This window comes from Scomber japonicus, chromosome 18, assembly GCF_027409825.1.
Source record: "Scomber japonicus isolate fScoJap1 chromosome 18, fScoJap1.pri, whole genome shotgun sequence".
NCBI lineage: Eukaryota > Metazoa > Chordata > Actinopteri > Scombriformes > Scombridae > Scomber > Scomber japonicus.
Genome location: NC_070595.1, coordinates 24,781,132 through 24,892,569, shown reverse-complemented (window position 1 = coordinate 24,892,569; position 111,438 = coordinate 24,781,132). Strand labels below are relative to the sequence as shown.

The window sequence follows — 111,438 nt, the reverse complement described above, 5'->3', positions numbered from 1 at the left end:
TAACTGCTACAGCATTTATAAATATGTCACCATTACCTTTATTTTTTTTTAATTGATTAGTAGTGACACTCAAGATGTACTTGAAATACATAAATTAAATAAAATCCATAAACACCAGGTATATTTTATTGTTAATGGGGCACTGCATCTTTAATTTAGACTCTCTGTGGAGTTTATAACTGCTACATTGCTTTTATCTTTCTAATTGATTAGTAGTGACAATGTGACACTAAACTAAAAGCCTTAAACACAAGGTATATTTAGTGGCACTATGTCTTTAAATCTAAATGCTTTGCTGCATGCAGTATTAAATGCTGCTTGATTTAGGGGAGAAATAAGGCAGCTGACAGATAAACTAACTTTTACTTACAGTAATGTTTATTAATATTTACGATGGAGTATTAGGGCCACATTGAGGGGTGGGGGGGGGGGGAATCACAAACTTCAAGAATAAAGTCATAATGATTTCCTCCAAGTCCGTCTGGTTCTTTCTCTGGAAAAGATGCATTTTCTTGCATATTCTTTTTAAAGTGCTAATACTTATGATGATGTGATGCTGATGGCGTAAACTAAGACTTTATTCTTGAAGTATGTGATTTTTTTTTTCTCAGTGTGGCCCTAATACTCTGTCGTAAATATGCACTGTCCCTAACTAATAAACTAAATAAGGCAGGAGGTATACGATATAGTCCTATATGTGATGTCATAATTATCATATTGAAAAGAAGAGTTTGAGAAAACATGATCTGGCTCCACAGTGTAAACATCAATATCAAAACAAGTTTCATTCAAGAAATCCGAAACCATGTGTCTTTAAATCTAAACGTTTTACTACCTGCAGTATTAATATTAAACGCTGCTTTATTAAAGGGAGAAATAAGGCAGCTGACTCTCACCTAGCCTGGGACAACACATAAACTAACCTTTGGGTTAATTGGCATAGTTAGAGTAGTGTTTATTAATATGCACTGTCCTTAACAAACTAATAAAATAAATAAGGCAGGAGATGTACTCTGACCAAGGTATGTTTTATCAGTTTGTTTTCTGGGAGTAATTGACACAAGAAGAAAGCAGAAACAAGCCGGTTTTTCATTTTGGGGGGAAAAAAGAAAATCAAGGAAACGGTTCAATTTTGGGCAAAAACTATACTATATATAGTCCTATATGTGGAGTCATTTTTATCATATAATTATCATATAATTTAAAAAAAGATTGGGGTAAAAGAGTTTGAGGAAACATGATCTGGCTCCAGACAAATTAAAACAAGTTTCATTCAAGAAATCAGAAACCAGAAACCAGGGCCTGGGACAACACATAAACTAACCTTTGGGTTAACTGGCATAGTTACAATAATGTTTATTAATATGCACTGTCCCTAACAAACTAATAAAATAAATAAGGCAGGAGATATATGTTATAGTCCTATATGTGATGTCATTTTTATCATATAATTTAAATGAGTTTGTGTTAGTGAGGAAACGTGACCTCGCTCCTCATCGTTAAACAGTATCCAGACATTAAAACAAGTTTCATTCAAGAACTCAGAAAACATAAATTACAACTTTGTTTCTGTATCTTTATTATAATTCTAACAATTTATTATCTCTTAAAACATTTGAAATTCATATATGTTTATATGAATGTGTGTATATGCGTATCACATATACATATATATTCTGTAAGTTACCTTTCATCAGTTCATATTCTCTTTTTTTTAAAAGATCTCTTAAAGGAAAAGAAATGCTTTCTATACAGTCAGGCCGATTCCCTTTGATCTTCATTTTCCTCCTGGCAGCAGTGATGAGCCGTCACTCTCCATCATCATCATCATCATCATCATCATCATCATCACCAAACGCAACGAAAGGATTTAAAACAACTCTCAGAACAGTTTCTCACTTAACCAGAAAATAAATTTATCAGCAAGAGATGTTTTCACAACGTCTTATTCAAAGTTATTAATTGGCCCTATTTACAATAGAAAGACCTGATAGCAACAAGCAGGATGTGGCTGTGGGAGGAGTTTAAACAGGAAGCCACATTCTGCTTGTTCACCTTTCAGAATAAAAGAAAAAAAAAATCCCTTTTTTGGCTGAAAAATCACTTTTTTAAAACCTCTGAAGGGATGTGTGAAAACTCACAGCTGCTAATGGAAATAGGGTCATTGCATAATATGCTGGTAATAAACAATGAGCTGTGAGCGTAACGACACATCTCAGCAACTGCAAGAAGGTGCTTTTTTTTTTTTTTTTGTACAAATGTGAAAGGATGGAAAAAACCGATGTGAGTGGAGGAGGAGGAGGAGTGGAGGAGAGGAGCTGTTGATCCTGTCAGGTTGTGAACAGCGGATGTAGAGAACGGGTCAAACTGTATAGAAAGCAGAACAGTTAAATAAATACATTTGTACCTTTTTCTTGTTAAACATTATTTGGAAGACAGAGATTCTTTAGAACTTTTGAGACTTTTTTTTCTTTTCTTTTTTCTTTTTTTTTTTTTACATCTTAAACCATAATTAGGATGACCATTATTTTCATCGTCCTTATTGCTATTTCCCTTACGTTCAAATATAATCTCTCCTTTACCATCAATGCAGAGCAGTTACAGAAACAAACCTTTATCTCATTCACATTTATAGCTCTATATATATATGTGTGTGTGTGTGTGTGTGTGCACTTGGGAGCGACATGATATCTATGAAAACTCATTTATCGTCTTCTCTTTTTTTCCTTTTTTTTTTGCAAAAATAGACTCGAGGATTAGCAGGGCTCGCCCCGTCGTCTGCCCTGATGTAAAAACGCACGTCTGATATGTGTTCGAGGACTCAAAGAAGCAGCAGGAGGAGGTGAAATGTTGTTCAAGGTAGAGAGGTCATGAGAGAGCCCTTTATATTTGATCTCAGCAAACAGTGAGAGAAAAAGCAGGACTGAGGTTTGTAATGAGATGTGAGTGTTGCCATGGCAGCCGATGAGAAAATAAGGAAATGTGTGATTAATTGAAAAGGGGGGAGCGTCTGAAAATATAACCATTAATAACACCTGGCTCAATAAAATGATAAATAATATATATTTGGTGGGCATCCCCAGAGTGACAGTTGCTACATTTTTCAGCATCTGCATAAGTGGCAGCGAAACATCACAACTTTTTAAAAAGAGTGAGGAAATCATATATATATAGATTTTTCTTCTTTTTTTTTTTTGAGGCCATAATAAATGTGGAAAGCTTCACAGTCTGACAACAGAAGGAGAGTGATTTTAAAAATGTGCTTCACATTTAAGTTGCAAGTGCTTCTCATCACACAGAAGCAATGTTACGGGTACAGTGCACTAAATAATATGCATCTTTCAATTCAAAAATACCTACATATACATATATATATTTATTTATATATTTATTTATATATAACCATTATCTTTACTGCAGTTGGTAAAATGCACCAACTGCACGTGAGCGTCTTCTCAGCCACCGAAGGCAGAAACCGTGAAGTCTCTGAAGCTCTAATAACAGTAAGGACGATGATAGTAATGATAGATAGTAACAATAAATCTCTTCATATCAATATCAGTATTCCAGTATTCCCATTTAAAGTTTAAAAATTGTAAGAACAATCATAGTATTAAAACTTGATATAGCCTAAGCGTTTCTCTCTGATCCCCCTTCGGGTCGGGTCGGGTGGCGGCTTGTTTTTCCTCCTGGATTTTTGAGAGAGAGAGAGAGAAGGTGGTGGTGGGGGGGTGGGGGCGCCACTCCTGGAAGGAGCAGGGGGGGGATTGGGTGGGGGGGAAAGAGCAAGATATTGGCAGTTTTTCCTCTTCCCCCTCCTCCCCCCCTCTCCTTTCCAGTCTCCCTTGGACGGGAAGGTCTAAATTGGGTGTACAACAGTTGCCTCGACGCTGAGGAGGAAGTCTTTCCTGGTACATAAAATCCTCGGGGAGGTTTTTCTCTTCAACGCGTATCCCGTCTTTAACAGTTGAAAGTACAGTCTGTCTCCTTTTTGTATATCTTGGATCCAAACATATAGTGTGTGTCTATATATAAGGTGTCCCATAAACTCTAACACAAACGCTGCAAGTGTTTGCGTGTGTGTATGTGTGTGTGTGTGTGTGTGTGTGTATGTGTGTCTACATGTTGGTGTATGCATGCAGGCATGTATAATAGTAACTTGGGTGCCTGTGTGTGTGTGTGTGTGTGTGTGTGTGTGTGCGTATCAGTGTGTTTCTTTTTTTTTAAATATATATATTTTTATGTTGTTGGTCTGGGCACTTATTTTTGCTACAAATTTTTGTGATACAGTGACCAGTCTGTATATATGTCATTATAAGACTTAAGATGATTAAGAGCTATAGAGAAACACATACAATCCTGATCACAGGACCTGCAGTGAGGACTGAGCCCTACCAGTGGTGAGGTAAAAACAAGACACGACCAATCGCAGCAGCACACAGCACACAGCGAGCCGCCTCGGCCTCTCAACCAAGGACGAGTAAAGTTATTCATCTTGCACCCTCGTCTCGTCACACTGCCCTGCATCCGCCGTCATCACCCTACGTTCGCCTAAGCTACCTACCTTCACTCCTGCACACACACACACACACACACATATCTCCATACATCCTCTGTGATATTCAGACAAAACTAGCGTCCACTCAAACAAGGAGGGGTTGTCATTGATTGCACTCTATATATCCTCGGTGGGTCCCGCTCTTATAACCTCAACAGCCGACTGAGGGGGGGGGCGAGGGGGTGGGGGGTAAAAGAGGACCTCAACAAGATGGCTGCACAATTGATTAATAATTAGACACTTTTATATCTTCACCAGCTCACCAAAGACACAACCTACTTTTCAATTCTTTTCAATCTGACTGGCTTTTGATTGTTCCTCTCAAAGTATTTTGGTTCGGTTTCAGTATTAAACTTTAACGGTGTCTCGTAATGTTGTGTCTTTATATGCATTTTGGATGAGAGGGTGTTTGTGTTGCTTGTTTGTTGATCGGTGTGTGTGCATGTGGGGTAGTGTACTCGTGTAAAATCAGCCTGCCGCAACTTGGAAGTGCCAGCCGGTATCTTTATGGATCGTCAGCCCTTTTTTCCTCATCCCAGTGTTTCCATCTCCCTTTTGGGATTTGACTTCCTCTTTCTGTCGCTCTCTGCTCTGTGTGAAATCTGTTCCCCCCTCATTCGTCGTGTGAATCCACCGTAGGATAGCAGCAGTTGTGTCTTCCTCCCTCATTGACTCCAAACCCTTTCTTTTCCTTTCCCTCTCTTTCTGTCTTTCTGTGTTTGCAACCTCAGCTCCGGCTCCCGTCGTCCCTCCTCCTGTCAGTCTGTCCTTCCCGAGGTGAGAGAACAGAAATGGGGAACGGGCTGCTGGACAGCCTGCGGACAGAAGAACAAACACAAAAACACGCATGAGATGTTTGGTGCATTGTGTGAGATAACAAAGAATGAGATTTGTTCATCAGCAGCAGCACAGTTGTGACTTGTTCTGTTGCGTAATTCCTTCTTTTAAAAATAGTAATCTGCTCATTAGGAAACTATGTTGACTATTGTGCAGAGGATGCATGACTGATAACAAAGATTGGTCATCACATACTTGTTGACTGACAGTACACTGAAGAATGTGGACAGTCCTTGTGTTTGAACTTTGTTGCTGCTTCTCAGTGAAATGCTGAAATGCTTTACAGCACTAAACAAGAAGATGGTGCTGTTCTTCCAGAGTAAATGGAGCTAAAGCTTTTTAAAGAGTAGATTCATTGTTTTTATGTCTGTCCAAAAACAAAAACAACTGTCAGGTGTCTATATAAACCAGAGGTGTCAAAATCATGTTCATTCAAGGGCCACATACAGACCAATTTCATCTCATGTGGGCCGGATCATTAAAAAGATGGAAGGAAAGAAGGAAGGAAGAAAGGAAATAAGAAGGAATGGAAGGAAAGATGGAAGGAAGAAAGGGAGGAAGGACAGATGGAAGGAAAGAAGGAAGGAAGAAATGGAGGAAGGACAGATGAAAGGAAGGAAGGAACAAAGAAAGGATAAAAGGAAGGTAGGAAGGACATAATGAAGAAAGGGAGGAAGGAAGGACAGAAGGAAGAAAGGGAGGAAGGACAGATGGAAGTAAGGACAGAAGGAAGAAAGATAGGAAGGACAGATGGAAGGAAGAAAGGGAGGAAGGACAGAAGGAAGAAGGGGAGGAAGGACAGATGGAAGGAAGAAAGGGAGGAAGGAAGAAAGGGAGGAAGGACAGATGGAAGGAAGAAAGGGAGGAAGGAAGGACAGAAGGAAGAAAGGGAGGAAGGAAGGACAGAAGGAAGAAAGGGAGGAAGGACAGATGGAAGGAAGAAAGGGAGGAAGGAAGGACAGAAGGAAGAAAGGGAGGAAGGACAGATGGAAGAAAGGAAGGAACAAAGAAAGGCAAATAGGAAGGTAGGAAGGACAGAAGGAAGAAAGGGAGGAAGGACAGATGAAAGGAAGGAAGGAACAAAGAAAGGATAAAAGGAAGGTAGGAAGGACAGAATGAAGAAAGGAAGGACAGAAGGAAGAGAGGGAGAAAGGACAGATGGAAGGAAGAAAGGAAGGATAAAAGGAAGGTAGGAAGGACAGATGGAAGGAAGGAAAAGAACACAGGAAGGCAAGTGGGCCGGACTGCACCCCTCGGCGGGCCGGTTCTGGCCCACGGGCCGCATGTTTGACACCCCTGATATAGACATTGAAACATGTTTTTCTTGCTGTAATCATTCCTCCTCTTCATACCGACCATTAGAAGATCCCTTCATAATACATGTACTATATGAGTGATTGGGGACAAAACCCTCAGTCGTCCTTCTGTGCAAAAATGTATTTAAAAGTTAATTTGAAGCTAATACGAAGCTTCAGTGACCTAAATTAGTCAAATCAAGTCAATATCTTTCAATGTTACAGTCTTTTTAGTCTCAAATTCCCTCTTTTTGTTACGATCCTTTCACTGCAGCTGAGCAGAAAAAGACTGTCCGTGGAGACACAAAGGGGGATTTTCTTTTATAAAAAGACTATAACTATGGGAGATATCCACTTCATTTAACTAACTCAGACGTCTGAAGCCTCGTATTATCTTCAGATTAACTTCTAAATACATTTCTGCTCATAACGAGGACTGTGGAGTTCGTCCTTCGTCACTTACATTTAAGCACATTTGGAAGGGATCTATGTATGAACAGAAGGAACGATCACAGCACTCAAAACCTGTTTATATGGTCTGAAAGTTGTTTGAAGACAGACTGAACCTTTCCTTTACATTTGTGATAGTGACAGATGGTGAGTTGATGGAATAGCCAAAGGAGAAGTATTTCCATTATGTGTACTCTGAATGACAAAAGGGAGGGAGAGAGGTAGAGGAGTTTATGGTGGCATAATTGCAAAATTAGAACAATAAATAGCACCGCTGTGGCATGTGGGTAACCAATTATCTTTGTTTGTAGTAATTATATTATTAGTGTGCAATCCACAGCAGTCTTGTGTTTTATTACAGTTGCATTGTTACCTCTGTTCAGATCTGAATCACTGAGCTGCAGCACCACAAGAGGACTTTAAGTCTTAAGTTAGAATAAAATATTATGCATAATTTGCAAAGGATGATCTGTGCAGGCGGTTTTATGCAACTATCTCAATCTTGCGGTGATAAACTGTGTTTTTTAGCAGCCTGTAAAGTTGCAGCCGTACCTGTCCATTACTGTCCTCAGGGCTCGTTCTATATTCATGCGATGGCCCACACGAGTCACACCCAAATCCAGATAGTCGTCCTTGGTAAGGGAGGGCAGATGACTGCCGTCAATCTCGTTGTCCAGGAAACGCTCTCTGTGCTCGCCCAGGTTCAGGTATCCTAGCCAGTCTGCAACGTCGTACTTGGTCCAGTAGGGTAGCGGCTTGGAGGCAAAAGGCTTAGTAGGGGATGGGGGTGGTAGATGGGGGTAGCTCAGGCATGTAGGTGGAGGGAGAGGGTGCAGGGGTGGAGAAGACGTCCCGGATAAGAAGTGAGTCGGAGAGAGTGATCGAGAAACAACTAAAGTGGAGTTTGGAGGAGGAGGGGCACCCGAGGGGGCAAAAAGGGGTGGAGAGGGCGAGAAGTAAGGATCTCCAAGAGGGTTCCCGGGTGATGGTGGAGTGATTGAACCTCGGAGGTCGTAGAGGGCGCTGTATAGAGGTGTGGTGGGGAGGAGTGGAAGGGATGATGGGCGTGGTGGGCCCAGCTTGGGCCTCTCTGATGGGGAGATGAGGGGGCTGGGTGCTCGCCTACGCTGGAGGATGTGTGACTCCGCTTTACGGGACTCACGACTGGGGATGAATTGGAATTCCAGGGCTTTGGTCCGGTAGACAGGTCTGTGTTTGGGGGAGGTGGGGTAAGGGGAATAAGTTGTTGGTGATAGCGGGGAATGTGAACGTGGAGGTTGAGGGGCTGCTGTAGGCTGAGGAGATGGGGACCTTCCCCAGTTGGGGTACTGGGAGGCCGGGGTTGGGGATGGGGACAACGATGGCTGCGATAACGAGATCGGAGACGGCGACTGGGATCGAGCTGATGGGGGGCTCAGAGCTGAGGCTGAGTCTTCTGAAAATCTGTGAATGGAGAGAGAGAGAAATTGATACAGAAGAAGAGCCTGATAGAAAACAATAAGATAAAAATCATGGTCACGCACACTAAGGGTGTCCAGTTATTTCTAAAAGTGTATCGAAATGATTTTAGACTGTCAACATCTTGAGAGTATATAACCAGAGTCCATAAATCCATAAATATAGATTCTCATTGTTGCAAGTTTAACATGGTTTCCTCTCCTTCCTTTATCTTACGAGGCAGCTGGATTCATGAGATCACATGAGAATCCTTCTTGTCGGGCTTCAAGTTCCCAAATCCAGCTGCCTCGTAAGGTAAGACGGAGATAGACGATGATATACAGATGGTTAGTCCAATCTCCTTTTCAAAAGTCTCTGCCCTTTTCCAAACTGTTTCCATGGACAACTTCTCAGATGGTTCTGTGTAACAAAACCATCTGGCGCATCAGGTTACTCCTACCTCCCTATCTCTGAAAATACAAGCAAGGGTCAACTTCACTTTTACACTTTTCCTGACAGAAAATAGATGAGTATGATGGGGGGCTCTATTACCTGTTTCTGCTTCTGAGAGAAACATGGAAAAAGCCAGAGAAATAAAAGAGGTTTACACAGTATAGACAACACGTACACATTACATATCCAGACAGCAGAGGCGTCGAACCCATTCAACTTACATTCTCTTTGTTGAAGTAAGCCGTAATGTATGATTTTAAAAAAGATGTTTTGATTCACATTTAACACCTGCTTGGTGTTTAGGCTACTTGGTTCCTTCCAGCTAGAAAGTGCTATGAAGTATTGTGGAGCTTGTAGAGTCGTCGTTGTTATGCTTCGGAGCTTCAGAATTTCCCTTTTTAAAGCGACTTTAGCATCAGTGACTTTAACCATAACCCACAAGTCATTAACATTAGCTTCTGTTAGTTTGAATGTGTCTAAAAAAGATGGGATCAACATAGGTGGAGAGTCACGACCTAAATAGTGTCAATAAAAACAGTAGCTACATGTATGTGAACTTTCTTTACTTGACTTATGGTGCTGGCTAGCTAACCAGCCAATGTTACAGCTGAGGTTAAAGCCTTTTCGCTAACATTTTCTTGATCAGTATTGCAATTAAATGCAATATAGTGTTAATAACTGTCATTCACTTATATTTATAGCTGCTGATAGGAGGCAGTTTGATCATAAACATAGAAGCCAAAATAGATATACTGCTAACAATTTGGTTTGGTTTTCCCACTAACATTTGCATTGTGAAACTGTGCCCCCTCAAAAAAATCCACTGCATGACATCACTGTTTTTTGTTTTTTTTTAAAAAAGGCTTCAACATCGATTGTAGGAGGTAAATAGCTCACAGGCGGAACAACAATGCATCCACACAGACGAAACACAGATACAATGACAGCGCCATGCGTCCACAACAACACAAAATGCAGTTTACTGTGACACTGACACACATAAAGCCAATGTGTGCACTGATGTGTACCTGTGTCTGCTCAGTGGTCTCTGGCTGCTCCAGCTGTCCTTGGTTCTTTGCTGCAGTTTGCTGCTCAGCTCATTTATGATGCTGGGCTTCATACTAGATGCAGGAGGGTAAATCTTCTTTCCCTCTAAAAGTGTCCCGAACTGGCCTCCTTCACCGCTCATCTGCCCCTCGCCCCAAAGAGGCTTCATCTCAGGAGTGCGTGGGCGATCAAAATACGGCGAAGTCGGACGTCCCAAATTCTGTATGTCCCTCACTCCGTACCCATCGTGGCCACCTTCATCCTCTGCCACACCTTCCTCAACCACATCCTCCTCTTCCTGCTCATCTCTTCGTCTGTGGGAGTGGTAGGATGGAGGAGCTGTGCTGGTCTGTCTGTGTAGCTCGCTGACGCGACCTCCCTCTCTAAACCTGTTGGATTTTGGGTAGGTGGAGGCTGCTGCTGTGGCGTTCTGCATCTCAAAAGTTTGTCCATCCAGGTAGCTCATGTACGACTCCAGAAAATCTCCTCCCCTTTCTGATTCCCCTGTCCCACTTCCCCCTCCCATCCGCCCACCAACCCCGCCTCCACCTCTCTCCCCTCGGTCCAGCCTGTCCCCCCGAGCTCCACTAAGAGCCAGGATGCTGTCCAGGTGGTGGTCGCTGCTGCTGCGGCTGTCCAGTTCTTCGATCCCAGAGTCCACCACCGTCTCCTGGGACTCTCCTTTCTTGGCAGCAGGGGGGTGACGGTGGTGCTCTCCTGTCCTGCGACTACTAGTGATGTTGGAGGAGGAAACTGTATGTGTTGCGTGTGTTCGCTCATGGTAGAGCTGAGTGGAGGTGCTCGTTGTGATGGCAGCAGCGGTGGTTGTAGTGGCACAGCTAGAGGTCGTGGTGAGGGAGGCAGTGCCCCTGTGCGGAGCGGAGGTGGCAGCAGTGGAGGAGTGCGCTGGGGGGCCACGGTAGGCCGGTGGTGGTGCGACAGTGTGCGGAGGAGGAGTAGGGGAGGAGCGCCCAGGAGTGTGAGTGCTGTTATAAAGGTGGTGGGGATGGGACATAGAGAAGGGTCTGTGGTAGGAACCGGGAGGAGGTGGCGGTGAGACTGACGGGGGAGGTGGAGGTCCAGCTATAGATGTGGGTTGCAAGGTGGAGGGTGAGGAGGGAGGAGGAGGGTTGGGCGACGTCTGGGAGGGGGAAGGAGCGGACTGAGTCAGGTTAGCCACTTCACTGTCGTAAGATGTGAGACTTGAGGCAGTGGAGTCCCCTGCCTGCGGTGAGGGAAGGGGCGTATGAGCAGGAAACCCGCTTACGAATGGTTCTTTTTGGGGGGGAGGGGGAGGTGGTGGTGGCGGGGGAGGAGGAGGTGGAGGAGGTGGGACCTGCTGTTGGCGGGCGGCCATGTTGGGGTGCATCCCACGTTGTGAGTACCCTGATATTCCTCTGTCAAAGCTATTAGCAAACTCCAGTGGAGGTGGAAGGGGGTCCGCATAGACAAACTCATCATCCGCATCGACTGAGGGGGCAGGAGGAGGGAGAACCATCATGCCAGACCCAGTGGTCCCAGTAGTGCTTGTTGTCTGCTGAGTACTGGTAGGTGGAGGAGAAGGAGGTGTGAGGGACAAGATATAAGCTTCAGCTTGACTTTCCATCCTGAGAAAAGAGGGTCTCCGAGGCGGCTGAGACTGGGCCGCCTGCTGAGCAGCGCTCTCGGCGGCCGCTGCATTGGCGGCAGCCTGCTCTGCCCTCCTCATGTAACCCTCTCTCTCTTTAGACCGCTCTCTTTCCCTTGACAGCTCCCTCTCCCGTTCCCTCGACCTCTCCCGCTCCCTCTCCTTGTAGGACGGCTGATATGGCTGAGACTGGTAGTGGTGCGTGTGGACCGTTTTGTCCTCAGAAAAGCGAACTCTAAGCCCCTCGCGAGCCCCTCCTCCTTCCCGCTCCCTCTCTCCTCCACCACCATCCTCACCCCACACACTCCCAACTCCTCTTAGGATTCTGGGCGAGGGCGGGCGGCCAACAGTGGCCGTGGTGGCAGCCAGAGAAGAGGATGTGACCAGGTAGGAGGAGCTGGAGGTCTGTGTAGCAGACGACACTGGCTGAGAGGTGACAGCAGATGAAGGAAACACCACACTCGACATCTGGCGGGTGAAATGGTGCTCTGTTCCCCTCCTTAACCTGCTGTCATCTCTCAGAGCACGCTCTCGGGCAGCCAGGGCGAGACCGAGAGGCGACGTGGGATCAAGAGCCTTTCCTGTTAGAGGGTGAATGAAGGTGGTGCTGGAGGCTGGCTGTTGCCTACCTGCTGCTGTGTACAAGTCAGTAGGCACAGACTTGGGCTGATAGTCTAGGGCAGCTGATGAATACTCAGGTAAGCCAAAGGCGGGAGGCATACTACGGGTGTGGTGGATAAAGGTGTCCCCAGAGAACATGCCCTCGTCAATAGACTTGGACGGTCGCAGCCGCGTTGATGAACTCTCAGCCTGTGTGCTAAGCTGCTGCTGTGACAACTGAGTCCTTGTCACCCCTCCTACTCCATCGCTCACTATCCCAAGACCCACTTCGTCCTCAGCAGACATGAACAAGGAGGCACTCTTTCTGCGAGCTTCGTGAAACCGCTCCCTGTCTCTGCGAGCTGCACCAACAATGGCAGCCCCAAACTGGCTGGTAAAGTCCAGGTTTTCCTGGGCTCGAATAGAAGGCAAGGAGGGAGGTGGCGGTGCTGGGATGGAAGGTGGGGCAGGGGGCTGCGGAGCAGGAGTGGAGGGAGGAGGACCGTGGGGTGTTTTGGTATCGTCTGTCTCCCCTGATGCTGGTGCATCGGCCTCCACGCTGCTGCCCTGGCTGCTGCGTCCACTGCTGCTGGTTGAAGGAGCCTTGACGATAATGGTGGGGATGGGGATGGAGCTTTTCTCCACTGAACCTTTGCCCCCTAATGTACCCTGGCCCATGCGCAGGTCCTCTACCTTCGATTGCTTCACCAGGGGGCCCTTACCTCTCCGAGCCCCTCCTTTAGGACCCCCTGCTCCAGCCCCAGCTGCACTGCGGTCTGCTCGTTGGGGTTGACTCTGGGTAGTCTGTTGTTGCTGGGGCATTACAGTGGCAATGCTGGACGGGGGGACGGCGGTACTGTAGCCTCTTCTAAGACCTGCTGCCTTGGCCCCTCCACCTGCCCCAATGCCAGCTCCAACAGGCTCCCCAGTATAGGCAACCTTCCGCGAAGCAGTCCTGCTCTGAGCAGTGTGGGCAGTTGCGTGAGTATACGAGGTCGCGTGGTCCGCCGCTCCGCCACCGGGACCGGTGCTGGGACCACCTGCCCTCTCCCTGCCGCCATGGGTGAAGTGCACTGCCTGGGAGTAGGGCTGGTAGTGCGCAGAGGTGGACGTGGACTGGGACACGGACACAGAGGGCTGCTGAGACGACTTAGCTCTCCAACCTAGCGGAGGTGCAGAGGAGAACGGAGGATCTGGTGGAGCAGTGGTGGGAGGAGGGGGGATGTCGTCTGGGCCGGGCACCGACAGACTGCGGGCAAACTTCATGGCTGGAGGATGAAGGAGCTGCTTCTCCTCCTCAGGCACCCCTGCAATACAGCAGTCACAAATGAAGAAAAAAACAAACAGGGATGAAATAGGGATTCACAGATGGTACAGATGGCGTAGAGTGAGATTAAGAGACGCTCATGAACAAGGAGAATATACTTTTTTTTTTTTTTTTGTGGGGTAACAATAGTGCAGAAGAAATGGAGCCAGAAAAAAAAGGGGTAATCTTTGAGAGTGTCTGTCGAAATCTGCCCGCCCATCTACCTGCCAGCGAGTCTGTCCTCAATCCTTATGTCTGTTAGTGTGTAAGTCAGTTAGTGTTATTAGATATTTCACACACAAGTAGCAACCGGACAGGATCACACACCAGCTTTTGTTTTGTTGGTCACCAGGGAGCACATAACTACTTCAGAGGGAGAGTTAGCAAAGCCTTACCGAGCAACAAACCAGAAAATAAGCCATTAGAATAAACAAGGAGATTAGTGGCACTACTGTATATAATAAGAAGTAGTAGGGTGAGTGTAATACAAACAAACAACTTACTGCTACAGCACAGATATAAAAAGGTGAGTGTACAGCACATGATCAGCTACAGAAACAAAGAAGTGCGCACATTTTTATTTATTTTTGGGGCCACAGACAGAACATTGTTGGCCACAGACAAACAGGTCAGCACAGCGTAGACCTCTACTTGGTCCAGAGGACAGACAGACAGGTGGACGGAGGGGCAGACGAAAAAAAACAGACAGCCTCACCGATGGATTTCTGCCGCAGCATACCGTGATGAGGGGCGTGACCTGAGGTGTACTGGCCACGCTCAAAGCCGAGACCCATCATCCCCATCCCGGACTGATCCCCGTAGTTTGGCTGAGGATGTGAAAGAGAGTAAAAACACACTGTGGTGAGAGTGATGAGACTCAACATACAGTATATACAGAGTACAGCACAAGGGCCAGAGAACAATAGTAATAATGTTATAGTCAAAAATATCACTTAACCTTCCTGTCGTCCTCCCGGGTCAAATTGACCCTGTCTGTTTTGACAGTTTCTACCTTCCTTCCTTCTTTCCTCTGTTCTTCCTTCCTTCCTCCCTCCCTCCCTCCTTCCCTTCTGTCTTCCTTCCTTCCTTCCTTCTTCTCTTCCTCTTTTCCTTCCTCCCTCCTACCTTCCTTCCTTCTTTCCTCTGTTCTTCCTTCCTTCCTTCCTCCCTCTCTCCATCCCTCCTTTCCTTCTGTCTTCCCTCCTCCTTTTCTTCCTTCCTTCCTCCCTTCCCTCCTCCTTTCCTTCCTTCTTCCTCCCTTCCCTCCTCCTTTCCTTCCTTCTTCCTTCCTCCGTCTTCCTCCCTTCCTCCATTGACTTGAGGACAACAGGAGGGTTAATGCAGATTTAAATAAGTAAAAATTAGGAACTGACTTATTCACTGGTAGTTTGCTAAATGTAATTTCGTACATTTTTTAGCACTTTTAAATGAAACATGAGACGTTGCCGGAGATATTAGCATCATTTTACAAATCTTTAGATTAAACATACTGCTCCACATTTATATGAAAAATATGTTTTCCTTATGTTGATTGATGTGTTGAACATAATAGGTTAGTGTTATAGGCAACTTAAAAGTGAGATATACTTTAATTTAAATGAGGCCTTGATTTACTTTAATTTCCAAAAATATGTGTTAAACCTGTGGTAATAATTTGGATTGAAGTTGGATTGAAGTTGGATTGAAGTTGGCACAGACCTGGGTGATAATTTATACATTATGCTTTATAAACAGTCAAACTAAACCGGGTCAATTTTGTACTAGGAGGACAAAAGGTGGCATGGTCGGCAGGAAGTCAAAAGGAATGGGGATCTCTTAACTTTTCATACTTTTGATGTAGATATTTTAAACAAAGATCCTCTCGAGGGAAGCTTTGAGATTTTGCTACTTTTACATTTTATATCATTCTTTTCCTGAAGCTTCATCTCATAGTAGGCAAGCATTCTTCTCATCCTGATGGCCAACCCAGTCGACACGGGAACACATGTATGTTGGGACACATGTATTGTAAATATGTTTTAAGATGTTTCACTACACACACAAACCTCATTGCCATAGAAACTTCGTCCCCTGTCTCTCTTTGGCCCCTGTGCCCGTGTCCCCGGCGCCTCATTGGTGCTGATTGTCTGCTGAGCTGCTGCAAGAATTTCATCTAGTTTATCTGAGAGGAAAACAGGGAGAGAAAGAGACACACAGAAAAAGAGACAGAAAGAAAGAAAGAAAGGGACACATACAGCAATGAAACATAAAAATGGACAGCAACAACATGAAGGAAACAATGTGCGGAGGGAGACGCACTGGATGAAAGTAGATGAGAGAAAGAGAGAAACAGACTCAAGGAATATCATAAGCTTCCTTACTCAAAGCCATCTGATAGACTGTCCTCTTCTTCTCTGTAACTTGTGAGGATTCGAATTCTGCAAGAAAAGAAACACAGAATTAGTCCAGTAAGTAACTGAGCAGTGAGTATAAAGCCTTTTTTTTTTTTTTTTTTTTTGGACACACATAAATACGACGCCTTAAGCGAGAGTGTACCAGAGCATACCTGATTTTTTTTTCCAAGGGGTAGCAGCTGGAAGGAGGACAAAAGGAGACTTAAGTTTTGGCAGGAGCAAAAGTGCGATAGCGTTGTTACAGTGAATACTAATCATATTCCCTGGAGCTTGACAAACCGAGTCACCTCGCCAGGCTTTTTTCGATCTCGCTCGATGTAAAAGAACGTACATCATACCCCATCCCATGCTTTAAGACAGCTAATGCCTGCATATACTTATGTTACAGTAAATAAGCTGCACAAACACACACATACACACACACACACACACACACACACATATATATATATATATACAGTACGGTGCTCGCTTGTTAATCTCAAACACTTGACAACACACAGAGAAATAAATGTGGAATTAGTTTAAAGCTGATTCCCACCTCGCTCCACTGTTAAATGGTTAGGGTCCCAGTGACGTGAGGACAAGGGGAGACAAAGAAAAGACAAAGTTAGTGGTTATAACAGTGAACAGTAAAAGGATAAGTCCATAGGGGAGCACAGAGGAGGAATTAAAGGTGACCCTTCAGTGTTTGCATCCACTGGTGTGAGTAAGCTTGTGTGTATGTGTGTGTGGGTGTGTGTGGGTGTGTGTGTGTGGACTGAATAGGGATAGGGGGTCTGTCTGCCGTACTCAAGCCGTTATCTTTCACAATGTGTGTTTTATTGTGCTTAATTAAATTTTAATGTATGATGGTTAAACCGAGCATGAAAGGGTTTTGAACTTGTGTTTACTGTATTTCATCTTTTCATTTCTACATCTACACCTGAGCAAATCCTCTCCTCCAAAATAAGCCGTAGTTGCATCAAAACACACGTGTCCCGTCACTTTTTCTGTGTGGGGTGGGGCGGAGGGGGGCGGGGCGGGGGGGGAAACAACAATTTGAGGACTCAAGTGCACCGCAGGGTTATTTCCATTTTAATGTCCTTGTTATCTTGCAGTATGACTTCTAGGTGAACTGGGACACTGCACCAATCACAGGGGTGAGATAGTTTAATAGGCGTCACAGCTAAATGAATTTCAATGCATTAGAATAAGCATATGGCAGCAGCTGACATGGCTTCATCACACTCTGCGCTCGCTCCTCTCACCTTCATCCAGAAGGAGGCAACGAGGATCTAACGAAGTTATAAGGGGTGACTACAAATTAGGCAACCACATCTCAAAAACTTTGGATATGTATCGATAACTCTAAGATCTAAAAAGATGTATTGTTGCCTTTTTAAATACTTAGTTTCACTTTGGATATCTTGGTATGATTGTCTTTAACCCTCCTGTCGTCCTCCCGGGTCAAATTGACCCCGTCCGTTTTGACTGTTCCGTCTTTCCTCCCTCCTTTCCTTCCTTCTTTCCTGCCTCCTTTCCTTCCCCCTTCCCTCCTTCCTTCTTCCTCCCTCCTTTCCTTCCTCCTTCCCTCCTTCTCTTTTTCTTTCCTCCCTCCTTTCTTCTTTCCTCCCTCCCTCCTTCTTCCCTCCCTCCCTCCTTCCTCCCTCCTTTCCTTCCTCCCTCCCTCCTTCCTTCCTTCTTCCTCCCTCCTTTCCTTCCTCCTTCCCTCCTTTCCTTCCTTCCCTCCTTCTCTCTTTCTTTCCTCCCTCTTTCCTTCTTCCTTCCTCTCTCCTTTCCTTCCCTTCCTTGTTCTTTCCCTCCTTCCTTCCTCCCTCCCTCCTTTCCTTCCCTCCTTTCCTTCCTTCCTTCCTTCCTCCTTCCCTCCTTCTCTCTTTCTTTCCTCCCTCCTTTCTTCTTTCCTCCCTCCTTTCCTTCCTTCCTCCTTCCTTCCTCCCTCCTTTCCTTCCTTCTTCCTTCCTTCCCTCCTTCCTTCTTCCTTTCCTTCCTCCCTCCCTACTTCCTCCCTCCTTTCCTTCCTCCCTCCCTCCCTTCCTTCCTTCTTCCTCCCTCCCTCCCTTCCTTCCTTGACTCAAGGACAACAGGAGGGTTAAATAGGGTTACTAGTCTACACAGTTCCTACTAGTTCTTTTCAAAATAATGACCTCATTTATCTAAAAGCCATGGCTTCCTGTTGGAAAGAGGGTGTAGCTATTTACTACATTTGTGTTTTTGATTTCTGTGTATGCTTTTTTTATTGGAGTAATACTACATGTGGTGAGAGAATACATACATATGATATCACTGCTTACATACAGAGCTACAGGTAAGATTATAGAGTATATATAGAGCACTGGGTTGTGACTGTGAGTGGCAGTAGGGGAGGTGGGTCGGAGGATCAGGAAACTACCTGCGTTTCAGACTGGTTGCTCATGCTTTTTGCTGGTCAGGTGAGGTCACACCACAGAGAGAAGGCAGGTGAGGTGAGGAGACGGGAGGAGGGATGAAAAGCAAAGGGCTGATTTCTTAAACTTGGGATAAACTTGAGTCAGATTCTAACATACAGCAGCAGACCAGGACTCTTTTGTAGTTGCTGTTGTTTATTGAGTTAAAGCAAGTACAGTAAGTGTCAGTCGTACTGCAGATTCCTCTCCGGCAGCTACACATGCCATCAGCGCTCATACTTCATCAATCGCTCACCGCAGTGTTTAGAAGATATAACCCAATCAGCATTTAAAATACTGGCCGACGTTGTGATCTGCAAATGGGGGCGTTGACCCTCAACATGCACTCTCCTCCCACTATTTTGCCTCAAATAGAGATGGCATAAGCGTAGCCACACATAATGCTGTTACCATAGAAACAAACCTGGAACAAAGTTGTTTTATTTATTTATTTATATTTTTTTTAAATTACTCATCTCAATAATTTTTTATCCTGGGTGTGATTTCTTCCAAATGAAACAAGAAAGATATATTAACTAAAGAGGGTCTTTTTGGGGGTTTTTGTATTTGGAAACTTGCTCACTGGCACATTAAGATCAGAGCCACCCGGAAACTCTTCACAGGTGACGCCCATTCCCCTGCAGTGTTACCTTAGCAACAAATACTTGCTGAGTGTGAGCATGCCTGTATGTGTGTGTGTGTGTGTGTGCTGGGGTTAATGCTGTGGGCGGGCCAGGGAGCAGTGGCAGGGGCAGGGGCGGGGTGGGGGGGTGCAGGGAGGTAAGAGGTTAAAAAAGGCGGGCAGTGAGAGAGGGGATCACAGGGTGGATGGCGACACTTTTTCTGGGTGGGGTTACCTGTAGTGGGGGTGCTGGAAGTGACAGTGTGGAACCTCTGAAAGAACAGTGAAATGCATTGAGACCGTCATCCACACGGCGGGTTGCCAATCTTCTCATTTTTTTCCCCTCTCGTTTCTATCACTCAGTAACTACGCTAGCTCCCTCTCTACTTTCTACTTTCTTGCTGTCTAAATTTAGCCCTAGCTCAACTCCCCTTCACACTTTCAGCATCTTTGGCAACCCCCAACACTCTGGTTTCACACTGTTTCTATCATTCTTCATTACCTCAATCCATTTCCATCCAGTACATTTTTTTTTCTTCTTCTCTTCTTCTTCAGCTTTTGTCTACATCTCCCAAGCAGTCCGCTTTTTCATTCTTTTGTAATCCCCTTCATTTCAACCCCCCGATACTTTATCTGAGCCTGTTTCTTACCCATCTCCTCCAGCTCTGAAGTCATGGATTTGGATCGTAGGGCGATAGCCGGAGTACTCAGCCTCTTACTCTGCTGCGGGACTGGAGGAGAGGAGGCAGAAAAAAAGACAGAAGTGGTCAAGCTAACAGTTACCAGCATTCACTCATGGTACCAACCCCCGAGGTGCAGTAGACCCTTACTTTTCTTTCTGGAACCCTCCTCCATGTCAGGGTTGCGGGTTACCATGACAACCTTTACCATGAGACTGTTACCACCTTGCCGGATCATGTTGACGACCTGCCGGTGACCAACCTTCACCACGTTCTGACCATTGACCTGCGACAGGAGAAAGAGAGAAAGGCAGTTAGTGAGTTTAATGAGAGCTCGTTGTCAGGTGGAGGAAACTGTATCCATGTTGTTAGGCATCTAATCTGGATAATAATAAAGCTGATGAAAGTGGAAACTAACAGAGAGGCGGATATAAAAAAAGATAGAAAGAAGTGATTACTTGTAGTTTGAGGTCTTTATGAAATAACTATCTTTATAAATCTTTAAATCATGACTGAAACACAAAATATTGACCTTTTATAGCTTTTATAGGGCCGCTATCAGTGTTTCTGTCTTTGACTCATTGCTGCTGTTTATAAGTATTTTATTGTATTTCTATTATATTTTTATAAAGCATTTCTGTTATGTGTCTGACTATTGATTTTCACCTCATTGTATTTGTTTTATTCTTTTTTTTCATCATTATTTATATTCCTTCCCTCGTATTCTTACTGCTGCTGTTTCCTGACTCTTGCCACATAACACTTTCTTATAATGCATCCACTGACAATAAAATGTCTTATTTCTTTGATTAGTGTGATTAAAACACATGCAAAAGGACATGCACAGGTGGTCGAGTGATTAGAGCGCATGCCACATACGCAGCCGACCCTGGTTCAAATCCCGATCGGAGGTCCTTTGTGCATGTCACACCCCCTTCTCTCTCCCATGTTTCCTGTCGGTCTACTGATAAATGAAGGTGTCTATGCCAACAAAATCTAAAAAAACCTGCATGCAGACTTTATTTCTTTTGAAATAATAAATACAATGTTGACACATGTTGAATGAATAAGTTCAAAACATCTGTTAACAAGTCTACTGCATGTTTTAAGTCCTGTTTGTGTGCTAGTTAGCAGAGTATCTCAAGAACAGAACAGTTCAATGAAACTCAGTAGAAAGTAAAGTCATGGGCAGATTAACGTCCAGGTGTAGATTCACAGAGCTTTATAAAATATAGCATTTTGAATTTGAATGTTTTATGGATATGGAGATTTAATATTTCTATAAACATATCCTATCATTTATGAAAGATTGATTTTTGCCTTTATTCAATGGTAGATGGCATAGAGAGCGACAGGAAACAGTGTGAGAGAGTGAGGGTAATGACATGTAACAAAGGTCCCATGCCGGACGCTGTGATTATGCAGCATGCATGTCATCCACTCGGCTACCAAAGCGCTCTGTATTCTATTATTTTTAAAAATCCAACATTTAGAGGACTGTGCAGCGTTGTGCTATTAGACTGTTTCTACTTTTGTCCACCCTCAGAAACCCTGATGGGAAATTTGTCAGCGCTTTCATAAATCATGTCAGTACCTCTATCAGGAAATCCCCCATCCTGAGACCGGCTCTCCACGCCACTCCTCCCTCGTCCACTGACTCCAGGTACTGCAGGGCAGGGAAGGCCGGGGTGGGAGTAAACTCCTCGATGGGAGTCTGAGCTGGAGACACCATGAAAATACGACAAGGTATAGGACGCATTAGCATTACACATGACGATTACACAGTGCTTTGAATCCAATCAGTACCTAAAAATCAAACATGATTGCAGAAGTTAATGGTTGGTTTTGTTTTTTTTTAAATATTTCTTTACCTTTGGCCCCTCTCAGCACAAAGCCGAAACCCTCGCTGTCTTTTTTCTGCAGGAGCACTGTCTTCTCCTTGATTATATAGTCACTGGCAACAGAGGAGACAGAGAGAGAGAGAGAGAGAGAGAGAGAAAGAGAGAGGGTTAGAAATGAAACAAAACAAAAATGAAAGACAGAAGGCGAATGCCATGTACAGTACATCCTTGGATCTCTGCGTTCACCCCAGAATGAACCTTGAACAATGGTAGTCATGTTTTTAAAAATGCATAAATCAAAACATTTACCTTGCTGCTGTTACCTTTCCCTCCCCCTGCTGTCTGATTCCCACCTCCTATAATCCCCCTCTGATCATATTACTCAACTCAAACTATTTCACCAGTGTGTTGAGTTTATAATTATATGCTATTAAAACCCGATCCAAGTCAGACACATAGAAATTATCATCCACCTCCGACACGACGATGATGATGTCACAGTTTGTTTGACTTATATGTTTACTGTAGAGCCGTTCTATATAAAAGTAGTATATGTAAAAAAAAAAAACTGTTGAATCATCCTTTTTATAACTTGACGAGGGCATTATAACCTTCGGCTTCGGGCGAATGTGCTGACTGTCCGGCAGTAAAGATCAGAAGGCCTTGGGATGTCTTGACATATGGTCGTCTGACAAGAATTTGTTGTTTGAAGAGGAGACAAGACAAGTTAGAGCCATAAACGAACCTCTTTATGACCTTGTTTCCATCACTTTATTCCTACATCAGGGCTGAGTAGTATCTTGCACAGTGGCTGGTGTGGAAGACTATTCACTGGCACCACATCCAAATAGATACATTCATTTTATCCATGGGTCTATGGAAAACCAAATATTACTGACATTTTGCCTTATAACAATATATAATTACTACTATTATAATGAAATCAGCCCCAACTTTGAACACTTTTAAATCCAGGTTAAAAACATTTCTCTTCTCCTGTGCTTATGATTGAGCTCTTCTAAAGCACTTTACACTTTAATCTTTCATTTGCACTCTTTGTCCTTTTAATGATTTTAAAGCTAATTTATTATTTTATGCTGCAATCATTTTATTTATGTCTTTCTATTTTTCTGTACTTTGTTTTTATTATGGGGGGGTGGGGGTGGGGGGTTAATTGTATGTTTTAAGTTTCTCAAATTACATGTTTTTCTGTTTTATGTAAAGCACATTGAGTTGCCATTGTGTATGAAATGCGCTATATTAATAAAACTGCCTTGCTTTGCCTTATTACATATGTTATACACCTTAGTATGGAGAGAGAGAGAGAGAGTTCACAAGAGCATTAAAACCTAAACCAAGGAACTTTATTTGAAATACAGGCAGACTCTCAGCAACAGTAATGTTTTGATTTCATGTTTTTTTGCTGAATGCTAAAAGGTTGTGCGACAGGCTGTTTACTGATGACCTACTTTAATTACGAATCAGTATGTTGTTGTTGTTGTTGGAGGGCATGATATGACAGGGTAGTGATGAGGAAAAATGCAGCACAGACTGCGCCAAGTTCAAGGTCATTACTGCAAAAAAAATAACATTAAAAAAAAAAAGAAGATAATTATTGTTCAGCTTTTGTTGCTGACTCGTATCAGTTCTTCACGGCCAAGTTGCAAATGTGCTGAGGATAAAAGAAACGTATGCTGTATGTTTGTTTTTCATATAAAGGTTCTATCACATTTAGAAATCTTTAAAAATGCATCTACTCCTTCAACCTTCATTGAAAAATCAAGTTAATTTAAGTTTCCATATCACACAAGCTGCAAAATTGACCACTACTGGCTCTAAACTAGTTGTAATATCACAAGTCATGCTCGTAGGTAATGAGATTTAAAGTCAGCACAGAGAAACGTGAAAACAAACTCTGCACATCCATCACTCTGCACAATAAATCTCAAACATCCAACTGAAGAAACAAGATGCAAAACACATAAAAACATTGCAGCTTTAATTTTAAAAACACTCTAATCTGTCTCCAAAAATCCCATTTATTCTTTATTTTAATCTCTGCCACATTCTCTACATTACATGGCGACTGAAAACCGTGTTTTTTTGCAATGCTTCACTTTGCTGTGTGTTTTTGACAGCGAGCCCAGAGCTGGTTTCTACCAGAACCTCAAGAAAAAGAAGAAAATGCTATATACAGTATGATGGCGCTTCTTGTTGCCTCAGCAACAGCTAGAACTGGACGCAGGGAAACTTGCTCGGGTAGGTCCACACCAGAGCCAAGCTATGTAATGGTACACTATTAGTCACTGACAGCAGAAAACAGGCGCTGCATGCTCACAGGTGGAGGCTGTATAGCACTGTATAGTTTCTGCTCTGTCCCGTGGCACCAACAGATGGGAAATGTGCTACTGTTCGAGGCGAGTAAGGCATACAAGATTTAACGGGAATGCATTAAGTCCCGGTGAAATGAAAAATACATTCTCCCAGTTTTAATCCAGTGTCCCTGTGTTCATTTATCTCTTGCTATGTGCCAAATATGTGTCAAAAATCAGTATCAGTATTTTTATATCAAAATCCTCGTCTTTCTTCTTCCTGTAAAATGATTCCAAATGTTTGATGACTCATCCTGCACGCGGGGGCGTCTACAAAAGTTCATCATGGTTATGTTTAATCATGAGGAGTGAGATGGTTTAAGGTTAGGAGGGTTAGAGTAAGAATAGCAGAGGCAAAGTAGGGGTGGGTCTTCACTGAAAGTTATCTCTAAAACAATCTATTTGCATATGCCCACAAACTTGGAGCGCAATAAATGCCGTAGTTATTGCTGCTAAGGTTGTTTCATGCTAGATTCAGGCTTTAAAACGTTCAGATGGATTTGAGAAGATTAAATTTCAAATATAAATAAGAAAAGAAGTGAAATCCTACTTCTAATGTTTGTTTAACCCTCGTGTCGTCCTCCCGGGTCAAATTGACCCCGTCTTATTCTTCTTTCCTCCCTTCCTTCCTTCCGTCTGTACTTCCTCCATCCCCCTTTCTTCCCTCCTTCTTTCCTTCCTCCCTCCTTTCCTTCCTTCTTCCTTCTTTCCTTTCCTCCCTTCCTTCCTTCCTCCCTCCCTCCTTTCCTTCCTTCTTCCTTCTTTCCTTTCCTCCCTTCCTTCCTTCCTCCCTCCCTCCTTCTCTCTTTCTTTCCTCTGTCCTTCTTTCCCACCTTCCTTCCTTCCTTCTTTCCTACCTTCCTTCTTTCCTTTCCTCCCTTCTTCCTTCCCTCCTTCCTTCCTCCCTCCTTTCCTTCCTACTTCCTTCTTTCCTTTCCTCCCTTCTTTCCTTCCTCCCTCCTTCCTTCCTTTCTTCCTTCCTCCCTCCTTTCCTTTCCTTCCTCCCTTCCTCCCTCCTTTCCTTCCTTCCTTCTTTCCTTTCCTTTCCTCCCTTCCTCCCTCCCTCGACTCGAGGACAACAGGAGGGTTAAGTAGCCTCATGAGTCACAGGAAGTCAGGTGAGAGGCAGCTTCTGGGTGCTGGGTGGGCTCGTCAGAAGGGGTCCCTTAAAGAGACAGGAGCTAAAACGGCTTGTTTCAGACGGAGGCTGAACTGAGGAGCTGCATAAAGGGCCAGTGTAAGGTCATGTAAAGAGATATGCATGATACAGTCCTCCTAAAATGACAGATACTTGGATGCTCAGTCACTTGGTCAGTTTAAAATCACTTTGGTTCAGTTAGCAGCGAGCAACAACGCTGTCTCCATGGGCTGCAGGCTTCTAGGTTGTCAAGGACTCTCTCGTCTTGTTATGAATGGAAAGACCATCCAAACAGCCATTCAGTCAGTCAGTGAGTCAGAGAGGTATATATACCGTGTCAGCTGTAACATACTGTAACCACATGCTGATAATCCCATCGTGCACCAAAATAGTCCCAGCCCACTCCATCTGTTCATCCCTCTCTGTTTCCCTCTTCACTGATTTTTTTTCTTCTTTCCATCCTGATGGCCCCACCTACTCCATACCTCCCTCTTTCCCTCTCTCTCTCTAGATATATATTGGCTTTCATCTCCTGCTCTCTAAACTTCAAACTATACACTTGTTTTTCCTAATCACAATTCCCCTCCCATCATCTTTTTCATTCAGACTATTGAGTTCAATGATGCTCTCCACAGGCTGTGAAAGTGTCTCAGTCTCTGCCAAGGCTCTTTCTCTTTGTTATTCTTGTCCTCTTCTGTCCATTTCTGCTCTGCTTCAAACACTCTGAGGGCCCCAGTGAATACACACATAGTTCATACAAACACATTTACACAAATATTTAGCTAGCGGGTGTATAGATTACTACTGGGAATTAGGTATGAAGTAATGTTGTTATACAGGTTTTGTTTCCTGTAAGCTGTAATACATTGCCAAATATATTTCCATTTAACCACCTGTAGATATTTACCAGAAACAATCAGCGCTGGTAGCCGATGACAACCTTACTCTCATGCTCTCACACCACAACTATGTTCCCTAAAATCTAAATTGAACATCCAATTGTGGTAAATGCAGAAACACAAACATCACATTACCCCTCTCTGCCCTACAAGCAGCAAGATACTCCATGGAAATTCAACTCAAGTGCAGACAACAAACTTTATCATCTACAAATAATCATATTTTTGTACTTTTTTCCCAACTGATGAGGTTTTCTTTAATGAACAGTAGCTCAGCACAGCATGAATAAAATTGATTATTACTGTAATGCAAAGTTTCCTATTTTTCTGCAAACTTCTATCTGAGGGAAAACATGAATAAATACCCTGAAAAAATAACACAAGGCTGCAACTAGTTAGTATCATATAATATAAACTGCTGACTATTACCGTTTTGCCTATAAAAAAAAATCAGAAATAAAGAAAGACACCTGTTCTAGTTTCCTGCCGATGGTAATGTTTTTGAAAACCCAAAGTTTACTGTCATGAATGACATAGAGAAGTTTCAAATCCTCATATTTGGAAGCTTCTTAAAAAAAACAACTAAAATGATAGTCCAATTATCAAAATACATTGCAGCTTTTCATGACTGGGTTTGAGTTTTTTTTTTCTTTAAGTGTTCACTAGCCAGCTACATGAACTCATCAGAGTCACGTGATCATTTGAAAAGTGAAACAAAAGAAGCAGAAAATGTAGGATTTGCCTTTTCAAAGCGTTACTCCATAGATGCCAACCATCAGTAGCAACAACGTGACACTCTGGGAGATTTGTCAGATCATAAGTGTGATGTTTACGGTGTACAACTCGTCCTACACTTCCTCCGGGTGCTTGTGTGTGTGTGTGTGTGTGTGTGTGTGTGTGTGTGTGTCAGTTTGTGTTGGAAGCATACATAGCAGTAATCCCTTGAATCCCATCCAAGCAGCGCCTACAACTCACGCAGGCTCCGCTGTCGTCGAGGATGTCATCAAGTTTATGTGACATTAGCTGTGTCCCAGTACAGAGGCAGGAACTTCTACACCCAATACAAGACAACAGGCTAACGAGGTCGGACCCGTCTTAACATGCAGCTCACTACTTTTGCTCACAACTAGAGCATCCTTGTTATCGCCCAATCCATTATGAGCTGGTCAACTTTTTAACAGAACATTCAGGCCGGCCTTTTCAACTCATTAAGTCTGGAAGATATCACACATCCAGGTCATATTCAGCAGATGTTTGTGTTGAGATAGACATTAATCAGCTGTCAATATATTAAATGAACAAGGAAAAAAAACTCTGAAATATAGAGAAATATAACTTAAAGAATATATTCAACCTTTAACCTGTTAATAATGCTAATGCTAGTTGTTCGTAATGTGTTTTTTAAGCTAGAACTGTAAATTTAGGTCTCATGAAACTTGTTTATTACGAGGTTATCACTCGTATTTACAGTTTTTCAGGTGTCTGAGAGCACCTTCCTTGTAATTAACTTTAAAACTTGTTGGTGTTGGCGTGCATGATGCTATTCCATGTCATTTTCTCACAAAAAGCCTTCTTTTATGTGTTGCAGGATTGAGCCACTGAGCTGAGACACAGTGTCACTTACAGTTAATGTTGCTTCCTCAATAACAGTGAGACGATGTTGTCGCCAGTATCTAAGGATCAGAGTGTTTGAGCCGGACATTCCAGCACAGCGTACAGTGTGTCTCATACTGCATAGGTAAAGAGCCAAGGCATTAAACAGGTTTGGACAAGCGGGCTTCCATAGAGGTGTCAGAAAGAAGCTGGAACTTGTCATGCATGCTGCATCATTAAAACTCCTTCGCCACGCACTGTTTCCATTCTCTCGGCAGTATCCCTCCCTCTCTCTCTCGCTCTCTCTCTCACACACACACACACACACACCGGTAAACATACAGAAACACGCCATACATCACACTGGACACATGCAATCAACCAGCCAAAAAGGAGGAGGAGGAAATGTCCCAAGCATACATCTGTGTTTTTAATGGACAACAGACAAACACACGCCATCCGTGCACGCACACACACACAAACGTGGGCATGCACACGCACGCAAAACAAACGCACAATCAATCTGCACATCAGTAAAAGCAGCAAGCATCACTTCTGCCCGTGCAGCATTGCTAGAGGACGTTTGTTCAGGGAGCGATTCAAAGAGGAGAGGAAGAAAACGACAGACACACACACACGCACGCACACACACACATGTTCATACAGCGAAACACAGAAACGGCTGCACTGCTCATACACTGGGCTGTGCAGCAGCAGCTCTCGTCACACATACAGCACACACACGCACGCACACGCACACTCACATTCAGACACACTGAACCAAACACATCCGCCTGCAAGCATGCGTTGCAACATCTGTCAATCTATCTAATCGATTCTGCCCTGCCATCCATGAAGTCCACATACATGCAACTCTCCCTCCTCCTCCCCCCCGGCATCTGGAGGGAGAGAGAGGGAGAGAGAGAGAGAGAGAGAGAGGGAGGGGAGGAGGGGGGGGGGGGGGTATAAAAAGCCATGGCAGGTACCTGTAAATGAACCAGACGCTCCTATTCACAGGGCCGAGCGATGGCCAGGAAGAAGAGAGGGAGAGGGAGAGGGAGAGATCCTCCTCGCCGCATGCCCCCATCGCCATTTCCTCCCCTCCCTCTCCTCCTCCTCCTTCTCCTGCTCCTTCTCCTTCTCGTCTTCCAGCGAGACAGCAGTGAGCGCGAGCCGCGAGAGGAGAGGAGGAGGAGGAGGAGAGGAGGAAGAGGAGGAGAGAGAGATGGAAGAAGGGAAAGGGAGAGGGAGAGGGCCGAGCTCTCCCAGCCCCTTCATACTTAAGACACAGAGAGAGAAGGAATGGGAGAGAGAGAGAGAGAGAGATGGAGATGGTTCGCTGTGACTGCGACAGAGAGAGAGAGGGAGAGGGAGAGAGAGAGAGAGAAAGAGAGGGAGAGAGAAGAGGAGCAAAGGGAAAGAGAGGGAGGGAGGGGGGAAAAGGTGGCTTAAAAAAAGGGAGAGAGAGAAATGAGGTAATTTAGAGCGAGAGAGTGAGAGGTGCAGGGGTGATTGGGTTTGCTCACACACACACAAACAGATGCAAACACACACACACATGCACATACACATACAGTCCAAACATATATGCATGCATACACTCCCTATACTCTCTTCTTCTATCTTCCTCTTTTCTATCCTCCTCTTCCCCAACCATCCCTCTCTCCTCACTCCTTCCTCCACTTCCTATAGGTTACACTGTATGTATAGTATTCACTCTGCGTATCTGTCACTGGCATGATTTCCCATTCATAAAAAAAATGAATGCACCTGAGATAAGTCTTTGCCATACAGTCCAGTGTGGAATAAATAATTAAAAATGGGAATGATGGGAAGCTCCTGAAGTTTATATGACTGAGCAGGTATCATCACCATCATCATCATCATCATCATGTGACATAACAGTGAAAGACAAGTCAAATTCTTATCATGTAATATTACACAGAGAAAAAAAAGGCTTACAGAAGAAGCTCCTATTTGTAGGTTTTTAGTTGCTGGGAAAAAAGAAATCTCTCTGATGATCCTTCTGGAGCCTCTGCTGCTGTTATTGACCCCACGTGCCTTTAAATCACACTTAACTAACCTCATCCCCCCCATCTGTTTTTTTTTTCTTCTTTGTTTCTTTCCAGCCTCTAACATGCACACACATACATACATATATGCACATACGCACACACTCCCCTCCTCACATTTGCTGTAAACAAAGCATGAATGAGAGGGTAGAGCAAAAGGAAAGAGGAGGGGAAGGAGGAGACGCATCGACACAGACAGGAAGAGAGAGGACAGAGAAACAGCTGGTGGATGAGTGGCGGAAAGAGGAAGAGGAGGAGGAGGAGGTGGAGAGAGAGAGAGAGAGAGAGAGAGAGAGAGGGAGATAGAGAGCGAGAGAGGTACAGATTCTCTTGAATAGGCACTCACATCATCTCTTAGTCAGAGCCTCCTTCCACGTATGTCGAAGCTGTCCTCCGTCGACTTGCCCTCCCTCCCCTCCTTCCTTCCCTCTCTACGTTCTCTCCCTCTCTCTCTTTCTCTCTCTCTCTCTCTTGCTCTCTCTCACCCTCTCCCGCATCCGAGGACGATCACAGCTCTTGTCCTCTCTCTTCTCACATCTCTGCCTTTTTGTTTCCCTCCCTGCATGTCAGGCTATACTGCTGTGATTTTGTGTGTACAGTACGTGTATGTGTGTGTGTGTGTGTGTGCATATGTGATGAGAGAGAGGGGAAGTGGGGAGGAGGGGGGGGGGCATGAAAAAAAAGAGAGGGTGGGGTGGTGGGGTTGGGGGAGGAGGCAGGAGAGCAAACAAATGTTGACAGAAGGTCCACATGATCGAGTGTTTATGTTTATCTGCATGTCTGTCTGATATGAACTGTACTGTATGTGTGTATCTGATGTAACTATGGTCAAAATCTGAACACACACACACACACACACACACACACACACACACACACACACACACACACACACACACACACACACACACACACACACACACACACACACACACACACACACACACTCCTTTCATCCATCTTCAAACAGTTTTCAGCCAAAACTCAATGAGAAATACAAAATGGCATGTAAAAAAAAAAAACCCATCTGTTATGTTATACGTGCACGAGGAAGCGGCGACAAACCCCCACAGCAGCATTTAGCAGGATATTCTGCTTCTCTCCTCCAAACTGTCTATTCACTCGTCCTTATTTGACCCACCGTCAGCCCAAAAAATGGTCTCATTTGGGCCAGCAGAGAGGGAGCATGTACAGATTGTGTCCATAATCAGTGCATCTGTGGCAATGACAAAGGCATCTGACAAAAATCTGAAAATAAGAGGGGAGGGGAGGGAGGTGGGGGGAGGGGGGTAGTGCAAGATAGTTCTCAGCTAAACTTCTGGCTAAAGCTTAAAGGTGGAAGAGGAGATAAATAAACTGTATGCTGTTCATCTCACAAGGTTATGCAAGTCTAAGGAAAACTGACAAATTGCATATTCAGCAATTTGGCATCACTCATATTTGTCACTTTCCTCATGGTATATTTGCAGGTTCCTTATCGTCCCTTTTCTTTTTCTTTTTTTTAAATGTTTTCTATGTTGTTTGCCACAAGCTTACATGCAGTGGGTCTAATACAGAAATGATGACACTCACAATAGATGACATGAACCTCCAGGGAACTGTCAAAGCTTTAATATGAACTTAAAGATGAGCTATAATGTTCATTTCCAGCTCTATGTTTTTATGTTTGGACTCCACTAGAGTAGCTTTACATGTTTCACTATTCAAAAACTCCTTTATCTTTATCTTCTGTCTTTTTAACTCATATTTATCTTCTATGCTGCCCCTTTATTCAGTCCCTCAGTTCAGCCTCTATCTCTTGACGGGCCATTTTATCTCCTGTCTCTTCAAGCCTCCCCTACTGATGAGCCCACTCTGTTCTTATAGTCCAGCTTTCCACAAGTCTTGTTAAGTTACTGGTGATGCAAACCCAACTTTTCCTAACAAGCAGCACACCCCCAACAGGTAAACTGCTTATTTTACTTTGCCCTGCTGTGCAATGGAAAAACACTCACAGCATGCCGGCTCAACTCCAGTCATGTCTCTGCATGACTACTACCAAAACAATGGAGAAAAGAAACGCCTTCATGTTAGCTGAGCAGAGCAGTGAACAGGCACAATGTGCGTGGAGCAAATGACCATATATAGAAATCTGTCATGAGCTGATGTCACCTCGGGCTGAAGGTAGAAAAAAACATTGAAAACCGAGTCTTCAGAGCAATCTGAAGCCTTTCCCTTTGCTCACAGGGATTATACTTCTACATAGGATTACCTTATTATTTGCCACCTTGTCCATGTTTAATAAGAACATCCGACATTGTAACATTATATATATATGACTGAAAATGAGAAAAAGTGTAATAGGTCACCTTTAAAAGTAACATCAATCAAACTTCTACTTACTTACATAATTAACTGTTTACTGCACATTATGTTTAGTTTTCATCTCCAGCTATAAAACATTTCTACAACACCTAATCTCAGATAAATATGCAAAGTTACTTTAAAGCAGGGGTGTCAAACAAGCGGCCCGTGGACCAGAACTGGCCCGCCAAGGGGTCCTATCCAGCCCACTGGATAAATTTGCAAAATATGAAAAAAATACAATTGTCTGAAAATAACCATTAATACATATTGTCACATTTAAACCATTCATATATTCAACACACAAAATATTGTCACTTATAGTAAAGTTATAAAATATATAATGTATTATTTGTAGGTTATTATGCAATGGTTTTACTGGTCCGGCCTAGTTGAGATCAAATTGGGCTGCTGTGGCCTTTAAATTTAAATAAATATGACACCCCTGCTTTAACCCTTTATAGGACACTCATTGAAAGGAAGGGAGGAAGGAAGGGAGGAAGGAAGGAAGGATGGAGGAAGGAAAGGAAGGAAAGGAAGGAAGGACGGAGGAAAGAAGGAAGGAAGGAAGGAAGGAAGGTAGGGGGGAGGAAAGAAAGAGAGAAGGAGGAAGGGAGGAAGGGAAGAAAGAAGGAAGAAAGGAAGAAGAAAGGGGATGAGGAAGGAAAGAAGGAAGGGAGGAGAGAAGGAGGGAGGGAGGAAGAACAGATGGAAGGAAGGAATGAAAGGAGGAAGGAAAGAAGGAAGGGAGGAGAGAAGGAGGGATGAAGGAAAGACAGATGGAAGGAAGGAAAGGAAGGGAGGACGGCGGAAATAAGGAACGAGGGAGGGAGAAAGGAAAAGAGGAAGGGAAGAAAGAAGGCAGGGAGGAAGGAAAGGAAGGAAGGAAAGAAGGAAGGAAGGAAGGAAGGAAGGAAGAAGTTACCAAATATAATTATTTGCCCAATAAAGGGTAAAAGTGTATTCAGCATCATCTTCAGAAGCTCCTAACAGTGCATGCCTTCACTCATTTCTCAAGTCCCTCTAAGATCTTTTGTTATCAGGAAATGGGCCTCCGATTTGTTGAGAATATGTCTACCTATCTTTGTACTGCGTGTATCTCACCGACTATCAGGCTGATCTGAACTTGGCTGTTGAATACCTTAGTATCATGGTAAAAAAAAGAAAAAGGAAAAGGTGGGGAATATAAATATAGCCATTCAAGGAGGGCTGAAAAAGTGCTGTGATGGGTTGGGGGAGGCAGAGCAGAAGGGAGGAAAGGTGATTAAAAAAACATCCGAGGTGGACGAGCAGGGCAGACGGACATAAAAGCTCTCCTTTTGTTTGTCATTTGTCATCTCCACTTCCCCAAATCATCATATCCTTCACTCTGTGATATGTTCTTGTTAATGTAATCACCACACAGCATTATCAAGTTAAAGCAGTTCATCTTGCTGACTGCCGGGTTTCAGTTATCACGCCTTGCTATTATGTCACGGCTCGTCCTGTATTATAAAAACCCCAACATATAATATACATCCAGCTGTCAATAAACGGCTGTGGGTGTGACGGGAGGGGGAGGGGGGGGGGGGTCGGAGAGAAAGACTGTTTATTAACCCTCCTGTTGTCCTCGAGTCAAGGAAGGAAGGGAGCAAGGGAGGGAGGAAGATGGAAGGAAAGGAGGAAGGAAGGGAGGGAGGAAGAAGGAAGGAAAGGAGGGAGGAAGGAAGGAGGGAAGGAAGGAAGGAAGAAAGAAGGAAGGAAAGGAGGGAGGAAGGAAGGAAGGAAATGAAAGAAGGAAGGGAGCAAGGAAATGAAGGAAGGATGGAAGGAAGGACGGAGGAAAGAAGGAAGGAAGGAGGGAGGAAAAGAGGAAGGGAGGAAGGAAGGAAGGACAGAGGAAAGCAGGAAGGGGGGAAGGTATGGGGGAGGACAGAAAGAGAGAAAGAAGGAAGGAAGGGAATGAAGAGGGAAGGAAGGAAGAAAGGGGGATGGAGGAAGGAAAGAAGGAAGGACAGAAAGAGAGAAGGAGGGGACAGAAAGCGAGAAGGAGGGAGGAAGGAAGGACAGACGGAAGGAAGGAAGGGAGGAAAGAAGGAACAGTCAAAACAGACGGGGTCGATATGACCCGTGAGGACTCATAATCCCCCTCAGTCATCACTTATGACCCACTAGAAGTGTGTGGCTGTGTATTTATCTGCAGAGACGCTGTCCTCTGCCTGTATTTTCAGATATATTATTATTTTGCTGTGTTGGGGACACCTCGAGGTGTCAGCCTTTAGGCAGTGGGTGTGCAGCTTCCAGACAATAATAGTGCACAGCGTGTGAGGAGGTCACGACTGGTAGCGTAGTGACCAGATTATATCACTGTCTCCTGTCTCTCTCCTCTGCTCCGCTCCGCTCTGCTCTCTGTCTCCGTCTCATCATGGATGCATAAAGAGCAGCAGGTCTGTGTGTGTGTTTGACCGAGGGGAGGGGGCTAAGCTACACACACGCAGAGAGGAGAGAGGCCACAGCGGACAGAATGATTCACGGCTTTCTTCTCACCAGTGCTGCTCTCACTTGACCACCTCTCTCTCTCTCTCTCTCTCTCTCTCTCTCTCTCTCTCTCTCTCTCACTCTCTCACTCTCTCACTCTCTCACTCTCTCTCCCTCTCTCTCTCTCTCTCTCTCTCTCTCTCTCTCCCTTCCTCTCTCTCTCTCTCTCTATTCTGGTCGAGGAGGGAGGGGCCAACGTTGAATGCTAAAATAAGACTATGTAAACTTTGATGGAATAATTAAGACGTTCTTGTTGAATTTATAAGCGAAACAACAAAACGAGCACACACACAGGTTTTGCTGCTATAGTCTCACTAATGGTCTGGTATGACTTGTAGTTTATGGTGGTTAACGTTAGCTAACTTTAGGTAAATACTGTGATTAACAGACATTACTGAGCAAGTTCACTGACTTCATTATTCTTCTCCACTTCTCCACAACTTTTTATTGATAGCTGTCAGATGTTCAACAAAAATTAGGTTCACTTTAAAGGATATGCCAAGTTTGTGAGAGCTGCTCTTTGATCACCTTGCATACAGGAACTATTAATTATCACTCTGCTTCATATTGAGATCTTGATTCACCCTGTTGAGATTTATTACATAATAGTGTTTAACTTATTCTAATCTTTCTGGTTATTTACAAATTAAAATCCACTTCTGATGCAAAACCAATTCAACAAGATACAAGACATCTGTACAGTTGCAAGCATCCATGAGCTACTCAGCAGCAGAACCTTAGAAACATGCTCTTTTTATTAAATTGATTAGAAATGAAAAAAAAAAATGTGTCTGTGAAATGTGAAATGTGTGAACCCCATTCAGCACCATCAGACACATAATCACATGTTTATGTGTTAGCTTAAACTGGCAGAGTCAAAGATCTAACAGGGCCATGTGGATGATTGTGGCTTCACAGTGTTTCAATTGATCAGAAAGTAATTATAAAATCACACATATAATCAGTGTGATCCTTCTACAGACCGCTTTGCTTTTCCACGACTGAAATGCTGTTTCAGAGGCCTTCTCTTCTCTTAGAAATATGTTGGCTAATGGCAGTTTAAGCCAAAAAAATGAATGTCAGTGAAATATTAGCCTTTAAATATTGATTTTCAGTCTGGCTTTGGTCTTCAAAGTGAGGGTGAACGGGGTTTAAAAGGGCAGAGTTCATCTTTCGTCCCACTTTCCTCAAACCAGCTTTTGCACATGAAACAATCCATGTCTCTCTCTCTTTCTTTTTTTTTTACCCCTTTTTCAGAAACTCAAAATACCTTTCTTCCTTCATCCAAGCTCTTCATCCCTCTCCCTTTAGAGTGCCCTTCACTGTCTGACCTCCAGATGGAGACACCACAGGGGAGAGAGGGTGATAGAAAGAAAATTAAAAAAGTACAGGGGGGTTAGCGATACGGTGATGAATAGAAAAGCAAAGGGAAGGATGCAGGGATGGTCAAGTGATGTTTCCAAATATAGAGGGATGAAAAGAGGGATAGGTGAGACATTACATGTAGTGATAAAGGCTGTGGAAGTAGGCCCATGTGAGGGCGGCTCTGAGTCAGCCATGCTTGCCTTCCTGGCCAAACAAACTCAGTCTCGGGCTCCGTCTATGCTGCAGTACAACCGCTTTAATTATCCATGATGTGTGTGTATGTGTGTGTGTGTTTGTGTGCGTGTACAAACATATGTATGTGAGTGTGCACGTCTGAGTGCGTCGCTTGCATGAAATGTCACCGTTGATGAAAAGCACATTAATAATATATGATACTGTGTGCATTTGTGTGAGAGAGAGAGAGAAACGCAGTTAGAGAGAGATAAAGGAACATGAAAAAGAAAACAAAGGGCAGACGTGAAAGAGAAAAGTTGAGGAATGATAAAGAATGATGAAGAGGGTGAAAAAAAAGAGGGAAGGAGAGAGAAAGCGAGACTGGATTTCGTGTAAATAATACATGTGATTGATAATGGCTTCATTTCTATGTAAATAATTCTCTCTTTGCTCAGTCCAAGTCCTGGACACTGAAATGAGTTTGCCTCAAAGCGAAGCCGTGATCACCACGATGCAAATGCAAGGCATTAAAGGGAATGACATTATATTAGACTGAGTTAATGAGGAGATGTCACACGCACAAAGTCAATACAGGAGAGTTCTTCCTGTATCGTGTGTCAACAGATCATCTCCAAAGAAAATCCAGCAAAGTGTCAGCACAAGTCTTCTGCAGGGTTTATTTACAAAAAGCTGAAAGGGAACTTCATTCTGGTAATGTTCCCTATATCTATTTCAGCTTTATCTGCCAACTATAATATGATTTTAAAAGAGACATAACATGCTTTTTGTGATTTTTCTGTCCTTTATATAATCTTATAATGTCGGATGTATGTTAAACAGAGTCAAAGTAACATTTTCTTTTGTATATCGGATCGAATTCAGACTCAAATATGTGCAGATGTATTTCAGAATTCTATATTTTAACCCTCCTGTTGTCCTTGAGTCAAGGGAGGAAGGAAGGAAGGAAGGAAGGGAGGAAGAAGGAAGGAAAGGAGGAAGGAAGGGATGGAGGACTGATGGATGGAAGGGAGGAAGGAAGATGGAAGGAAAGGTGGAAGGAAAGGAGGAAGGAAAGGAGGAAGGAAGGGATGGAGTAAGGAAGGACGGAAAGGAGGAAGGAAAGAAGGAAGGTAGGAAGATGGAAGGAAAGGAGGAAGGAAAGAAGGAAGGAAGGACAGAGGAAAGAAGGAAGGACAGAGGAAAGAAGGGAGAGAGGAAGGTAGGGGGGAGGAAAGAAAGAGAGAAGGAGGGAGGAAGGGAGGAAGATGGAAGGAAAGGAGGGAGGAAAGAAGGAGGGAGGGAGGAAGGACAGATAGAAGGAAGGAAAGAAGGAACAGTCAAAACAGACGGGGTCAATTTGACCCGGGAGGACGACACAAGGGTTAAGATAAAATGTGAAAAAAAGAAATTCAGACTACCGCTGTTTGTTTGTGAGCTAAAACAGTCTGTTTCAAACAGAGGCTGAACTGAGTGGCTGCATATAATATAATATTAATAAGGAGTTTTTTATGTTAAGTTATTCCAGTACAGCCCCAGTATATATAAATATAGACCTGAAAATGTACATGATATGTCATCTTTAAGTATATGTATATGAGCAGATGCTGTAAGTGGATGACTGTCTGTATCAACACAAAAAGCACGACTATGTTAAAAGTTAAAGATCACAGCTGTTGTTCTCAGATTATTTGTGGCTCATCCAATGGTGCAGTATTATATATGCATCAATTCAGTTTATAAAGTTTATTTAAAGTAGTTTTTATATAATCAGAAAGTTAAGTATGTATCTAAATTAGTCATCAGAAAATATAGAAGAGAGGAGTAGAGTAAACTTTATTGTCCCTAAAGGGAAAATTCGTCACAGTGCTACAGTCCATTGCTTCACATAGATCTCAAGGTCTAAAAGTACATCCACCATGAAAGGCACATTCAACCCACCTAAAAACTGCAACCTGGCAACGCAGCTCTACACCTCGGAGCTTACAGACGAAAAGTCTCTCTGTCTGTCCTGGTTAAATTCAGCAAAACCAACTAGTCAAAACACAGCTGGTAAAACCTGTGCCTTGAGGATGTGACTCCGGTATGAAAAGCAGGCGGATCAGCTTCTAGACCCGAGGCGGTGAACTCTCGCACATCGTCATCGTATCGCATGAATCACTCACACAACACATCGAATCAAAGTACCACCGCAACTTATGAATCACCACGTGAATCATCTTATCTGGATACAGTGTGTTAGCATACAAACAAATCCTCTGCCAGCATGTGCTGTTTGTCTAAACACTGGCGCAGTCAGGTCATTATAAAAAGGTTGTCGCTTTGAATTTCCATACCCGCTGGGAGGACGGATGAGTTACATCATGCTCTTTAGCAAGGTATTTAACCCCTTGTTGACTCAGCTGCTTGATGCCTGAGTAGAAAGCAGTGCTAGTGCTGGCTGACTGTGAGGCGCAGCGATGATTTGAATGCCAAACTGCTCTTTTCTTTACCGTTATCGTGTCCTAACAGGGTACTCAAGCTTATATGTAGTCCTAAAGTCACACCAAACACGCTCTAAAGAAGTCCAAATTCCTCTTCTATCAACGTAAGTGCCCCAAAGTGCTCTTGTATTCAGCTCAAATACCCCCTCTGGTAGGTGACCTTAACCTAAATGATCCCTGCCATTAACCATGTGAGCTGAATCAGTGCCCTGTATTCATTTTTTTTTCTTTTTTTGGCCAATCTGTGCATACCAGTGCTTATTTGGATAAAATTGGCAGTTTTTCAGTTTAATGTGGATCAGAGACGGCCAGCGGCAAGCTCTTACCTGGGAGCGTCAAAGCTGTCGTAGGATCCCACAGTGTAATGGCGAAACAGCCTTTTGGCTCTTTCTCCACGGCTCTCTGAAACACAGAATCAGGACATCAGAGTTCCTCTACCTGCAGTATAATACATATATAAGCAATGATTGTTATTCAGCACGTAACTTAAACTTTCATTCGTTTATTGATATTAATACTGTAAATGAACAACATCAATAATCTAAAAGAATCTCTTTTTTCCAGGTGTCTTTTCTCTATTAAAATGAATTTGATTATATAAAAAACTCAACTGACACCAGACATGGATCCTACACCTAAATGTGAGACAAATATATAAATTAGTGCATCAATTAGTCAATTTACAGACTGAATAAAAAGTGAATTAACAAAAATGATTATTTGTAAAAAATATTATATAATATAATATATTGACTTTAATCTACACAGTCAAATAATACCAAAAACAAACATGTTAATACAGAGTCTTCTAAAATATGTGGTTTATTCCAGGCGGGGAGTTCTGGTCCTCTGAAATGAGGCCAGTAACTTAGAGCTGCATTCTATCAAAAGGCCACCAGGGGGCGACCGTCTCTATACAAGTCAATGGAGAATTCACCAACTTCTCACTTGATTTCTAACCTCAGTAAACGTTTTCAAAATGTGTTTATGGTCTCAATCGCTAGTTTAAAGCCTTCTTCAATGCAGTATGATGTTCATTTGGGACATTTTGGCCTCCCTGATTTTATATTTGATGATAGAGCAGGGTATGCATTAGGGCGTGGCTACATCCTGATTGACAGGTTGATTGACCAATGTCCTCGAGATCCAGCCCTCGCAACCATAGCAACCTCCCTGCTCCGCCCATGGCCCCGCCTCATGCCCATATAAGTAGAATCCGTGTTTTTATTTTTCCCAGCATGCACCTGAAATCTTCAAGATGGCGCTGCCTAGATCTGAAACTATTGGCTTCCGAGCAGCAGTCCACAAACCAATGGGTGATGTCACGGATGTTACGTCCATTTCTTTTATACAGTCTGTGGTTTATTCCCACTGAAGCGATGCTGTATTCAGGATCAGTACTGTGTGTATGTGTGTGTGTGTGTGTGTGTGTGTGTGTGTGTGTGTGACTGTGTGCGACAAGCGGTGATCACCTGATCGGTTGTCTTGGCTTCGAAGCATCACTTCCTCCACACAGTCAGAGGGGAACCAGCCTGTGCGACCTCTGACCGTCCCCTCCCAGTAGCCGCCCTCGCCGACACTCAACACTAGAGGAGAGGGGGGATGGAGGAGGGGGGGGGGGGCAGCAGCATGTCAGGAAAAAGCAACTTAACACGCACCAACACACACATACACACACTCTCACACTAACACACACACACACATATATACACAGACACCAATGAGAAATGAACACACGTAAAAGAAGACAACAACATTGTACAGACAGAAATGAAATAATGTAGACACACACACACACACACACACACACACACACACACACGGACATGCAAACCTCCTACATACTCACCAAGACATACATACCTGGCGACACCTTAGACTCACTCACAAACACACACATATTCATACCTGCAGACATTGAATACAAACATATATAGAGACCTTACACTCATGTTAGGACAATGACGATTATACAAACTGATCTGAAGGTATTTGGCTTGGATCTCCTTTACCTCCGTTACACCTGGTGTTAACATGCATCACCTGCCATGTTCGAGTGTGTCAGTGTGTTTTAAAAGGTAATACTTTGGTGCTGTCAATCAAGGATAAGGCTGGCAATTTTCTACATTTTTCTTACAGTCAACTGATCTCAGGTGCAGAGTCAAACTATCAATGAATTGAGTGTGAGTATTGTGTGTGTGTCCAAAGTCGGATACATCTTATTCCTCTAAAGCATGTGTGTCAAACTCATTTTCATTCAAGGGCTCCACTCATGTGGGCCGGATCATTAAAAAGATGGAAGGAAAGAAGGAATGAAGGAAATAAGGAAATAAGAAGGGAAGGAAGGAAAGACAGGCAAAAGGAAGGAGGGAAGAAAGGTAGGAAAGAGAGATAGTGAAGGACGGACAGACAGAAGGAAGGAAGGAAAGAAGGAAGAAAAGAAGGAAGGACAGATGGAAGGAAGGAAGAAAGGAAGGAAGGAAGGAAGGACAGATAGAAGGAAGGAAGGAACGAAGAAAGGAAAAAAGGAAGGTAGGGAGGAAGGACGGATGGAAGGAAGGAATAAAGTAAAAAAGGAAGGTAGAAAGGACAGATGGAAGGAAGGAAAAGAACACAAGATGGCAAGTGGGCCGGATCACACCCCTCGGCGGGCCGTATCTGGCCCATGGGCCGTATGTTTGACACCCCTGCTCTAAAGACTGGTAACAACACATCAATGAGCCACACTGATGCACTGGGTGACGTGTTTCTTTATTACGAAGATTACGGTTACAGTAGTTTGTGTAGAAAAGACTTGTGATATGTAGCACAACAAGCTAGTAAAACTGCCTTAGGGCCCATTTATGCTAACGATGTTACCGTCACTGCTCACATACTTCCATGCGTCCTTTTACGTTGGCATGGATGTTAACCAATACATCCACCAGGGGGCAGCACCGAGTCAAACGTTTATGACAACAACAAACTCAAAAACAAACATGACGACTGTGGAGGAGATATTGATAATGTTCCTCTTGCATAAAAGACAAAAACAATATGTTTAAAGTTTCTAACCAACTTACACAACCTTTCCTCAAAAAGTTCCTCCATTGTTATTTCTTCTTTGTGTCTCACTAGAGCTACGTATCGAGTAGTGACAGCAACACTGCCCCCCCATGGTTTCCGGTGGTACTGCTCCGTCTGTAAGCTTTATGGAAACGTGCAGAAATATGGACGAAATGAACGCAGAGCACGGACAGAAGGCGCCGTCTGTATCCGTATTCAACGTTGAGCATAAATGGGCCTTTACACTGAACTACTCTCTGAAGACTGAAAATGTGATCGCAGTCTTTGGAGCCATTTCTGAACAAACTACTATAACTGTAATCTTCATGATTGAAGTGTATGGCTCAATTATGTGTTTTTTGTAGTTTTTTTGGCAATAACGGAGGTCTACGGCACAGAGGAATAAGATATGTAAGACTTTTACTGTTGGTTTGGCTCTGAACATGCGCAAAATATAGAAAATCTCCAGTCAAATCCTTTAAGAGATTTACTTAAGATAAAGTTCGTAGGCTAGAGATCCATTAATCTGTACTTTTGATGGGACTCCTCTCCATCTCCAGGCTGAATATGAGAGCCACTTATTTATTGTTGTTGTTTCTCGGCCCTGAATGACTCAACCTCATCAGCAGCATCATCATAAAACTGGAAGGCTGAAAACATATCCAGAAAAGTCATACCAAAGTTAAAAGGAGGGTAAATATTGGATTTAAAATTAGCTAGATATGAACATGTTTGCTAACACGTTTGCCTTAACACTTTGATAAACCGACGGAGTAAAGCAGCTGTGTTTGTTTTGGATAACAGTATTAACGACGTCAGTATGGTCACTGGATATTTGCCAGTGTAATACTAGTTAATGTCAGGTTGATAAAATAAATGTTACTGAGGTGGAGCATCTGGCTTTGTGTCTAAAAGACTTTATCGGTTAGCTCAATCGCGTTAGCTTAAAAGCTGATAATTAAATCTCAGTGCTGAAATTGTTAAACCCCTGTGGTCAGCATCTCACTTATTATAAAGGAAGAATTTCAAGCTATGCCAAAGACCCTAAAAGAGATTACTGCACATGTAACCTGTTGTCACATCTTTTAAACGTGTGTGTAAATATGTGTGTGAGTGTGTTGTGTAAATGTCCTTCAACACACCTTTAGAGAAAGCTTAAAAGACCAAAAAATTCAAGTCATGTTAGTACCAGGTGTAAACAGCATCACCAACACTGACTCCCAACCACACAGACACGAAGACATCTCATGGAAGACAAAATGCAGAAAGAGCTCCAGTACACACACACACACACACACACACACACACACACACACACACACACACACACACACACTGCCATTCCATGAAAATGCACATATATTCACCTTTGACCCTGTCTCCCTTATTGAAGCTGATTTCTCTCTCGCCCTGGGCAGAGTGTGATCGAGTAGCTACAAAGACTCGTCCCGGGACGGCACTGTAGAGGCGTCTCCGCTGTCCGGCAGTTTGTACAGTAGTGGTGGCAGGGGCCGGCCTGTGTGGGAGATGGCAGGAGGTGGAGTTAGTTTTAGGTTCAAACTCTTCCCTCTTCTCTTTAGGTACAGATGACAAGTCTTTATTTTTTGAAGGAAGTCTCTCTTTAACTTGCAACTTCAGACTTAACATTTTTGCCTGTTTTGGCAAATCAAACGGTTTAATTTATGACCTTTGCAGTTCTTACATACACAGAACAGATATTACAATTTCCTAATCAGCTGGAATATAACTTATTATTACTCACATTTTGATTGTTTTAATTTATAAGTTTTTGTTTAAAGATTATTTGAGATATTTTAGATCTACTAAATCTTTAAAACTAATATTCCTCACTGTAAATTTAGCTAATATAAAACAAAAATATTTGAGGTGCATTTTAAGATCTGAGAAACTAACACAGAAAACAAACATTTTAAGGCTTCTTAAAGGACATACAGACAAGCCCTAAAGCAATAATCAAATTGAATTTCTTGTCCTCGAGTCAAGGAAGGAAGGGAGGAATAAGGAAGAGGAGAGGAAGAAGGAAGGAAGAGAGGAAGAAGGAAAGAAAGGAGGGAAGGAAGGGAGGAAAGGAAAGGGAAGGAAAGGAAGGATGGAGGAAATAAGGAAGGAAGGGAGGGAGGGAGAAAGGAAAAGAGGAAGGGAGGAAGGAAAGAAAGAAGGACAGATGAAAGAAGGAAGGGAGGAAGGTAGGGGGGAGGAAAGAAATAGAGAAGGAAGGAGGGAAAGGAAGAAGGAGGGAGGGAGGGACGGAGGGAGGGAGGGAGGAAGGAAGGAAGGAAAGAAAGAGAAAAGGAGGCAGGGAGGAAGGAAGGAAAGAAAGAGAGAAGGAGGGAGGGAGGAAGGACAGACAGAAGGAACAGTCAAAACAGACAGGGTCAATTTGACCCGGGAGGACGACACAAAGGTTCATCTTCAGCAACAGCTTACTTCCCAATGTCCGTCTTTACCACTCACCCCTGTCTCCGGCTCTGCCTGCTGCGGTCCTCCTTGTCTCCGATCCTCCCTCGGGACGGGGAGCGCGTCCTCGCCCCTCTGGGACTGCTGGAGCTCCGCAGAGTACCTGTATGCTTATATCCCTGAGAGAGACAGAGAGGAAGAAAACATATTTCATGATAGATATTAATGTGTTGCAGCAGGTCAGTACACAGTGTATGTCACTTCCATTTGCCCTTTTAGAGATATTCCCATTTGAATTCATGAGCATGTTTATTATTACAGCTACATAAAATAGTTTTCCACCACTTATCTAACCACTTTAACTAACCCTAACCCTTATTTTTGGTTATTACTACTTTCTGTATTATCTCAGTTTTCTCTTTTTCTATGTATTTGTTGTCAGTTCATCGTTGTGGCAGTGATTTCCTCTGACTTGCATATCTATAATTAATTATAAAAAAGTCTCCTAATGACTACTGACAGTGCTCTTAAGAGCCCCGTTATGTTTACAAATAGAAAACAACAGCATTTATAAAACATTAACTTGGATGCACAAATGTCTCATGATGAATTATGTAGTTTTAATACATGATATATGTTTATGAGCTGTCACTCAACATGATATCTTAACTGACGATGATAAGTTTCCTTTTGCACACAATAACTAAAATACATGTAACTGATTAGTGCTAGTCACCGCTGCAGGTTATTAAAGGTCATCCACAATACAAAAGTCCTCCTATTCACTTGTGCATTGGAAAGGTTTGTTTGTCATGTATATATGTGTAAATCAGTAATATATATAGGTGTTAATTTGGGGTTTTAAATGCTTCAGTAAAGGAAACTCCTACTGCTAAATGGACTTTCATGTTCTCATCATATTATGAGACTGTTTTGGCATTTTAATTATCTACAACAGTACGTTTGGCAGCGTGTGTTTCCTCTGAGTCGCTTTTAGCACCTTGTCAAACACACACCTGCACTGATACGATGTTGGTGCTTGGGGCGTTGGGCACCGCCATCCACTCCGGCAGGTTCATGCTGCTGTCACTGTTGGCCCGGAGGAAAGGATGAGGGTGGGGTATTGTCAGCGTCCGGGCGCTCTCCCGCCTCTGAGGGGCATATTTTGGAGATTCAACGAAGGGAACTGGGAGGTAAGAGGAAACAGGAAGGACAGTGAGGTGAGTGAGTGCTCTTATTTTACACATCCTCTAATTCCTATTTCTTTCTATTTTCCATCCAGACATTTCCAAATATGCTGGCTATATTCTTTTCTGTTGCTTCCTTTTATTTGCTGATTTAAGGTGGATGTCCTGTGTATTATTTAAACTCAGCAAAATGTCTAAATTTGACTGTTACTTAAAATTACACATCTCCAAACTGGCGTGAAGATTTCAGAGCAGACGTCAGCTACTGTACTTACCCACATCTGTATCCCGGTGATTTTTGATTATTTCGCCCAGCTCAAAATGGCCAGACATTACAGCCACCTGTTGAAGACACACACACACACACACACACACACACACAGTTAACCCTCCTGTTGTCCTCGAGTCAAAGAAGGAAGGATGGAGGAAGGAGGAAGGAAAGGAGGGAGGAAGGGAGGAAGGAAGAAGGAAGGAAAGGAGGGAGGAAGGTAGGAAAGAAGGACAGAGGAAAAAAAGAGAGAATGAAGGAGGGAGAAAAGGAAGAAGGAAGGAAGGGAGGAAAAGGAAAGAAGGAAGAAGGAAGGCAAGGAGGGAGGAAGGAAGGAAGGAAGGAAGGAAGGAAGGAGGGAGGAAAGGAAAGAAGGACAGAGGAAAGAAGGAAGGGAGGAAGGTAGGAAAGAAACAGAGAAGGAGGGAGGGAGGAAAGAAGGAAGGGAGGGAGGAAGGAAGAAGGAAGGAAAGAAGGGAATGAAGGAAAGGAGGGAGGAAGGAAGAAGGAAGGAAAGGAGGGAATGAAGGAAAGGAGGGAGGGAGGAAGGAAGGAAGGAGGGAGGAAGGGAGGAAAGAATGAGGGAGGAAGGACGGGAGGAAAGGAAAGAAGGAAGGAGGGAGGAAGGACGGGAGGAAGGAGGAAAGGAAGGAGGGAAGGAAGGAAGGAGGGAGGGAGGAAGGAAGGAAGGAGGGAGGAAGGGAGGAAAGAATGAGGGAGGAAGGACGGGAGGAAAGGAAAGAAGGAAGGAGGGAGGAAGGACGGGAGGAAGGACGGGAGGAAGGAGGAAAGGAAGGAGGGAAGGAAGGAAGGAGGGGGAGGAAAAAAGGAAGGAAGGGAGGAAGGACGGAAGGAAAGAAAAGAAGGAAGTGAGGTGCAATGACTCTTTCTATACTCTCTTAAGTGCATTTCAACATTTATAATTACTTATCTACTTCAACATAAACACCAACCCGGGTTAAAGGATATCTAGAAACATGCAGTCAAAATGATTTGCAGTTTTCTTTAAAAAATAATAATTATAGAGCAGAAAACTAATGAGCACTCTCACATGAGTACATATTTTGTTTTGGGTTGATTTTTTTTTTTTTTTTTTTGCCTAAATGCTTTCAACCTCTTTTTCAAATTACACGGGTCAGCACACAATCCAACAAATTACACAGCTTTCTCCTTGTTCTCTTGTTTCTCTCTCTTACACACACACACACACACACACACACACACACACACACACACACACACACACACACAGTTAACCCTCCTGTTGTCCTCGAGTCAAGGAAGGAAGGGAGTAAGGAAGGATGGAGGAAAGAAGAAGGAAAGGAGGGAGGAAGGGAGGAAGGGAGGGAGGAAGGTAGGAAAGAAGGACAGAGGGAAAAAAGAGAGAATGAAGGAGGGAGGAAAGAAGAAGGAAGGAGAGAGGAAAGGAAAGAAGGAAGGGAGGAAGGAAGAAGGAAGGAAAGGAGGGAGGAAGGTAGGAAAGAAGGACAGAGGGAAAAAAGAGACAATGAAGGAGGGAAGAAAGGAAGAAGGAAGAAGGAAGGAAAGGAGGGAGGAAGGAAGGAGGTAAGGAAGGAGGAAGGAAAGGAAAGAAGGAAGGAAGGACAAAGGAAAGAAGAAAGGGAGGTAGGAAAGGAAGGAAGGAAGGACAGAGGAAAGGAAGGTTCTCTTGTTTTCTCTCTTTCTCTCTCTCTCTCTCACACACACACACACACACAACAGATTGTCTCAGCTGGCTTTTTTCTGCACTGACAGAGTTAATGTATCCAGATTAAGGGGTCACACGCAATCCTGCCACCTGGGAACTTCTGTGTGCATCGCAGCACAATAATGGTTTAAAGTGAAATTAGGCCCTGGCACTTTCTGCTACGTTAACTTAATAAGACACTAAACCATACAACCACCCAACATGCATAATTACCCCAGAGCCAGCCACTCAGCCATTACCTGAAAAGGGGTCTGCCCACTGTTGTTCTTTGTGTCTTTATTTGCTCCCCGGTAGAGCAGAATCCGTGCACAGCTTTCCTGCAACAAAACAGCATTGATTAATGTACATCAGGGGTGTCAAACATGCGGCCCGTGGGCCAGAACCGGCCCGCCAAAGGGGTCCGCCCCGGCCCACTTCCTGTCTTCTTTTCCTTCCTTCTTTTCATTCTTTGTTACTTAATTCCTTCCTTCCATCTTTCCTTCCTCCTTTTATTCCTGTATTCTGTCCTTCCTTCTTTCCTTCCTCCTTCCCTTTCTTTCCTCCCTCCCCCCTTCCCTCCTTCTCTTTTTCTTTCCTCCCTCCTTTCTTCTTTCCTCCCTCCTTCCCTTCCTCCTTCCTTCCTTCTTCCTTTCCTTCCTGCTTCCTCCCTCCTTTCCTTCCTTCTTCCTTCCTTCTTCCTCCCTCCTTTCCTTTCTTCCTTCCTCCCTCCCTTCCTTCCTTGACTCAAGAACAACAGGAAGGTTAAACTTGGTTGATATACGGTTTATAATATACAATATTTTTCATATGATGTAATTTAGGAGTGAGGATGTTTTCAAACTGAGGATGCTGAACTTCAAGAGCACGTTATGTCTCATAATACTTCTGTTTATCTCAAGAGGTGATAGTGAGTTATTGTAACAGTCTATCATGAGGAGAAGAAGAAGAAGTAGTGCCGCCCCTAATCCCCTCCAGGAAGAACGCCAGGTTTTGAAGCTAATTGGACGTAGTAGCTGAACCATGCAATGATGCTTTTGAGCCCAAAAACAGTTTTCCTTAGACTGACATTGTGAAAGACGCGTCTGTAAATCAGTGGACGAATGACGCAAAATGACTCGTTTCACTATCAAAATTTGATCTCTTCAGTCTGATCACGTTTGGAAACTCTAGAAGAGCAACATGATTACATTTCTTTTATCTCTATTCACGTTACCTGGAGGGTTAAACTGGAAGTAGCCAGCTCAGCCTGCAGAAGTCACTATGGCCTTTGACTCTATGGGCCCCACAGATACAGAAGCCATGAAGAAGAAGTTGAACTTGACTGCATGTGGAACTGAGCAACTTTATTTCCACCTCTAACACTATATCCAGTTGGCTTTATATATCCATGGCAACATCCCTGAGCAACAGGCTGAGATTTTGGACCAGGCTAAAAGTTGTTATGTCATTTTTATTAAGTTTTAATATATTTTAGACATGAAAGTAACCGTTAAGTCCGTCCCAGTATGTGTTCATTTTATCTATACTACTGTTTGTGTTTTACCAGAATATTTTAGTATTAAAATAATACTAATAATAATAATAATAGGTGTGATTAATATATAGCGCCTTTCACAAACTCAAGGATGCTTTACAAAATATATAACAAACAAACAAATAAAGAAAAGAAGAAAAAATAAATAAATAAATATATGTATATATAAATAAAAAATCAAGAAAAGTTGGGATCGGTACTCTTCCTGAGATTTTAAAGTTGTTATTTGTGTTGTAATTTTTGATTTAGGACCATTATAATGTCATTTTTATTAAGTTTTAATATTTATTAGACATGAAAGTAACCATTAAGATTCCCAGTATGAGTTCCTTTAATCTTTACTACTGTATGTGTTTTACCAGAATATGTTCTTCACTCTATAGAAGTTGGGATCTGTACGATAACTGCATGTGGAATAGCGTTCCTACCTTGTTGTATAAAGCACAGATGTGCAAGGCAGTGTTTCCGGAGGCGTTCTGGGAGGAAGAATCTGCCCCGTAGAAGAGGAGGTGCTCCAGATGCTGCGAGTTACCGTTCTGACAGGCCTGAAGATGAACAGATCATGGAGGAGAGATGGAAAAAGAGAGAGAGGGAGAGAGGGGGGGAGGGGACAGAAGGATGTGGGGAACACCAAAGAGTTTGTTCACCAGGCAAAAGAAGAAAAAAAAAGAGATGAGGATGAGAAAAAATATGAGGAAGGATTTATGAGGTTGTTGAATAAAGTGGACGGAGGAGAGGCGGAGGATGAAAACGAGACAGCAACAAAGAGAGAGAGAAGCACAAGGTTACAGTTATGAAGTGACACCGAGTTTAATTAACACCACCTGCAAAGTCGGAGGGCGAGAACATAACATGCGATAACACAAGATAGATCTAATAATAACAATAATCATCATCATCATCATCATATCGATATATATAAATAAATGGATTCACACATAGAGCAAGATCACACTGGAAATAGAAACTACAAAACCTACCTGGTTAGCCCCGCTTCTGATTAAGAATGGTTTATAGTCTTCTTTATTATATTTTTATTTTATTTGTTTTGATGTTTGTTTAAATTGCATTCAACTTTATTTTATGTTTTTTTAATTATAACTATAATTTTATCGATTTTATCTTCTTATCAATTTTATTTGCCTCTGTTTCTTTTGTCTTTTTTTAATCTAGTCTTTTTTCTCTTATTCTCTTATTTTTCATTTTCTCTTGTTTAATTTACTTTATTTAATTTTAGATTTTTATTATTAATCCTAATTTTTTTAATTAATTTATTTTTATCATTCTTATTTTTCTCATGTGCATTAGTCTCAATTTTTTTCTTTTAATTTTTTTTCTCTGTTTTTGTTCCTTTTTTTTAAATATCAGCTTGTCAATCAACTGTGAAGCACTTTGAACTACATTAACCTGTATAAAAGCTGCTATATATACAGTAACGTTTGATTGATTGATTGATTGATTGATTGATATACACATTACATTTTTCTTACTTTAAGTTATTTGTCAAGCTCACACTACGTATTTTATGCTTTAATTATCATCAGTTACCACGGCAACCTTCACTTTCCAATTACTGGGCAGGTCCATTAAAATAACAAATCAAGATCAACAACTCTACCAACCTGAATCAGTTTGTAATTTATAATTAACTGCAGGTAGCCATAGCAACAGTACTTGTGTTTCATATTACATTACCAAGTCACTTGTGCACTAGAAATACTTTTCTGTTTTTTTTTTTTTAAAGAATGATATCCTTTTATCCTTTTGGTAAGATGAGATGGTGATAAGTGTCCCAATTCTCACCTCCATCACATTCATCATTTTCTCTTATAGGAAAACTTTGTGGTAATATATCACGTTGATATGAAGGCTTTATTTAGATAACTGGACTTCGCTGGTTATGTCTCTGCTATATATAAAATATATCTTCAAGGCCTCAAGGTAATAAAAAAAGCTGACAGCCTACATACAACCAATAAAATGGAAAAAAAGATTCAGTGGAGCTTTTTAGTGAAAAAGAAAACAACATTTAATTTAAACACTGAATGCTTTTATTTTGGCGGGCATAGAAATATCCAAATTTAAAGATATTAAGTGTGAGTTAAACATATAGGCTTTAGGTAGATTCCAAAAAAAATGTCAGTATCAGCGTTCAACTTTGAGTAAATCCCATTCAAAACACACACACACACACACACACACACACACACACACACACACACACACACACACAGACAGTGTTAAGATGGAGGCCACAAGTTGCTAGGAGAGCTGAAGAGACAGATGTCGATGGGTGTGTGTGGTGATGATTACACTGAGATGAGGAGGCGGATACCTTTATATTTTCTCCTGGCCTCGGCTGTCCGCTTCACTGCCGGAATATGAGGCCGCAGGAGCAGGATGGAGGTAGGATGAAGGGTGAGCGGTATATCCAAGAAAAACGATGAGAGGTAGGTGTGGTGTTTCATGGCATGAATGGTTTTTGTTGTGTGTGTGGGGGGAGTGGGGGGGGGGGGGGGGGGGGTTGACGCAGACACAGATGCTGTACATTCACAGACACTGCAACACAAAATATACTTGCACATTACAAAAAAAAAAAAAAGGATGCATGGACATTGCACTGTTGCAATATATAAACAACTGAAACTAACACCCCAAATAACCAAAGGCAAGACTTTCTCTTTTTTTCTTTCTTCTGTATCACAACCCTCAAATAGACACAAATTAGGCCACTGCCCCTGTTAGATTCAAAGATCTTTGCCCCGAGCGCCCTCTTACATAAAGACTGTGCTGTTGCTTCGGCGGTTGAATTAATTGTACACACAGAAAACAAAAAGATAATAGAAGAAAATATTGAATTTGTGATTTTTTTTTTAAAGTTATAATGCTTTCTTTCTTTCTTGTTAGGGCATGTTATGTCTTTATTTTATTAGATAGGGGCAGCAGAGAGAGAGATGAAAAGAAATGAGTCCACTGCTAGAATCAAAACGCAGACATTGCTGCAATGTGGCGTGCATCTTAATCAGCAGGCTACCAGAGTCCGCCTATATTGAATTAATACCTATTGAATTACACTACTATCTAATATCACTGGAATAGATTTGTAAGTGCTTCCAAATCTTGTCTGGAAACCCCCTTTAGAGGATTCCCTTGAAGTCTTAAAGATCTTTCCTTCTTTCCTGCCTCCTTTCCTTCCTCCCTCCTTTCCTTCCTTCTTCCTTTCCTTCCTTCTTCCTTCCTTAATTCCTTTCCTTCCTCCCTCCTCTCTCCTTTCCTTCCTCCCTCCTTGCTTCTTCCTTCCTCCCTCCTTCCCTCCCTTTTTCCTTCCCTCCTCCTTTCCTCCCTGCCTCCCTCCTTCCTCCCTCCTTACTTCTTCCTTCCTCCCTCCTTCCTCCCTCCCTTCCTTCCTCCTTTCCTTCTTGTCTCTTTCTTTAATTTTTCCTTCCTTCTTCCCCTTCTCCCCTCTTTCTTTGTTCCCTCCTCCTTCCATCCTCCCTTCCTCCCTTTTTACTCCTTTCTTTCTTTCCTTCCTTTTTTCATCCTCACTCCTTTCCTTCCTTCCTTCTCTCCTTACTTCCTTCCTCTTTTCCTCCTTACTCCTTTCCTTCCTTGACCTGAGGAAACAGGAGGGTTAAGACAGACTTGAAAAACTGTGAACCGCTCCTTTAAGCGACTCAAAGCACACATATGTACAGACGTGTACCTGATGTGTCTCGTCCCAGCCGTTCTCGTCCCTGATGCCCAGCTTGGCGTGGTGGTAAAGCAGTGTTTCGCAGCAGGAGGTGTCGCCCCCTGTCAGCACAGTGTGGTAGAGCGGTGTCAGCCCTCGCCGGTCCTTGTAGTCTGGAGAGGCGCCCAGAGACAGCAAGACCTGCAGAACGAACCCAGCAGAAAAAGGTAAAGCCTCATGTATAGCCCATTTATCAGCGGGGTTTTGATAAATTATGCAAATATTGCTGAACAGTAAATTAATAATGATTTTTAAAGTTTTATGAGCTAAAATCCAGCGATAAAGGAGCTGGAAGAAAAAAAGATCTTATGATGGTTTTCAATTTAGTTATGGAAAGTTGAGGAATATTCATGGAATTTTAAATCAGGACGGGAACGTATAGCAGGTGGTTGAGAGAGGTCACGCATTACCTCAGGCGAGGAGGGAATAATGTATGCAATCAGAGTCTGCTGTAAATCTTTATGCAGTTTAGCAGCTGTTCCTTTCCTTTGTGGAAAACATGGAGTCTGACAATGTAACACATGCAATTATCTCCCATTGAATGAGTTTCCTCTCTACAGGTAGCTACCTCTCTCCTTGGCGAACGGGGTGAACTGAAAATCTGGACAAATGCCTCAAATGTAAATATAGAACACGCCTTTAAAAAAAACAGGCAATTTAAATTTTAATGTCTTTTTTTTCTTTCTTCGCTCTGGTACAATAGAAGAATAGATTGTTTTTGTACATGTGCATGTTGTGTGTGGGTGGGTGTGGATTGCTGAGTGGGAGGGTCTGGCTTATTCTGTCTTCAGCCTGTTTGCTTACACAGTTACACAAATGAGGATAATACCGTATCAAATTCAGGGCAAATATCCATCTTGCAGATACTGGTGGCGTAGGTGGGATTTTCTCCTTTTATGGCATAACAATGGAAGCTCATTACTTGTTACGGTTAGATAACAGCTTTTCCATAAAAGGATGAGAACATGCATAAATATTTACCAGCAGGGCTGTATGGCGGTGGCCTCGAACAGCCTTGTGTAGCGGTGTGAGTCCATCTTTGGCGCGGAAGTCAATATGAGCCCCTCCTTCTACCAGGACCCGGATGGACTCACCTCCACCTGGCTCACACTGCACCGCCAGGGACAGAGGAGTCTCTGGAAGACACACACACACACGAGTTCAGATTCAATGTTTAAAGTTTTAATGATCAAAGGGATTGTTCTCGATCAGGGGTCTTAAATGATTTTAAGATTACTGGCCAGGATGTTTTCTCTTTGGGAGGTGACAAGGGCTGCAACTGATAATTATTTTCATGATTGAGTAATCAGGTTTGGGTTATGCAATGTCAGAAAACTATAAAAATGTTTAAAACGGTCTTCCAAAGCTAAAAATGAAGCCGTCCATAATCAAAAGATATTCAGTTTACTGTCATAAAAGACTGAAGAAAACAGAAAATATTCACATTTAGAAGCTAGAACCAAATAAATAGTATTAATTTATTATCAAATTAGTCAAAGAACTGTATTCCTGGTGCTTTCTCTTTTCAAATTAAACACAAAAGCGTCACATTAAACTCAAAAGATAATGAACTGTCCGCCCCTCATGAAACAGTTTGTTCTTCAGGTCCAACAGTCTTTTAAGATTAAAGTCCAACTGAAATTAAATCACACATTTGATTTGATTTCATGATAATGCCCTCTAGTTTAACACTGTTTTGATTAAATAGCAGCCACCTGCTTACATAGCTGGAGTCCTTATTTCAATGCACCAATTTAAATCTTGCAATAATGTGGCGATCAATCATAGGCAGAGCAGGCGCAGGGTCACACTGAGCCTGATAGCATCCTGCTACACAACACAAGAGCAACAGACTCTGATCAATAACCAAAATGAGCTTTCCTGCTAAGGTCTCCTTCTTATCTAACTTACAAACATGAACACGTGTTACTCTGCACCTTAGAACGAGAAACAATCCAACATTCACTGGGAAGAAGTGCACCGCTTATGTCAGTTAGAAGGCTAAATAGCTAATTATCTGCTAACAGCCAGTCCTAAAATGTGACTTTTGATCTGTTAGGTGCTGGTTTGTTCATTGATCTTCAAAAGTCCTGTTAGTCTGCAGCTACACCAGTTTTACTTTCTCTCCATTCTGTTCATGTGAAACAGTGTTAGTCTCTCAGCTAATGTCAGTCAAACACAGATATCACCACACACACCCAGCTGAGACAAAACTACCCTTTTTTTGTTCATTTTAATAATGCAAAACAATTTAAATACAATTATTTTTTACTGTAAAAAGAGATGATTAAATATATGGGTATGTTAACAAGTTGACCTGGACTGGATTGACTGCTAAAAAAGCATAGCCTATAAATTATCACCCAATTCTGTGTTAGACCTTTTTAGCCAACTTTATTCCAACTTTATACATATTTTAGGAAATTATGGTCAAAAGGCCTCATTTAAATCAAATTACCTCATCTTTGAGTTAACGCCTGTTGTCCTCCCAGGGCAGCAAGAGGGTTAAATGTATAAATCAGACTTCTATTTATTAAATGTGAAATTATGTGCAGCTATTGAATATTAAATAGAAAACTAACTTTTATCTAATTTTATAAAATAATGTGGTTACTCTAAAGCAAAAGAATGAGGAAAAATCAAAATGAAAATAAATCCTAAAACATGTTGTTGGGTGCTTTAGGATATTTTTTTCCTGGGCAGATTTTAGCCACAAGGCCAGCAGAGCGCTGTTATTAAATTATAGAGAGACGGAGAGTTGCAGAAGATTTACTCCGCACAAAAGACATCAGTCCTGAATCCTAGTGTCATCTTTCAGGCTTTATTAACACTCAACTGCCCACCTGAAGACAATTCAACCAAATGTTCATATTCATATCTGCTAAATATGCCACTTTGCCAGTAACAGGAGCATCAAACAAAGCAACAGAGACACTCAATGTAATCATCTCTAAATGAAAGCAACACTGTGTCACAACACTCTTAACCTCATTTAACACACCTGACCTTCAGCAGCAAGAAAGTTCAATGGCATCTAAGAAGTATAAAAGCATTCAAAGTGTTCCCGCTGTAATAAAAAAACAAGAAACACAGGGTACAGAGCGCTGGCTGCCATGGCGACAAGAGAGTTTTTGGCGAGGAGGAAAACGACTGCAGGCTTTTATCTCTGAGCAGCTTCTGTCGATCTCAGCTACAAATAATTATGGGGGAAATGTTTTGACTGCACGTCCTCTGAAGTTCCCGTGTCACGATGACTCGGGGAGTTCCCACTTAGCAGTTCTCTTGGCAGTGATGGAAGTGAGCCCCCTACTAAGAGGAACCACACTGAATTATTTCATGTCCTATTAAAGGCGCTCGGTGGGACCCCTCTGCTTGGCTGGAAAGCATCATGAGACAGTTTCAGAGATTAGTCATGTCACATGTGTGCAGCATTTGTCAATTATACCCCTAAAACTATGGAACAAACTACCTTTAGATATCAGGGAAGAAAGCTTGCTAAATTGGTTTATTGGTTTATTATTGGTTTATTTGCACATATGTAAAATAAAAGCCAGAGAAAATAGTAAAATTAAAATAAAACACATGTGCAGGTGAGGTAGAACCCCACCTGCACATGTGTTTATACTATTAAATATCATTATTTAATAGTTATTACTCTTCACTTAGCTTTTACTATGTACTATTTTTACTATTTTAAAATTATTGCTATTTTTATTTTCCATCTTAGATTTCATTTTTGTTTTTTTTAAAACATTGCTCTATGCTCATTTTAGGCCAGGGGTGTCAAACTCATTTTCATTCAAGGGCCACATACAGCACAAATTTGATCTCATGTGGGCTGGACCAATAAAAAGATTGAAGGGAGGAAGGAAACAAGGATGGAAAAGAAGGGAAAAGTGATAGGAAGGAAAGACAAAAGGAAGGAAGGACGGAAGGGAGGAAGGAAGAAAGGAAAAGGGATTAGGAAGGAGGGAAGGAAAGAAAAAAGGAGACGTCCTGAGTTTATACTCTGACACAACCTCACAGTGAAGAAAGAGGAGGAAATAATTTGAAGAAATGGAGATGCTGTAGTTGACATTTATTTTCTGTATATTTTAGCTGATCTGATTTTTAGCTTTTTAAACACTTGAACACAGTCAGTTTTACAGCCATAAATCCACAAGTCAAGTCCAAAATAAAACCCTGATATCCACATTGGCATCATTTTGCAGGTGTCAGGTTTGTATGCACTTGTCTTTCCCATACGATGAAAGGCTGGTTCATCAGAGCTCACTGTTGCCCCCCGGTGTCCTGAAGTGGAAGTGCATCTCACACCCTCGATAGCAGGATGTGTTTTGTGTTTTGACACTTGCTCCCACAGCGGCTGGAGTGACACAGAGCAGCACACCCAAACTATAAACGAGCCATCTGTTGCGCTCCACCACCCCCCACCCTCCACCACCACCGCCCCCCCTCCACCCTCCTAAGCACTAACAGGATCTGAGAAAAGCCACCGAATTGTGAAGTGTGCTGGCTCAGATTCTTGACAAAGTGTGAGGCCAACATACTGCGGAGCGGAGCGGAGAAAACAGAGGGGGAGGTGTGATGTTGGCAGAGAGTTGAAAGGTCGAATTTATACAGCTGAGCCACAAGTCAGAGAGATTTTATAGTTGCTTGGGGATATTGTATCTGTTTATACTGTACGCTAGTTATAATGAGACAGGTGAGGAAAGATACTGACAGCATGTGGGCGTGGAGATTGATGGATGAGATAAGTTTAGCTGCAGCAATGTGCAATGATAACAATGATAATAGAGGCTTTCTATTCTATTCAGTATCATCTTTAACTTACTAAAGCTATTTATTTAAACAACTATTGTACTTTCTGTGATTCCCCCCTCAAATACAATGTCTCTTTCTCTTCCTCAGCATGAACGAAACACAGCTGCAACTGATACAAACAGCTGGATTTGTATCAGTGCAGTCCAAACATTTACTTGCACTGGTTAACTGTCATTTCTGTAATTGATTTTAAGGTTTAAGGTTATTTTTATTTTTTTAAGGCATAATTGGGTCCTCTTAAGTCCTTAAGAGTCTTATCTGCACCAATGACAATAACTTCATTCTCAGTTCAACCGTATCGTTAATCCATATCAGCCTACTCTGCACAGTTTTGTAAACTGGCTCATGTTTCTCTGCCTCTCAGTTTAATTAATTTAACTTGTGGGGTTTTCTTTTCTTTTTTTTATATAATGTTCTTTTAAATACTATACTATTGTTTATCTGTCTACTGTCATTATATCGTTTGGCTTGACAATTAAACACATTCTATACAGATAACTTTTTCTTTTTTTACATTACTTTTTAATCCTTTTACCCTCAAGCAATTTCAGTTATATCTTCAATGTGATGACTTTGACTCATGTAAAGCACTTTTTAAAATAGATGCATCTTTAGACTCACTTTTATACTCTCTCTCTTTTTTTTCATAAACATCTGCTGTGCACATGTGTAAAGAACTTTTGGTGCAAAATAAATAAAATAAACTTGAAACTTGAAACTATGCTAAAAAAAACCAAACAACAGGTGTTAAGTATGGACAGCTGATAGACAGAGTAGAGTGGAGCTAAATGACAGAGGTGAGGTGACAGTTCCTCTGGCCCTGTGGCTCTTCTTACCGCCAGTATCAGCGTCCTGGTAGTTGGGATCGAGGCCCTTGTCTAAGAACTTGGTCATCTTGTCCACAGCGCTGGTTTGGATATAATCCATGAATTTTTTCAGGCTGGCCTGCACGTGGAGAGAAGAGTGCTGCTGTATTACAGAGAGCAGAGAGAACTCTTTCTGCCTTCAGTATAGTACAGTAAAGTACATTATGCGGGGTACTATGCATGAAATAATGTGAAAACACACACAGATACACCTGCATAATGCATGCTCAGGGGCACACGCACATGCACACTGCTACAGTATTGATTTTTATTCACTCACACACACATTTTTATGAGTGTAACAATGGATTATATACCTTCGTGTGCAGTTTGGCCAGTTGCTTCTCATCCAGATTGGTCTGTTTGTACACCCTGGTCTTATATCGAAACTGAACCAGAGGGAGAAAAAGAGAAAGGGAACGAAGAGTTAATCCACCACAGAAGGCCTTTGTCCTCAATTCTCTTAGCTTTTGGCCTAGATCCACAAAATGGGGCCTGCAGATTTATTGTACAGAGAAGCTTTATCTGGTGTGCTATACAAAACTCCTCTTCTACTTCACTGACGACAAGAAGTGTGAAAGGACTGGGCTGGCTTTACAGCAGTTTAAAGATGGTTCAGAGCCTCCACTGGGTTGTAATATAGCATGAAAAGAAGGTGACTATACACACTGGATAAGAGATTAGTGAGTGTAGAAATAAACAGAGCAGGGAGGCTGAACCCCCCTGTGACAGTCCTTTTAAGATGTGTGTGAAACTTCATTCATAAAGCAGAACAGAAACAACACAGTTACAGTAGATATAGACTCAACTGCCATAAAATGCAGCCGTCTTTTACTTCATTTATCCTGAATTTGAACTGAAAGCATAAAACATCACATTTGTTCCAGTTAATGTTTCTCCACTTGAATAAACTTTTGTAAAAGTTCCTCAAAATAGATTTATTTTAATCTTTTTAAGAGGGAACATTGAAGTATTAATCACAGTGACTTCTTGAGGATATTCAGGTTACATCACTTTTTCTAGTCGTACAACTGTGTCAGAAGACCGGAATAGTACCTCCAAATATGGCACCCCTTTCTCAAAGGACTGTGGGTACTCTCTGAGCAGCCTCTCCTCCTCCAGGAACTTGGCGTCGTGGCCGTCGGTAGCGGGCTGGAATAGACCGTAGTTCAGGACGTCCCGTAGAGATTCGGTCAGGGAGCACAGCACCTGCTGCTTGGCCTTCCACACCGTCGCGTCCGGGTTAAAACGCAAACATTTCTGCAGAAGACACAGAAGGAGGAATAGTTGTGGTTAAAAATGAAATGTTAAATATCAGGGAATGAAAATAATCTGTACTTATCTTAACAAGTATCTCTATTTATTTATGTAATTCTTTATTTAACCCTTGTGTCGTCCTCCCGGGTCAAATTGACCCCGTCTCTTTTGACTGTTCCTTCTTTCCTTCCTTCTTCCGTCTTTCTTTAATTTTTCCTTCCTTCTTCCCCTCCTCCCCTCTTTCTTTGCTCCCTCCTTCCTTCCTTCCTTCCTTCCTCCCTCCTTACTCCTTTCCTTCCTTCCTTCCTTCCTTCCTTCCTTCCTTCCTCCCTCCCTCCTCACTCCTTTCCTTCCTTCCTTCCTTCCTTCCTTCCTTCCTTCCTTCTCTCCTTACGTCCTTCCTCTTTTGCTCCCTACTCCTTTCCTTCCTTGACCTGAGGACAACAGGAGGGTTAAACGGGTAGTCTTATTGAGATATAAACCTTAAGAAAAACATGTACAAGCACATTTACCCAGTTCATTGTGTGTAAGAGGTACGGATAATGTTAAAATATCCTGAGACTTTATAGATTAACAACATACAGTACAATGCCGCTCCCTTCTGTTTATGTGAAGACGCTGTGGTTTACAAGAGCTTACAAGAGATTAAGAAATAAATACACAACATGAGCAATGAAAACAAGGTAATAAGTTTGAAAGGCCATAAAAGTGAGGTCACAGATGTGTAATCAGTAATATTTGCACAAAGATAAATCAGTAAAGTTATTTTTCAAGAGCTGATGTTAAAAATGATAAAGATAGAGTTCAACACTGCAGGTCATGATGGGGAGGAATAAAATCACTTTTAGAGAAGAACTTTTAGAGGAGAAATTGTCCGTATTGTTTCAGGACAGTCTTAATTAACTTTTAGTCTAAATCCTTCATTAAACTTTTAAACAGGACCCTGTCTGAGGAACTCGGGTGGCCGCAATCTGCCTCATACGGAGTGAAATGACCTGTAATATTTTGTGGGAGCCAGACCATCTGTGCCTGAAAAATAAACAGTAACTAAGGCAAGGATGCCAAAAGCTGGGGTGTTTTGAACTTTCTGTTGCAGGAAGATCAGATCATGCAGATCATTTTTTTTTATGAGCTGAAGGTGACAAAGGGAAATAAACCAGCTGTCATTTTGGCTTGTGATACCCTTCAAATGAAGCAGTGTATATTTGCATACATCCACCAAACAGAGAGTGTGATTCATTTTTAACATTTTATAATAATTGGTGGCAGCCTGACAGAAAAAAAGAGAAGTTTGAAAACAATGAGCATGGTTTTTGTTTAGCAGAGTAATATTTTGACTCATTTTCTGCTTAATTTATTATCCTGAGACCCCTAAAAAATCTAAGGACCCTTCGGGGAGATCCTTAAAGCCAATGTCTGTGGCTGTGTCCCAAATCCACACGCACAGTTATTGTAATCAGGTTTTGAGCATGTGTTCATAATGGAGAAGTGACAAATTAAGGATAGTGGAAACTACTGTTATGCATACTAAAGTGTCTCTTTTTACTCTGCTGTTGATGGACACTATCTCCCACAATGCATTACAATCCATACAGTAGGAAACAGAGGAGCTACAGTACTCACAGCTGGACAAAGTAAAAAATAATTCTTGTATACTAGCTGCAAAAAACAGCACACCTCTGTGTAGTTTATGGTAAGAAACTGGGACACACAGCGCTGGAGTCCAATGCTGTGGCACTGGATGTTTGAGCCAGCAGGGGGAGACAGCGGCGGAGTAAAAGTGGGTGATTCCCCGTGGCCTCGGTTAGCAGACAGGATGTGAATGGCAGTTTGGTGCAGCTTTAAGTGTCTCTGGCGTGGTGGTCGTGAATGGCCAAGTGCATAACGGCTCAGAGGCTCAGTCAGCAAAGTGAAGCGTAACTCACTACACAGATGGCTGACAGAAGGTTTTTTGGCATCACTCTGTCTCCATCTCTCTCCCTCTCTCTCTCTCTATCTCGTTCTCAGGCTCTCTCGCTCCAGTGGAGTGGGTTGACCTTGAGGCGGCAGCAGGATGATTGGCCCCCGTACAGTACAGCCAGCTGCAAGGATCCCTGCCTCTTGCTGCATTACAGCATGGGCTCCTCTCTGTAGCCAACACTTCTCTTAACCCAGAACATTCGCTCAGTCATTGTCACTCATCTTAATCTCCTTTGACAAACACATATATATACACACACACACACATACACACACACGTTTCTAAGTGTGTGTGTGTAGGTGTGTGTCTGTGTGTGTCCTACAAAGAAAGAGATAAAATCCTGCACGGGGGTTTTGTGCAGAGGAGTAGCATAACATTTTCTCCCTCTCTTTCCCTCTCTCTCTCTCTCTCTCTCTATCTCTCTCCCTCTCGCTCTCTCTCTATTTTATTCAGTGTCTCCCGTTCGCGCACAGCCAACCCGGTCGCCATGGCAACCGGTTCATTAGTGGAGCAAGCTGCTTGTTGCCATAGAGACATCCCTGTGTTCCCTTGGAGATGGGGTACTGGGAGTGTGTGTGTGCTTCTGCTGTGTGAGTGTGAGCATCAGTGTGTGTGTGTGCGTGTGTGTTTTTGTGTGTGTGTGTGTGTGTAGGTGTGTGTGTGTGTTAAAGTGAAAGGGAGGGGAATGTCTATGATTTTGAGTATAAGAGAGGTAGTGGATGAAGAGGTGTGTCTGTTTGTATTAGATTAGGTTTCACACACACACACACACACGCACACACACACACACACACACACACACTCACTCACAGAAGCCTACACACTGCACTTACAGTCCCATCAAAGGATGCCGGCAACCACACTTTAAAATGAATCACAATCTCAGCAGGGAAGAATGAAGATTTAAGATTCAGTTATCAAGCAGGACTCAACCTCTTGTAAAACACTTATAATTATCATAAAATAACAGAGATTAGAAATCATGTAATAACTTCCCTCTTATTCTAAGATGCTCCACTTAGTTGGGAGACTTTACCAAGGCAGAGATACTCCTTATTGATCTGTATACCTCCAGGAATATGATTGATCCTGCAGCTTCTAACCGGCCAGCCAATTAGGGCTCATCACAGATTCCTCCTCCTTATCAAGCCTTTCGAAATGCAGCTTGCTTTTGTAAACAGACAGTTTCCCGATGATACGCTCACATGATAGACAGGTTTGTACTGTGTGAGTAATAAAAGTTGGCTGTCTCGCAGGACGGTCGGTACACTGTGGTTTCTTTACAGTGTCAGTGTTTTAACTTAAATCTATAATGTAGTTGGAGTCGAGTGATAGCGAGTGATTGGAGTGCCCTCTAGTGGGCAGAGAGCTTCGATTTTAAATCATTGAGGATAAATGGACACTGAGTTGTTGGTTTATAGGATAATGAGAATATTGTTTTAGTGTCAGAGTATAAAAAGGTAAAGGCCAAGATTTTTTTTTTTTTTTTTTTTTAAAGGGGACATATACTACTTGTGATTGTCTGTTATTTTTCTTTACTGTTATACTGTGACATTGGATGTTCGAAAACGTTAGGTGAACATATGTTATTAAAAAAAAAGCACCAAGTCAAAAGGCAGGGCTTCAACTTCCTCTGAACACTTTGTTTACTGTGCTACCTCTACTTCCTCAATGTGATTACACCAGATTATTTGCAACTGCCCAACAATCGTGATCTTTGTTGCTAAGGTTGTTACTAAGGTTGTTCCAATGATTGTTCACGTTGTCATTGATTCTCATATTTCAGATTAGATTCAGGAGTAAAGGGCGAGAAAAATAAATTAAATCCTACTTTCTTTTTATTTACGTAGACTCTGCAGCTTGTGGAAAGTAACCAATCAGAATAGAGTGGGATCCACAGGAGGCGGGCCTTAAAGAGACAGGAGCTAAAACAGCCTGTTTCAGACCGAGGCTGAACTGAGTGGCTGCAGAAAGAGCCAGTATAAGGTTTTTTTTTACTGTAAATCAGATATTCAATTTGAACCCAAGAATACAAATTCATTACTGGAAATGTGCAAGATATGTCCCCTTTAATTTTTTTGCTAGAGTTCTGCCTAATCAGTGCTCATTGGCAATATTGGCACACTTCTTATACTCCAAGCGCCAGCAACTGATACTGATACTGACTATATTTTCATCTAACAAGCTGCAATTAGTCAATGAAATGAGATAAATCAGGATAAGCACTCAAAGCCAGCCAAAGAGTTAATCCCTCTTTGCTACATTTTGCAACCTAAAAAAACATGTTGACTGAATTCTTAATTAGATACCAGCTCACTACTGTTTGTCTCTTAATATTTTTCATTTAATGTGCATGTGAAAATTTTCCAGGAAAGAAGAATTTTATTAAGGAAGAACAGAAAAAATGTGCAGACTCTCTCTTTCTCTCTCTCTCTCTGTTTATGAGTGGAGACTTGACACTCTTCTATATCGCCTTTTTTTTTTTTTTTTTTACATATCTTTTATGATTTCCAGCGTTGCAAGTTTTATGCTTTAAGCCCTTCTGTTTTTCAAGAGGTGGTTTTTTTTATCATTATGCAGACCGAAAAAAAAATTCTGTCTTGCCTCCTCGAGCTGCGATCACACTTTCCCACTCACATAACGCCCACTCACTCTGTCCATGCTGCTCTTTATCTTCCTCTGCCTATCTCTGTCTTATTCCTCCCTCCTTCTTTTCTTTTCCCTTTCGCCATCTTTCTCTAACAGCTCTTGTCATTCGTCTATGCAGAAGTTGGAGCCTCACTCTCTCTCTCTCTCTTTCTCTTGCTCTCTCTCTATTACTGTCCCTCTGGCCTTACTGCAGGCCAAGTGCAGGGGGACTAGAAGCCTTTAATGAGATCTATGGGGAAATAACCCCCCGCTTAACACGCACGCATCAGCCATGTCGCCATTTAAGTCAACTTCTCTCTCCTCTCCGTCTTTCTATGTCTCTCAACCCCATCTAGCTACCCCCTTTCCTCTCTACAGCAGTTCATAAGAAGAGCAAATTAATTTCTTTTATGCATTTGTGTCATCTCTCACTTTCTTCATTGTCTCCATCGTCTCCATGTGGGCTCGCTCGTTCATTAACAACCTCTCACACTGTTGTAGAGAGGCATGGTTGACTCTGTCTGTCTGTCTGTCTGTCTGTGCCTCATGGCTGACTGTAGTCTGAGTGGGTCACATTTCTTAACTAGGCACTCAAATATAAGTGTGTGTATCTGTATGTCAGCTCGTAAGTGTTTGCTAGGCCAAAACCCCGCCCGAGGGTTCCTGCTTATACACTTCAGAGTTTGTGAGAGTTCAACTCAAGTCAAACAGCAAAGAAAAACTCATTTGTTTCACGCTGTTTAATGCGCTCGGCAGGCAAATGCCAACTAGACTACGTGTGCGTCAGTCTGACAATCTAATACAATCCTGCCCACAAAACTGCCTTGACCTCCCGCTGCAACGGGATCCTATCAACAACTTGTGATACATAGATCTGACTTTCTGGCTGCTGCACACGGGTGAATTAATGGAGCGGAGCCTCTTTTATCAGCCACCAGTGGAAGAGGGATGATTAGTGCAGCCAGCGTATCGAGGACCGCAGGCAACTCAGGGATCATCCTCATCAGTGTGACAAGTTGTGGAAGAAGTATTCAGATACTTTATTTGAGTAAAAGTAGAATAAAAACTATATCAATTAGTCAATTAATTGAAAGTTGATAGTTTCAGTCATTTATAAAGCCAAGATATCAAACATTCAGGGTTCTATCACCTTGGATTTTAGGAAACTGGGAAATATATTTTCATAGTTTTCTGACTTTCATAAAACAAAATATTAATCAATCAATTGCAAAACTAAAACACGGATTCATAATAATGAAAATAGTAGTTAGTTGCAGCCCTACAAAACCACACTGTGAAATTAATCTGCACTTAAATAGATGTTCTGCTTTCAAAATGGTACTCTGCAGCAAAAATGTGTTAATTATATTATCATAAATATTATATTAGTGGATTATTATCACTGCTGCATTAACATCTAAGCAGCAATTAAATGTTGTAGCTAGGCAAGGTAACTCAGTTCTTTTCAGACAGTTGGGTAGTTGAATCTAATAAAAACACATTGCTATTAATAAATCACATTTTTTAAAGTAATATCATAATCTGTCAAATAAAAAGTAACCACAGCAGTCAAATAGAGGTATAAAGTAAATGTACTCTCCACCACTGAGTATCAGTACCCAGAAAACATCCTAAAACTGATCTAACAGCATTTCAATGACAATAATTCAACGTGAAGCCAAGCTACACTACAGTAATATAGTCATTTAAATGCAGCTGGACCAGGAGCTATATGTCACTTAGTCCTCTAAAATAATTTAACCAGATTAAACTCTTCCTCCTGACCTGCACATCAATAAAACGTTGCTTAATGGGAACACTGCAGGAACATCACGATAAGTTGTCTTTAATGCAATTTCAGAGGTGACACAGCAGATAAAATGGGACAGAACATCAACTGTCAGAGTGCAAAATAACTTCAGCAGCCTGATCTCTCTCTCTCTCTCTCTTTGTCTCTCTTTCTCTCTCTCTCTCTCTGCCCCAGCACGAGATGATAAAATCCATCCACCTGAATTTCTCCTTGACCTATAACAACTAACTGCAAAAGCACAGATTTGTGTGTAATTCTAGCCTTGGCCTAAATCCCTCCTCACAACTAACAAATGTAATAGACTGTCTTGTCTGTGCAGCAGCAGCAGCAGCAGCAGGAGCAGAAGCAGTTGCATCTTGACTGGCAGTGAGTGGAGAAAGCTCTTCCCTGTAGACTTGCACAGCTCTGTTGTGAGACTTTCAATGCACCAGAGGTAAATCCCACCATGGGGATGGAGGGACGTTTCACCAGATGTTTCCTCCGAGCGTTCTTAGGAAAATGTTTCATGAGAGAGTGACAAACACTGACCTCCTCCTTAAAGTCTGAGGGCATTAACAAGGACTGCAGCTGACAGCGTATGTTCTGCCATGTCTCAAAATGTCTCACTGTGTAGGCGGTCATTATTAACACAAAGAAAACAAGGAGTGGAGACACTGAATGTAGCAAAATGACAATGTTTCATCTTCTCAATATTTAACACATAAAAGGTTTGGACTGGCAGCTACTTTTGGATTGCAAAGTGTTTCAAACTTGAAGCTCGATGCTGCCTGAGGACGACTGGCAAGCTTGAAACACATTGAAATCCAGAGTTACTGCCTGTCAAAACCCTTTTTCCTGTTTTACTTTATTGTAATTAAAGAACATTTTGTCACTTTTCTGCATTCAACACACAAAATATCCTGCTCGTACTTCAAGTGGTCCTTTCCAAACATGTTTGCATGGTTGAATATGTGCTCTAATATAAAAAAGAAATTACATTTTAATGTTCAAAAAGAGTATTACCTGATAAATCATTAGCGTATTTCTTTTTCCCCCCCAACTATCAGTATAGGCCACAAACACAAAGAAGCCCAAGCAACTAGGGCTGAAAAATGGAGCCAATGTGGAAGTGCCAATAGACTGCAGTTCATTAAATGGCCACTTGGGGCTGGCTCCAAAAGTGAGTCAATCCCCATAGACGCCCATGTTAAAATAAAATGCCCAACTTTACTGCAGAAATAAGTATCTAATCTTATATTTTATTAAGCCGTCGTCATTTAAGTGTGTTTTTACAAGTCATTTGTAACATTTCGGTCACCTGAAAAGTCTTGCATTCAGCATTTAGTTGCACTAAAAGACCCTGTAAAGAGTTGGATGTTCAGTTTTATCTGGTAAGTACATTTTAATGGTTTTAAAAGCCTGTTTTTTGGTAGCATTATAAAAGTTAACCAAAGACTGCAAATAGACTGCGCTAACCAAGCTAGTAGCTAGCAGCTAGTGTTAGGGTGAGGGTCAACTCCACCCTCTCGTCTAAATTTGGTCACCTCACATAAAATCCAAGATGGTGACGGTTGAAATGCTAAATTGAGGCTTCAAATTGGTAGGTGGTCCACAAACCAATAGGTGATGTCATGATGGCTACGTTTACTATTTTTTACAGTCCTCCTATCACAAATATTGAGACGGAAAGCTTCCAACATTTACAGACTTTAAAAATATATAAGCAGTATTTCATAAAGCCCTCCTTTCTCTTCACGAAAAAAAATCAAAACAGAAGCATGAAACAGTTTCCTATTAAAAACTTTAATGGAAAAAGGTGAATCTGTCCTCCCACGATGATTGAAAAATCACAAGTGTATAAAAACTCTGAATTTCTTCCTCAGTGTAGTTTTGTGAGCTGATATGAAACAGCAGCGAAAGTCCAATACAGATCCAAAGATTGTGATTCAGGCTGTAATCAGTAGCGGGCCCCACTGGAACCATAACATAAACTGCTGTTTCAAAGTCAATCAGTGTAGATAAATATCTCATCAAAAGTGCAGCAAAAGCATAATTTCAGTGATATACGACACTCATCAGGGATATATGCAAAATTATGTAAAAAAAAAAAAGAAGCTGTGTGGCTGCAAATAAAAAGGTAGGGTCGAGGATATTTTTGTGCATTACTGTATGTGGGTGCTTCTTCGTCACTAAAAATCAAACAACCCCCCCCCCCCCCTTGATTGAAAACATTTGCATTTACGTGCTACAGTCCCTCCCTCATCTCATTACTACACAATTAACGGGCAATTAGAGTTTATAGAGGGTGAATTAGCTGACATGTAGAACAGACCTAATGTACTGGGAGCGTAGAGGGATATTACCCAACACAAGAGAGAGAGCGAGAGAGAGAGAGAGAGAGAGAGAGAGAGAGAGAGAGAGAGAGAGAGAGAGAGAGGAGGAGGAGGAGGAGGAGGAGGAGCAGGAGGGGGAGGCGGAAGGCAGGAGATGAACCAGAAGGGGGAAATCAGATCAGAGGGGTCGAGGGGGGTTCTGGGGTTGTTCTCAAAATGCAGGGTGTAAATGAGAGAAGGAAGTGAAGGTGAGTCAGGACAAGATGGGAGAGAGAGAGAGAGAGAGAGAGAGAGAGAGAGAGAGAGAGAAGGAGGAGGAGGAGGAGGAGGAAGGCAGGAGATGAACCAGAAGGGGGAAATCAGAGGGGTTCGGGAGGAGTTCTGGGGTTGTTCTCAAAATGCAGGGTGTGAATGAGAGAAGCAAGTGAAGTGAAAAATGGCCTGAAGAGGGTGAGTCAGGACAAGATGGGAGGGAGAGAGAGAGTAAATGTCAGAGCGATGGTGGGTTATAACTCTCGTTACCTTGGGGAGCAAAGCAATATGTACTGAGTCAGTGCATGCTGGCAGGAAGTCTATAAGGTCAAGTTTTACTTCTTTCATATGTTAATGTTTATCTGCATGTCTGAGAGTCAGAGTTTATGTTCCTAATCAAATTCACGTTGTGTCAAACTAACATGTGGACCAAACACTATATGTAAAAAAAATACTACACAGTAAGTTAGACTGATAGATGGGATCATTGCTGCCCTTTTTTTATAGTGAGACTTTCCTCCAGATCCATCAGTGCATCCTCGTCTGTCAGCCTCTTTAATGAATATTATTACACTTGTCAATCATGAGAGTCTGAAAATAGAAACTGTGAGACAAACCAAGTGTGTCTTCACTAAGAAAATGTAAGGATTCACAAACCCAAGTTATGGAAAATGCTAGCACTAAAATATTATTTTAAAAATAGCAAATAAATAGGGAAAATATAGTAATTAGAGTCGGTCTGTAAGTGTTTAAAGATGGATATTTATTATGTAATTTCCCTTTTTTCCACACTCACAAAAAGATTAAAACCCTAACCTGTTGAAAAATCAGAGAAAAAGACCATTTTTTTCCTCCCATGATTAAACTAGAAGCTTTACTTTTTTTTTTAAAGCAGAATTTCTTCTTAAATGTTTTTGTATATTTATAGATTTCAGATTTTTCTCTTTTTAACAAGAAAAGTAACACAAGCTTCGTAAAGTAAAAAGCAAATTTGAAAAAGTTTTGTTTGGGTTCATCTTTTTTTTTAAAATATATCCATATATACTTTATTGCATGGATGCATTGTAAGATTTAAATTTGCTTATATTAGGCGCAGAGGTGGTCGAGTGGTTAGAGTGCATGCCATATAATGTACGCAGCCGACCCCGGTTTGGGTCCCGATCGGAGGTCCTTTGCTGCATGTCATACCCCCCCCCCCCCCCACCCCCCCTCTCCCATGTTTCCTGTCGGTCTACTGATAAATAAAGGCGTCTATGCCAAACAAACAAAATCTTAAAAAAAAAAAAATTGCTTATATTAGATCAAACTCAAATTCAAGGATTTTCACAATGTATTGGTGTAAAAAAAAAATATTAATATGCAAAAAGGAAGTGAAAAAGCCAAATAAACTGTAAGAAAAATGTATATATAGAATACACATATACTGTATATACCCATACATACACACATATATACATACTGTACTCATGTATTTTGATGAATCTTGAATTCTCCTTTTTAAATCATTAAGATTGAAAACCAGATGTTTATTGTCTGTTACTGTAAATGCTGTTTGAGGGGGTTTATCTCACTGTCATGTAGATTTTAAAAGTTTCATAATAAAATATCTACACATATTGCAAGATGTGACAACTGATTTAAAGATTTAGGAAAAATTACCATAAACAGTGCTTACAGGCAGCTTAAAGAGTCAACATCAATCAGCTGGAGTCAGTAAAAACAGCCTCTTCGTATTGAACTCCTCATATCTATTTCTATCAATCTCATTCCACCTTCATTTATTTCTGTCTGCTTCACTTTATCCATCTGGATCTATTTCTATCTAACTGTCTTTTTCTATCTGTCTTAATCTCTTCCCCCTCCTGTCTTTCTCTGCTACCTTCTGTCTACATCTATCCACTCTGATCTACTTCTATCTCTGCCTGCCTCCATTTACCTTCATCTCTGTCTTCTCCATTGTGCTTTTTACCTACTTTGTCTCCACTTCATCCTCCTTTTTTTGTCTCCTTCTGCCTTTAAACGCTCATCTCTATGAGCCCATTTTACCTCGGCTCATCTCAGTGGTGGAAAGTTATCAAATACATTAACTGAAGTACTGCATTTAAGTGCAATTTTGAGGCACTTCAACTTTACTTGAGCGTTTTCATTTGATGCCATTTTATACTTTCACTTTGCTTTATACTTCAGAGTGAAATATTCTACTTTCTACTCCACTACATTTATTTGACAGGTTTAGTTACTTTTCACATGAAGATTTGTAATGGATAATATAACAAGCTTTTAAAATACAACACATTGTTAAAGATGAACCAGTGGTTTCAAACCTTTTTGTCTTTTGACGTCTTTACTAAAAGCAGTGTGTAGTCAGGCTCACATTTCAGATGTATATGAGTTGTTAACAGCTCCACCAAATAGTGATTTTTCCCTCTAAACTTCTCACATGGTTTCATTTCAATAAATGTTCAAATGATCCAATATTTCAGCAAAAATCAAAGATTAGAGAAAAAGTCCAAAAACTGAAAACACATTTGTGTATCAGTATAAACTAGCTAACTGTATATAAAGTAGAGTAAACTAGCTAACTGTATATAAAGTAGTATAAACTAGCTAACTGTATATAAAGTAGAGTAAACTAGCTAACTGTATATAAAGTAGAGTAAACTAGCTAACTGTATATAAAGTAGTATAAACTAGCTCCACCTCCAGCAGCTACAACAGTAACATGCTGCTCTAACACTGATGCTTCACTATTAATAATCTAATGATGTCATATATAATAATAATATATCACTACTTTTACTGTAATACTGCATACTACATCACTCATAATACTGCAGTACTTTTACTGTAATACTTAAACTAACTACATCAAACTCATAATACTTATATAACTTTGTGTTAGTAGGATTTTTCATGCAGCCCTTTAACTTGAAATGTAGTATTTTTACTTTGCTGTATTTGTACCTTTACTTAAATAAAGGATCTGAATACATCTTCCATCATTGCTTCATGTCTACCTGTCTTCATATGACTGTAGCAATTTAGACCCTTGAGTGAGCGTTCGCATTTATCCATCTTTTTACAATTAAACTTTGATGTCGATTTGTTAGAAATAAATAGGCAGCGGGTGAATTATTTATGGTGGGATTTAAAAACACTGAATCAAGCACGCTGCTGAAAAAAAAAAACACCCATGCACAGATCAATAATAAATCACACAGCAGCAAGAGGGAGAAGGAAGCGTTGAGCGAGGCATTTATAGTGCACTGGTGTGGTAAATATAAAAATGTGGACACACACACATACACACGGGCGATCACAAATACATTTATTTCATTTGGAGTTGTATTCCGGCTGATGATTTATAAAGGAGTCGCAGAGGCCTTGGTCGCTTAATAGAGAGGACAAAAACGAGGACAGACAGCTAATGTCGGAGGAACGCAGCCTTCTGTTTGCTGAGCACAAAGGCAGTCTGGTTCAGCTTTCATCTAGCATTGAGCAGAGATCCACACTCCTCCATTTTCTTCCTCTCTCTCTCTTTCTCCTGTTTCTCCCTCTTCTTCTTCTTCTTCTTCTTCTTCTTCTTCTTCTTCTTCTTCTTCTCTCTCCTCTTCTTTTCCTTGCATAAAAACACACACTAGGATGCAGCCTCAGTCGGTTGCTCACACATCCCTGATTCCCTGTTCTTTGTAATTCAATTATCAGCACAATTGAGTTACTCCTCATGATTCACTTGAATAGATCTCTCATCAGAGAAACACAGAGCTGGAGAAAAAAAAAAAAAAAAAAAAAAGATAAAATGCCTGGGCGTCTGGCGCTGCTGACTGTTTAATTTCTCAGGAGTGGGAGAATAGGCATACTGTGTACACGGAGGCAGCTGCATTTCCAACCCAGGAAGCCACTTTAGACGCACTTTGCACTGATGTAAGACCACATCTGGGAAATTATGGAGAGCGATAGGCGGATAAGGCCTATCATGATTCTGGATGACCCTCTTTAAAAAAAGCCACACCAGGAAAAGGGCTTTTCACCGTGTGCTTATCACACCATTTAAAACCTCTTTGGTGACATGAAGCTGTTCAACGTCACTCTTTGATTCTCTGTGAATCCTTTCCTGCTTGTAGTGTTTTTAAAATTCAATTCTTGTGCACGTATTATCAGTGTGATGGCTCTTCTCTTTTCTCTCTTCTGTCTCTCTCTCTCTGTCTTTCTCTTTTTTTCTCTCTGGAGCTGGGTCACCTTGAATGTCTCTCTCTCTCTCTCAGATCAATCATTTTGCTGACGAGTATTTGTGCTTCTCTCTGTTTTTTTTTTCTGCTGGTGATGCAGCGAGAAAGACAGAATCTAATCGACTCAATACGCCCCAATCCTCCGAGACTTGCACTGTCTTTTTTTTTTTTTTTTTTTTTTTGAGCGGTGCACATTACAGATTTTGACTGAATTGACCACACATGCTGCTGTCAACAACACACTCATGGACAGATTAGGACACGATGGTTTCCCCCCAGGGGGCACGTAGGCCTGAACGTGGATCCCTCCTATCTAATATCACTCCTCACGGCTCCGGGGCTCAGACTGCGAGGTGTCAGTACAGAAGCAGAACGGTCCTAAATAAAACCTGAGGGTGCCAACACTCTGTTTGAAGATGTGAAGGCTCCCTTGTTGTGAAGTCTTCAAAGTGAAGGTGAAGGCTATTTCATCATTTTTTCAGATGGACTTTTCACGAAGCCTTTTGCCCTTTGACACTCTAAAAAAAAAAAAAATGACATCAACACAAACTCTAGACTAGAGGTCTCTGGGTCTCTGAGTACGTCAAGTATATAATGGGCCTCATGCTAGAAGCCATATATGAAGACTTATTTTGTTCAGAATCTATTGATTTCTAAGATTCAACAATGTTTTCTTATTGAGAAGATGAGAAGATTTTACAAGTGGTTGAAAGCACTCGTACCAAGATGAGACAAAAGCTCAGCGACCCTGCATTACACTCACTATGTTACTCTAAGTGTAATACAATCTGTGTGAATAAATAGCCAGTAAAAGTAATTTAATCCATGCAAAAGATCATCAGACGACCGGGGAGGGTGCACTTTGAAATCACAATTTTACGATGGCAGAGGCTTAGCGGTCGATGACTGTCTTCTATCAGCCAACCCCATTTCATTACTGCTTTAGTTCATCTTCTTCTTGCTGCCTTTTTTTTTTTTTTTTTTGGTGGCATCTCTCCCATTACTGGACACGTGCCAGTGTATTTTCACACAGCAACAACAGCTGCCCTTATATAGTGTTTAGGGGGCGTTACCTATGCTCATAACAAACAATCGGCCACAGGCCTCCAATTTAAGATCAAGTGGGATCCATCATTCAGCACACCCACCTGCGTAAGAGCTGATTTTGCTGCATCTGGAGTCGACCTCTCTTATTTGTTCTCTTACCAGAAATTTAAGAGGATGTTGCTGCATGAGGGCCAACGTTATGTTAAAGTGGTGCTCCTGTGTTTTAGTATTGCTCTTCTGGAAAAGTTTAGGAACACACAAGAGGCAGATTTAAATAAGAATGGTCAGATCCAAGCCTGAGATATTCAGTGCTTAGTATGGTTCAGGCACCAAATATGCTGGAGACTACAATTCCCATAATACAACTCAACATGTCTTTCCTCAGACACCACTCAATTCTTTCAAACTCCATAGCTGTAATACAATCTTAAAGGATAAATTCACAATTTTAAGGTCTGCTCAGGGGCGATAAATGAATAAGAAGCACTCGTATGAACAGATTGGTTCTTAAAATGTACGTACAATTGATTCAAGAACATTTGTGGCATCCATCGTTTTTCTCTTCAGTACAAACAAAATTTAAGAGTGGTCGTGCATGTCATACATAGATCATTTCTGCCTTTCTCCACAGGGGTCAAAAACACTTGTTCGACTTGCAATCATAATTATAAGGCCTTAATCTGAATTAATTTAGAGTTTATATATGGTTTGCTATATTATTGCCATATCATCATCATGGCTGCCAAATTACTGAAAGGTTTGTTAGATTTATTAGTTTTTTTATCGGCATATTTTGGTGCAGGAACTTCTACATTTCAGTAGTTGCTGGAAACTTCTCTTTATCCGGCAGATGTCTCTGTAGACTGTAATTTTCTCCTCTAATAACTCAGTGACTGTCACATCCCTTGACCGCCTCCCATCATGGAGCGCTTTGCTATAGAAAGATGTTGTTTTTTTTTTTTTGTATTAAACTTCATATCAAAGCATTTTCTCTTTATTTCTATCACAGTGCAGAGCTGCTCTAATGACACATCGGCTGGATTCATGTTTTCTAATTGATTTTTGCCCCTGACTACTGACTCTCTGGAAGCAGGACTTGAAGCTCTGCAGTGTTTTTCTTTTTGTGTGTGAATAAAGCTGGACTACATGGAGCCTTGTAAGGCAATTTTAGGGACTGGGTTTATGTTAATGACCACATCTCATGAACACACACCTGGTCATGAACAGGTGTCATTCATCAGGAGATTTTTAGGCAGTTAAGAGAGTTTGTTGGATCCAACTTAGAAAACAAGTAGAACAAAGTCTGTTTTTCTTGCTGTAATCATTCCTCCTATTCATACTGACCATTAGAGTCAAATCAAGTAGATATCTTTCAATGCTGCAGTCTTTTTAGTGTCTATACTTCCACCACAGCTCAACAGAGAAACACTGTCCTTCAAGACACAAAGAGGGGGAACAAAGATAACCCACTTGATATGACTAATTCAGACTGCTGAAGCCTCATATTACATTCATGTTGTATAATTTTTTACTCAAAACGGGAACTGTAGATTTTGAGGAGGGAGGAGGAGGAATGATTGCAGCAGTTTTTATGTTCATATGAGCACCTGATTGTTGTTTTAACAGACAGGAAAGAGTGTGAGTTCAAGTTGAGACAAGTAACCTGAATTTCATATATAAATTGGTGGACTGCCCCTTTAAAGACAAAACTGATGCATGTTATGACTTTTTTATGAGTGTGCACCGACTGTATATGAAAACTAAGAGCTTTTCCTCTTTGATGATGAGAAATGGTTTAAATTATGTGTGTATTGAGAAGAAGTGAGAGGAGAAGAGCAGAGTGGGTTTGACCTGTCAGGACTGGAGACATGGTGTTGGCACATTCTGTGGGTGTTTGCGGTGACAGCACTGACCGTTTGCTTTATGTCCGGGATGCCGATTCGAAACACCATCATGGCGATGTGGGCGTCTTCAGATGGCACCGAGCTGGCGCTGCGCTCCTTCAGCCTCCTCTGCTGCTGCTGCTGTATCTGATTGGCTGGCTGTTGGTGCGTGGGCCCCGGGTTGGATGAATAGGGGTTTGTGGTGTGCCCAGGGTTCCCTGACCGGACCTGTCTGTCCCCGGTGGGTCGCCCGGCCAGTTTACCTGACTGCCTGTGTCCCTCACCCCTTCCCCCTCGAGACAGACCTCCTCCTCGCCTGACCTCCTCCACCATCTCCTCCTCGTCATCTTCCTCTTCCCCCTCCAGCTCGCCATTCTCCTCCTCCCCGTCCTCATCGCGGTCGTCCTCTTCCATTTCCTCCTCCTCTTCTTCCTCCTCCTCCTCCTCGTCCTCCGCCCCTGGGTAGAGATGTCGATTGTTTCCCAGCATCCTTTGTTGCTCCTCGTCGCTGGACAGGGGGCTGAATGGCATCGTCATGGCGACACAGAGGGCGACACCAGTGGCAACACCATCATTCCCAGAGAGACACTGAACAGGAGGTGGGGTGGGGGGGTGGGGGTGGGTGAGGGGCAGAAGGAGAAGAAGTGATTAAAACAAAGACAAAGCAAAACAAACAACAGAAGTTTGTGAGAAGTTTCTTCACACATCACTCTCTAACAAACTCTGGTTGCTATGGGAACAGACTGCTACAGACATACAGCACTTCTAACCTTCACCGCATGATGACACCTCTTGTATAAATACTGTTAATTTTCAGCTCTCAGACTCTCACCAGACATTCAGACTTCATGCTACAATGATTTCTAACATGCAAAACACAAACCAGTGTCTCACTCCACAGTACTACCGCTGATATTATAAAACTACTATACCTCTAATACTAATATACCTCTAATAAGAGTTCAGGTACTACTTTTAAAGAGTTGCATTGTTGAGGTAATAGTATGTGAAACATGTATTGTACCAAAACTACTAAACTAAACCAAACTAAACCAAACCCAGCCCAGCCAAACTAAACTAAACTAAACTAAACCAAGCTAAATTAAACTAAACTAAACTAAGCCAAACTAAACCAAACTAAACTAAACTAAGCTAAACCAAACCAAACCAAGCTAAGCTAAGCTAAGCTAAGCTAAGCTAAACTATGCTAAGCCAAACTAAACTAAACTAAGGTAAACTAAATTAAGCTAAACTAAAATGTAGAGATGGAAAATGTCAGACAAACTCTGATATTCATTTCTGTTCTGATTCAGCTCATATTTTAGCACATCCGCCACTTTTCATTAGTGAGTAGGTTGTCATGAACTTTGGGATGGTGGTTATTCATTTAATCAATCAATCAATTAGACTTAATTTGTGTCACACTTTTCATACAAAACAAAATGTAACACAAAGTGCTTCACACAATAAAACAATACACCCCTCCCCCTTACTTACACACACACACACACACACACACACACACACACACACACACACACACACACACACACACACACACACACACACACACACACACACACACAAAGCAATAAATTACTGTATTTAATGAAGCACTCAGTAATAATAGCACTCAATTAAAAAACAGGAGCGCTATCATGAATCTCATCAAACACCAGATGTAGGATTAGAAATAACTAAAAACCCCAAATCAGGTAATAATAGAGATGTGAAGTATGACATTAAATAAATAAATAATTAAATAAAAGCACCAAACTGTAGATTAAAAAGTAAATGAGGGCACGAGATAAACTGTCTTATCTTGTGCTCTCATTGTGCTTATCTTCTTGCATATTTTATCTTTACTTATTGCAGTTTTTTTAATGTATCCTCATAAGATACATAGTAGTGTCAAAATCTATTAAGCAGACTGCTATGAACTCTCCATTCATGTTTCCACATTATGAACTTTCCTCTACTAACTTCTTCAGCAGCCTGAAATGTAAACTATACACATTTTGAATTTTTGCTGAGTAAATTTAAGCTCCCTGGAGGATTAACTGTGTTAGATTTTAATGACTCAGTGACCGAGTACATTCTTTGTTATGTCCAACACTTGTGTAATGTCGTTTGTAATAAACAAAGCAACCCTCTACTCAACCCTGTCTGCTGCAAATTATGTGTATATACTTCTAAATTGAAACAGCAAATATGCTTTGAAGGAAACATAATGCTGCCTGACGTTTTCTGTCAACTTAATGAGAAAATGTTTTTTAATTAACATATTTGACAAGTTGGGGGGAAAAAATATTGATACTGAGTGTATGAGTAAAATATTAAGTTCCTAGATCATTTACTGGGTTATTTAATATTTTTATGGTAATGTCTGGGCACTGGAGGCTCTTGGTTAAGGTTAAGGAAACATTATGGTCTTGGTTTAATAGAGAGGAAAAAGTCCACAGTGACTTGAAGCACAATGTGTGAATTAATATTTAACTAAAAACACAATCTTTCATTTACCTGCTTTTGTTGCCTAACCCTGGCGCTTTTCCACTACACAGTTCCAGCACTACTCGGCTCGACTCGGCTCAACTCGACTCGACTCGGTTCCAGGAACGACCTTTTCCATTACAAAAAGGTACCTACTCAACGTGGGCGGGGTCGTCATAGCAACGCCTCCGCGAAACTGCCGTCACTTCGTTTTATACGCGACACAAACACATAAACAATGGAGGACATGGAGGCAGTGGTGTACTTGCTGCTGTATGTGGCTTTCTGTCACATACAAAGCAAGAACATTGAGCCGTATGGCTGTAACACTGTTGCCGGTATTTAAAAATGGCGGGTTTGATTCTTGTGTGGGACGGCTCATGACTCTTCCGGCGACAACTCTTCTGACCAATCAGCGGCCGGCAGTTTGTTGACGTCACATTTAGTATCGGCTCGGCTCGCTTGGAACCTCAGCAGAGCAGGTACTAAAAAAGTAGCAGGTACCAGGTACTATCCCTGGTGGAAATGCAAAAAAACCTGAGTCGAGGCGAGTCATGCTGGAACTGTGAAGTGGAAAAGCGCCAATAGCGTTGATATTTTAAATTATCTGTCAAGAATTTTAATGTCCTGACTCCTGACAGTGTTTCCCTTAATTTTCTTTTAAATTAATTAAGAAACTTGTCATGGATTGATTTTGTTATTGCAGTTTCTTTAGACAGGATTAATTTAAAAGACAGTTTTTACTAATTAATTATCTTGAAGCTGTGTTTAAAAAAAAAAAAAGCCAATACCATCACAAATATATTCGTCTAACCCTTCACACGGCAAACAATTCGTCACTGAACTCTCCGCATTACAGACACTCATAATGGACAACAACACTTCATATGATAAACTGTACAGTCTCTTGCTCTTGTCATCACCCTTGAGAGAGCCAAGAAGCCACTTCAGAGCATCAGTGATGCAGCGCTGTACACAAGTATGAGCTCAGAGAGAGAGATAACAGATCTGTCCCCCGGCGGCTCTCTGTTGGCTCTGCACACTGGATCAGGATTTTCAGCACCACTACATTCTGGACAGCTCCACACGGCTCCAAAAACAGCAGAATAACAAGCGGCGAGAGGGACGACGGTCATATTCAGACACAGGAGGATTGACCAGTCAACAGGGTGGGACGGAGAAACACTAAAGGGAACATCTGATGTGAATATAACTAAGTACATTTACTCAACTCATGGATCTTATCATGTGCAGATGCAAACAACCAATGAACTGATCTTGCTTATAAGGCTCCATTTATGCTCAACGGACGTACGAAAATACGTACGTCTGTTTCAAACGATGTTACCGTCACTGCTCACATACTTCCATGCGTCCTTTACGTTGGCATGGATGTTAACCAATACATCCACCAGGGGGCAGCACTGAGTCAAAAGTTTATGACAACAACAAACTCAAAAACAAACATGGCGACTGTGGAGGAGATATTGATAATGTTCCTCTTGCATAAAAGACAAAAACGATATGTTTAAAGTTTCTAACCAACTCGCACAACCTTTCCTCAAAAAGTTCCGCCATTGTTATTTCTTCTTCGTGTCTCACTAGAGCTACGTATCGAGTAGTGACAGCAACACTGCCCTCCCATGGTTTCCGATGGTACTGCTCAGTTTCGTCCATATCCGTAAGCTTTATGGAAACGTGCAGAAATATGGACGAAATGAACGCAGAGCACGGACAGAAGGCTCCGTCCGTATCCGTATCCGTATTTAACGTTGAGCATAAATGGGCCTTAAGTATTGTGTGTGTATCTAAAGCCTGATACATCTGATTCCTCTGTGCTGCACCATCAGCAAACACATCCGTGACCCAAACGGCTGCACTGGGTCACATGTTCCTTCACCACTCAGAGTTTGGTCACATTAGTTTGTTTAGAAAAACCTCCAAAGACCGCAAATAACCATCGTGCTTTCACTCTCCGGAGAGTAGTCTTTTGTAATGAAGTTGCAATTGAGCACGTGCAAGAATGTGACTCAGTTTACAGTGTTTTGCCAACTTGTTGTCCTACATTTCACAACCTCTTGACTTTATATTAAAGTTATTTATAATGTGCAATGTAGAACAAAGTCAAGAGGTTATGGAACTTCTCTCCGGAGATAGAAAATGTGATTGCAGTTATTCATCTTTTGAGCCATTTTCTAAATAAACTAACATGGCTGCAAACTTTGTGGTGAAGGAACATGACATCCAACAGTGTGGCTCATTGAGGTGTTTTTAATAGTTTTTGGGCAATAACAGAAGTCTGCAGCACAGAGGAATACGATATATCAGGCTTAGGATACACACACAATACTTGTAGGTAAATCAATTCATTGTTGGTTTGGAAAATGAAGAAAAAATATAGAAAACTTGCAGCCAAACGTACATTTTTGTGGTTCAAATATGTTAATTTTTTACTATTTACTAAAAAAAAAAAGCAAAAATGTTACCCTGACACTGCCGTACAGGAGTCCAGATCAGCCCTATGACTCATTACTACAGTACAGGTTTAATTAATAAGATTGGTCCAGCTGTTAATTGTCTTCACACCTTTTAACTTGCATCCTTGACACAGAGATACAGAGTTAAATACTTCAGACAACTCTTCCCTTCAGATAACAGTTGTTATGGTTCCCCGATTATTATTTAAGCTACAGTAGAAATGTACTTTTGCTGTTAAGGAAATTAATTTTAGAGTCTAGTGAAATGGAAAAGAGGGTTCATCATATCATACGGGCCTATGATCGCACACAATCTTTACTTTTATATCACAGAGGAAAGGCTACAATTTCTATAAAGATCTTATTTTACTCCGTTTTACTTTAACTACAGATTATAACAGTTATGCTAACAGCAATGAACAGTGAAAACAATGTTGATTTATTACAATAGTTACTCTGCAGATCAAAATTTGACATGCAAAGATGTGAACACTTCTTCCACCACTGATCTGAATACTGAGTCTCAAATGGTTTCTCATCTTAACATTCATCCGGTAAGAAAAACAAGTTGTCTGTTTTCATTTCACTTTGAATGCAAATCCAATATAATGAGGCAACCTGAAATTGTAAATGTGTGTGTGTGTGTGTGTGTGTGTGTGTGTGTGTGTGTGCGTGTGTGTCTGTGTGTGTGTGTGTGTGTGAGAGAGAGAGGCAGCAGAGAGAGAGACACACACACACAGGGGAATCAGAGCCATGTTGTGAAACGAAGAAAAAAAAAAAAGTGTGAGACACATAATGTCAGAGTTTTCCTCAGATATGCTGAGCGGGAGCTAAACGACCAGCTGTCCAGTACGACAAGAAGAAAGAAAGGAGCGTAAAAAAAATGAAGGGGTGTAACGAGAAATGCAAAATAAAAGAGAAGGGTGAACAGTGTCTGGCGAGGTTTATTCATTATAACGTAATTTATGCTGATGTTAAGTCTAAAGCTTTTTGTATTGCTTTAGAAAAACAAACACGGCCTCTTTGTGTAAAACAACTTGGCTTCTTTGACACCGGTGAAGCAACGTTTTACCTTCGTCTGCTTTGGAGGTGATAGCTGGAATAAATGAAACTACTTCTCGGAAAAATTGGAATTCTTATCAGAATCACTTGATCTCTCATAAGCAACAAAAAAAACAATTTTCAGAAGCTAAACGGTTTCTTTTTTTTTTCCTGTTTGGAGAATATATATGACAGTTTTCTTTCTCTGTGTGTGTGTGCATTTTGATTTCTGCTCACTTCTCACACACACACACACACACACACATAAATAAACACACTGAGAGCGGGATCAGGTGTGAGAAACACTGAGTCTCTGGCAGCGTTCCTGTTCTCCGAGTTTTGAAAGCTTATCAGCAGGAAAACTTGTGTTTGTCACAGTCATAAAGAAAGATGAGAGATGACATACGAGCGTGCGGAAAACTGTAAAATTTGAACAGACACGACATCCAGATTTTGTCACCTGCTAATATACACAATAAACTGAGAGGACAAGAGATTAGTTACACACTGTGTTATTCTGTATTTTATGATTATTGATGCATAAACCTGTAAGGAGCATTTTAAATACCAGTCTCATTCTCTCTGGTTGTTAAATCCACGTTGATTTATCTCATTTTATGACCCAGTCATATGTTCTGAGTGTTTAATCTTTTTATCTACTGTAGTAAACTGTAACTACAGCCATCAGGTACATTTAGTGGAGCAAAAGGTGTTGCATTAAAATATACTTTTGTTGTTAAATATCTGAATTAATTAAAAACTTTAGGTTGAGAGACACCTGAAACACTATTATTATTATTGGTAGTAGTAGTAGTAGTTTAATTACAGTGAAACAAAGGGTATTATTAATATTATTGTTATTATTATTATTATTACTATCATTATTAGTTTACTTATAGTGAAGCAAACGGTATTATTAATATTATTGTTATTATTATTATTATTATTAGTAACATTAAAAGGACGTAGAAGGAACATAAAACAATATTGAAAAAAGAAATAAAACCAAAAAAACATTCATGTAATATAAGATGGAAGATAAAAATGAGTAATAATAATTTTAAAAAAAATAGTGAAAAGTAGCTAAAATATAGAATAAATATAAGTGCAAATCAAAAGAAGTGCAGTATAAATAAATAAAATATAAGATATACTAAAAATATATTAAACTGAGTAATTGCATCTTAATTAAACCTTATGTGCTCTTTTCTTAAAGTTGCGACAGCGCTACAAAAAGGTTAAAAAGCCTTTACTTGTACAATTAAATTAAAACTGATTTCTAACAGTTTAGATGAGTGCTGAAGGGATGAAAAAAAAAGACTCAATTAAAGCGAGCAGAACAGAGAGAGAGAGAGAGAAGAGGATAACAGAAGAGGAGAAAGGAGGGGAAGAGGAAGAGGAGGAGGAGGAGGCTAATTGTTGGAGAGAGAATTGATGAATACTGAGACAAGGGCAAAGAAAGAAAGAAGCAAGGTTGGCATAGTCTTGTGAGAAAGCTAACCAATCCGAGAGAGCTATCTGAAGAAGATATGATAATAAATCGAAGTGAACAAGTCGTATTTTTGCATAGTGCTGAGTAATCAGAGATAGGGAGAACTAGAGGAGAGGAAGGAGAGGGCGAGAGCAGTAAGGTAAAGAGAGGTAAGTGAGAGATAAAGGAGAAGATATACTGTATTTTAATGGAGAGCAAAGGGGGGAGAACAAAAGAATAGTGAAGGAGAGAGCAGCGAGGAAAGGAGTAGAGTGTGGGAGACGGCTGTGAAATCAAAAAGGTGTGAACTCACAGGGTTGGATGATGGAGAGCAGAGAGGATGTAGGTGGGGTTGAACCATGATACCAATGCCAGGATTTTTTTTTTTTTTTTTTTTTTTGGGCTAAAGTTGCCAGAATTGAATTTGGATTAGGCCCTATTCCACAATTTTGTTTTTTTTAATGCCAAGAAATCCCTCTCTTCTGTAGACTCTCACTCTTGTCATGTTAGAAAAGGCTTTGAATTGAAACAGCATTTAGACCCTCATGGGATCCTAAAACGCTCCATTGAAAGCCATAATTAATTCATTTTACGGTGAGAGGCGATTCTTAAAGGAGACAGGACTTTTTTTTTTAGTCATCTTCATACTGTTATTACTATATTAGAGGTCAGAGTGTGATAGCATGATTTTTGCATCGATTGATGGGTTAGTATTGGTCTTACATTCCAACATCTGTTCCAGGTTATATTTGACATGTGACGTGATATGGGGTTGTGTCCGAAATCGCTCCCTATTCCCTATACCAGAGGTGTCAAACTCATTTTCATTCAAGGGCCACATACAAAACAATTTGATCTCATGTGGGCCGGATTATTAAAAAGATGGAAGCAAGGAAGGAAGGAAAGAAGGAAGGAAGGAAGAAGGGAAGGAAGGAAAGACAGACAAAAGGAAAGAAGGAAGGACAGATGGAAGGAAGAAAGGAACAAACGAACGAAGAAAGCAAAAAAAGGAAGGGAGGGAGGAAGGAAGGACAGATGGAAGGAAGAAAGGAACGAACGAACGAAGCAAAGAAAGGAAGGTAGGGAGGAAGGACAGATGGAAAGAAGGACAGAAGGAAGAAAGGGAGGAAGGACAGATGGAAGGAAGAAAGGAAAAAATGAAGGTAGGGAGGAAGGACAGAGGGAAAGAAGGACAGAAGGAAGGAAGGAATGAAGAAAGCAAAAAAAGGAAGGAAGGTAGGAAGGACAGAGGGAAAGAAGGACAGAAGGAAGGAAGGAATGAAGAAAGCAAAAAAAGGAAGGAAGGTAGGAAGGACAGATGGAAGGAAGGGAAAGAAGACAGGAAGGAAAGTGGGCCGGATTGGACTCCTCGGCGGGCCGGTTCTGGCCCACGGGCCGCATGTTTGACACCTCTGCCCTATACAGTGCACTTAGCCTCCATCATTGTAATCTATATTTTACCCTTAGCAGTGTTCATGGCATGTACACTGCGATTAGTCAGTGTCCGAAATCTTGGTATGCTTCTACTGAGTGAACTATTTAGTGTTTATTATAGAGGGAGTAGAGAATGAGTGAATAAAGGAATGATTTCGGACACACCCGTGTTAGTGGGAGCAGCGCCACAGAGTCTGGTGTCCAGCTGATAAAAAGCATGATTGGCTTCTGACTGTATTACTGTCAGATGTGTTATGAAACCAAGTGCCTCATCAGTGAGATCTCACATGTTTATAGCCACACCTATGTACTCTATGTAAGTATTTACTTCTATATATGAATGTGTGTATAACTGTATATAGAAATGTTGGTATTGTGTGGATCTCTTTATGTTTTGTCTTGCCTATGTAAAGCGCTACATAAATAAATTTGACTTTTAATTTTACTTCTAGTATTTGTTGTTGATTCCTTCTGATGCAGCCTGTGCAGGATGACATTGATCCAGTGCTGTTATTAAAGAGCCTGAAGTGAGAATCATCGTCTCCTGTTTCTGATTGTGTCTTCATCATCAATAAGAATCTACTCCAGCATCTCCGGTGAAGAAATCTGCCTATAAAACTTCCATAATGTGAGATGAACAATAGATAAATGCTCCCTGCAAGTCGAAACCCAGGGATTTAGCCTGCTCTGAATGTTTCGTTAGCATGTCCACAAATAGCTGCCCTAATGTAGTCTTTGTTACTAAGGTTGTTCCACAGGTTGTTCATATTATCGACTCGGATACTGCAGATCAGATTTTGGCTCAAACACATACAAAAGCCTGTAAGAAGTTGACATTTTGAGTAAAGAAGAGGAAAACAAGTGAAATCCTACTACCACTTGATTAAGTCACGGACATATTATAGGACGTAGATACTGAACTCAAAGATGGCGTCTACTCACTCGAACGAAAATTACTCATAAGGTTCATGATCCAAAAAGTGCGTGGCCGATTTAAAGTGTTCACTGAAATACCGTGTGGTCGCGCAAGATCCCGCACAGACCACCTTCGAAATTGAGCCACTCATCTTCACGTTGGAAATCTTGCGCGACCACACGATAGTTCAGAGATTGCGCGAGATTTCAACGATGTTTACAGCTTTAGCAGTAGCAGCAGAGTAAAAGCCATCAGGTAAGTGTTATTTTAATAAACTCCTGGTGGACTTAAAAACTTTCCGATGCATCGATTTATGAGTAAAGACTCTACTTGTACTACTGAAGAAGTTTGATATCAATCCAGGCATTATTAGTGGGGTAACTTATGAGATACACTGTTGGTTCCATTAGCGCTCTAACTCCGCTAATTTGCAACCAAATGAAAAGAGAAAAGATGTTTAGATAGACGTAATGGTGGATATGACGCTAGACTGAAATTACACCAAACCATTGCTGTAAGTTGTCAGGGGATCAGCTGTTTTTGCTTTTCTGTTCATCTGGTTTTGTTTACTACCTCTCTTGTCATTGCAGATATTGCCACTCCCCTTCCTGCTTCCCCGCCTTCTTCCACAGCTGGCCCTCAACATCATCATTAGCCTCCCACTCGGTCTCCCTTTCATATCCTGCTCTTCTTCAGTTGTTTTCCGTCAGATCATTTATCCTCTACTCTTGCTTGTTCTGTTCTGCCTGAGACTCGCCTGTTTTTGATAGAGGTTTCTTTTGGACCTTCCTCTGTCAGTTTAGTTAGCTTTTTAGTTTGAAGCCTAGTTTTTGTTTGTGAGTTCATACATTTTTGGTTTTGGACACTTGCTTTTCAGCTGACTCGTGCTTTTGGGTCCAGCAACTCCTGAGACATTACAAAAGTTGTGTTTCTACCACTGTTCCTGCCTGTGGAAATACTTTACTTTGGCATAACTTCATGAATTTTAAAATCATTTTCCTGGGCTCTAGAAAAGTTTTACAGATCTACAACCTTCATGAATGAAAAACAAATAATACAAAGTGTATTAATTGACCTTATCTACAGTTTAAGGTGTCCTGTCAACAGTTTTATAGAACTCTCCTATAATGGGGAAAATGCTTTTTGGGATTTTTTTCGCTTCACTAAGAAAAATTGGCAGCAGGATTGAAGTCTGGCTGCTTTATCCAGCTCTTTTAATACATCCAGGGTTTACATGGTCTTTGGAGTTGTCAGAAGCTTCTTTAAGCTAAGTCAGAACAGAGAGGGCTCATTAGGAGAGGAGCCTCAGACCATGTCCACACTAAGCCGGCTCGACTCATAAACTCATCTTTTTTCTCTCTTTTTTTGGCCGGACAAAAACCGGATGAGCTTTTTTTAAAAACAGCCTCCAGAGTGTGTAAATGTGAACATGCTGGCTAGTCCTAGCAGTGTGTACGGGGGGGAAACTTAGCTTTGTAGAAACACACGCTAAACAGATGGTGGCAGTAAGTTCAGCATTTCATGGGAAGAGGACAAAGAAGATAACGATAGAAACAATGATCGTGGAAGGCCTCATGTGAGTATCCTTTGCTTTATTGTCTACTTTGGTAGCTTGTTTAGAGCTAAACGTAGCTAACTTCCACCTTTCTCTTGCTGAAACTGTCTTAATGTGCATGCAATAAACAAAATACCACCAGTAGGAGGAGTATTACCACTTTTGGCCTTTAAATGTGGATCAAGTATTTGCACAAATTCCTGCGTTTTGGGATTTAGCCGCCTTAATATAAATGTAGCCATAAAGAGACAGGAGCTAAAACGGCCTGTTTCAGTCAGAGGCTGAACTGAGGGTCTGCAAAAAGAGCCAGTATAAGATAAATAAGTCATTTTTTTGAACTGTAAAACATGCAAAGATATTCCAGTATAGCCTCAGAACATAAACATAGAAAATCTGCATGATGCATCCCCTTTAAGGCAAGCAGAGGTAGGTTTCATAGCAGACTGACACCTTGAAGCTGCTGAGTAAAATCCACCCACACCACCCAGCGATCATCAGCCTTCTGAAATAATAATAATCTGAAAAATAGATGGCATAGCTGATCTGTTTTTCATGTGTTCTTTCTTGTTCTATCATGTTTTTTTATGTTGTTTTTTAAAAAAAGGTTGATATTAGCAGATAATAGGTCTGATCCTCGGGGAAGGAACCGAGGAAATTGAAGGCGGAGCTAAAAGGCTGAATCCAAACTTTTCAGAGAATCACTCATCGTCAATTAAGCTGGAACGGGTCAGGACAGAGGGCAAATCATGAGGAAGTGATAATCAGTTCCCGGGAGAAAAGTCATGACTCACACATAAAAGACCTTCATAATGAACGCCTGTGTGTGTGAGCTTATGTGTGTCTATCAGAGTGAAGATGAAGGGGGGCGACGGAGCGATTAGATATTACCTAATGCCAACAAGTGATAATCATCTCCTTCGCTCGCTGTCATAAATCTTTATCTCTCCACGTTCTCCTTGGAGAGCTGTTTCAGTTTCAGGTCATATCATTAACACTTTCAGGCAGCACGGAAACGTACAACTATATTAACCCAGCTAACCCTCGACTCATCGAGCAATCAGCAAAGTTAGCTCCACGAGGGACGGATGTGTGCGCTCCGTGTGTGTGTGAGAACAGCGAGGCATTTCAAGTCAATCGATTTTCAAATTAAAGATGATCCAGGTGCACAAAGGACAGCGTGCATGATGCATTTTAGACAATATTAAAGTGACAGTAATGCTGTTACTTCTTATTAAAGTTGAGATGAAATGAAAAATGGCCTTTAACCCTCCTGTCGTCGTCCCGGGTCAAATTGACCCCATCTCTTTTGACTGTTCCTTCTTTCCTCCCTCTTTCTTAAATTTTTCCTTCGTTCTTCCCCTCCTTACATACTTCTTTCCTCACTTCCTTCCTTCCTCTTTTCCTCCATCCCTCCTTCCTCCCCTCCTTTCTTCCTTCCTTCCTTCCATCCTCCCTTCTTGTCTTCCTTCCTTTCCTCCATCCCTCCTTCCTCCCTTCCTTCTTTCCTCCCTTCCATTCTTTCCTTCCTCCTTTCCTTCCTCCCTTCCTTTCTTCCTTCCTTCCTTCTTTCCTCCCTTCCTTCCTTCCTTCCTTTCTTTCCTTCCTCCCTTCTTGTCTTCCTTTCTTCCATCCTCCCTTCTCGTCTTCCTTCCTTTCCTCCGTCCCTTCCTTCTCTCCTTACTTCCTTTGTTCCTTCTTTCCTCCCTCCCTCCCTTCCTTCCTTCCTTCCTCCTTTCTTTCCTCCCTTCCTTCCTTCCTTCCTTCTGTCCTTCCTTGACCTGAGGACAACAGGAGGGTTAAACCATTGTAGACCATAAACCTGGCCATATTGTGCACCTGTTATGTAAGATATACCAAACACACACTTTATATTCTTATCTCTTCCTGTCAATCAAGATATGATTTGTGTGCTGTGCTTACGTAGGCCTGAACCAACCAATTTTATGCAATATGATCACAAATCATCAAAAAAACACACTCTTGCACACCTGAGTAGTCTTTGTGACAGGTGTGATGGTGAAGTAGCGGCATACTGAGAAGAAGGGACACCCGCACACTGTCTTCATTTGCTCAGTATTTGATGTTTAATATGAACAACATTTCAGTCATATACCTGAAGATGGTCTTTAACCTGTAATGTTATATTTAAATATCTTTATTGAGTAAGACTGAAGACAGTGTGTGAGTGTCCCTGATTGTTAATACATAAGCACAGGAAGAAAACATGATTGTATTTTGATATAAGAATACAAAGAAGTGTGTTTTTTTGCATATATTCTTGAATAGGTGCACAATATGACCTGGAATATGATCTAAAATGCTAGCTTTGCTCATTACTTGATAAGGTGAAGGTTTCTTTTTAGCTAATAATATTACAAACATCCACCTATCGATCAATCTTCAACTTTTAGCAACACAGAGCCGAAATTAATTATGATACACCTACTGTACTTTTCAACCTTTAAATGAAATTCCTCCCCACTGTCTTTCCTGTTATACTCAGATATACGCCACAATGCAAAAGTTAGATACTCTAATAAATGCTGTTTTATCAGGATTTTAATATGCTATATTCTGCATATTCTTGGGAACACAACACTGATGTATCATTGTCTTTTAAGTTGATATATTGTTAGCAAATAACTGCATTAACATATCATTCATTCATGTTTCTGTCCACCTGGTGAATGTGAATCCAATACAAGAGATGGATGGATGGATGGATGGATGGATGGATGGATGGATGGATAGATAGATAGATGGATAGATAGATTTACTTTGAACCAACAATTTCAACCTAATGGCACCAAAGGATTCATCATCTTGGAGCCATGAATATCTGTACAATCTATTCTGTCATCAATATCAACTTAAAACTTCTCCTTGACCTTTGACACCTTGTAAGACTATTTTATTTTATTGTCTTTATTGTGTTACTTTTATCTTATTTTATTTGTATTTTATGCCTCGTGTGAGCTGTTATATCTTTTATTTATTATGTCTTTTATTTTTTCTTCTGGACAGCGCTTTGGTCCACTGTGGTTGTTTTAAACTGCTTTACAAATAAAGTTGGATTGGATCAAATAACTGAAATTTGAATAATTGATTTGCATTAGTGATGCTGCTGCTGGCGCTAAAGGAAAGATCAGAGGATCATCAGCTCAGGAGGGAGGGAGGGAGAACAGAAGGAAAGAGGGAGGAAGGACAGACAGAAGGAAGGAAAAAGGAAGGGAGGAACAGTCAAAACAGACGGGGTCAATTTGACCCGGGAGGACGATACGAAGGTTAAAACTACCATCCACACATCCTCACATCTATGTCATTCCTTGTTTGTCACATTATTTCACCAATAAAGTTTAAAAAAATATACAGATGAAGCCATTTCAAAGTTCCCCTGTTTCCTTGATGGCTCCTTGACCGGTCCTTGGCTGGCCGATAATGGAAGCAGGGGGATAATGTGACCCCCCTGCGATGACATGGTCAATGAGGCCCCGACTGGAAACGCCCCTGAGCTGCCTGAGTGTTATATAAATAACATTTAAATGTACAGTTTAACTTACAAATGTACTGATGTGTATGTTTAAATACACTGAAGTAGTTTAAATGGAGTCTCCTGAGCGTAAAGACTGATGACTTCATGGATATTAGAAAAAGGGAAAACTTATTCCACTGCTGGCAGCGTAGTGTTTGATGGCGTGCCCCCGCCACGTCACATTTATCGTAGATTCTTTTGTAGGCTTGCAAACATCTGACAGCTTTCATATTTATCTGCTCTGTCGGCAGCGTCGCTTTCAATAGAGTTTGTTGTTGAGCCTCAGATTTAAGACACAGCAGAGTGTTATGAACACACAGGCTGTGTCATTCTTGCCTTTTTATGCATTGATTGTGCAACTGTTATTTCTGGTTGAATCTCAGCATCTTAATCACGTACTGATAGATTTCCACAGTATGTGCATCAACGTTTTGACTATTAACTGCTGCTCTGAAGGCACAATCCCAAAAATCTGTGTGTGGTTTTAATTCTGACTGTCAGATTCATTTTGTCATTAAGCTGATTGGATACAATTTGGATGCTTAATCACTAAATATTGACTCTAAAGGGAGGTTAGGACGCAAAAAGAGCAATTTAAGTAGATTAATCTTAAGTTTTGATAATCAATTCATCATTTTGAAAGACAAAATGTCCAAATGATCTGATTCTAGATTCTTAAATGTGAATATGTTCTGGTTTATTTAGTCTCTTGTGATACTTGGTTGATGGTCAGGACAAAACATGATGATTGAGGTTCAATCTTTGGTGTTTTTAGACATTTTCTTACATTTTATGGACCAAAAAAACTAATCAACATCTTAATTTATAATAAAAATAATTGTTAGTTGCAGCCCTAAACACAAACTGCATGAACTGTTGTTTACTGATAATGATACTGAGCTGGGTATACCTCAGGCAACATTACTAAACGTTGTGCTAAATGTTGTGTATGATTGCACTGTAATGATTTGCAGTAAAAACCTGATCTGTAGTTGTACATTATCCCACTATTTAAAATTAAAACAGCTGGCAAATAACACACTTGTCAGAAAAAAAATTAAAAAATGAAATGCTAAGATATTCATGGACGGGGAGCAAGTGAGATGAAGCCGTTTAACATCTGCTTTAAAGGACGCAAATCTCACAGGAGGAAGCGGTGAATGATTTGACGAGCGAAACATGGATCTGGATCTCTAGACACAGTTACCAGGTGTAAATGTAATCCATATAAATCCTGTTTGGTGCACACGGTCCCTCGATTGGTTGCGCAAGACGATGAGTGGAGAGAGAGCAAGAGAAGAAAAAAAAAAGAAAAAGGGGTTATGAGGTGGCATTTCTTCTGAAACTGTACTTGAGAGAGTGGAAATGAGGTAACTTTGGGTGACCTGGCAGAGTCTTGACCTGATTTTACTGAGCTTTTATCTATCGGCGGTCTGTGTGATGCCATCAGAAGATTGATATCCAACTAAGCACAGTGACACTTAACCTCCACCTCTCTCTCTCTCTCTCTCTCTCTCTCTCTGTCTTTAACTCGCCTAAACCACATGTATCTTCACGTGCTCTCTCTCTGTCTCTCTCTCTCTCTCTCTCTCTCTCTGATTCTCTCTCTCTCTCTCTCTGTCTCTCTCCCTCTCTGTCTCTGGTTCACCCTCCCTTTTATGTAGGACATAGTGTGTATATAGATAGATATTTTCAGTGTCTTGGTCCCCAGGAAATTTCACTGGGAAACTTCCAAAGAACAGATCGCCCCACTTTCCTGCCACTAAACTGGAACGGCCAATTTCCCTCCTCCCTCCTTGTTTGACATCTACACGCAAAATGGCATTCAGATGCACACAAGTGGACTTCCTGTTTGTGTGTGCAACAACAAAGTCTCACACACACACACACACACACACACACACACATACACACACATATCCACTCCCCGTGAAGTGTTGGCAACAGATGGATGGAGGCTAATAATGTGTATAAACCTTGACCCCTCTGGTCAATTGAGCGTACATGTAATCATCCTCCAGCACCGAAGCGTCCACATGGGATCCGTACGTCACTGAAAATGTCAATCTAAACCACATCGACCCAGAGGAGCCCGAGCGAAGGAGAATGAAGCCACGTGTTTTACGCACATCCTGATGTAACCCATCCCCTGTGCTGTTAAACTAGGGTGAGCGCCAGCGGAGGAACCTGGTTTGAGTTGGAGAGGAGAGGAGAGGAGAGGACGGGGGTGTGTTAACAACGTCACCAATGTTCTCATCATGGAAATTTCGCAGAATTAGGCCCAGGACACCTCGAGAAAGCTCACCAGCCCATTTGGTGTCCCAGAATCTCCCTCAATCCACAAACTCACCTACGAGCATCATGCATTTTTTTAGTTTGAGTTGAAGTTTTATGCTGCATATGCTCACACCAAACTACGTTGTTAGCAGTAATTATCTGCTTTGGCTTCTATCTTTATTATCTTACCAACCCAATATTAGTAACTTTAATTGAATGACAGTTCTTAACACTATATTGTATTTATTGATAAACTTACAAACATGTAGCTGCTGTTTTTACTGACTTATTATTTAGCTGCAACCATAGACTGTATAAAAGAAATGGACGTAACATCCGTGAAGTCACCCATTGGTTTGTGGACTGCTGCTCGGAAGCCAATAGTTTCGAATCTAGGCAGCGCCATCTTGAAAATTTCAGGTGCATGCTGGGAAAAATAAAAACATGGATTCTACTTATATGGGCATGAGGCGGGGCCACGGGCGGAGCGGGGAGGTTGCTATGGTTGCGAGGGCTGGATCTCGAGGACATTGGTCAATCAACCTGTCAATCAGGACGTAGCCACGCCCTAATGCATACCCTGCTTTATCGTCACATATAAAATCAGGGAGGCCAAAATGTCCCAAATGAACATCATACTGCATTGAAGAAGGCTTTAAACTAGCGATTGAGACCATAAACACATTTTGAAAACGTTTACTGAGGTTAGAAATCAAGTGAGAAGTTGGTGAATTCTCCATTGACTTGTATAGAGACAGTCGCCCCCTGGTGGCCTTTTGATAGAATGCAGTTCTAAGTTACTTCTGCGTTGGCCTCATTTCAGAGGACCAGAACTCCCCGCCTGTCTGCAACTCTACTGGCGGTCAGCTCTGCAACTGTGGACCTCACATTGAAATGTTGCAGTTACAGTTCTGCTACTCTGTAAAACAGCATCTGTAAACTGCTTTAGCATCAATGTTTTTGGTAAAATATGCCCTAGAAAACAGGCGATGAACTTAAGCTAACCTTTGTAATATACTGCTATTAAATCCAATATATTGATCATATGTGTCACTCCATTATAGTTGTGTATAGTTACTGATAGTGGGTTGATGTGATCTGAAATATAGAAGCCAAAAAAGATAATTACTGCTACAAACTTGGTTTGGTGTGAAGATTAACATGAATTGTGAAACTGCCAACATTTAAAAAAAATTTACTGCATGTCCTGGGTGTGAATATCAGACTGTTGGTTTAGGTAAATTACAGAAATATCCCTACACAGCTTCTGATATTCAATATTGAAAAAGTGTATTTGGAGACTGACAAGCACTTCGGAGGGAGTATTATGGCCCCTTAACCTCCATTCAGTTCATAATGTAGTATTAAAGTCTGGCCTTCCTCCACTCAAACACCTTACTCAGAGAGTGTGAAGTCACTTTTACCGAGGCCAAAACACTCCAACTGCAAAACAGTAGCCAAGACGTTAATGCTTACAAGAAATCAAAAAGCTTTCACACCAACAATGAGCCCAAAGACATCCATCCAATTCCGCCTCCTTGATTTTAGAGCATCAAAGGAAACAGCACTGTAGTACGGGAAGAGGATTTATAGACATGTTGGGGGAAAAGCAATAAAACAAACCCCTGGAAGGCTCGTTACATGTATATATATAAAAATATATATCTATATACAGACACACATAGTGAATATGTGGGTGTGTGAAACTACATAAAGACACAAGAAAGAAACAAGCGTGTGAGTTCTTCCTGAGGGGTAAGAATGGCCTCGTAGCCTATTTCCCTGTGGTTCAAAATGCTGTTTACCTCAGGCTACCGAAACTAGCCTCCCAACAGAGTTATGATTAAGATATTTTTCAGTCAGAATCATATTTCCATTTACTCTTAAACTCATTTAAATAAATGGGACAAATCTTAAAAGCAAAGATCTATTCTCTCCCTCTTTTGCAGACTCTATAGGACACCTGCACAATTCATTTATATTCAAATGTTATTATAAGATTTTGGATGTCCCTTGAGTTTACCTACTGATCAAACAGAGGTTGGGTTGTTCCCAAGGAGGCTGTCAGATCTTGACGGATGACGAATGTCAGAACCAAACACACACACACACACACACACAGACACACACATACACACAACACAACCCACGTTTGACAGAGCAACAAGCTGCAACTCTTGTTTTGCACCGTTTTGGCAGTAATATTGTAACATACTGCAAAGGCTGTTTTAATTTGAATTTGTTGTTTTTTGAATCACTTTGACTCATCTACAGCTTGAAATCAGCTATGATTTAATTAGTTGTGCCTCTACGCTGCATTTTACACTGTTAGCATGTTAGATTAGTCTCATTACTGGAACATCTTTTGACTCTTTTTCTTGCGTTAGCTTACAGATCATGTGGTCCTAACACATAAACAGCACTATGTACAAAGATTTTAGACATTTTAGATGTTTAGATTGTTATCTGCGAAGGCGTCGCATCGGTCCCAAATTTAATCCTGCAGCATGACAACGCCCCCAAACACACAACACAAAGTATAAAGAACTAATGTTCATCAACAAGAAGAACAAGGAGTCCTGCGACAGATGGCGTGGCCCCCACTGAGACGCCTGAATCCACAGGAGAAGAACTGTGGCAACTTCTCCGAGCACGATGGAGGAACAACCGACCTGAAAAACTGTGTAAGAACAGGTGTACCGAGGAGAAGTGCTGCTGTTTTAAAGGGGAAGCTGCTCACAACGAAGTATTAAATCCATTTAGGTTTCTTTTGCTCATTTAAATAAAAACTATTCATTATTTTTAAAAGCATCCTCACTTTGCTTTGGCACCAAAAGTGTATGCACAGTACTGTATTCTTCATATATGTTATCTCTCTCTCTCTCTCTCTCTCTCTCTCTCTCTCTCTCTCTCTCTCTCTCTCTCTCTCTCTCTCTCTCTCTCTCCATCATTTTGTCACCCTGCATGTAAATGTTGCTCTTTTGGTCTGTTTCATTTTCATACACAGAATATCTCCTACAAGAGGCAGCCATCCTCTCTAGTTCTTCCTGAGGCTTCTTCCATCTTCCCTGTTTAAAGTTTTTGGGGATATTTTTCCTTTATCTTAATCCAGGGTTTAAGGATAGAGGACATTGTATTGCCCCCTTAAAGCAAATATGTTTTGTGAAGATACTGAGCTACAAATTGTAAATAAAACTGACTCGACTTTTGTTAAATATAAACTAAACTATCTGATTCTGAAACAGAAACACTTTCTTTAACTCGGGTGGCAAACATGAAGCCTGCAGGCCCACCCAGGGGTCTAATCAAATCAAAATGTGATGCCAGGTTAAACAGCGAGGAGCCTATTTCATGTATATTATTAAATGATATATTATTTATAGGTTAAGGTAAGGGTTATTCTTTGTGTGTTGTTTTGAATGGCGTTGTTTTTTAGTATTAGAGTTTGTTTTGTTTTTTTTTAAAAAAGGGGGGTAGGATGAGAAAAGTTAAATGGACTGTACTTATATAGCGCCTTTCTAGTCTTTGCAACCACTCAAAGCACTTTACATTACATGTCATTCACCCATTAACACACATTCATACACTGATCACAGGAGCTGCCACGCAGGGTGCCAACCTGCCATCAGGGGAATTTAACCATTCATTCATTCATATCACATTCATACACCGTTGGCGCAGCAACGGGAGCAATTAAGTGTCTTGCCCAAGGACACGTCGACATGTGGACTGGAGGAGCCGGGTATCAAACCGCCAATCTTCCAATTGGAGGACAACCGTCATTTCTATGTTTCTTGTTATTATGCTTTTGGCTGAATCTACAATACAGGAAATCTAGGCAAGTGCCCAGGGGCCTCTGAGCAGAAAGGGGCCCTCAAAGATGGCTCAATAGACTCAATAGAAATACGATACAAAGCTTGACCCCATTCTTTTGATGTTGGAAATCTAGTATGTCCAAAACAAAATATGGAGTTACATGTTTTCCACCTGACAGCAATGAAAAAAGTTATTGTCAAGATAATTAGTCTGATGATCTCTTTTATATGTCATTTTGATGGCAGGGCCACTGTTAACGAGTGTGTGGGAAAAATTATGAACTAGTGGAAATTGGACTGCACTGGCAATAAAAAGTCAAGCGGGGCACATAAGCTTCAGTGCCCAGGGGCCCCTAGGGGTACTAATCCAGCCTTGTGCTTCACTGCCTGTATATTTTGTTTTTTTTATTTTTAACATGTTGGAAATAAATAAATAAAATAAACTCATAAAAAAAATCATATAAATCCTTGTTTCGGATTCAAAGCAGGTTCAAGGGAATATGAAAACATTGCTATGAGCTGATGCAATGCAGTGGTGCATGGCAATATATGAAAAATACTGCATATTTTTGATTGCAAGAATACACACTTTCTGTTAGATTCTTGTATAAACAGTATTCATTTGCATGCATACATACAGTAGAGCCACAGTGTTTGTTAAAGCTTCTCTTATTCTCCACAGAAGAGATGAAGACAGTCAATCAGCTGGGGAGCCAGAGAGCTGAGATCACGTTCAAATAGCCTGCTAATTAATCAGCTCTGCTCGTCATCGCCACTAAATCTCAGCGGGACTGCACAGAATCTGTACTTGTTTTCTGCTAGCAGCGATATGTGCTGCCTGTTTCAGAGAGCTGAGTAATATATCCCAAACCACACAGACTCACTCATCTCTCTCTTGTCTGGATGAGGAGCTGAAGTGGTGGCGTGACTCTGAATGGCAGGACCCACTTGCTGCTATCAAGGGGGGGCCCCCACTGAGGGCCAAGTCAGAGCTATTAGTTGGCAGCGCATAAAGAGCTCATGAATAAGTAAACAACAATGGGAGTAGCTGTAGGGGAGGGAACCGCCTGAACATACGAGGGGCTGTGAAATATTAAAGGTGGATGCTGCTCCACGGCTGCAGGCGCCTGACCATGTGGAAACCTTCAGGTCAACCCCCCCCCCCCCCCCCCCCCCTTCTTTTTTTTTTTGTTGTTGATGTTGTTTTCTGCAGACCATCAGAAAGCAGAGTGCCCGTCTCACTGTCGGTCACATTCACACGAGCCTTCAGATCGACGTTCTTTTGAAGTCCTGTCAGAATGTGCCAACCGTCAGCAGAGCCGGAGAAGCGATGTGAGGTTTTGATCTCGACACCGCTGGGAGTCGACCAAAGCTTGGAGGGCTGTGATGAGCTTGCAGCGCTGACAAGGCTAAGAAGTCAAGTTTAATATGTTGGCTGGAATTGAACACCTGAAACACTACATACACACTCAGGCAAAATGAGGTTGAACAAGCTGAGGGGCCGAAAGCTGGACGAAGCTGTCACGATATGAGAAAGCCTTGTTTGACAAAGTGAAAGAAAAGGAAGTTGGTTTTTTTCCATCTTCATCTTCTTCTACTTCTTTTGTAGCTCCCTGCAGTTCAGCAGCAGCTGAATCAGCATTTCTTTGGTGTGTGGTTTCACATTTCAAAGCTTTTGAATGAAAAATCTATTTTCTCAGACGGATACAGCATCTCAAATAGACACATAAAAACACATTTTTTTCACATGCTCTATTCTTGCAGAAAGGATTCAAATGTCAGTTAATTGTCAACGATGAGTTATTATAAACAATATGTGTCAACTCAGAAATCCTCACACCTCAGCTGCACATCTCTACTCTCTCATATGTGATATTCACAATGTTGCTGTAATCTCCAGGAAGTAGACAAATATCTAAATCGTGTAAAAAGGCTGATTTTAAAGCAGATATGTTTGTTGTTGCATAATATCAGTGTACTTTATTTCCCGACATCCCTGCCGTCTGGTAGAAAAACAGATTCACCTCCCTGTCCTTCATGTCGGTCACCCGCTGGGACTCGGCCGCTTTTCATGCGACTGTCATCTGTGTTTCTTGTTATCCGGCTGGAAAGTGACAGATAAGTAACAGAAGAAGACGAGGGGGAGCCAAGTGGCTGGGAGCCACAGATTCAATCAGGCTTCATAAACTCCAACCACAGATTGGGAAGGGGGGGTAGCCATCACATGTTCAGTGTTTTAATCTGGGCTATGTAGGCCAATCAATATGGCTCCACATCAAACGGCTCCTATGGGCTGTATCTCCTTTGCTTCATTCTCCTCCTATAGCTTGGATAGTCTCAACAACTTTCTCATCATCGTCAGCAGCGACAGCACTTTTCCCTTTTGTTCCCCGTCTTCTAATGAAACATTTTAACTTTGCAGAGATCAGAGAAGGACATGTGTCGTATAATGTGTGCGAATTTACACGGACTGTAAGCCTGTTATTGTGTGTATATCTGTGCACGTGTCACTGATGCAGCCAATTTCACATCTAGCGCTGCCAAACCATGAGGGGAACTCACACTATCCGGCGTCCAGGCAAGCTGGTAGGATGTAATGTATCTCATATATCACCTCCCATTCAACGCTGCCACGGCCCCCTTTTTTCCACTGTTACTATAAATACTGCCAGCTGTGCTTCCATTATTAATGCAGCAAGAAGCCCAAACCTTCCCCGGCTTGAACATTGCAGATTCATCATCTCCCGTAAACTTTAAAAACACCCACTGCTGCCTACTGCTGGTGCAAACTGACACACATAAACAGGCAGATACGGTGGAAACACACACACACACACACACCAACACAACACACTTCGGTCCATGACAAGTTCATCGGTGGTGGTGGAGGAGGCAGAGAAACCAAAAATAACACATTGCATCTTGATGACAGATCAGTTACTGTTTGAAAAAAGGCTGTAATGCAATATTGAAGCAGAGGGTCGTGGCTCAGTGGAGGTAAATTGAATTAGGCTGTGTTCTTTCACGCTGATACACAGTGATAAATTGTTCTTTTTGTAATGTTGAAGCTAATCGCTACATTTGAAGATTTGGAGTCAAAAGCTAAACCACACACAGCTACATTTTCCATCAGCTGCTGCCGTTTAAAAAAACAAGGCGACACAGCTCGACTACTTTCAATCACGAATGGCAATCTTGACACCGATTTTGATTTCTCTCAAAGCGTCGTCACATCACACACACAGCAGCAGCAAAATCAGCAGAAATCTCACCACAAAGACTCTGGACTTATCTGACAAGCTAGTCGACATGCGGACAATTTCCACTCCTATTTGAAACATCATAGGACAAGTCTAAAAATCTTGTCCTAATGTTCGTTAAGTTATACAGTACAGAGCGAAGTAATGAGCAACTCTTGTAACATATGTTGTAGTGCCTTTCACAGCTGACACAGATTTCTTGTCTCATTTTAATGTTTAGTTGAATCAAATCAGCCTCTCACAGATAAAAGACGTGAAGTATTTCCTTTGGTTGGAAAAGTCTTTGAACGCTGCACATCCTGATCCTGTCGGGCTGCACGGCTGCACTTGAGGCTTCTGGGAATAACTGAGAGCAAATTTAGTATTTTCCAGCAAAAACATGGAAGTGTTTGTGCATTTAAACTTATTTGAGATTTTTGGAGATTTTGTTTGATCCTTACAAGTGGCTAGTGGCACCTTTAAGCTCATGTTTGTATAAAACAGCGGATACCAATGTTTGAAGTTGAAACCTGTGCAAAAGGACCTCAAGTGCAGTTCCACCGACGGCCACTAGATGCTTCAGTCGATTCCAGTGCAAGAAAGCATCGACCTATCTCTAGAAATACTAAGTCAGCCTTTTTTTCCCGCTAATCTTTCGGATCTCAGACAATAAATTTGCGAGTGGTCATTGTGGAAATTATTTGTCTTTTAAAAAAATCTGAAAACTTATAGTAGCTTTAATGTCTGCTGTGTGGGCGGTGATTGACAGTTGCTGGCTTACTGGCTTTTTTCAACACCTGCCCTGATAGCATAATTTAGCTAAAGTAGCTAATGTTAGCCCAATTCTGCAGCGCTTGGTGTTCAAAGTTAAGCTAGCGTTAGTTGGGTCTGAGGTAGTTAGGCGTCTTTACAGAACGTGAAAAATAAAACCCAGCACTCCTTATTTGAAAAGTCCTGGCTCCAAATGGAAAAGATGGCGCCATCCATAAATAGCAACTCTGGGCTTCAAATCAATGTCACACTTTATATACAAGGTAAGGTTTGTACAGCAAAATAAGAATTGCAGTGTAACAAATTCTGGCACGGCATAACAAAAGCAGAAAGACAGACACTTAAAACTGTTTTTGGCAATGAAAACAACATCTACCTCTTTACTGTGTGTATCTGAAGATGTGTGAAGTTCCTAATCTCTGAATTTCCAAGTTGTACTTACCACCTGAAAGCGGATAGTACTTTCAAGTAGGAAACTCATATCTACTGTCTTTCCCACAGGACCTGAAAGCAGCATTAGACCCTGCGGCTGATAGTGATGCTGCTGTATTCAGTCGCACACACACAAACACACACACACACACACACACACAAACACAAATCACACCCCACCCGGCACTCTGATCATCATCCTGGGCCAACACTGCTCCACCGCTGCCATGCATCTGCTGCTGCTAAATATAGTAGCAACCCCACTTTGATGATGCAGCGGTGACTGTTGGGAGTACTTACAAAAAAAGAAAAAAAAACACCCCTCCTCTTCACCTCGCAATGGCGCAATTAGCCCTAATAAACTGAGAGCAGATTCATGATGATGCCTAAAGGAGTCTGGCCAAAGCTTTTCAAAAACCCCCAACCCGGCCAGCACCACTCCCCTTCCCTCTAATTAACATGAATGGAGTCCTTGCAAAAGGACAGATGTGATGTGTTTGTGAGGGGATGAGTAAGGAGAGTTAGAGAGAGAATAGCATTAGAGAGAGAAATGATAGAAATACAGTGTGTGTGTGTGTGTGTCGAGGAGGAGGAGGAAGAGGGTGGTATCCCCTTGGGAAGCAAAGACTGGCTGGGCATTGTTTCCACAAGGACAAATACACAACTAGAACATTTACGTGTGATGATTCATTACTGTACTGTAACAGGAAACACACCGAGCATCACACACACACACACACATCATCCCACACAGTGATGATATAGACTCAATTTTTTTGTCTGTATTTGATCAATCAGTGTAATTTTAAAAAGTCTGTTCCGCTTTTCTGTATGATTTCTAGTATAATATTGTGTATTTGCAGCTCAAGACACTAAAGTGGTGCATTTTTGTTCCTCTGTATTAACTTTCTCGATACATACAATCACATCACTATTGTAAGAAGCAATATCAGATATCTACTGTATTCCAGACTGGAATATCTCTTCAATTATTAGATGGATTGCCATGAAATTAAGTACAAACATTAGTGATAACCAGAGGATGTAATCTAACCAAAGACTGTAAAAAAAAAAAATCATAATCGCTGTGACATCACCAATTGGTTTGTGGACCTTCGTTTTGAAGCCTTGAGATTAAAGTGGTGTATTTTTGTTCCAATTTTGTTTTGTTACTTGGCATTAACATACACCGATATAAAAACTGAGAGAAGCCCTATCTAATAACTACTGTATGTATTAGCCAGTATTCTTAATATGTCACTAGCATCGTAATATGACACAAGTACTGTGACGTCACCAGTTGGTTTGTGGACTTCCGTTTTGAAGCCTTGAGTTTAGCGATTTGACCGTAGCCATATTTGATTTTATATTTTAGCCTGAAGCGACCCTGTTTGGACAATGGCTGTATTATGGTAGCTCTTATAGCTTTTAATATACATCCATGGTTTGGGCGAGAGGGTGGAGACCTGGCCTTGACGCTTAGTTGTGAGCTTGGTTAGCACAGTGTGTTTACAGTCTATGGTTAACTGTGATAATGATCCATTTAAAACAGAATGTACTCACCAATACTAAACAGTTGACTCCTTAGAGGATATCTTAGTATGACCACACGCTGAACAAGACATCTCAGGCATTCAAAATGTGTTGAATTGAATTGAGAACACAGCAGCTGCTATGCCTACACTCAGTGACTCTTGGGTTATGCCATGGTTACCTAACCTTAACTCTAAAGCACTGCTTTATCATCTATTTCACACCATAAGAAATAATGCAGATTTAAGGCACTTCTGCATTGGCTTCACTTTTCACACAGCTACCCACCTGATCCTAATTATAACTTTTCCTCTAGAGCCACCATGAGGTTGATTTTTGTGTTTTGAGTAATGAGTGAAATGTTGAGGTGGATTGGATGAAATGGTACGACTGTCCATTCAGTTCATGATGAACTAAAATAATATTGGTGATCCCTTGACTTTTCATCTAGTACAATCAGCAGGTCCAAATTCTAGTCCCTCCAATACTTTCATTTATGACCAAATACCTGCAAAACTCATCAGCATGTTGGCAAAGTCATTATGAGCATGAAAGCATGACAATTATAGGGTAGAATAAAGCAGCATATTTTAGAATAGAGCAATTAACTTTACAAGTGAAGATGGCATTAAACAAAATATCTAAAAACTAAGAATAAATACACAAATGCAGCAGAAACACTATTAACCTTGACCTATAAAAATGTCAGAAAATACACAAAATTCAGCCCACCAAATATCTGTAAAGCCAATATCAACCCATTAGCTCCCCAATAACAAATAGTTTGAGATGTAGTTAGCTGAAGAGTGGCAACCACCATTGCTGTACAGACAATATGAAGATCAGCACCTACAGACATCCTGAGGGAACCTTAACAAAACACAGTACAGTATTAAACAAACCGGTTCACTGAGAACTACAGGTGATGCAATTAAATGGAGAAAACAGAATTTAAATGGAGACAGAAACTGTATTTTAAACCTCACAGATGATCAAGGCTGATGGGTGATTTTATGCTTATCTAACACAGCATTTGAATACTGCCACAAAACCTCCTCTCAGGTCTAGTCGTCACCTCTCTTCAAAGTTTCATGGCAGGCAAGCATCAATTTTCTACATCACGTCAGGAAGAGAAAAATGTGCTGTTGGTAACGATGGCGCCTCTGTCTTCCAAAAACCTTGACAATCTATTAACACCAGACACAACCATCAGTCTGGTGTGATGAAACAGTCACAGACTGAAATGAATAATACCGACAGAGACAGAGCGACTCACTAAGATACAGGTGCATTGAGGTAAACGACTGAGGAGAGAATTTAGGAGAAACAAGAGAAAGGACAACGCTGAAGTAGGACAGAGCGCAGGGGAGGCCTGTCTGTCCCAGATCAGTCGTTTACCGCCGGCAAGAGAGGGAGGAGGAATGACTGAGATAGGAAAAAAAGGAGAGAAAGTAAACGAGATGGCTAAATCTGGAGTTATGAACTACATCCCCCTCTGAGCAGCGTGGCAAATATTGAAAAGAAAGTTGAGCTCTACTCGCTGCACTTCGGCAAATATATGAGGAGAGAGACGGAAAAATAATGCGGACACAAAACCTCAGAGAATGTAAAGCTGAGACAATGGGACTTTGACAGGTTGTCAGCTCAGCAGCAACTGAACAGAGGGATAATCAGTTGATTAAGACAGCATTTACCACCCTTCTCTACTACCCACGTCTCTATTAAAGAAGAGTCTAAATAAACATGGCTTGAAATAATCAAATTAATACCAATTAATCAACTTTTATCACCATCACTGTGACTGTTTTTTTCTCTTTGGGACTAGTAAGCTTTCCCCTATGTGCTGATAAACCCTCTTTTTCCCAAGCCTTGTTGAATTGAATGACTGGTGAGAGCAGATTTTGGTCCCCTGATCCCCACAGGATCTGGAATAATCTGCACGGGTATAAATGTCAACTGTGTGCTGTGTCCTCTGTTTCAGTAGTGGAACTAAAGAGTGGCACCCCGTAACACTTTTCTAACCAAGAAGGAATTAATGGTATTTCCCCGTAACGTGGGCCGAATGTTAATTCAGCCCAGTTGGTCGGCAAATCATGACTGTTTGCTGGACCTTGACTCTCTTTGTGCCACATAAAAGTACAAATGAAATGACAGTCACTTAATCAACGCTCAACAGCGCCCGCATCGGCCTGTTGAGCCAGATCAACTCGACTTCCAAGCCAAATTAATTGAGCTCCCAGGGAGTCAAAATAAACAGATCTGGACTCAGCTAAAATCCGGCGAACCTTGAAGCTTCACTCTTACAGACTATTGCTTGGTGCTGTGTTCTGTTTCTTTTCCCTCATCATACAAATCAGACCTGAGGACGAGGTAAATGAAGAGTAAGCTGTTGTGAAGGAATGGCTTTCATCAAACTAACACATCCACTTGGCACATAATTTAACATAACTGCATAAGATAGGTGTAGTTGGGTGTTGCTGGCCTCCAGAGAATTTCTCACTTTCCTTTCCAGGAAAATTGTAGCAGAAGAACAGCCAGAAGTTAGATGTGATTTAGCATCTAATTTCATGCCAAAGTGATAGAATACAATTTTATGGTTTATGAGCACTGAAAGAAAATAAAGCCTATTTTACAGAGAACCTAATAGCTTATTGTTGCATTACTTTTTTTCAATGGAGGGTTGTCAATCCACCTGGGCTTTGCAGGCTATAAAAGCTGGTCCATATTCTCAATCTTCCCTTTCCTGCAGCTGGTTAACCCCTCTGCACCTCTGGCCTTTTGCACCTTGTTCTACACACCCTATTGTCTGTTTGTGTTAACTTAAGTTTTACTCAGTACTGTTGCATTGATTTCCTCCTTGTCACATTCCTCCTGAGCCAATTTATGACACTTGCAAAATAGTGCAGGTAAGCGACTACAGCAACGGACACAGAACAAGAACAAGGCAACTATAGTCAGTACATGTAAGATTACATTAAAGTGCAGTGTGTAGAATGTAGTGGCATCTTTAGCAGAAAGGGCTTGGCTAAAATGGAATATAATATTTACTCTTATGTTTTAATTACTATAATATAATAATTGTGTTTTTGTTACCTTGTATATCTACATAGAGAGCAGGTCCTCTTCCACAGAGCCCACCATGTTGCACCGCCATGTTTCTACAGTAGCCCAGAATGGACAAATTAAACACTGGTGTGGTAGGGGGAAGAGTAGTCAGTTGGTTGCAATCTGCAACCTCACCACTAGATGCCACTAAATCCTACATAAGTTATGACACAATGGATTTCTAATGGATGCATCTCAACTCCAGAAACCAAACCCAACATTTTTTTTGTCAGCATCCAAGCCAAAGGAAAGAATCACCGACTACACCCGTTGTCATGATTGGTTAGACCTCCATTTCAGTGTACACCTCACAAACTGCAGATTGGTCAAAATAAAGTCATTTTTTCCAGAATGTGCAATCTAGTGTGCTTGGCAGATTAAGGCAGATTTTTTTTTTTTTGTATGGAAGTGATCTATGGAGAGGTGGTAGCAACGAGTTAGCCTTTAGCAACCGCTTGACATCATCATGTGTGATGAGTGTTTTTGAACTTAGAGCGCCACTCAAAGCAAAGACTGAGTCATATATCTACTGCACACTAATACTTAACAGAACAATCGCAACACATTGACAAAAGCACTACAGTTTTTACATCATTTCACATTGTAAGCTCCTCTGAATCCAACATTTGTGTACGCATGGCGTCGTTTAAAGTTTCCACTGTTAGAAATCGCACTCATCAGTGTGTATTACTGGTTGTCTTCTCTGATGATCCACTCTCTCATCCTCTACCTCCATTTCCCAGAGGCGACACATCGCATACAGAGCATCAATAGCATGTGCATGTGTGACTTACTATGACTGTGTGTGGGCGACGTATATGCTGTGTGTGTTACCGATCTTTGTCCACACCTCTGTGAAACCAAAACTGAGCACACATCTCATGCATGAACACCTCCAACAAGTTATTGGCACAATTTCTGCCACATTATGCTGAAACCCTCCTCACCACTCTGAACAACAATATACAGATGTAGCTTGTGTATAATTATGTGCAAAGTGACCCAGTATCACCTTCATGTGGGCTGTGTTCAATAAAGACAAAGGGATCTATAGATAGACTAAATTTAGTTGGAGAGATAATGACAGTGGCAGGCCAGCACATGTTCCCCGCTGGCAGGGTGACCCTCTTCTTGTAGAAGCAGCCGTTCAAGTGAGAGGACAGCAGTTCGAACATGCACTATCAAATTCATCTGCTGTTTAATGCATGACCAAACACCTGTGTATCTCATCCTGGGTCCTTTATTTCACACATTCTTAATGCTATGGTGCATCTGTGCCTATGTCCGTCCATGCATACCCAGCCTTTTACACGCTACAGTCAATATGTCAGGATAGCCAAAGTGTGAGGTGATTTTATGCACTAGTTCCCCCCTTTTGATGTGAACCCATGAGCTGTACTGTGCTCCAGATCATCAGCAATCCTTGGCAGGCATGCAAATGTGTGTGGGAGGGATTATCAGTTTGACACAATGATAAATCCAGGAGCTTTTAAGCAGCATCACTCATACATCTACCTTTCTGTGTTTTATATATGCTGCCACATAAATTTCTTGATTCCTTGTCTTGTCTTTGCCTCATCTACAAATCTATGTCCCTCCACTGCTGTTTCCTCCTCTTTCTTCCTCTTGTCCTCTCTCTTCTTCTGCCTCTCTGTAAAGCTGAGATAGTGTATTCATCTGCTGGCATCAAGGAGTAATCCACCGCCAAACACCGCTCCGTTCGCTTTCCCTGTGTCTGTGCATCCCTCAGCAGATCTCTCTGAAGGATTTTCTGCTTTTCTCATTTCATTATATTTCCTTTTCATGCAGGTACTCATTTTGTGCAACTATACTGTACAGTGCGTTTTCATTTAAAAGCAGGATATTGCACGCACTGATGGCCATGTGGCAGAAGGATCAGTGTTTCACATCAATGCAGCAAACTTGAACATGCAAACCCCCCTCCAACCACCCATCCCACCTCCTGCTGCACACACACATTCACACACCCTTCTGACTCCAACACTAACCCTCTACAAAACAAAAAAATGTACTCTCCTCTGCTTTCCTGCTTTGCCATGCACCCCTTCCCCTCCTCCCCTTCTCCCTTTCCATCGACCATGCACACCTCCTTCAGAAAAGAGAGGAAAGAAAAGCCCCAAAAAAAAGACATTCTTACTGTCTTCTACAATCCCAGATGAAACACAGAAATCCCTCCTCTGGAGAAAAAAAGGGGGACAGAAGAAGTAGAAAAGAGATGAGGAAGGGGAGGGGAGCCCAGCAGTTGCCAATTGCAGAGGAATAAGGAGTGAGGAGGGGCGAAGGAGCGGGAAGACGATGAAGAAGACTGTGGTGAAAAGGGGGAAAGAAAAGAAAGAAAATAAAAGGAAGGCAAAAGGGGGGAAAAAAACACTGCCGCAAACAATCAAGAACCCCCCTCCTCCTCCACGGCCGCCGCCGCCACGAGAAATTACAGGGTGTCCGGCGTGCTGCTGTACGCTGAGGGATGGAGCATTATCCTCGGCTCCCAGCCCGTCCTCCAGCAGCAGCAGCAGCAGCAGCTCTGTAGTAACACTTCTATCTGCTCAGTCCGGCAATCTCCCATCCCTCGCTCACTATCCTCCCCTCCTCCCTCCCTTCAGCATGCACAGAGTGCCCCTCTCTCTCATTTTCTCTCTTGCTGCTTCTACTGGTTGGTTGGTTTCTCTTCCTCCCCTCCCTCCCTGCCTCCCTCCCTCTCTCTCTCTCTCTCTCTCTCTTCTGCCCCCCCCCCTCCACCCCCACCTTCCAGCTCTCACTCCTCCATCATTACCCAGATACAGGGCATACCCCTCCCTCCCTCTTCTTCTCCTTCTTCCTCTTCTCTCTCTCTCTCTCTCTCTCTCTCTCTCTCTCTCTCTTTGATGTTTTGGAGTTAGACTCTTAGCTGTGTTTTTTTTCCCCCTTCACACAGAACTGAAAGCACCATATAACACAGTGGGATCCACCCAACCGACACACACACACACACACACACACATATAAAAGATTATCCAATAATTACCATGCAATATCAATAACAAAACCGCACTCATCAATTAGCGCAAAATTTCTAATTTTTCCTGCCATAATCCAACGTTTAAATCCAAATCAAAGATACAGAACAGAACAATCTGGAGCCGTGCAGCCAACATGTGTGATCACTCTCACACACACTCTCTCACACACACACACACACACACACACACACACAGACAGAAATATGAATTAGGAATGAAAGAGATGTGTATAAAAGGATGAGGGAAGCCACTGCTGCAATGCTCATTACCATACATAGAGGAGGAGTGTGTGTGGGGGGGTAGGAGGAGGAGGAAGAGGTGGGGGGTGGGGGTGGGGGAGGTGGTGAGGACTGTGGGTAGAGAGGGAGTCTTATACTGATGAGCTGAATTGAATAGCAAGTAGAAATCAACTCTATTATGCCAATCAGTGGTGAGTGAAGCATGTCAAACTTGCCTTGCTTTGATGAGCAAACACCCCTTTAATAGTTGGGGAATGAAGAGGAGGAGGAGGAAGAGGAGGAGGAAGAGGAGGAGGAGGTGGTGGTGGTGGTGGGGGTATGGGGGGGGGGGGGGGGGGGTCAACATGGCTCTATAATAACCATGATCACAGAAGAGGGAAAAAAATATCAGATGTTTTTCAGCAGTCAGATCTCTCCTCTCTCTTGTTGCTGTGGGTGATTTATATAAAGTGTGTGCTGGCTCGCTTGACATTAGAGTGTGAGTCAGAAGCTCTTGTGGATTTTCCAGTTAGATCCCAGAAATTATTAGAAATAAAACGTTAGCCGGTGAGAAATTCCCCCAGCTGGAATTATTACTGTGTGGTTGCAGCTGATTTTTTAACAAGTGCGATACGCTGCATGTCAAATACTGGCAGGGTATCACTGCTTCTCAAATCGAAGAGCTCTCTCTCTGCATTAGACTGTTTCACATTATTACACTGTATTGAATCCCTATTAGATTATGGAAAATGGCTCCTCTGGATGTCTCTCTGTGGAATTTGGGAGGATTTTTGCCTCATTTACTGTACATCCTGGATATTTTACTCTATTGCGTAATGTGGATTTTTATTCCACTGAAATATTTTTCCATTATAATGTCGCTGAGTGCAGATTGATCTCCGAGGTTATAACTGTGATTGTAGTAATATTTTCTTCCCAGTTTATCGATTCGGCTCCATTCAACTCAAACATCTTTTTTTTTAGGAGGTGGCGATCTACTAAATCTATGATGTTCCATTATTTGGAATGACCTGCTAATGGAGATCAGGAAAGGTGACACATTATCTTCTTTCAAGTCACTTTTAGAATTGCTTTTTATTGATTTTAGTATTGATTTTACTCTCTCACATTGTATTTTATCATTTGATATAATAGGGTATTCATTGTTAACATTTGTCTTTAATTAAACTAAAGGAAGGAATTTGTAAAAGTCCTCTAAATTAAAGTATTATTATCATTATTATCATTATTATTATTATTATCATTATTTTTAATTTTTTTATTTATTTTTTTATTTTTATATTTTTTTATTTTTTTTATTTTTTTATTTATTTTTTTTATTTATTTATTTATTTATTTATTATATTATTATCATTGTTATTATTTTATTTTATTTGTTTTATTTATTTATTTATTTTTATATTATTATTATTATTTTTATATTATTATTATTATTATTATTATACACTCTAAATTGTAACTTTACAGGATTTTTTCCATAAAACAATGAAAGGTCTATGGATTTACAGGTATTTGCAGTAAAAGTACAGGTAATTTATTGTGTTTGTACAGATTCAAATGTCATCTTTTATGCATATATACAATATTAATACATACATATGTATATATATAATTCATTTAAAATGTAAATAATGACATTTTACATCAAGAGTCTATGTCATCGGGGATCCCACTGAATATGAAGAGGTGGGATGGTCTTCACTGCGTACCTGTGTCTTCATTCATAAGGCCTTGCTATCTAAGTTGCCGAGTTATTTAACATCCTTAGTTGAGCTCAGAGCTAATAACCATGACATGAGGTCACAGAGCAATTTGGCATTAAAAGTTTCTTATTCAAACTCTAAACTGGGACAGACTGGTAGCATGCACCTTAGCGCTGGACTGAACGTTAGAGACACTTCTTCCTCTGAGGGGCTTTGAAGTTATACTGGCTGGTATTATTCAGCGTTAATCTTGATATCAACACCACTTCCTGAATAAACAAATCTTAATAACAGCAATAAGAATCCTCTGCTTTACTTACTGATCCCAAATAAAGCACACAAATATCTCCCCGTGCACTTTTCACACTAATAACACGAGTGAAGCAAATGCCGTGTGGAGACATCATATTGCAGGTATGGCGCATGCTTGAAGCTCAAAGGTTAAGCTGACAGGCGAAACCTGACATCTCAGCTCTGGCAAGTGGTATTAATAACTATAAATATCACCATCTCCATCCTTCACTTTATTTTCTCTCTGGTTTGCTTCAGGTCCGAACGATATGCATTTAGAAACTGTGATGTGAATGAAATGAAAGCTCATGCACAGTGGGGGCTTTTTTTTTTTTTTTTTTTCCACCTCTGTGTTCAGTCAGTGACTCATACGCAGGGAAAGTTTCTCACACAGTGATTGATCAGCCTCTGCATCTGCCAGCACTTTTCCTTTTTGACTAAATGGACCTAGATATGTAAAGATGAAGCAATGTTATTAACCCTCCTGTTGTCCTTGAGTCAAGGAAGGAAGGGAGGGAGGAAAAAAGAAGGAAGGAAAGGAGGGAGGAAGGAGGAAGGAAAGGAGGGAGGAAAGAAGGAAGGAAAAGAGGGAGGGAGGAAGAAGGAAGGGAGGAAAGAGGGAGGGAGGATGGAAAGAAGGA

The 111,438-nt window shown here is 41.5% G+C and overlaps 1 protein-coding gene across 1 annotated transcript; it reads right to left on the bottom strand.

The window, feature by feature from the left end:
- Window positions 1-5,285: 5,285 nt before the first annotated feature.
- shank1 (SH3 and multiple ankyrin repeat domains 1) lies at window positions 5,286-75,996 on the bottom strand. Its single transcript, XM_053338485.1, has 26 exons — window positions 75,490-75,996; window positions 59,138-59,341; window positions 58,399-58,470; window positions 58,052-58,160; window positions 53,376-53,530; window positions 52,368-52,535; window positions 49,093-49,209; window positions 47,391-47,468; window positions 45,451-45,517; window positions 45,005-45,174; window positions 44,046-44,167; window positions 42,938-43,086; window positions 39,998-40,111; window positions 38,852-38,927; window positions 21,603-21,685; window positions 21,326-21,450; window positions 19,882-20,017; window positions 19,702-19,782; window positions 16,545-16,553; window positions 16,156-16,182; window positions 15,971-16,027; window positions 15,656-15,771; window positions 14,326-14,437; window positions 10,059-13,611; window positions 7,693-8,583; window positions 5,286-5,373 (listed from the first exon to the last, which is right to left on the bottom strand). Exons 1-26 carry the CDS (start codon window positions 75,994-75,996, stop codon window positions 5,286-5,288), a joined length of 7,386 nt encoding a protein of 2,461 aa, XP_053194460.1.
- Between the last annotated feature and the right edge of the window lie 35,442 nt (window positions 75,997-111,438).

Coding starts and splice junctions, on each gene's coding strand:
- shank1 (XM_053338485.1), bottom strand. CDS start 75,996: ATGACGATGCCATTCAGCCCCCTGTCCAGCGACGAGGAGCAACAAAGG. Junction 40,112..42,937: donor TAAGGGAGACAGGGTCAAAG/GTGAATATATGT, acceptor CCTCTCCTCTAG/TGTTGAGTGTCGGCGAGGGC. Junction 13,612..14,325: donor GCTGCGGCAGAAATCCATCG/GTGAGGCTGTCT, acceptor GCTGTATTGCAG/GGGTGCCTGAGGAGGAGAAG.